The sequence below is a fragment of the Panthera uncia genome, chromosome D2 (assembly GCF_023721935.1).
Source record: "Panthera uncia isolate 11264 chromosome D2, Puncia_PCG_1.0, whole genome shotgun sequence".
NCBI classification, from domain to species: domain Eukaryota; kingdom Metazoa; phylum Chordata; class Mammalia; order Carnivora; family Felidae; genus Panthera; species Panthera uncia.
In genome coordinates this window covers 6,696,397-6,840,575 of record NC_064818.1, presented here as the reverse complement: position 1 = coordinate 6,840,575, position 144,179 = coordinate 6,696,397, and the positions used below count along the sequence as shown (strand labels likewise).

General features: G+C 42.0%; 1 protein-coding gene across 1 annotated transcript; it reads right to left on the bottom strand.

Moving 5' to 3' along the window:
* Positions 1-53,763: 53,763 nt before the first annotated feature.
* Positions 53,764-100,905, bottom strand: MINPP1 (multiple inositol-polyphosphate phosphatase 1). The gene is made up of 5 exons (XM_049646044.1): positions 100,181-100,905; positions 96,513-96,710; positions 91,168-91,265; positions 83,923-84,056; positions 53,764-55,140 (listed from the first exon to the last, which is right to left on the bottom strand). Exons 1-5 carry the CDS (start codon positions 100,815-100,817, stop codon positions 54,744-54,746), a joined length of 1,464 nt encoding a protein of 487 aa, XP_049502001.1. The 5' UTR covers positions 100,818-100,905; the 3' UTR covers positions 53,764-54,743.
* Between the last annotated feature and the right edge of the window lie 43,274 nt (positions 100,906-144,179).

The following is a 144,179-nucleotide window of genomic DNA, read 5'->3' as shown; positions in this document are numbered from 1 at the left end:
TCCTGCTCTTGGAAGAGGCCCACCGATGGGTACGAAGCCATTCATCACTACCCTCCAGAGACTGGGTCTTGTTCACCACAGTGCCGGCGTCGGGTAGTAATAACAGTAATTGTATCTAAGACATTATAGTTGTTCCCTAGGGCGGTCCTAACAAAGTACCACAAACTAGGTGGCTTCAAGTAACAAATGGATTGTCTTACAACTCTGGAAGCTACAGTCTGAAGCCAAGGTGTTGGCCGGCCATGTTTCTTGTGAACACTGTAGGGGAGTCCTTCCTTGCCTCTTCATAGCCTCCCATGGTGGCTGTCAGGCTCTGGTGTTTCTTGTCTCACAGCCGCACTACTCCAATCCCTGCCTCGTCACCGGGTATCTTCAAAGATACCCAGGGTCAGGACTTGAATATATTTGGGGGGCACGCAATTCATCCTGGGGCAGACACACCAAGAGCTCCCTGTGCTCAGTGACTCCCAGGCATCAGCTCATCTAACCCTTACAAAGCCCTTGTAAGGTAGGCAGGCGAACCATGCCCATTGGATAGACAAAGAGACGGAGGTGAAAGAGACGTGAGATAATTTGGCCAGCTCCAAACTTCTAATAAATGGAGGGGGCAGAACTTCTCTCTTTTCCCCATTCCTTTCCCTCTTCCTCCTCATCCTTCTCCTTCTTCTTGAGTGATCAGAGAGCTAACTTATGGGAACAGCTTAGACAGAGTTCCGCATTAGACAGTAATGCTCCCAGTGGGTCACCTGGTGATCTTTCGATGCTGACCCAGCAGGGCCGAGGTCGGAGAGGAGCCGCTGCCTTCCCAACCAGCTCCTCCCAGGTGCTGCCTCTGACCCAGCAGCCACACTTGGCTTAGCAAGAGCACTTGGTCCCCCGGTGCCGGCCATACAAAATGATTTTGGGGTGCTTTTAAAAATGACTCATAGGGGCACCTGGTGGCTCAGTCAGTTGAGTGTCCCACTCTTGATTTCAACCCAGGCTATGATCACACGGTTCGTGAGCTCAAGCCCCGCGTCAGGCTCCACGCTGACAATGCGGAACCTGCTTGGGATTCTGTCTCCCCCTCTCTTTCTGCTGTTTCCCCACTCGCTCTCTCTCCTTCTCTCTCTATCAAAATAAATAAATAAACTTAAAAAAATAAAAATGACCAATTCTCAGAACTTAGAACCTACTGACTTAGGGTCTCTGGGCTGGGGCCAGGAATCTGTATTTCAAAGGACGTGATCCTGAAGGGCATCTTGGTTTGCAAACCACCTCGCTAGACAAACTAAATGCTGATTTGAATTAGCCTCTGACAAAGTCTTTTCTGCTCACATTTGAGCTAAATGATGGCAAGTAGGACATTCAAAACTGGTTGGGTGACTATATCCAAAAAGTATGTCAACCCAGAGGCAATCTCTTAGATGAGTGGTCTGACCTTGCTCTAGGTGAGATGTGTGTGAATGACTTAGATAAAGCCAGACAAGGTAGGCTCGCCAAGTTTTTAGGTGGTAAAGGTTGGGAAAACCAATGTGATTGCCAAAAGAAAATCAAGATTTAACAGGCTAAGACACTGAGCGGAAAGCAGTAAGGGAAGTCCTACGTTCAGGTTTATAAATTGAATTGTACCAGTGAATGACGAAGAAAGCCTGGCCTGATAAATTCTTATACGAAAAGGACTTCGAGAACTTAACTGATCACTAATTTCGTATAAACCAACCACAGCATAACGAAACTGACAAAACATCTCGAGCAATCTCAACCTATATTTCTGTTAATATAGTAAGGTACCCAGACCAAAGGCAATGACGTGCCAGGGCTCCCTGCCTGGTCCGGGCACAGCATGCTGGGGGCCCAAGTAGTCCGGGTGGTATTAGACTGTGCCCCGTGGAGCAAGATCAGGTTGGCGTTGAGTCTGAGTCACGGGCTCTTGAGCATCGATGAAAAGTGTGGATATGACCTTGGAACATGGAAGACAAAAGAATACTTGACCTCCATCTAAAAATGCTTGGAAGCTTGTCTGAAAACAACCTTCTTCTAAGTAGCTTCCGGGAGGCAGAAGCCGGTTCAATGGATCGAAGTTGCAGGAAGGCAATGGTTTAGTGGGCATAGATGGAAGAACATTCTCAGACTTGACCTGATTAATGGTGGAAAGAGATCCCTGATGGATGATTCAACTCCCCCATGTTCTTGAGAGTGTTGAAGATGCTGTGTTATAGAAAGGATTCTTTTCAGGGGCACTTGGGTAGCTCAGTCGGTTAAGTGTCTGACTTCAGCTCAGGTCATGATCTCACGGTTTGTGGATTCAAGCCCCACGTCCGGCTCTTCCCCTGCTCATGCTCTGTCTCTCTCTGTCTCAAAAATAAATAAACATTAAAAAAAATTAAAAAAAAAAATAAAGGATTCTTTTCAGTGTTTAGAAGGCGAGGCCAGGTGGCCTCTTAATGCTTACACTGGAAAAGGGTTTGTGACTTCCTGAACCTGTATGGAAAAAAGATACATTCATATATTATCAACGATTTGCCTCATCTCCCAGAAGGCTTTGTTTCCTTTTTCTCCTTCTCAGAAATAGAAATAATTATGCCTACATTTAAAAGCCTATTTTTGGGGCGCCTGGGTGGCTCAGTCAGTTGAGCGTCTGACTTCGACTCATGTCACGATCTCTCGGTCTGTGGGTTCAAGCCCCGCGTTGGGCTCTGTGCTGACAGCTCAGAGCCTGGAGCCTGCTTCACATTCTGTGTCTCCCTCTCTCTCTGCCCCTCCCCCACTCATGCTCTGTCTCTCTCTCTCTCTCTCTCTCTCTCTCTCGGTCAAAAATAAATAAACATTAAAAAAATGTTAAATCCTTCTTTTAAGGTGGTTTGATGTTGCTGAAAAATAATATCTTGGCATAAGGATAATATTCGTTTTTTTATTCTATATATATTGATTAAATACCTAATATTAGCAATAAGTGATAATGATTGTCGCTGCCACACACAGTGCTGTGTGTCAGTCTTTGGTCTTAGCACATATTAGCCCGTTTAACCTTAGCCACAATCCAATAAACTATTTTACAGATGAGGAAACTGAGTCGTAAATATATTAAAACAACTCCCTTGAGGTCACGTAGCTAGGAAGGTCAGAGACAGGACTTCTGGGTTGACTCTCCATTAGGAGTAATTCCTGGAATTACAATACTTTTAGAGGTCAAAAATATATATATTATATGATATATTATATAACATATTATTACATGATATATTATATGATATTATGTGATATATGATATATATGATATAATATAATATATGATATATGATATATATGATAATATATGATATATATGATATATGATATCATATATTATGTATCATATATCACATAATATCATATAATATATCATATAATAATATATATTATATCATATACCATATAATATATATTTTTGACCTCTAAAAGTATTGTAATTCCAGGAATATATTATATTCATATATTCATATATTATATATATATCATATATGATATATCATATATGATATATAATATATATATTTTTGAGAGAGAGCGAGTGAGTGGGGAAGAGGCAGAGAGAGAGATAGAGAGAAGAGAGAGAGTATCTTAAGCAGGCTCCATGCTGGGCTTGGGCTTGACATGGGGCTCCAGCTCATGATGGTGAGATCATGACCTGAGCCAAAATCGAGTCAGACGCTTAACCGGCTGAGCCACCCGGGTGCCCCCAAACTACTGTAACCACTTTTAAAAGCACAAGAAAAAGATGAATGTAAGATTAAAGAAAATTTTCATTGTTTTCCTCATACAGCGCCCCCCCCCCCAAAAAGAAAGGAAAATTGTGGGGCCACGAAAAGTCGTTACGATGGTAGGAGGCCCATGGGCCCCAAATACACAGGCTCTGAGAGCTCTACCTGCAGGAATTTTCCAAACACATTTCTTGGAAAAGGCAGTACTTTACTTCTTTTTCCTCTTTCCCCCACATCCTTCCGCATAGAAGTTGTGCCTTTTTAACAAAATTATTATTCTTTTTAATAGCCGACTACTAAGATCAGCGGCTGGCTGGGTACAAAGCTGTGTTCCTTTCGACTTCAACCTGCCAGCCTGAGGCACCGGCTGAAGCTGGAAATCTTGACTCACATGCGGCTAACTTTGTGCTTCTAGACTCTTCTGAGAGGCAAATGGCCACAATATGCTTCAGATATGTGGTGCTTTACCTCGGCTGGGTTAAATGGGGAGGGGGGCGGGGAGCGGAATGCTAGGCGCAGGCAGGAACATGACCAAAGGGAGGGAGGCAGGGAGAGAGGGGAATTGCCCAGGGTGCGTGTGCGGAGATGAGTCTGGCGGGGCCAGAAGTGGTTTATTCAACAGAACTTGCTAGAAGAACTGCAGAATTGCAGCTCTAGAGAGCAGTGAGGGGAGGTGATTTGAATTAGGGCAAAAGAGTGCAAAATCCATTTTGTACCGGAGGAGACAAGCTTGTCTGGAAAGGAAAACGGTTTCCATAGAGACTGATGCACAGAGCCGTGGGGGTTGGAAGGCATCCAGACGGCTTGTCAGGAAAATAACATTTACCCCGGGCTGGTGAGGGAGAAGGCCGCATGGCTGCTGTTTTGCAATGCAGATGTACCTCACTTCCTGGAAATGGAACTAATACACGCGAGGAAGGATATCTTCCAGGAGACTTTGATCTGTTGAGGGTACCAAAGATTCTAGGAAGAGGGTTTACGAATGTGAAAGACCCCAGAGCATCAAAGTGTGAAAACTCTCTAGAGGTTAACAACCCAAGGGATGGGAGAAGATAAGGACTTTGTAGTACAGACTTAAACAATGTCTTTCTATTTTTGCTGTCCTCTGCTAACTTAATTAGAATATATTCACAGAACTCAACACTAAAGGCAAGCATTTTTGAAAGAGACATCATGTTGGTGGTATTACCTTAGAAAAAGGGGCCTGTATTGGAGCCCCTCCACCCGTACAGCCCCCACACTTTGAAGTGCCTTCCTTGAAATTCTCTAAGTCCCGTTTGGTCTGGGACATGGACTGGGACCCAACTTGGCCATGCATCTATTTTCTCCCCTGTGGAGTCCTTCTGCCCCACTGCCTGCTGCCTCATCTGGCCAACCAGATACCCCTAGAGCTCTGGGCTCCATACGTATGGATTCCCTCCAGGGGCCTATGGCTTGGCTAGCTCCAGCTCCAGAAGGGTGGCCTGAATTGCTCCCACCTGGATTCTTTCATGGAATGATGCTAAATAGTGCTGGGGGACTAAAAAAAAAAAAATTTAATGGCTTGATTGAGATAAAATTCACACACCACACAATTTAACCACTTAAAGCATACAACAAAGTGCTCTTGCTTAGAGATCAGCCATACCAAACTGAACGTGTAAATGGAGGCTGAGCCCACAAGGGATGGAGTAGGAAGTCAACCAAACTGCGAAAAGACAGGACAGAATTTGTGTATCTACAGACAAGAATTATGTCGCATTGTGATCAGTTACCTACAAATTACAGAGTCGTTCAAGCTGTTCCCACAGGTTCCTGATCGGACGAGCCCTTAGCACACTTTGATTCTTGTCTGCCTTCCCTGACAATGTTGACGGTGACGAGGATGATTGCAGCTGAATGTCTACGCTGTGCGGGCGCTACGCTAAAATGCTTTCAAACATATTTCATTTGATTCTTACAACAGCTCTGTGAGGTGGTTTATTCTCATTTTACAAATGATCAAACAGAGTCGAAGAGAGAAAACGACATGAACAAGATTGTAGATCCAGCAAGGAGCATAGGACACAAAGGTCTGATTCCAAAGTCCTTGCTTTTGGTGCCATATGTAAAAAAACCACTGCCTAATCCAAGCTTGGGAAGCTTTACATCTATGCTCTACAGTTTTAGCTCTTTTGTGTAGGTCTTTGATCCATTTTGAATTAATTTTTGCACATGGCATGGGGTAGGAGTTCAATTTCATGTTTTGAATGCGAATAGCCAGTGGTCCCAGCACGTTGGTCGAAAATATTATTCTTAGGGGGGCGCATGGGTGGCTCAGTTGGTTGGGCGTCTGACTTTGGCTCAGGTCATGACCTCACAGTTCACAAGTTCAAGCCCTGCGTCGGGCTCTGTGCTGACAGCTCAGAGCCTGGAGCCTGCTTCAGATTCTCTCTCTCCCTCTCTCTGTGCCCCTCCACCGCTCACATTCTGTCTCTCTCAAAAATGAAAACATTAAAAATTTTTTTTAAAATAAAAATTAAAAAATTAAAAAAGAAAAGAAAACACTATTCTTGGCCCTATTGAATTGTTATGGTAACAAAAATCAATTGGCCATAAATGTATGGGTTTATTTTTGGACTCTCAATTCTATTCCATTGATCTGCATGTCCCAGTACTTGTTTGTTTGTTTTTTTAATATGAATATAATTTATTGTCAAGTTGGTTTACATACAATATCTAGTGCTCACCCCAATAAATGCCCTCCTCAATGCCAATCGCCCATTTTCCCTCAAGTACTTGGTTTTTAATGTATGTCACAGCCGAAAAGACAACTCACAAAGGTTCTGACATCAAATGGGGAAAAATGCATCATTGGCTCCTTTTACTAAGCGTTTCCTATCACATCCACCAATTATGCAAATGTTTGGTTAAAGATCTAGCTAGTGAGCTTCTTTCCATCTTCTCTGATGTCTGTGAATTGACCTTGCAAACCAAGAGTACGGTATTGCATTTATTTTTCCTTTTTAACACGTAGATACAAAACTAACTAAAACTCTTCATTTAGAAGATCTATGTTGGTCCATAAGCAATTTACTAGTGTGATTTTAAAATTCCCCACATATGAGAGGGGAAGGGTCTTTATTTTTTGTTTTGATGCAAAACTTCCAGTTGTCTTCTTTGGAAGGGTCAGGACCCTTCTTTGGAAGGGTCGGGGTCCCTGGCATTGATTTGTGACAGTGCGCACAGAGTGTTGCCAAACAGAGGAGGCTCATCTAAGCCTCAGTGTCAAGGGTTTTCGTTAGGGCCTCAACTGTGCACATGACTGATTGGTTGATTGATTGCCCACATGGTTGAATCCAGTCTCCTATGTTGTGTGACCCAAAGCCCCTCACCCTATACCCCATGATTGGTCCTTCTGGCATGACTAGTCCCTAATCTAAGACCACCTGGTGTGGCCAGCCACATCTACCCTAAACAAAGACACTCACACGAGGTATGACTTAGATTATCTCCCAGAAGTCAAGGGAAAAAGCCAGACCTGTCTTTGGCAAGGTCAAATTCCTAACGCACAGTGTTGCTGCGCTCAGGAAAAGCGTGTATTTCCTCTAGTTGTTGAGTAATGGGTTAATATGTCTAGTACTTCGAGCTTGCTGACTATGTTGGACAATTCTTCCATATCCTTAGGAATTTTCATCTGTTCAATGGGGCGCCTGGGTGGCTCAGTCGGTTGAGCGTCCAACTTCGGCTCAGGCCACGATCTCATGGTCCGTGAGTTCGAGCCCCGTGTCAGGCTCTGTGCTGACGGCTCGGAGCCTGGAGCCTGCTTCGGATTCTGTGGCCCCCTCTCTCTCTGCCCCTCCCCCCTCACACTCTGTCTCTCTCTTTCAAAAATAAATAAACACCAAGAAATTAAAAAAGAAATTTTCATCTGTTGTAGCAATTATTGAGAAAAGTATGCGTGAAGGTTTCTCACAATAATGGTCAGTATAGCTATTCTTCCTTTACCTAATATATTTTGAAGCTCTATTTATGCTATTAGGTACAATACATTTAGAATTTTTATGTTGTTCTGGTGCGTAAACCTTTCATCATTCAGTGATGACTTACTGGTAACATTTCAAAATTCTATCCTGGTTTGACTGTGGCCTGTGATTTACACAGCTACACCAGCTTTCTCCTGGTTAGTATTTACCTGGTCGTCTTTGTTTTTGTTTTAAGTTTTTATTTAAACTTCAGTTAGTTAACACGCAGTGCAATATTAGTTTCGGGTATACGATGTACTGATTCCACCCTCCCCAACATCATCCCGTGCTCATCACAAGTGCCCTCCCTCAGTTACCCACCCCCCACCCACCTCCCTTCATTACTTGCTTATTTTTTATCCAGTCTTTTACTTTCTACCTTTCTCTGTTCTGCTGTTTTTGTTATGTCTTTTGAAAGCAGCCCATATCTGAGTTTAATTTTTTATGCAGCCTAAGAGTCCATGACATTTAACTGAAAAGTTCATGCCATTGACCTTTTTTATGATTACTCATTTATTTGGATTTGTTTTTGCTCTCTTCTTATTTGCATATATTATATGCTATCTATTTGCCTTGCTTTTTTTTTTTTTTTCATATTTTCCTTTTCTTTTCTTGTCTTCTTTTGGACCGATTAAAGTGTTTTTTCTCATTCCATTTTTCTGCCCTTCATCTGTTTGGAGCACATACATTCAATTTCTCTTATTTGGGTGATTACTCTTAGAATTTTAACATATAAAGTAAATTTAATCAATATATTTCTTTTGAAAAGATCTTAGGGGGCGTGACTGGGTGGCTCAGTTGGTTGGGGGTCTGACTTCGGCTCAGGCCATGATCTCGTAGTCTGAGAGTTTGTTGAGCCCTGTGTCGGGCTCTGTGCTGACAGTTCAGAGCCTGGATCCTGGTTCAGATTCCAGGTCTCCCTCTTTCTCTGCCCTTCCTCTGCTCATGCTCTCTCTCTCTCTCTCTCTCAAAAATAAATAATCATGAAAAACTAAAAGATCTTAGGATGCCTGACTCAAAACAGTCACCTTCAGCCATCTGAGGTTTTTATGGACTTGCTTTCATCATTTGTCGTTTCTGCTGCCTCTCATTCATGGTGGCTTATTTTCTTGAACGTTCTTTGATTTTTTTTTTTTTTTTTTTAATATTATGAGCCCAAATTTGTTGTGCTCTCTGTGAGGACTGCCTGATGCCTGACCCTGAGGGCACATTCTCTAGGAAATCATTTGCATTTGCGTTTCTGGGCACCAGGGAACATTCCATCCAAAGTTACTCAAAATAAAATGTTGTGTCTTCTCATCCTATTGATAGTGACGTCCTTGCCTAGAAATACCTGAGCCCCTCGCTAGGGCCATATTTACTCACAGCGAGCCCCACGGGTGTTTCCCCCTTCCCTGCTAGGGCCAACGTTGTGGCTATAGCAGGGGCCCCGTGGTTCTTAACTGTTGCTTCAGGGCACACCTCAGCAAAACCATCAAAGAATCTGGAAGAACAAGATTTATTACTCCCAAGTCTTGGAAGGTACTTGGCATATACACCCAGAGGCCACACAGCAAGGTCACAGGTGCTTATCTGGGGCTCTTTCTATTAAGATTCAAGGGTGGGGTGTTCAAAATTTTGGGAACTTCATGGGTGGGGCGACAGGGTTCCTTACGCATCTAGCTGTTTTACTGGTAGCTGTGTCCCAGGCTTGCAATGGATTTATTTGAAATGGATGCCTTTCCACTCAAAAGCCTTTCCACCAACAATACAGAAGTCCCTGGGAGCTTTTCTATCCACAGTATGGCACATGTCCCTAACTGTAGAGGACACTGCATGCTAGCAAAATTCTAGGTCACGGTCTTTGCGCAAATTTAAGCGTCGAATATATTAGTAATAAGGATACATTCAAATTGAGTATGCAGTCAGACACTATTTAATCAGTACCTTCTAAATTCCTAAACAAGAACTAAAAAAACACTACCCTTTAATGTATATAAGAAGTGATTATAACGTAAGGAAAGGATGTTTTAATAAACATAATAGAACTTAGTGTCCCCTTCTGTAAAACGGAAAGCAAGCTTAAGTGAGTCTTTAAATGAGTCTATCCTTTTTTCTAGCTGTAAATGTATGTGTTTAAAAAAAGAGGCGCCTGGGTGGTTTTGTCAGTTGAGCATCCGACTTCGGCTCAGGTCATGATCTCGCAGTTTGTGAGTTCAAGCCCCGCATCAGGCTCTGTCCAGACAACTTGGAGCCTGGAGCCTGCTTCGGATCCTGTGCCTCCCTCTCTCTCTGTCCCTCCCCTGCTCATGCTCTGTCTCTCTCTGTCTCAAAAATAAATATAAACATTAAAAAAAAAAGAGGCATAGATTGTAGAAATTATGAGTTGAGTCTCAAGAATTTGCACAATATATTTCTGTAAATTGTGACACATTTAAAAATAATCTCCCTTTAAAAACTAAAAAATAAAATAAAATGAAATATGCTACCTGTGTTATCTTTAAGCCCAACTTTTTAAAAATTATTTTTTAATTTCTTTTTTTTAAGTTTATTTATTTATTTTGAGAAAGAGAGGGGTGGGAGGAGAGAGAGAGAAACCCAAGCAGGCTCTGCACCGGCAACACAGAGCCCAATGTAGGGCTCGATCTCACAAACTGAACTCACAAACCGTGAGATCATGACCTGAGATGAAATGAAGAGTCAGACAGTTAACTGACTGAGCCACCCAGGAGCCCCAAATTTCTTTTTTTTTTTTCCAAAAATTATTTCAGTGTTTGTTTATTTTTAAGAGAGAGACAGAGCATGAGCAGGGGAGAGGCAGAGAGAGGGAGACACAGAATCGGAAGCAGGCTCCGGGCTCCAAGCTGTCAGCACAGAGCCTGTCGTGGGGCTCAAACCCACAAACTGTGAGATCATGGCCTGAGTTACAGTCAGACGTTTAACTGACCAAGCTGCCCAGGTGCCCCCTTTTTTTATTTTTTATTTTATTTTTTTAATTTTATTTTTAAGTACATCTAATGTGGGGCTTGAGCTCACAGCCCCAAGATCAAGAGTCACATCCTCTATGGACTAAATTCTTATAGAAACACCAGTGACTGTGTCTTTTTCTTACTCCTGCCAGTCTCCTGTGCTTCAAAGCTCCAGTCCATGTAATACAGTAATTATTACTCTAAACTGGGCTGTACGAGAGATACGAAGATGAATAAGGCGGAAGCTCACAGTCAAGCAAAGAGTAAATAAACAATCAAGAAGAAAAAGAGACTCTGATAAGTTCTCTAACCCAGCAGCAAAGTTTTATGACGCAGACAGGGAGGAGGGAGTCATTCAAACTGAGCGTCAGGGAAAGGGCCGCAGGGGACAGCAAACAGAAGAATTTGACAAGGACTGGCTTTCCTGACAAAGATCCAGTTTCCTTATTGATCAGGCCCACAAAAGAGAGTTCTGCCCTCAACGTGAGAGTAGTTAAGAATTCAAGAGACTTTTCAGCCACTGGGGAAAATGGGACTTGAGCCAGGAAAGCTTTGGCCGGATTCAGATGGCTAAACGGAGGTTTTGAAAAATGAGAAAATGGTAAGACTTAACTCTTCAGCTTTACTTGTATCGTTTCACAGAACCGGAAGAATCAGGGTTTTGGGGTCACACGGTCCGGGTCCACCTGAATACTGGCTTCGACCATGTGGGCAGTCATCAGCCAATCAATCATGGTCACATAAAGGAGCCTCCATGAGTCCACCTAGTATCAAGCTGTAGAATCTGTCTCAGTGAAGTTCAAGAATCAGTAGCATGCCGATCGCTTTTTCTGACAATGATGCAACTGACTTAAAAATCGCTAAAAAATGAGGTGCCTGGGTGACTCAGTCGGTTGAGCGTCCGACTCTTGATTTCGGCTCGGGTCGTGATCTCCGAAAGTATCAGCATAATTCAACAGGGACAAGAATAATATTTCCGATAAATATGCTGGAATAACTGACTATCCATATTCAAAGAATGAAGCTTGAACTACAACAGGCCATGTATAAAAACTAATGCCAAATGGATCAAAGACCCAAATGTAACAACTAAAACTATGAAATCTTTGAAGAAAACACAGGTGTAAAGCTTCATGACCTTGGATTAGGCAATGGTTTTTAGATATGACCCGGAAAGTACAAGCAACCTCCAAATAATAATAATAATAATAATAATAATAATAAGTACAAGCAACCTTCAAAAAATAACAGATAAATTGACTTCCTCAAAAATAATATCTTTTGTGCTTCAAAGGCCACTACTGGAAAGTGAAAAAGATAACCCACAGGATGAAAAAGGAATTTTGTAAATCAGAGATCTGATAAGGGTCTAGTGTTCAGAATATATAAAGAACTCTTATTATTATTCAACAATAAAAAGATAAATAACTCACTGTAAAAATGGAAAAATGATTTGAATAGATATTTCTCCAAAGAAGATATACAGAATACCAACAGGAACATGAAGAGGTGCTCAACAACATTAGTAATTAGGGAAACCAAGGCAACCTACAATGAGATACCGTTCACACCCCACTAAGATGACTCCAATAAAAGATGGACAGAAACAACTGTTGGTGGGGCTGTGGAGAAACTGGAACCCCCATCACACTGCTGGCAGGATTGTAAAGTGGTGCAGCCACTTTGGAAAGTAATCTTCAAATGATTAAACATAGAGTTAGCATATGACCCAGCAATTCCAAGCTTAGGTATACACATAAGAGGAATGAAAACAAATGTCCACACCAAAGATAATGCACAAATGTTCGAAGCAACATTATTCACAACAGCCAAAAAGTGGAAATGACTCAAATGGCCACCAACTGATGAAGAGATAACAAGAAGGTGGGATGTGGGGAAATAAGCTCAAGAATTCCTTATACTTACATGCGTTAAAAAAGCTTAGGGCACGGGGCGCCTGGGTGGCTCAGTCAGTTGAGCGTCTGACTTTGGCTCAGGTCGTGATCTTGCAGTTCGTGAGTTCAAGCCCCGCATCGGGCTCTGTGCTGACAGCTCGGAGCCTGGAGCCTGCTTCAGATTCTGTGTCTCCCTCTCTCTGACCCTTCCCCGCTCATGCTCTGCCTCTCTCTGTCTCTCAGAGATGAGTAAATGTTAAAAAGATAATAATAAAAAAATAAATAAAATTTAAAAAAAAAGAGCTTAGGGCAGAAAGCCATTGCCACAGGGCAAAAGCACCCAAGGTCAGTTAGTGAAATATTATAATAGGATCATGAATAATTTGTTATATCACCTTCAGGAAATCACTTTCCATCTGGTGCCAATATACTTTGATCACAAAGTCCACTCGCCTCCCAGACCCTTTGCTTCTTACACACACAAGTTAATGATCACTATCTGATTGTTTTCTTAACATTCACCACGTGTGTAAGATCTTGAGTGCTCAGTAAACACGGAGACAAAACCCCTGTTCAGGGCTGTTGTCTCTTCCTGGACATTAGCCTCTCTCGTATTCAATTCTGCATCTGCTCTCTTGCTGGACAAGAGAGAACTCCAGACTCATAGTCTGCGACAGTGGGATACACAGAGAATAGAACAGGAATGTAATACTGGTATATGATTCAACATGGAGGAACCTTGAAAACATTATGCCAAAAGAAAGAAGCAAGGCACAAAAAGCCATATAGAGCATGATTTCATTCGCATGAAAGGTCCAGAATAGGCAAATCCATTGGGATGGAAAATAGATTAGGGGTTGCCAGGCACTGGGAAGTGAGAGTGTGGACAGTGACTGCTAATAAGTGTGAGGTTTTTTTGGAGGTGATGAAAATCTCCTTAAATTATATGGTGGTAATGCTCACATCACTTTGTGAACATCTCAAAAATAACTAAATTTTATATTTTAAATGGGGTGGATTTTACAGTATGTGAATTATATCTCAATGAAAAGAAAGATTAAAAGGAGACAAGTATTGTAATAAACTGAACTAGCCCCAAATTTTGTACTGCAGTATATAATCACAAATGTTTTCCTAAAAAGAAAGAAGTATATTTAAACAATCATATTGTTCTCCTTAGCAAAAGCAGTGGGTTTTGTACTGTTACTAAATAAAACACAATTTGAAAGTACTTTTAAAATAGTTTTTTTCTGGGGTGCCTGGGTGGCTCAGTCAGTTGAGCGTCCGACTTCAGCTCAGGTCATGATCTCACAGTCTGTGAGTTCGAGCCCCATATGGAGCTCTGGGCTGATGACTCAGAGCCTGGAGCCTGCTTCTGATTCTGTGTCTCCCTCTCTCTCTGCCCCTTCCCTGCTCATGCTCTGTCTCTCTCTGTCTCAAAAATAAATAAAAACATTTAAAAAAAAATTTAAAAAATAGCTTTTTTCTTTTTAAAAATGTTTATATATTTATTTTGAGAGACAGAGAGTGAGCAGGGGAGAAGTAGAGAGAGGAGAGAGAGAATCCCAAGCAAGCTCTGTGCTGTCAGCACAGAACCTGATACAGGGCTCGATCTCACAAACCAAGAGATCACGACCTGAGCCAAAACCAAGAGTCTGAGGCTTAACCAATGGCGCCCCTAAAATAATTTAATCTGGAAGCTCCTTTCTACTTGCTAGATGATGTGCTGTCTGATTCATGAGTCACTGAATAAAGCCAACTAGAACTTCAAATTTACTTGGTTGAATTTTGTTTTTTAACAGATTTGGTGGCAGTGGTGGGAACCAAAGTGAAGTTCTGATGGCATTTAGGGGACAATGAAAAACACAGGCCTGGTACCTGTGAGCCCTTTTGTGGGTTCTCTGTTTTTCTAGATGTTTCTGAGGCCCATGGGTAAGTTCCTCTTGGTTCTGAGCTCTGTTCTCTTTGCATTGAGCTCCCGATAGGGTTGGCTTTCCAATGAAGGGCCAGTCAGGTAAAGCTGGCAGCCAGATCTGTCCGGAGCCCAGATGAGCTGGCAGATGGCTTAGCCCAGAGCCATGCCCCTAACCTTTCAGACCACAGTCTCCAGGTTTTTGAGCAGGAAACTCCCCAGCCCTTAATTCTGTGTGAAGATCCACTGAGAGCTGTTTATGGCAGTGCACAGCTCCCCATCAGTGTGGAGCCTTCAGTCTGCATTCCCAATTAATGATGTCTGCTATGTCAATCCTTTCCCTAGTCCAAGGGGAACTTTGCGTCGAGGATCTATTAAAAAGGGGGGGTGGGGGTGGGGCGGGACACAAGGCAAGGATAACCAGAATAAAACTTCCTGTGTGGTCTACAGACTCCTAAAATTTTACTGGCCTCCATGGCTATCACTCTTCCAGTCTTGAGCCACAGATTCAAATGGGAATTACCAAAAGGCATTCATGATTTATGATTTACTTCCTTTGGCAGGGCCCTACTTCCCTGGTTGAGACTAAGTGTAAAATAATCAGGGACTTCTCCTTGACCTCTGTTAAAAATATTACAGAATTAGGGGTTCCTGGGTGGCTCAGTTGGTTGGACGTCTGATTTTGACTCAGGTCATGATCGCGTGGTCTGTGAATTCAAGCCCTGCATCGGGCTCCGTGCTGACAGCTCGGAACCTGGAGCCTGCTTTGGATTCTGTGTCTCCCTCTCTCTCTCTGCCCCTCCCCTGCTCACGCTCTCTCTCTCTCTCTCTCTCAAAAAAAAATTAAATAAAACACTTAAAAAATATTACAGAACTGGGAAGCCTGTTTGGCTCAGTCGGTTGAGTGCCTGACTCTTGATTTTGGCTCAAGTCATGCTCCCAGGGTCATGGGATAGAGCCCCAAGTTGGGCTCTGCGCTGAGCCTGTAGCCTGCTTTGGATTCTCTTTCTCCTTCTGCCCCTCCCCTACTTACACACATGCGCTCTCTCTCTCTCTCTCTCTCTCTCTCAAAAAAGTACTGCAGAATCTGTTGCTAAAGCAATCGTTGCTGAACAAAAATCCTTAGCCTCTCTGGCCAAAGTTGTTCTTGATAATAGGATAGCTGTTGAGCAAGGTGTCAGTGCTATGGTCAGTACCACCTGCTATGCCTGGATCAATACTTCTGGGGAAATTGGCTTAATAGGGTGACTCCTTCAATGGAGTCTTCAACTTATTTGATTTTGATTGGTTTAGGTCTCAGGGGTGATGGCTCCAAAGTCCATTGTAGATGTTGGGAATTATCCTGTTTAAAACAGTTATAAGTAAACTCCCTGGTGTGTTGTTTTCTTCTCAAAAACTTTAAATACATGTTTGTAGCCACTAACCACGAAGAAAATGATCTTCCTAAGACCAGTATTTCAGAAAAGGAATGAAGAGAATGACTGAGTTAAAAACTATGAATGCGGGACGCCTGGGTGGCTCAGTCGGTTAAGTGTCCAGCTCTTGGTTTCAGCTCAGGTCATGATCTCACAGTCCGTGGATTCGAGCCCCGCGTTGGGCTCCATGCTGACAGCACAGAGCCTGCTTGGGATTCTCTCTTGGGATTCTCTCTCTCTCTCCCTCTGTCTCTGCCCCTCCCCTGCTTGTGCTTGGGTGCTCTCTCTCTCTCTCAAAATAAATAAATAAATTTTTTAAAAAATGTGAATCTGAAGTCATGACCCGCGAATATCATAGGGACCGAGCAAAAAATGTCCTAACCTGTAAATACTACACAAAGGATCACCAGAAGCTGAGAGGATAAGAACAGCAGTGGAGAGTGGTGTTGATGACAACAGGCCCAAAATGGAGTCAGTTGTGCTCAGCCCCACATCAGCAAACCAAGACTTACTCTCTGACGGAATTATGGTTTCACCAAGATCCCAGGAATGTGACTTTTAACCAGTCAGTCTGGAATCCTCTGATCCGTATTAGTGATGGAGTCTGCATGCTAGACCCCACCTTCCCCCAAAGGAAGACCTTGCCTGAAATAATCCCTCCTTTGTTAAGAAACTTCCTTTTCCTGCCCCACGTGCCTACACGTGCCTACAAAACTCTCTGTACAGCTCCCCGGAGCTCTTTCTACTTGCTAGATGGGGTGCTTGCTGCCTGATTCACAACTTCTGAATGAGGCCAATTAGATCTTCAAAAAAAAAAGTTTAATCTTTATTTTATCCTTTAAAATTTAATTCTGGCCTGTTTTATATTGTGCAGAAAATATTAGCGCAGCAGTCAACGGATATAATTCCTAAATATGTAAATACACATGTATTGGAGATTAGTGCACAAGGATTTGTTATTGATGAGAGACACAATCAATAAAGGTCAGAGATCGTTGCCTTGATGTCTCGTTAGAGGACAGTCAGGGAAAAAAAAACTCAGGGAAGTTGATGTAAGAAAATCAGCAAGGAGTACTGACCTATCAAATTTTAGCTTATTTTCAGTACTCCCTGGTAATTCGTGTATATGATTAAAAATGAAACAAGTCTGAGGGGCTCTACTGGAAAATTCTCTGGACTCATATACACGATTTATGGATTCTAACTCACTTCAGTTTATCATGTGGTGGCAACTTGGCACGAAGCAAATTTCCATTCTGTGTTTCTCCACAGAAGAGGGTCACACCTTATATGCTGTGTACTAAAAATACATCCTTCGAGAATAATAATGTTACAGTTCCTTCTTCAGCTGCGTCCCTGCTAGCCAGGCGTTGGCGCACTTCAGCGATTCAGAGGGAACCGCAGACGTTGTCTGGTCCAGCGTCCAATTTCTTTTCCCAGCCTGTCCTGGAAAAAGACAGTGGTGTCCCTGTAGTCTGTGAACTGTCTCTTCAAATGTTTGCCTGACCTCATTATCCAGAACACTCTATAAATGTAGTCCCCCCGCACAGCACCGAGTCTGTGAAAGGGCAGGATACTCCCTTGAAAGTAACAAAGCAAAATTGAAGGATCTGTCTGGCCAGGCTTGGAAAACTCAGTTGCCAGGTCGCTGTTGGCTTAAAGAAGACGCATGAGCAATGTGCCGGCTGCAGCCCTCTGTCCCTGAAGCCCCGGCGTGTGAGCACTTTATACAAGAACCAAACCCTGGGAGGAAAGCCTGCTCTGGAGCTGGCATACCTGCCCGCTAGCCGTCTTCAGGAAGTGCTTTCCACCCTGTGCTCTGAGCAAGCTTGCACCCACCCGCCCCCAGTGCCAGCCGGCGGGGGGTGGGGGTGGGTGGGTGCTGAACCATCAGTGTCCTTCCTTTCAGCAGGCCAGTGCTGCGGGAGGAACACCAGCTAACGTGGGGTTAAATTCCAGTCTCCCACTGACTGGCCTTGGGAACGTCACGCAATCTCTCTGATCCTTGGTGTTCTCGTCTGTACAATGGGGACCATGATGGCTGTGGCATATGGCTGTCGTGCGGCTGAAATAAGCTGAAACATACCTAAAGACAGCACAGTGTCAAGCACACAGCGAGTGCTCGACAAATGTTGGATTTCCTTCCCGCAAGTGAGCCAAACCACAAAATGCCCCTCGTCCAATGTACTCATCAGAAAGCTTGAGTCAGTTCTAGGATCACTTCTGGAAAATCCTAAAATTGACTAGTCATTTAGAGCCCGTGTATCACAAGGGGATCTGTTAGAAACAACTAGGTTTAAACATTTTTTTCCCAGAGTTTATTATTATTTTTTTAATGTTTATTTATTTTTGAGAGAGAGAGAGTGAGAATGAGGAGGGGAGGGGCAGAGAGAGAGGGAGACACAGAATCGGAAGTAGGTTCCAGGTTCTGAGCCATCAGCACAGAGCCTGATGCGGGGCTCAAACTCACAGACCGTGAGATCATGACCTGAGCCAAAGTCAGATGGATGCTTAACCAACTGAGCCACCCATGTGCCCCAGAAATAACTAGGTTTTAATGAAGCAATTCATTTCAGAGTTGAAGCAGCAATGTGGGAAATGAGCATATTTGATTTTCGCAGGTTTCAAAATAAATTTTTGAAAAGCTGTGCTCTAACCTGGTACATAGGTTGGTAGAGCCCAACAGTTCACTTAAATAGATGAAAACTATAAATATATTTAACACATATCTGTCATTTTTACCGTACAAGGAATTTTCTAACAAAATGTAATTTTGAAATATCATGACTAACTTTAATTTGTGGTTTTAATCTAGAAGACGTTTTTGCTGATTCATTTGGCACAAAAGGTTTCACCAAACACCATGAAAATCTACTTGTAAAACAGGTTTTCCAGTGCACAGGTTTTGAAAGCGACTCCAGGTATGACACACAGCAAGCTCTGGGCTTCTTGGTAAATTTCTTTTTCCTGCCATGACATCTTGGTAGAACAATTCCTCCAAAGGACACATAAGAGAACATAAACCACTTAAGACTGTCACTTAACGCTGTCAACTGATCGTCAGCAACACGCACTACTCTTTTTGTGCTGCAGGAGGTAAGTTACTCAAACGGTATGTGATCTAAGAAAGTCCAAGCAGATCAAAGAGTTCGGTGGTTTTCCATTAACAAACTATGTAAAAATCAACAACCAAACAGTTTCTCGGAAGGGCTTTCATTCGCCAGGAGCCTTGATGATGAGTAGAAGGTCACCACGTAGTCAAATGTGGAAACAGCAGTCGCCAGATGGATGCAGGGACCACGTGGTCGTCCGGGGGCCTCCAAGCACTTGGCAGAGGCTGAGCTGTGAAGGGTTGGGAGGGTGGCCAGCAAAGGCCTTGGAGTCTACCACCGGGGTGCTTTTATCTACAACAGCGGAATCCTTCTGACGACAAACGTGTGTGTGAGTGGCAAGCAACTCTTCTGTTCTCTGCAGACACCAACTGGGTGCTCTGTCATTCACTCCATTCTAACAGTAACTACCCGAAGTAGTACCAGACCCCACAGGTTACTGGCTGAGTCCCACGAGGCTGCTCCCTACTTAGGAATCCTGTCCTAAGTGGTGGGTCCCCTATTATCGAGTTGTCAAACAAAGTTCTAACTTATCAGGGATTACTTCAACATGTCCTATCTCTGAAAGAAGAAACGAATCAAACCCTCAGAAAAACAAACTTTACAGGATAAAATATCACTTGGGGCATAAGGGGAAATGGAAAACAGAATTAGTGATGATGACATTATCATGAGAGGCCTGAGAAAATTAAAACTTAAAAGCTTAAGTTACGGGAAACTGAAACCTAACCAAGCTTAACCAGCTTGTTCCGCTTCTGTACAATTGCTTGGCGCGCCCATGTATTCCTGATCAATCATTGTTGTCTGGCACATCCTTATATTCCTGATCAACCATTGTTACTTGGCACATCCGTGTACTCCTGATCAATCATTGTTGCCTGGCACATCCGTGTATTCCTGATCAATCATTGTGATACCCGTACCCCCGGTGTGGTCTGACCTAAAGGCAGGAACCAATCGAATACTGTTAAGTGTCCAACTTTAAACACAAACCAATCGCAGCTCTGTAACTGTGGAAAATTCCTGATTTCCCCATGACTTGTTTGTACCTGTCTATAAAAGGGGTGTAAAAACCTCTCTCAGGACCTCTTGGCGTCACCGGCAACGAGGGCGCAGAGGTCCAGGTTCGAACCTGCAATAAATGACCCTTGCTGCTTAGCTTTGACTCTGGACTCTGGTGGTTCGTTTTTGGGGGTCTCTTAGACTCTGGGCATTTCAATCAAAGTGAAGTTCATCCTATTTTTGTAACTTGTCCTATCCTAGGATGCTTCTACATTAGCAGTCCTAAATGTCCACTCCACCTAATCAGAACCCACTGTTTCGTGTTTTCTTTTGTTCCATATTGAACAACAATCAAGCAAAGCTCAAGGCTTCTCAATGTCACCTTAAGAATCTCAGATTTACTCATACTCAGCCCGCCCTGCAAAGCTCAGGTTTCAAACTAGAATTCTTAAGGAGGGAAAAGCTAAATCCCGTCTAAATCCAAATTACAACTTTAACCTGATTACTGATCTCAGATTTCAAACGTTAAAGATAGAGTTTATTCTCATTTCATGCCACTGTTTAAGCTTCAGAATGTTGACTGGTGGACGCTGAGAGTCCTGGCCATTGTGATTTTCAAGGTTTGTCATCTTGGTCCACCTTGCGATAATTCATCACGAACTTGATCAGGACATGAGCCAAAGTTGGATGCTTAACTGACTGAGCCACCCGGTGCCCCTTGAGCTTTCTAGAGTAAGACTTGAAGAGGAGGAAAAAGGAAAGTAACTTCCCGGCCCCTCTCCAGCAGAATGTAATTTCTTAGAACTATTTCTGAGTGTGCACAGTGCATTTTAGAAACCTCTCCATTTCATCCCCATGGGCTGTCCTGTGAGAAGACGGAAAGTAGAAAGAGAGAAGAGTGTTCTTGGTTCTCCCTCCCTGAGAAGCTTCCAGCTCTTGGGACATTTATCTCACTTTGATCCAACTCATAAACAAAATTTTACTGTTTGGTTCCTATGAGTGTTGGGGTAGAGGGTGAGCTCTCCAAGGACGGTGTTCTCAAAATCCTCAAAGAAACAAATCTAGGTGGGAAAAAAAAATCCACAAAACCAGAGAAAGTTTGAAATAAGAACGTGTTAGAATTAGAATCTTCACTGATGAAGATGGGATGAGTGAACCAACATGTCAAACAAAGTTTATTTACTAGAACGTCGCTCAAGGAGATAAAAAGAGTGAAAATATTAAGGAAAAGTTCAAAGAGAAGAGGACACATGCAGACGCTTCAAAATATATTTAATAAGAGTGCCAGGAGCAAAGTGGAAGGGATAGCAAAGAGGTAATATTGAAGAGATACAAGCAAAAACATCCCCAAACTGAAAGGGGGTCAGAAAGAGTCCTCAGATGGAATTATTTCCACTTAGTGTACAGCAGAATAAATAAAGAACACACTCTTAAATATGTCGTGTAACATTCCAGAGTATGAGGGATAAGGTGAATATTCTAAAAGCTATCGGAGGGAAAAGATAGAATATCTAGAAGAAAGGAGAATGAGATTATTAGAAACATTGAAGGCCACGACTCAATGTGCTAAAGGAAAGTAATCTGGGACCCAGAACTCTATTTCTAGCCAAATTATCACCCAAATATAAAGGCAAGATGAAGACATTTTCAGACCTACAAATACTTAGGAAGTTTACTATCCAAAGATGGTCTCTGAAAGAACTACCCCAGGGGGTACTCCAGGGAGAAAAATAAAGTGCATCTAAAGAAAGGATGCAAAAAAATCACCATGAGCAAATAAAACACTAAAAATACCGGGGTCAATCAAAAATATAGAGACAGCGGTAAATCAAAATAAATAATAAGTTTTAAAATTATGTGTTTACAAACAAGCTGGAACCCAAATTTCAGAAAGTAGTAACATGAGAGTTGGGAGAAGAAGTGTGCTATCTTTTTGGTTTGGACAATAAGGAGACTAATTACATTTAGACTTTCACCAAAGTCTGCATAACGTGCTGTATATAACACATGACTCCAAACCTTAGCAACTTAAAATTAAAGAAAAAAATCCAAAACAACCTTTTATTTTCTCAGAACTTTCTGTGCATCATGATGCCTTTGGCTCAGGCTCCAGTCACTGTGTCCACTGGACCTGCTCACCCGGGGCAAGTTCCATGTCTTAGCTCCCTCGTGTGCTTGATGGCGAGCCCCGGGCTCTGATTGGCTGGTGGCCAGAGATGTTGCCAGGAGGGGCTCTCCACAAGGCTGTGTACCACATGGCAGCCGCCTTTCCCCAGAGTGAGAAACCCAAGAAGGTGAGGGAAAGAGAGGGACAGCGTCCAAGATTGAAGCCACAGTCTTTCTATAACCTAATCTCAGGTGCAACATCCCGTTATGTCTACCATATTCTTTTTAGAGGTAGGTTACTAGGTCTAGTGCACACTCACGGGAAAACGTGAAAAGCAGCACACTGAGTGGGGCATATTCCAAACAAGCCTATTTATTCCTGAAGAGTGATGGCGTAAACTGGTGCCATCTTGGGGGCCACCTAAAAGGCCAGGCAAACCTAAAGGCGTCTCAGTGAGGGGCACAGTTCAGAGATCCCTGCTACAGGCTGGTCGGTAGATTAAATAAGAAAACGTGTGTAGGGGCGCCTGGGTGTCTCAGTCTATTAGGCAACTTATTTGATTTTGGCTCAGGTCACCATCTCACTGCTGTGAGACTGAGCCCACATCGGGCTCCCTGCTGGGCACTCTCTCTCCCCACTTCCCTTGCAATCTCTCTCTCTCTCTCTCAACAAAACAAAACAAAACAAAAAAAACATGTGTGCAACACTCTACCTTTATGTCTTTGCTATACCCTTCCCTGTACATGGAGGTATATTCTTATATTCTCTCATCATCAAAAACCAATCCATCTGACCCTTTCAACTTCTTCCATTTCCATGAAGCCTTTTATGAATCCTTTAACCGTATGTAAATATTTCCTTGTATAAACGTGTAACATTCGGCTCGTGTCATTTTCATAATACTAACCATTTTCTGCCTTGTACTTTGATTTCCGCATAGTTGTTTCTCGTTCATAACCTGAATTCCATATAGAACGCTGCCTAGCCCATTGACGCACAATGCCTCCGCTCTCATTAGGAGCCAAATCCTAAAGGGAATGGAGCAAAGTAGGCAGGATTCCACCTTTCTCTGTTCCTCAGGAAATCTGGGAAAATGTAACAGAAAGAAAGCCAGCAAACAGACTCCTCCCTAACCCTCACACCTGCCTGAAAGCAATGAGCAGACCACACAGGGCACCAGGATGTGGAAACACACATGAGCACTTCAAAGGTAAGGACTGAAGTTCCAACCTGACAAAATGAGTGAGGTCAATGACCGACAGAGAAGGGAAATGTTCGAGAGAGCTGTCCTGCAGGCAGATCAATGGCGGACTTTCGGGTCACATGGAACGAATGGCGGAAGAGAGCTAAGAGGGTGCCGGAAAGACTCAGCACTGGACACGTACATAGCACAACAATGGTATTCACAGATACCCTTTTTTTTCTTAATTTGCCTTTTTATTTGAGAGAGAGAGAGACAGACAGAGAGAGAGAGAGATGAGGGAGAGGGGCAGAGGTAGAGAGAGAGGGAGAGAGAGAATCTCAAGAAGCTCCATGCTTCCCAAGCTCCCAGCACAGAGCCCAATGCCGGGCTTGATCTCACGACCCTGGGATCATGACCTGAACCGAAATCAAGAGTTGAATGCTCCACCGACTGAGCCACCCAGGCGCCCCTTTATTGAGTTCCACTGTATGCCAGGTACGCTAAATGTTTTCTTTATATCACCTTACTGAATCGTTACAAGGTGAAGAAATTGAAGTTCAGATAGACAGGTACCTCCCCCCAGGTCTGTCGCTGGCAAGTGGTTGACCTGGGATTCCACCGCAGGCTTGTAGGATGCTCAGAATATGTGCTCTAAGCTTCCATCATTCATGTTCAGCCAACCAGATAAGATGAGGTGGATAGTGCTTCAAATCCTCTTGGAAGCCTGTGACTCTGGGGAGAGTGATACTTGTTTCATATGTGCATGCATTTATTTTACCTCCCACTGTTTCCACCTCACTCCCATGATCTTTTGCATTTTGTTCTGTTCCCAATTATGACTTCCTCCTTCCATGTAAGGATTGGAGGTATTGCTCAAAAAACAGATTGCATTATCAAGAGAGTGAAAAGACAAAGCATGGAATGGGAAAAAATATTTTGCAAGTCATACGCCCGATAAGGATTTAACATCTAGAATATATGAAGAGCTCCTATCACTGAACCAAGACAAACAATCCGATTAATAAATGGACAAAGGACTCAAATAGACATTTTTCTAAAGAAGATAGACAAATGATTCATAAGCGCATGGAAGGTGTTCACCATCATTCATCATTAGGGAAATGCACACTGAAACCACAATGAGACAACAATTCATAACAGCTGGGATGTAATCCAAACATGGAAAAATAACAAGTGTTGGCAAAGATACGGAGAAACGAAAACGCTGCACAGTGCTGGTGGGAATATCAAATTCGTGCAGCCATTGTGGAAAACAGGTTGGTGGTTCTTCAAAGAGTTAAACACAGACTTGCCATGTGACGCATCAATTCTACTTCCAGAATCCTCCACTCAGAATTGAAAACAGGGCCACAAACACTTGTATGCCAATGCTCATAGCAGCCTTATTCATGATAGTCAAGAGTTGGAAGCAACTCAAATGTCCGTCAACAGATAAAGGGATAAACAAAATGCAGCATGTACATACAATGAGATATTATTAAGCCCTGAAAAGGAAGGAAGCCCTCCTACCTGCTACAACACGATTGGACTTTGACAACAGTATGCTAAGTGAAACAAACACAAAAGGAAAAACATTGTATGATACCACTTACATGAAGTATCTAGAACAGACACTTTCATAGAGGCAGAAAGTCGATTAGAGGTGACCAGGTGCTACGGGGAGGAGGGAATGAGGAATTATCACTTAATGGTACAGAGTTTCTGTTTGAGTGGATTAAAAGTTTTGGAAGAGATAGTGGAGACAGGTGTACAATGTCATGAATGTAATTGATGACATCGAATTCCACACTTAAAAATGGTTATAAAAGTGCCTGGGAGGCTCAGTCGGTTGAGCATCTGACTTCGGCTCAGGTCATGTTCTCACGGTCTGTGAGTTCGAGCCCCACTTTGGGCTCTGTGCTGACAGCTTGGAGCCTGGAGCCTGATTCAGATTCTGTGTCTTCCTCTCTCTATCTCTCAAAAATAAGTAAACATTTAAAAAAAATTTTTTTAAAAAGGAAATGAAACCTGATATATGCCATTTACACAGTGTGTTCACATCCAGTTTGATCTCAGTCGACAGCGTGAGGGCAATTAAGTAGCCGTAAAATAAATTAGCCTCAGAGAGCTTATGCTCCAGGTCTAACATGCATAAGATTTCCAAGCAGAGGATTTCCAAATCTGTTTTATTCACATAGGAAAAGACGTCGGTGGCATTTTTTTTCCTGCGGCACTCGGCAGCCGGGTGGTTTTTCCCGGTCACATGGGGAATTAGAAACATTCCCTCCGGGAACCGCTCTTTCTCTGGTTACAGAGAACTAGAGGCTTTGAAACGTCCCACCATGGGTTTCTCCCCCTGTGGTGGGACTGGCGGTCTCCCGGCCTATTAGATTTCTGGCCTTTTTGCCCAGAGGCTGGGTCTCAGGATGGTTTTATCTCGGTGCTTAGCGAAGGGCCTGGCCCCTAGTGGTGGCTCCGTGTGCCGAGTGCATGAACGGGGCCACATGCTTTCCCCCAATATGCCTGAACATTTACTCCGTCATTTAGTGCCTCTCTCAGCTCCTCTCTGTCCTCCTCGCTCCTATCTGGTTTCTTCAAGGCCCAATTCCAGCCTTGCTTTTCTCAGGAAGACTTCCCTAACTGACCCACCCCTTGGGGACCATCCTCTGCTTTTGTGTCTGTCACCGCTTTCGTTTTACTATTTTCTTGATGGAGGACTGTCCCCAGGCTGCATGGCCCCTTTGTGTCGATTACAAAAAGGTGCCCTTCGGGACCTGGGTGGTTCAGTCGGTTAAGCATCTGACTCTTGATCTCGGCTCAGGTCATGATTTCACAGTTCATGGGATTGAGCCCTGCTGGATCCCTGCTTGGGATTCTCTCTCTCTCCCTCTCTGCCTCTCCCATGTCTCTCTCTCTCTCTTTTCCTCAAAACAAATAATTAAATAAATGTAAAAAAAAAAGAGAGGGAAAAAAAAAGAGAGAGAGAGAGAAAGGCTCTTTTGGACGGACACACCAGGGCACATGGCTTCGGGGCCGAGAACAGAGTAATCTCAGCCCTATTCAGCCCGTTAGCTTCACGCCCTTGTTCAGTGCACTGTGTGCCCAACGGCATGAGGCGGCTCTGCTCCAGAGGCTCCTTCCCGAACCAAACCACAGCTGGAGCAGGACTTGGTTGAACCCCCACCTCTTAAGTCTTTTTTGTTGTGTTTTAAACCCCTTTCGTACATTCCCAGCCTTCTGTCTACCACCTTCTCCATTCTCTGCGGTAAACTCTGCAGCAGCCGCTGGTAGTATATTAATTTGTTGAGTCTTACTAGGTTTCTGACTAAATAGGATAGTTAAATGAAATGCTGACATTATCTGAAAAACAGAGACAAAATTAGTGTAAACAAATATACCTAATCGCTTTTCATAACAGCTTTATAGCGACATATTTTGCTTAACATAAAATTCACCCTTTTTAAGTGTATAATTCAGTGGGTTTTTTTTTTTTAGCATATTCATAGTTATGGAACTGTTACCACCATTAAACTTCAGAATAAAAGTTGTCCTTAAAAGAAGAAACCACCCCAAAGAAACCACATATCCATTAATAGTCACTCTCCTTTCTCCTCTCCTTCCAGCCTCTGGAAACCACTCATCTTCTTTCTGGATCTTTCTCTATGTCTATTTTGGACACTTCACACACAGGCAATCACACGACATGTGATCTTTTGTGACTGGATCCTTCCACTTCGCATAATGATTTCGAGGTTAATAAACACTGTACCACGTTTATTTAAGTATTCCATTTCTTTTAAGGCTGAACAACAGTCCATTGTATGAATCTACCACATTTTATTTGTCCATTCACCAGTGGATAGTTATTTGGGTTGTTTCCATTTTTTGGCTATTATGAAGAACGCTGCTAGGAATAGTCAAGTCCAAGTGTTGTGTGGACACGTGTTTCTAATTTTCCTGGGTGGATACCGAGGAGTGGAATTGCTGGGTCATAAGGTAGGTAACTCCGCGTCTAACTCCTTGAGCAACTTCCAAACTTTTTTCCAAAGCGGCTGTGCCATTTCCTAACCCCGCCAGCCGTGAGGGTTCCGATGTCTGCTCATCCTCACCTGTACTTGCTACTGCCTGTCTTTTTAATTATCGCCATGCGAGTGTTTGTGAAGGGCTATTTCCCCAATGACGAATGCTGTTGATTTTCATAAAGAATCAGAAGGAAGGTGGGCCAGGGATGCAACGAGGCCTCAGAAACAACTAGAATCAGGATCACCACTGCAGCCGGGACTCCCTCTCTCTTCCTACCGCTCACTCCGCTTCCCTCTGCAGGTGAGCTGGGCTTCCTTCCCTCTCTCCCCTGAAGACCTGACTCCCTTTCCTCATCGGCCTTGGGTCAAGACATTCAGGAGCAGACCAGTCAAGCGTGAACAGGAAATCCAGGTGAGAGGAAAACACAGCAGCTCCCAGTGGAGACACATGGCTGGAACAGGGAAGGGGGAGACAATTCCCAAGAACGGGGAGGTGTTATTCCCAGTAGACAGAGGAGGTACTACGAATAAAAAGTAGCATGTGTCCGTGTCATTACTGACTTTGAAGAGCAAACGGCAAGAGATCATTGGTCTAAAGTTTTAGAATAGCCTTAAAGTATTTTACCGACTTGGACTATTACCAAATATAAAGAAATGTACAGTTACGAGCGTAATAATAGGGGCGCCTGAGTGACTCAGTGGGCTAAGCACGCAGCTCTTGATTTCGGCTCGGGTCATGATCTCATGGTTCGTGAGTACGAGCCCCACCTTGGGCTCCGCACTGGGATTCTCTCTCTCTCTCTTTCTCTCTCTGCCCCTCCCCCACTTGTGCTCAATCTCTCTCTCAAAATATATAAACTTAAAAAAAATAATGCATCATTAGGGATATTCCTGGTGTTGGCTATTTCGACAACAATATCCTGGGGCCGATTTAAGGTTGTAACAACGTTTTTGAAGGAAATGCTCTTACAATAAAATGTAGCATCATTCTGCTTGTACCCTAATTCTCACTGACTTTACCAAAAAGGATTGTGAGGAAAGACTTAACTCACAAGTCACAATCTGGCAGCTCACAGACCTGATTTCACCTGATAACATTGTTTGGCTTACACAATTTTTTTTTTTAACTTTGGATTAACTTCCCATACTAGAAAATCTGGAAATTTCACATAGAAATCTGGATTTCCGGCTTCTCTTGCAAAATCACACTGTTTGGCGGCCCTGGGCCAAATCCCGAATGGAGGAAGTGAGGTGTTAATAGTAGGAGAGATTACCACCCTCATCAGAGCATTCACATCCCAGCTCCCAGGCCTGCCATTCTGTACCTGCTCCTCTGTGGGCACAGGAGATTGTAACCCCCTGGAATTTTTGCCATCACCAGTCACTAACTGTCCCTGAGGAAGACAGGGTACAAAGGAGGGATTCACTTCACAGTTGAATGAAACAAAAATCTCTCCTTTGGCACTTAAACTTTGTGATGATTCTAAGTTCAAGCACTTTATTTGTATTTTATTTTAATTTTTGAGGGAGTGAGAGAGGCAGAGAGATACAGAGAGAGAGAGAGAGAGAGAGAGCACTGAAGGGGTAGACAGAGAGAGCGACACAGAATCCCAAGCAAGCTCCACGCTGTCAGCACAGAGCCCGACACGGGGCTCGATCTCATGAACTGTGAGATCGTGATCTGAGCCAAAATCGAGAGTCATCTGCTCAACCTACTGAGCCACCCAGGCACCCCTCTATGTTCAATCACTTGTATAACATGGAAAGAGACAAGAGAGACAACGTCAATTCTCTGAGAATCCAAGGGTCTCTGCATTAATTCTCCTTGTCACCACTCAAAGCAGGCAACACTTGCCAGTTTGGTTAAAACTTACTACTAGGGGATTGTATTTATCTAGAGCTATTCTCTTTCCTCATCAGTTGTTGCCAACAAGGTTTTTAGTTAATAATATAAGTATACATAGCTATAAAAATATAAGTAAATAAATAGGGTTAATAATACTGCACTGCATATTTGAAAGTTGTTAAGGGAGTAAATCTTTAACGTTCTCATCACCTGAAAAACAAATTTTTTTTGTAGCTGTGTAAACTGATGAATGTTGACTGGACTTATTGTGGTCATCAGTTCACAGTGTATACAAATATTGAATCGTCATGTGGTACTCCTGAAACTAACACGTTATGTGTCAGTGTCAGTTACCTCTCAATAGGAAATACGCTTAAAAAAAAAATGCTTTTGGGGGCGCCTGGGTGGCTCAGTTGGTTGAGCATCTGACTCTTGGTTTCAGCTCGGGTCATGATCTTACCATTCATGAGTTCAAGCCCCATGTCTGCAGAGCCTGTTTGGGATTCTCTCCCTCTCCCTCTCTCTGCCCCTTCCCCACTTGTGCTGTCTCTTGCTTGCTCTCAAAATAAATAAATAAACTTTAAAAAAATTAAAAAAAAATGTTTTTAGCCTAAAGTACCCTAAACAATGTAAAGCCATCTGGTTATTATCTTAACTCTAATCAACTGCAGGAAGTTTATAATCTTGTCCTTCTACCTTCGTCAACCCAGTGAAGATGGCACTCTGTGTCTTTCAAGCTAGGTCCTTAAGACTTGAGAGGTCAAAGTAGGGGGCTGTCATATCCAGCGATTGCCCAAGGTAGACACGGCTACCCCAGCCAGCTTCCCCTTCGGGAATGAAAAATGTATTCCCACAGCTCCTGGTGGAGTTGTCCACATCCGAACTCAGCTTCTGCCCAACCTTGCTTCCTTGTGTCCTTTCCACAAGCTCTCCCTAGCGACTTCCTACACACGTATCACCATCTCGGAGTCAGGTGGGCAGCAGCACAATTGTGCAACTACTATGGAAAGGGTGGCCTGGGAACGCAGGTGGTATTTCAGGGAGGAGGGTAAGAAACCAGGAGAACCGTAGCCCAGGATATGTATCTGGAAGGAGACAAATGAGAAAGTGCGAGAAGTTTCTGAAAGCCCAGCAGAAAAGTCTCCGTTGATTTTTTTTTAAGTCTCCATTGGTTCTTAACCAAAACTTCCAGACAGCAGGAACCAAGCAACACTGATCACCTTTCTCCTACATCCTATTAAGATACTCATGAACCAAAGAGAGTAGATAAAGTTACAATGGCATTCGAAACTAGAAATGCTGTGGTCATCTGCCAGATGTCTCTGTACCAAAGCCTGGAGTGAGACACCCAGAGACACAACAGAGGGGCTCTAAGAGGAGTAAATACGGGCAGAATGGCCAGAGATTATTCTCCTCCGGGTTGAGGGGTGAATCAATGTTGAAGACCAGAAGCTCTATCTTGGAAGGGTCAGGGATCTATCCCTTAAAGTGAATAAGGGATAAATGAATCTCAGGCTAACAGAAAGCTGGGCCAGGGGGCGTGGGTATCCATTCTCCAGTCTAAGATGCAAATAAAGGATTCGGACACTGACCATCTCCCCATGATTACAGGCGTTCACTGGGGCTGAATACAGCTCTCCTTTTGCAAGGATAATATTTAAAAAGTAGCGAGAGAAGCCTGTGAAACATTAACATACACAATAGAGAATCTGGCACTTGAGGTTTTCAGCAAAACAAGTGTTTGAAAAATATTTCTACAGAAAACCTAATTAACTCAACAAAACATCAGGGTTGAACTCTTTTTTTTTTTTTAAATATATGAAATTTATTGTCAAATTGGTTTCCATACAACACCCAGTGTTCATCCCAAAAGGTGCCCTCCTCAATACCCATCACCCACCAGGGTTGAACTCTTAATAAGATTTAGGAAGATGTGGATCTTATGAAATAAAAGGCAAAATATAGATGGGACAACAAACAGATGAAAAAGGAGCTCGCTGAGAGGGAATCAGAAATCAAAAGCTGTATGAGCTAATGGGACCACCGTAAAAAAAAAAAAAAAAAAAAAAGTTGGAAATACAGTCACACAGGGGCACCTGGTAAGTGGGTTAAGCATCCAACTTTGTCACCTCAGGCCATGATCTCACCTCATGGGTTCGAGCCTCACTTCGTGGGGCTCTGTGCTGACAGCTCAGAGCCCGGAGCCAACTTCAGATTCTGTGTCTCCCTCTTTCTCTGCCTCTCCCCTGCTCACATTCTGTCTCTCTCAAAATAAATAAACATTAAAAAAAAAAAAATTCAGTCACACAATTAGTCACACATCGACGGGAAAGGAAACCAAGGCAGTGATTTGGAGAATAAGCTTGAGAAGAGGAAAGCATAACAAAAAACAGATACCTTATTTTCTTCTGAATAGTTTGTTTTTAAATATTTTTTTATTTAAAAAAAATTGTTTTTAATGTTTATTTATTTTTGCCAGAGAGAGAGACAGAGCATGAACAGGGGAGGGGCAGAGAGAGAGAGGGAGACACAGAATCCGAAGCAGGCTCCAGGCTCTGAGCTGTCAGCACAGAGCCTGACGCGGGGCTCGAACTCACAGACCGCGAGATCGTGACCTGAGCCGAAGTCGGACGCTCAACCGACTGAACCACCCAGGTGCCCCTTAAATATTTTTTTTAGTGTTTAGTTTTGAAAAAGAGAAACACAGCACAAGCAGGGAGGGGCAGAGAGAGGGGGAGACACAGAATCTGAAGCAGGCTCCAGGCTGCCCGACGCAGGGCTCGAACCCATGAGCCACGAGATCATGACCTGAGCTGAAGTTGGACGCCTAACCAACTGAGCCACCCAGGCGCCCCTGAATACTTCGTTTTTCATCTGCTTACTTGTTCATTGTCTTCAGCCTAAAGTACCTCTTAGAAGCTGAAAATTCAGAATCCACGCTCCGTGTGCTTTCATTGACCAAGCTTCCTGCTAAGGCACTGGTTTTCCTCAGCAAGCACGGGCGTGAACAGAATGACCCTACGTAGAACTGTTCCCGGAATATCTGTTACCTTCGGCCTGGTATCTGTTACCTTCAGGCTCTGGGGACCCTGGGGACAGTGCTACGGTGGAGGGTCTGTATGTGAGTGGGAGCGGAGGCTACCCAAGGGGGAACAGAGAAAGGAAAAACGGAGAGGTGAAATGCAATAAATTCATGGGGCAAGAGACTGGAGATCCAACAACGGGATAATAGCTATCCCACAGGCCGGAATTAAACGTAAGCAGGGAATTAACAACAGGAGAAAATTTTACTGGTAAGAAAACGTACCACGTGGAATCCAAGAGCCCACCCTATCCCTGCAACTGAAAACAATAAGAAAAACATTAACACCTAGACCTATCCTGTTGATTTTCTTTCTTTTTTTTAGTTTCAATTTTTTTTAGACGTGTTCTACATACAGGAGAAACAGATAATCTACAAAGGAAAAAATGTAGCCGCGAAACGAAATGTGTTCCTTACCTCTCCCATAGAGATTGAGGTCACAGATAGGAAGGAGGGCTAGAGAAAGAACCAAGGGTCAAAGCTGCGGTCACTCCCTGTCCAAGCGTGTCATGACACGAGGACTCGAAGGACACCCGATCTCCTGCCTAATTTCTCAGGCTCTGACCTGTCAGCCCCTTTCCCTTGTGCCCCCCACCAGTGCGGCTGTCCCCTAACGCACCATCACATCTACACCTGTGAGCTTCGGTTTATGGCCGTACATAGGTGGATTCGTTTGCTATTGCTGCTACAACGAAGGAGCACAAATTTGGTGGCTTAAAACAACTCGGATTTATTAGCTTACAGTTCTGGAGACCAGAAGCCTGAAATGGGTCTCACCGGGCCACAGTGAGTTGTCCCCAAGGTGTCCTCACTCCCTTCCGGGGCTCCAGGAGAGGATCTGTTTTCCTTCTCTTTCCAGCTCCCAGGGGCCACCCACATCCCTTGGGACTCGGCCCCTCCCACCTTCTACACTAGCCACAGCTGCTGAGTCCTTACACACCACATCACTCTGACCCCTTCTGTCTCCCTTTTCCGGATTGAAGGGCTCCTGTGATAATATGGAGCCCACCTCGATAACCCAGGCTAATTGGCCTCTCTTAAAGTCAGCTGATTAGCAACCTTAATTCTACCTGCTACCTTAATTCTCCTTTGCCAGGCAGCCCAGCAGGTTTTCATGATTAGAGAATACAGCCGTCCTAGGGCGCCTGGGGGGCTCAGTTGGTTGAGCATCCGACTTTGGCTTCGGTCATGATCCCAGGGCCATGGGATCAAGCCCCAAGTTGGGCTCCGTGCTGAGTGAAGAGCCTGCTTAAGATTTTCTCTCTCTCTCTCTCTCTTTCCACCACCCCCCCACCTTTAAAAATGAAGAAGAAAGAATTCCCCAAACGGGCAGTTCCTGGCGTGTGCGGCAACTCTGTAAATAAGACTACAGTTTGTACAAGGCAAGGTAAATTTTAATTCTTTCCTTTTAATGGCCAATTTTCAAAGTTAGGTATTAGTATGCTAGCTACCTTCAATGGTGAATGGTTTGTTACACGTTTTTGGATTTCCTTTTTTAAGGATCATTATAAACTCAGAGTTTTCTTTTTTAATTTTTTTTAATGTTTATTTATTTTTGAGAGACAGAGTGTGAGTGGGGGAGGGGCAGATAGAGGGAGACACAGAATCCGAAGCAGGATCCAGGCTCTGAGCCATTAGTACAGAGCCCGATGTGGGGCTCGAACTCATCAACCATGAGATCATGACCTGAGCTGAAGTCAGACGCTCAACTAAATGAGTCACCCAGGTGCCCCGAATTCAGAGTTTTCTATATTCAATGCGTTTTAATCGACTGCAGTTATTATTTTTGATGCTCAGATTGTCTCCTCTCTGGCCAGTTAGGAGCTGCTCCAGGTTGGCATCAGTCCTGTTGACCCCCATCGGTCTGACATGTCTGAGACTTGCCTTGGGCACAAAAGATGTCTCAGGCTCATCTTGTGGTTCCTGCCCCAGACCAGGAATCAGCCATTTCTCCAAAGTGCCCTGGTTCCTTCTAGTGGGAAATGGCATTTGGGGAACATGAACTGGTTTTCACTACTGGGATGTCATTGTTCTCAGGCTTCAGTGGACACAGCTATTAATTATGCGTTTTTTTAAGAAAAGTGAATCACAAGTTCATACTAATAATTTCAATTCAATTTTAAGATTGCAAAGATTGTACTTAATAACTTCTATTTTATATTCTCTATTTGCAGCTCTCTTAGGCCAAAAAAATTTGATTCCTAATAACATGATAAGCAATATACATAAATAATAATATCAAATATTTAAAAACCAATATAACCACAAAGACTCCTGACTATACATTACGTTTCTGTGAAGTTATTTATTTTTTTTACCCTTAGAATATTTCGTAAAATATTGTGCGTTTCTTTTTTTTTTTCCTTTCCTTTTTTTTTTTAAATGTAAGCTCTACACCCAATGTGGGGCTTGAACTCACAACCCTGAGGTTGAGTGTTGCATACTCTACCGACTGAGCCAGCCAGACACCCCAAAATATTGTGTTTTAGTACTTTTTAAGTTTATATATTTTGTGAGGGGGGAGGGCAGAGAGAGATGGGGAGACAGAGAATCCCAGATAGGCTCCACAATATCAGCCTAGAGCCCGATATGGGGCTCAAACTCATGAGCCACAAGATCATGACCCGAATTGAAACCAAGAGTCTGATGCTTAACCAACTGAGCCACCCAGGTGCCCCAAAATATTGTGTTTTAAATTACTGTGAAACAATTCTTCTCAGTGTAACTACATCACCACCTTAATACCTAGGTAGGTTTTCTTTTGTGTTTGGTTTTGAATTTGAATTTTTTTTTTTTAGGTTTATTTATTTTTGAGACAGACAGAGCATGAGCAGGGAAGGAGCAGAGAGAAAGGGAGACACAGAATCTGAAGCAGGCTCCAGGCTCTGAGCTCTCAGCACAGAGCCTACTGTGGGGCTCGAACTCAGTAACCATGAGATCATGACCAGAGCTAAACTTGGACACTTAGCTGACTGAGCCACTCAGGCGCTCCTGGTTTTGAATTTTAGAGATTGTGTATTTTTCTTTTTAACTTAATGTTGTTTTTAAATTATAACATTTACCTCATCACAAATAAAAATTTTAAATGAGGTATATTTAGAAAAGCCTAGTTTCCCTTCCTCATAGCTAATTCTTTTTATTAGTTTTAGATTTATCTTTCCATTATTTAAATTTTTTTTAATGTTTATTTATTTTTGAGACAGAGATAGACAGAGCCTGAATGGGGGAGGGTGTCAGAGAGAGAGAGGGAGACACAGAATCTGAAACAGGCTCCAGGCTCTGAGCTGTCAGCACAGAGCCTGACACGGGGCTTAACTGACCGAGCCACCCAGGCACCCCTTTTAAAAAAAATTTTTTTTAAATCTTTCCATTATTTAAAAAAAAATTTAATGTTTATTTTTGAGACAGACAGAGAAAGAAACAGAGAGTGAGTGGGAGAGGGGCAGAGAGAGAGAGGGAGACACAGAATCTGAGGCAGGCTCCAGGCTCCAAGCTGTTAGCACAGAGCGTGATGTGGGGCTCGAACCCATGAACCACAAGATCACGACCTGAGCTGAAGTCAGGAGCTTAACTGACTGAGCCTCTCAGGCGCCCCATGGAAAATACATTTTAATTCAAATATGTTTGTTGATTATGGTGGTAATTTCTCACTTTTAAAGTTGGAGAACAAGAGGGGCACCTGGGTGGCTCAGTTGGTTGGGTGACTGACTTCGGCTCAGGTCATGATCTCACAGTTTGTGAGTTTGAGCCCCGCGTCGGGCTCTGTGCTGACAGCTCAGAGCCTGGAGCCTGCTTTGGATTCTGTGTCTCCTCCTCTCTCTACCCCTCCCCTGCTCACACTCTGTGTCTCTCTGTCTCTCAATAATAAATAAACGTTAAAAAAATTTTTTTTTAAGTTGGAGAACAAGAGCAAAGGGAAAAAGAGAGAGAGAGAGAGAGAGAGAGAGAGAGAGAAGCAAACCAAGAAACAGATTTAACTATAGAGAACACACTGATGGTCACCAGAGGGGAGGTGGGTGCAGGATGGGTATTGAGGAGGGCACTTGTCCTGACGAGTACGGGAAGTGCTGAATCACTTTATTATACCTCTGACATTAACATAACACTGTATGTTAATTATACTGGAATTAAAATAAAGTTGGAGAGAACATGATGGGTGTGATTAGAAATAAAACACCCAGCAGAAACAAGCTTATACTGAGCAAAGGTCATGGTCATCGTGTTTTTTTTAGAGTAGAGAAGGTTCTATAAAGCTTTATGTCAAAGACTGCATAGAGGAAATTTCATCCGTGAGACTATAGCAGGGTCCATACACTTTCCTCACAGTGGTATGCCTTCCAGGAGATTCCCCAGCTTCAGCTACGCATTACAGTCACAGAATTTGTTTTGCAATTTTTTTAAGTTTATTTATTTATTTATTTATTTATTTATTTAGAGAGCATGTGTGTGTGGTGGGGGGGGGGCAGAAGGAGAGGGAGAAAGAGAGAATCCCAAGCAGGCTCTGCACTGTCAGCACAGAGCCTGATGTGGGGCTCGACCCCACGGAACCGTGAGATCATGCCCCGAGCCGAAATCAGGAGTCAGATGCTTAACTGACTGAGCCACCCAGGTGTCCCCATAATTTTTTTTTTTTTTTTTTAAAGAAAAGGAAGAGACGCCTGGGCTCACCACTGGATGTTTGGATCTGGAAACTCTTGGGCAAGTTCTTGTCAGCTGTTTTTTTGTCTTTAGGTGTGGGGTTTTTTGTTTTTGTGTGTTTTTTTAACGTTTATTTATTTTTGAGACAGAGAGAGACAGAGCATGAACAGGGGAGGGGCAGAGAGAGAGGGAGACACAGAATCAGAAGCAGGCTCCAGGCTCTGAGTTGTCAGCCCAGAGCTCGACGCGGGGCTCGAACTCACGGACCGCGAGATCGTGACCTGAGCCGAAGTCGGACGCTCAACCGACTGAGCCACCCAGGTGCCCCTGTTTTTGTGTTTTTTGGTTGAGGAGATGATTCTGTGCAGACAAATGTACCTGTTCAATGAATACTTACTGGGTGTCCACTCAGTGCCAGGGAATGAGTTGGCTGGTGGGTGCTGGGAACACAGCGGTGATAACACGGATATGACCGCTGCCCTCGTGAACCTAGCCCTCACCGACTGATTTACCATCAGGTGTTTGTCAGGGGGCTGGCTGGGCTCTGGGGTGCCCTTGCTAAGGCTGACCTGGCCTTCACAGGACAGAAGTTCCAGAAGTGACTCGATTTAACAGCGAATCTATCTTTCCTTTTGCAGACTCGGCAGCATCGTCATAAACTTTTAGAGGGCAAGGGACTTGACTTATCCCTTTCTGCACCCCCTCCCCAGAGTTCCTGGCGTAAGCTCAGTGTTCTGTAAAGTGCCGGACTCTGGGCTCTTAGCTGGTCTGACGTACACCGTCCTCTCCTCAGCCAAGGAGACCAAGGCCTGGCAGTGCGATTAGGAGAGAGAAGGGAATACGTGTGGAGTCTGACACGTTAAGGGCCCGAAAGCTATCTTTATGTCTTGAAAAAGGGCCAACAACTCTGCGGTTCCAGTTTGCTAAGAAGTTTGAAGCTGTAAAGTGCCAAATCTCAGATCCTGTTGGCATGGCTTTTAAACGAATGGTTCTCACAGACTTCTTGGTTCTGTTGTTGTTAACGGACTTGAAAAATAATTCGCAAGAGACTATGTTCAAAATCCTGGAGAAGCTTCTGAATGCCCTACATTAACTAATAGTTCTCCCATCCCCACGTATGAACACTCACATCCACATACCACGTAGAGTCCATGCTTGTGTTTCAAAACTCCTGTTTACTCCAAGTCAGTACGTCCCAGTCTCAGAAAACATCCATTATGCCAATGGCTTATTGAGGTACAGTTCACTTATTATTAGATAAAATAATATAGGATGCCCAGTTAAGTTTGCATTTCAGATAGACAACAAGTAATTGTTTCGTGTAAGCATGTCTCATGCAATTTGGGACATACTTATACTTAATTATTTGTTGTTTTATGAGATTCTAATTTCACCGGGTATCCTGTATTTTTATTTCCCAAATCTGGCAATCCTACCTACCTGGCTTGCCATGTGCTATCCCTCGTAACCCCTAAAACACACACACACACACACACACACACACACACACACAGGGAGTACCATGCTAATTTGACAAATAAGGAAGCTGTGGCTTAGAGAGACACAATAAGATCCTCTGGGTTACAGCTGGTACGGGGTAGAGTCAGGATCCGAAGCTAGGTCTGTCCAAACACAAAGGCCCTGTTTTCGGGCTTCTTGGGAAAAGCAGCGATTGCTATGGCTGTTTTGTTCAGATCTACAGCAAGAGTGTTAGAGTGTTACCGGCGGTGAGATTAATAGACACAGCTCTTTGTCATGCTGAACCCTGGGGCCGTCTGCCCCTTCTCATCAGGTGGGTGTTATTCGGCCCTCAGGGCTCAGCCCAGAGGTCACCTTCCTGAGGAAGCTTCCCTGGCCATCCTGGGGAGAGCTGACCGCTCTGTGCCTTCATTTCGACACTTGCCCGGTGTCCGAGGACCTTCTCAAGGGCCCGTCTCCCTCAGAAGACCGGCAGGGGCCTGTGTCATTTTCTCAGTGCCCAGCATGGGCGTGGAGCCGCAGGACACGCTCAGGGAGTGCCTGAGGGATGAAGTACAGCTTCTGGGCATCAGATTTCGACACAGTCCACTCAATCATGTGTGCGGTTACCGACTGGGAACCAATGGTTCTCCTGGGTCTCTGTGAAAAATGCCATCAGAGGACGGACACCAGAAGCTATGGCAAGAAAGCCTTCACCTCAGGGCGCCTGGGTGGCTCAGTCGATTAAGCGTCCGACTTCGGCTCACGTCATGATCTCCTGGTTTGTGAGTTCGACTCCTGTGCTGGGCTCTGTGCTGACAGCTCAGAGCCTGGAGCCTGCTTCAGATTCTGTGTCTCCCCCTCTCTCTGTCCCTCCCCGGCTCACGCTCTGTCTCTCTCTCTCTCTCTCTCAAAAATAATAAACATTTTAAAAATTTAAAAAAAGAAAGCCATCATCTCTTACTGTTTAACTTGGGAACAATCCTACCAGTTACGTTTCTTTTCACAGTCCCTTTTCCCTGTGCCCTTTGACATTCATCTAACTCGTGTTATTGCACAACCAACCTGGATTATCTGAGAATGAATCAGTCTTAGTTAACATTCAAAAATATACGGAAGGGAAGGAGGGAGAGGAAGAAAATATGAGCCTCACCTTTCCAGCTCAGCAAAGTTCAAGCCAGTCGTTTTTAAAAGTCAATTTTATGTGAAAAATGAGGTCATTTTATGTGCTAAAGATACATGTGCTTGGCATGGAAGGATGTTATTCCTTGAAGTATTTCCTTGAATATATTCCAGAGACTTATTCTTTTTTTTTTTTTTTTTCCAGTCATCTAAAAGTGGATGAGAGTTCTAGTGAACACAGGGTTTCTCTATGTGTTTCCTCCTCGGTGCACAGAGCTCGTGATTTCCAAGGGCACCCAATACAATTACTGAAAAGAAATACGGTACCCTTGTCCCTTGGCTGACCAGGTCAGCATCCTGAACTGAGACTCACTTCTGTGCCAGTAAAGCACCATGTCGCTGAGAACAGAAATACACCCATTCCCTCTGGCTTTGGTTGTCCTCGCACGTCCATGTCCTGTAGGTCTTCCAGATAAGAATAATTATGGGCCAAGGCCCTTTCCAAAATGACATGTAAATGCTACAAAAAGGTAGGTGTTTAAGCTGGTCAGTGTTTTAGGAATGACTGACAAACTCGTATTTTGCTAATTTTTTTAAATGTTTATTTCTAAGAAACAGAAGAGACAGAGTGTGAGTGGGGGAGGGGCAGAGAGAGAGGGAGACACCGAATCGGAAGTGGCTCCAGGCTCTGAGCTGTCAACACAGAGCCCCGTGTGGGGCCCGAACTCACGAACCGTGAGATCATGACCTGAGCCGAAGTCAGACGCTTAAACGACTGAGCCACCCACGCGCCCCAGATTTTGATTTCTATTAAGACAAATAGACCTAAGGGGCGACTGTTCTTTGGCGGGAATGATCCACTCAGAAAAACAGCCAAGTTGTTCTTTCACGATGAGGAACTGACGGATGCAGCCTGGTGGGCCGGGAGTCTACCTGATGGTGGAGTCCCAAACACCACAACCATGCAGTGTGGACGTGTCTTGGGAGACAGACACAAGTGCGTATCCGCGAGGCGGGGCCACGGCAGGCGCACTGTTCCTCAGCATGAGGGGGACACACACAGCGGACAGAACAGCAGCTCTGTCAGACTGCCGGACTTGGCCTGCTGGCCCTGCTGCTCCCCGACCTTGGACAAGGTGCTTCTGTCTCAGCCTCACCTTCCTGGTCTGTGAAATGGGAATGGGAAACGTGTCTACCCCATGGGTTCTCAGGGGGGTTAGTGAGACTGTGGGCGAGTGGCTGAGTCCAGGGCTAGCACCTTGCGGCCACAGGACATCCGTTCCTCTGGCCCGTCCTCCTTGCCCGTCGGCATGGCTGAAATGAGCGGGACAGGAAGTTGGCGCTTCAGACCTCAGCTTCCTCCAGACAGATTTTCATGAACGATGCACGTCGTACGAAAGAGGAGCGGGATTTACATAGGGAGAGATGGCAGGGACTTGGGGTTTCAAATGCCTCTCTCCTTCCCCTTCCCTGCTCTTGGCCCCCTTCCCACCTTACACCCTTGAGGGAAGAAAAACGAACGCACAAAAAACGAGGCCAGGCAAATGCATCTCATAAGACTTTGGCCCCCAATCCCCCGCAGACCACAGCGGGCTGGGCCGGACCTTGTGGAAGGTCCCCTCCAGGTGGCCAGAGGCAGGCCGACGGTCCCCGAGCAAAGGAGCCCTCGCGCCCCCTCCCTCCCAAAGCCCAAACCCAGGTTCCTCTGGATCAGAACACTGCAAGAACACAGAAAAGGGAGTGCGGGGAGAACTGGCAAGTCAGCAAAGAAGCCATACGTTCTAAAGAGCATGTGGCCCTACTTAGCGCTCGGCTGCTCCGGGCTCTTTCAGGAGGTGAGCGTGAGCCCCGGGACTCTCAGGCTAGGTGAGCCCCATCATCCGAGGGACAGAGAGAAGACTCGAGAGCACCCACCGCACCTGGCTCAGAAGGTTCTCTCGCTCAACGCATTCAACATTTAGTTTACTGAGCCCCTAGCGTGTGGCAAGCATGCGTTCCAAATGCGTAAACCCCACACACCCCAGTGTAGAAGCCAGTTTCAAAGTCAAAGAGGACACAAGCCCTTGACCCCACGCCTTTCAAACCTGCCCTCTACTCTCTCTGAGCTTAACTCCTTCCCTTGTCAAAGGCTTTTTGCCCTTTGCCCCCGACCTGTGCTGAGGCCAGAGTGTGAAGGAGGGAGGAGAAGGGGCACAAGGGAGGTTCGAGCTTTCGAAGCTAGCAAGCATCAGGCACCGAGATGGACTTTTTGGCTGGTTGCCCTGGTTTCTTTCTTTTTTCTTTTCTATTTTTTTTTTTTTTTTTTATTTTTGAGAGAAAGAAAGAGCACAAGCAGGGGAGGGGCAGAGAGAGAGGGACACAGAATCCAAAGCAGCTCCAGGCTCTGAGCTGTCAACACAGAGCCCGAGGTGGGGCTCGAACTCACGAACCGTGAGATCATGACCTGAGCCAAAGTTGGACGGAGCCACCCAGGCACCCCGGTTTTACTTTACCACAGAGCTCAGAACAGGGTGTCCCAGCAGGGGTGGGGGTGGGGTGGGGAACAGGACTGGCTCTCACAAAGCCTCTTTAGATTTGTAACTTCACGCACAAAAGCCTCAGTTCTTCTCCCTGGGTCCCAAGTCCTCATGGACCTCTCACTGCTGTCACTGGCCTGAAGGAGAAAATCGGCACTTGCTGTGGACGGGGGAGAAAGTGGACAGCCTTGCAGATGAACAGCCTGCACTTGTTTGCCTTGGGAAATGATTTGCCTGCTTCACGTCACAAGCAGGAAGATGTTAGCACAGGACTGGCGGAGAGCAACAGTAATCCGCTCAAGTGTGGTGAGCTGAGGTGAGGCCAAGTGCTGGAGACAATGCAAAGAGGCCCGACCAGATGTTTCCTTTCCAGGCCAATCCAGATCATGGGTTATGCCGGTGCGGGTCCCAAAATGCAGCCGGAGGCACAGTGGAGAGAAAGCTGGGCCCAGGCTCGTCTGAATCGCAGCAGGACTTGGTTTGTCCAGCTGTTCCTTCAAATTGCCATTTTCTTATCCTCACCATTTCAAATTAAATCAGCTTACATTAACACGCTTATATTTTTGCCTTTGAGGTTTTGAAACTGAACGAACTCAGTTGACCAGGACCCCTTTGTGCTTAAAAAAAAAACCAGAGGATTGGGGCGCCTGGGTGGCTCAGTTGGTTAAGCGTCCGACTTTGGCTCAGGTCACGATCTCGCAGTCCGTGAGTTCGAGCCCCGCGTCGGGCTCTGGGCTGATGGCTCAGAGCCTGGAGCCTGCTTCCGATTCTGTGTCTCCCTCTCTCTCTGCCCCTCCCCCGTTCATGCTCTGTCTCTCTCTGTCTCAAAAATAAATAAAACCTTAAAAAAAAAAATTAAAAAAAAAAAACAAAACAGAGGATGGAATTCACAGGGGAAGAAAGACCCTCCGGATCTCATGATACAAGGGCTGTCTCCCTTGTTCTATCATGAAGATACTCGCTCAGGAGCTCTCTTTGTTTTCCAGAGGAGAAAGAGGTGAGAATCACACTGCTAGGCAGATCCAGAGATCGTACCAGATGATGATGAAGCGTTGGGGGGATGGGGGGCTCGTGGGGTCTGGAGCCGATGGCCAAGAAAGAATTCTTCAATGTTTGTTTATTCTTGAGAGAGAGAAAGTGAGAGAGAAAGTTAGAGCATGAGCAGGGGAGGGGCAGAGAGCGAGGGAGACACAAAATCCGAAGCAGGCTCCAGGCTCAGAGTGGTCGGTACAGAGCCCGAAGCGGGGCTCGAACTCACGAACTGAAAGATTGTGACCCAAGCTGAAGTCGGACACTTATGTGACTGAGCCACCCACAGGCACCCCAGGAAAGAATTCTTGAAGACGTCTTTGGTACAAAAAGGTGATTTTATTAAAGCTTGGGGTCAGGGCCTGTGGGCAGAAAGAGCTGCACTTCAAGTATTGGGGGGTGACTGTTTTAGGGAGTCAGGGGAGATAGTCAGGAGGGAGTTTCCAAATAGACTTTCACAGGCTAAAGACTTACTGGAGGTCTAGCTATGGCCAAGCTAAAGTTGTTTTCTCCTCTAGCAAAGCATTAGCATTAAGACAGTAGGCAGGGGCGCCTGGGTGGCGCAGTCGGTTAAGCGTCCGACTTCAGCCAGGTCACGATCTCGCGGTCCGTGAGTTCAAGCCCCGCGTCAGGCTCTGGGCTGATGGCTCGGAGCCTGGAGCCTGTTTCCGATTCTGTGTCTCCCTCTCTCTCTGCCCCTCCCCCGTTCATGCTCTGTCTCTCTCTGTCCCAAAAATAAATAAAAAACGTTGAAAAAAAAAAATTAAAAAAGACAGTAGGGAGTTCCTGGACTTTAGGCCACTGATGGGATTGCCTTTTCCTTGTAAACGGACAGACTCTTTTGTTTTTTGTCCTTTCCTGTTTTGGGGTAGGTGGGAGTGTCCAAGGAATATCACACAGATCCCATCTGATCTGTGGGGCAGGAAGGGGGGTGCTAGCTTGTGCTTGGCCCCTCAGCCTGTCTCACGCTCCCTCATCAGACCCCAGGACTGAACTTCAGTCTAGCACTCTTGTTCTGTCCCCAAACACAACAAAGCCTTCTCATTGTCCATGGCTGGTGCCTGAAGCTACTCTAGGAGTCAGGACCTGAGCCTGGGCTTTAATTGGCTGAAAAAAAAAAAAAAAACGTTAGCAGTTTTCTGAAAGTTTCAGGTTTTGTGGCTTTTAAAAGACTATCTCTTTAGTTTGTCTAGTTGGTAAACGAAAAGGCAACAGGTAGTTTTTGCCAGGCCCCACTTCCTTGATGGTGTGGTAACTGTGACCGTTTCTTACGACCTAAGAGCCGTCTGTCACCCTAACTGATGAGGGAGCATAAGGCAAGTTGACAGGCTGCAACACCCCCCCTCCCTGCCAGGCGGGATACACGTGATACACCCTCCAGGCTGCCCAAGAAGGAAAGGGGAAAAACAAAGGGTTAACTGATAGATCACAGTCCTGCAGGACCTGAGTCTCCATCTATTGACAAGCATCTTAGTAAATCACAAGAAACAGGCAATCTTATCAACAGCCAAATCTCCAGAAACCTATAGACGCCATTTCCTGGAGCCCCAACATCACCTCTCCACGGTGATGTGGGGACAGAGGCAGGAGGGAATGGCAGGTAGAACTAAATCTCCTTATACCCTGCAGCCCATTGACAAACAATTGAGGCCGGCCGAGCAAACGTTTCTTCGGGGAACCCCCTGCTGTCTCAATGCTAATGCTTTGCTGGAGGGAAAACCACCCTAGTTTCTGGCCTCCACCATCCTGGGAATCTTCTTTAGCATATGAAAATCTCGCTGGAAACTTCCCCTGGACTTTACCTCCCCCAGTCTCTCCTCCTGGTCCCCGGGCAGCTCTTCCTGCCCACGGGATCCTGTCCCCGAGCTTTAATAAAATCACCTTTTTGCACCAGAGACGTCTTCAAGAATTCTTTTTCGGCCGTGCGCTCTGGACCCCGCGAGCCCCACTATCGCCCCCAAAACCTCATCACTAACTACCACCTCTTCTGTCTGTTTCAGGCCTGTTGCTTGCCCTCACTATTGCTCCCAGTTTTCTGAGGTTGTAAGAACCACACTAAAAAAGCTTCTTTCTCAACTGCTGCCCTTTGCTCTTTCCATAAAAGTCCACTTTTGTGTCAGAGAGGTTCTACTTTTGAAACCTTATCCAACCTGCTGTTTGGAATCATGGCAGCAACAGCTCTGGAGTCAGAAAGCAGAAACCGTGGTTCCAAGCCCGCCCCGCGGCAGATGGTCCCAGTGAATGTGGACACAACCAGAGGCTGTCTGTCGGTAACATCAACTACAGAACTCAGAAGCAGGAGGGACTTTAAAGACCTCGTTTTACAGAGAAATAAACAGAGGTTCAGAGCAGCTCAGTAATTTTCCCCAGATTTGGGAGTACCCACTGGTATTAAAAATACATACAGTACTTGGGTTTCTGGTCAAGATGGTTCAGTAAGTCCGTACTTTGACATACTTCTTCTGCTTAAGTAATAATATGGTATAACATTAAAAAAAAAGGGGGGGGGGCACCTAGGTGGCTCAGTTGGTTAAGCATCCAACTTCGGCTCAGGTCATGATCTCACAGTTCGTGGGTTCAAGCCCCGTGTCAGGCTCTGTGCTAATGGCTCAGAGCCTGGAGCCTGCTTCAGACTCTGTGTCTCCCTCCCTCTCTGACCCTCCCTGCGCTCGCTCTCTGTCTCTCAAAAATAAATATTTAAAAAAATTTTGTTTTTTACATTTATTTTTGAGACACAGAGAGAGATAGAGCGTGGGGGGGGGGGAGGGGCAGAGAGAGAGAGAGGGAGACACAGAATCCAAAGCAGGCTCCAGGCCCTGAGCTGCCAGCACAGTGCCCGATGCGGGGCTCAAAGCCATGAGCCAGAGTCAGACTCTGCTCCACTGACTGAGCCACCCAGGTGCCCCAAAAATAAATCAACATTTTTTAAAAATAAAAAAAAATAAAAAAAAAAAAAAAGAAAAGACAAGACAGAAGGTCTGAAACACAGACTACATATTCCATGAGCCAGAACAGAAGAGTAACACGGAGTAGCGAGATGGGCTGGCGCTCCCCAGGAAACAGCAGAGGGGGCTCGGCTTGTAAGTTCTGAAATTTAATGGGGACCAAAAATGTTTCAAATGAGGTGAGAGATCAATGATTTGCTGCTTGAAAGCAGGGTCCTGGGCTTCAAAGGATGAACAAAAGTGCTGAACAGCCACTCCTGGGAGACACAGCCCGAGAGCAAGGGGTGTGCCTTGGCCCACGGAGGGACGGTGGGCCATGCTGAGGGCTAGGAGTGGCTTGGTGACACAGCCACTCCCCCAATATCGCGATAAGTGTGGCTTGGGACCGGGAATCTAGGTTGTGGCAACTGCAAAAACACCAGGCATGTCGAAGTGAGGACAGAAAGACTGGGAAGAGGAAAAGGCAGGCAGAAATAAACACAAGTTCCACGCTAAACAAGTGTGCCCACGACATTTCCAAAAAGAAATCTAACTAGGAAGAGAAAAATAAATACACACATAAAATAAAATCAACAGGGGGAACATGAATTCATTCAGGAGGAAATGAAAATTAATTTTAGGCCACAGGCTGACAAAGACTTAAAATAAATGTTCAGAATGGCCAAAGAGACAAACTGAAGATTAACCTTCGGTGTAAGGAACAAAAAGAAGACAAAACAAAAATACGGAAATTAAAACAGGCAGATATGAAAAAGAACCAATTAGAAGTACTGGAAAGTATTTTTAGTCATTGAAGCTTTTAAAAAGTAGTAATGAATTAAAAAAAAAAAAAAACCCAAAACACCTCACCAGATGGATGTGGTCAGAACATCAGTTGGAAAGCAGTATCCACAAAGGGTTAAAAAAGATAAAGCAAGCAGCAGCCAAGAGGCTTGGGGGATCAATTTACAGGTGAAGAGATTGAAAGGATCCAACATAACATCTAACAGAAGTTCCAGCAGACGGGACGGAGAAAATGGCAGAGAAATAATATTTAAAGAAAGAAAAATCGAGATGGTTCCGGAACCGGAGAAAGATATGAGCTTTGAGGTCTACCCTCTCATACTGAACAAAGACAATTCCACACTTACAATTACACTTCATCAAGGGTAAAGAGAAAAATCTAAAAGCTACCAGAGCCTACAGATTAAAACAAACAAACAAAAAACAAAGAAAGGGCGGATAATCCAACAGAAAAAGGGGGAAAAGACTTAAACAGGCACTTCACCAAAGAAGCTGTGTAATGGCCTTTGAAAAGCAGCCCAATCCCATCAGTTACCTGAGAAATGCGAATTAAAACCAGAATGAGATAACAACCCTCCCCCCCCCAAATAGTTAAAGCGAAAAGATGGGCAATACCAAGTAGTATTGTCAGCCCAATGGCACTGTCACATGCTGTTGTTGGGGGTGTGGATTAGTACAACTGCTGTGGAAAAATGTTTAGCACTCACTACCAAAAGTGAACCCAGACATACCCTATGACCTAGCAATTCCGCTCCTAATGGAATCTATACAGATTTAGAAATGCATATATATGCTCACCAAAGGCACAAGAATTTTAATGACAGCACTACGCTCCTAGCCACAAACTTGAAACTACCCTAATGTCCGTCAAGAGATAAATGGGTGACTTATGGTATATTCATATAATACAATACAATGAGAGTGAATGAACCGTCATTCGTGAAACATGAATGAGCCTCATAACATCGTGTCGATTGAAAGAAGCCACATACTAGAACAAAATGTTTACAAAACATTTATTTGATAAAGAATCTGTAGTCAGAATCTGTAAAGAATCTTTACACATTTCAATAACTAGAAGACAGACAACCCACTGCTGGGCAAAATATTTGAACAGGCACTTTATCAAAGAAGAGACAGGAATGGTGGTGACCCTCTAAAAGACTTGGGGGGCACCTGGGTGGCTCAGATAAGCATCCGACTCTCGGTTTTGGCTCAGGTCACGATCCTGTGGTTTGAGACCCGTGTCTGGCTCTGTGCCGAGCGTGGACCCTGTTTGGGATTCTCTCTCTCCCTTTCTCTCTGCCCCTGCCCCACTTGCACTGCCTCTGTCTCTCTCAAAATAAATACATAAAAAGTTAAAAAAATAAAAGGCTTGGGAAAGAGAATCTGAGAAGATGGCAAATGGTGGCATAATGTTTTAGCTTTCTCCGACCCGTTGACTCCCATAAAAACAGAGCAACAAAGATTATAAAACCAACAGCCCACAGACAACATCCACAGTACAAGTTGATGAAGTAGCCCCAAGAGTTCCCCAAACTGAGAAGGGACACAGAGCCACGCGGCCCATAACCATATAAGCGTCGTCTCCATGGGAACAGTGGGGTAGCTGATGGCATGGGGACTCACCCACAGGTACTCACTGAAAGTAGAGGGCCAGTACCCAAATGCAGCTGGGTTACCTTCAGCTCTGAAAGGACTTGAGCAGAGGCCCCGTGAACCCCTAAACGTCAGCTGCTGGTGCTCCCTTCTAGGAGATGGCCCCACTTTGAGGAGACTCTCCTGGGAATAAAAATCCATAGAAGGTAGAACGGGAGATAAAAGACAAGGTCCAGATGAAAATGGGGGCTGGGACTGAATCAGGAGAGCTCACGAAGTGCAAAGGACAGCCCTTCTGACCAACCCCCCACCCTGTATACCCTGCCACCGCAGCCAAGGTGCAGGAAAATGAATTAGCAGATTATAGGAAGCTCCCACACATAAGTGCACAAGCTTCCATGTGAGGTCCGTGCTGCTGGTCTGAAGGCTACACTTTAAAGTGATAACATGATCACTGAGAGATCTTTTGTGTTCAGGTCCTCAGATTGGGAAATATTTTCTAGCAATGCCTGTATGGAACAGGATTCTGACATAAAACCACCCAGTAGTCACGTGGTGTTTGCTCTAACCCACATTGTTCTTGCAATGGGAATGAATCCAAGAGGCACGTTTATATGATGGAGTGGGGCAGAGATCATTGACGGGGCGTAACCTGTGCAACTTGGCAGTAAATTCTCACCTTTTGCACCTCCCACCCCCTTAGACTTCTGCATCACAGATATCTGGTAAAGCATCTGCCCGCTGCCGCCACTGAGGTGTGCTCAAAGAACCTGGCTTTATGGACTCAGAGGGTAAGTCATGGGAGTGAGGCTTCAAGAGTCCATGTGAGTGGCTGCTTTCCTGAATGAAGCAATGGAAGGGAAAATCAGTACGCAGTGAATGATCATTCCCATTATTTTGGAACTGAAATGACCTAGAATCTCCAACAGGGTCTGACTTGCTTGAAATACTACAGACACATGGAGCACCCGGTGGCTCGGTCGGTTAGGCGTCCGACTTTGGCTCAGGTCGTGATCGCACCGTTCGTGAGTTCGAGCCCCGCGTTGGGCTCTGTGCTGACAGCTCAGAGCCTGGAGCCTGCTTCCGATTCTGTGTCTCTCTCTCTCTCTCTGCCCCTCCCCTGCTCACACTGTGTCTCTCTCAAAAATAAGCAAATTGAAATACCACAAATACAATTTTAAGGGACGGTCTGTGATACAACAACTAACCCGCCCTTCGGAAAGCCTTCTCCACTAGGTGCGTGGTGCAGTCAGCTGAGCCTGGGGAGACGGAAGGAACCCATCTGCCTTGGAAAAGGTCATTTGAAAGGCTCTGATGACGTTCTGTCTCCCTTGAGCTCAGCAGTTAGAGCCAACGGCTTCAGAGAAGCATAGAGGGAGGCAGCATTTTCATTGCACTGGTGAGCAGAATTAAGAGATTCATGTGGTGTACAGAATGCATGACTCAAACAATCTGTGCACCAAAGTGCCTCAGATGAACTTGGTCGAAATTCCATCCTTACCACTGATAGAACGAACACATCCGAATAGAGCTTCAAGTATTAAGACAAAAAACACGACGAAACAAAAAACCAGGCACTTTCGTGCTCGGCCTCATTTCTGCATCCGCAAAATGGATTTCACGCTGACTACACAGTCCGTAACAGAGATTAGGCGGAATAACAGTAAAATACCTTCTAAAGTACGCGGTAGGGGTAGGTATTTCCCTTACCCGATGGTGACTATTAGTTTACACACTATTTTGTAGGAATCTCGTTAACACCAGGTATGTTGGGAATTATCTAACCTCTCATTACATTATGGCTCTGTACCACGAGATGATTTTTCTCTGAAGGCGAGACTTGGTGGATCCGTTTGGGCAAATACTAACAAATACGTGCACCCCGATCTACAACAGTGCTTGTAAAATACTGAGGAACCAGAGCTTTTAGACCTGTCAAAGTAAACAGTTCTTTGAAGCTCTTGGAGGCAAGTCTCCCTGCTAGGCTTCTGTTTTTTCAAGAACGAGGTTGCTGACAGCCAGACTTGAAAAGCAAGTACAGCTTAATCTCCTCCCTCCAGCAGGTGATGAGGCAAAAATCAGCACTACCTGTTTGGGAAAGCTGCACGGGGCTGGCTGTGCCAGCCCATTTCCCTCTCAGACAGCCCTGAAGACTTGGCAACCAGGCTAACACAGAATCCCAGCGGCTTCCGGCTCCTTACAGGTAACTGGGAGTCTCAGGCACTGGTCTCAGCGAGGAAAAGGCCCCAGGGCATTGCTTCTATCTGTCCCAAGCATCTCAATCTGTCCTCAGACTCTTTTCCAGGCATCTTAGTAGTGAAATGGCCAAAAAACCCTCTGAAAGCCAGTTGTTTTTTTCCCCACCAGGGAGAGAACTCAGGTAGGGGAAGGAGACTACAAAACCTTTAACTGTCTAAAAATAGTCAAGTCAGGAAACCGGGCTCTCCTCGCGATCCCCCCAAGGCAAAGAGTGACAGAATGTCAGGGAGCCGACACTGCAGACAGAAGAAAGAGCAGTCTCCTGTCCGCGCCATCTCGGGATGGCAAGGGAAAGGGCAGACATCAGGAAGAGAACTAATGGTCTGCCAGGGGAAGAGGGACTATGGCTAGGGCACTGCTAGTGTTCTTCCCATCTCCACGAACACTGTCTCACCAGTTAAAGAGAGCTTTCTCATCCGGAGGTATACAAAGACATACACCACCATCTGTAGAATCTGTATCAAAACTGGATTTTTTTTTAAAAACAGAGTGTCTGTTGAAAAAGTCTCCAGAAGCACCCATATTGTTAACGTTTGGTCAAAAGACAATCAGAACCAAGGTCGGCAGCATGAACTCTAAAGAAAAAAGCAGGTAGTATCCATAGATTTCCACCCCAGCTTGATTTTCCAGGTTAGCTATTTCAGAAATCCTGTACAACATTCTCATGGAATTTTCTCATGATACGAGGAGTATTATTGAATTTGGAAGGCTATCATTTTAGTGAACAAACATTTGTTCTCCCAGTACATCAAACAAAAGTGTGAACGCGAAATGCTGGAGTCTAAATAATGGTTCAAAATCCGGGAAGAGATGGAAGGTGTTGAGTTGAGACTAGTTTTCGAATAAGATGAAGAATCCCTCTATCTTACAATGTATTACTTCAGTAATGACAAAACAGTTTGGTTTTTTTAGGTAAACTCTACAACTTGGAGATCAAGAGTCACATACTCTACCTCATACTGAGCCACAAGTTCCCCATATGGCTACAGCTCTAAAAATTAACGTCCTCCCAGGTTGCTAGATAGGATGCTCAAACTACAAATCTGTTCATTGGAACAACATGATTTTTTTTTTTTTTTCCTGTGGCATTTTCTCAAAAATACTATTACACACACACACACACACACACACTAAAAAATAGCTTAACAGGATGTGAACGTGCTTAAGAGTGGCCAGAGCGGCTGGGTGAGTGGAGGGAAATGCTAAGGGAGTGGGAAGAATGGTTAGGAGGGAACGCAGTAATCTGGGAAGTAAGTTCCAGACAGCTACATATAGGCAAATTGTATGGTAATGCAAATATTTATTTTCAGCTTCCACTTGGCAGAAGACAGTCCGAATTCCAAGGATCATTAACGAACCACATGAAATACCCATCTTAGAGAAATATATTCTGAAAACTTACACTTACATCTTCTGGTTTGGTCGTATGTGTGGCTCCCAGATATTTAAGGGCATGCATCAGTTCTGCAGGTGACAAGAGGAAAGCAACCAAGGGAAGATACAAAAGTTGGTTGTGCCTGGAAAAAAACAGCTCTTATTTCTTTACAAGTTCAGTGCTGCCTTCAGTGTTAAGATGATGATCAGGATTATATGCAAAAATAGTATCAAGTGAATGATGACGGGTTGGAGAGCAGAAACCTCAAAATGATAACATGACTATAAAAAACAGTAAGTACAATGCACACATACATCGAGTTGTAGATTAGACAGAAAAATGGCTCATGGCCACAGCCTGTTATGAATCGACCAAAATGTCAGAACCAGCGGTCAGTAAATTTTGGCTTAACTCAGTGATTTGGTCACCTATTATGAATGAACTTGTTAGCCAAAGATCATTTTTCGATGTTCAACTTTTTACATATCCCATCCTGGAGAAGACCGCTGGATTTTACCATAAAATTCTTCAGTTTCAGGCATATCCTAAATGGGAATAATAGCACCAGAATAAACATGATCTCTGTAGCATTAGCTAAACTGGACCACACTTACCTTCCAGCCTGAAGAATTCACTGTTAAGATGACTATATGGTCCTTTTAGCAATAAAATTAAACGATTCTTAACATGAGACCTTTAAACTTTCAGGAGAAAGTCTGTAAATCAAAAATTCTTTAGTCGATGTGTCAGACACCAAGTAAATGTTAAGGGCTTGTAGAATAAGCCCCTTGGAAGAACTACGTCCATTCTATTTTATATACTTATATTCTGAGTCTAGTGTACGTACATATAATGCGTACTCAAGTACTGATGTATTGACAATATTAATTTGTGACAATCAGGATCGAGGAAAATCTTCAAGAGAAGACACGGCAGTTAAAGTAAATCCCTCATTCAAGAATGAGATGTATAATATGTCCTTTCACAGAAAATGGAGTCCCCGCAACAATACTGCCAGTTTCCATGAGTCAAGCGGCAAGGGAATTGGTGAGAATACTAAATTTTATGCTGGTTACCCCGAGGCACAGAACACAAAAAAGTCCTTAACTGTCCTTATTTGGATCTACAAACAGGATGATGGACATGAACGTTGGTTATAGTATTCTCTTCTTTGCCCATTTACCAAAAAGAAAAAAAAAAAAAAAAAAAAAACAGAGAAAAAAAAGGAGAGAGAGAGAGAGAACACCAGACCTTTGCAGGCACAATCAGAGGCATATTGGTACACCAGGAGTATTTAGCAGCTAATCATCTATTTTATGAACATAATTCATTTGAGGATCAATCATCAACAGATGGTCTATGCAACTTCTTTTATAATTTCAGTATATAGTTGTGATACTTCTTATCTAGATTTTTTTTTTTTTAATTTTTTTTTTTAACGTTTATTTATTTTTGAGACAGAGAGAGACAGAGCATGAACAGGGGAGGGGCAGAGAGAGAGGGAGACACAGAATCGGAAGCAGGCTCCAGGCTCTGAGCCATCAGCCCAGAGCCCGACGCGGGGCTCGAACTCACGGACCGCGAGATCGTGACCTGAGCTGAAGTCGGATGCTTAGCCGACTGAGCCACCCAGGCGCCCCTGGATTTTTAAGAAAATGCATTTCCATTTCTCTTAAAGTGGAAATTTACTTGAGGAAATTTCTATCAGAATAAAACTGCCTTATATTGCCTGATTTAGTCAAAGCTACTTGAAACTCCAACTTTTTACCATCATTTACTGCCTGTATCAACACAGCAGAAAAGACCTGATAATAAAGTCACAAGAATTCTGTTTATTATTATAGCAAACACTTTCACAGCATCTGACAAAACTCAGAAGTATCTGAAAAATGGGTTCAGATCTACGAAACTAAGCCAGCCAGGATGAAATCTTTATGGGGGGTGGGGAGGGGAAGGGGGAGAATGGAAAAGCAATAAATAACCAAAAGATACATTTCACATAGAGGCAATATATAAAAAGAGGCAAAGTGATAGAATGAAAAAACAAACAAACCAAACTGCGAAGCAACGGACTAAGAAACTTTGATTCTTTCCGTCTTACTCGCTGCTAATGGTCCCCTTTGTCCCTCCACCGTTACAAATGCAGAGCAGCTAAGGTAGTAATTAAGGAATGGCCTCGCAAGACTCACCAGGAGGTCAAAAGGAATTACTGAAAAAGTGTTCAGATACTTTATAAAATATCTGTTTTATTATACTCTATCTTCCTTCGGTGAAGGTGTCCTTTGAAAATCACACTCTATTTCTTAATGTCGTTTCGAATCCTTCACTAGAGAGGCTAGCTTCTTCCAGAGTGACGCTCCCGGGGCTCCGCCTGTTTTCCGCGGCAGACGGATGACAGCAGAGCCGTGCCACCTGCGGGAAAGCGAAGGGCAGCACAACCGTGAAGTTACGATCATCCCTGGGGCAGACGCTGTGACTCCAGCACCCTCAAGGATCACTGTGAAATCATATTGTGTCAGTGTGAGAGTTCTTCTACAAATAGGAAGAATCTAATTTCTGTCAACACGTGCAGTGCCGGCTATTTTTCCCAACAGACTTTTCCCCCGTAAGACAGCTGCCCCGGGAGGACCGCTGCTTACACATCCCTGTCCAGATTCAAAAAGAAACTCGACGTCTTTCTGTGAAAAGACAGCAATACACAAGTACTGGGAAAGCTTCCTGCAACCGCGGCTTGCCCAGCCACTCCAAGCGCGGGGTCACTCCCTGACGGACGGAAGATCCCGTCCGGTGACTCATAGCTCATCAGACGTGTTGTTCACCTTTGGTAATTCACACTCGTCACTGGCGCGACAGCTCTGGAGGAGGTCCCTGTAGTGCTCCTTGAGATCCTCATATAGGGAAGCAGTTTCCTGGGAGTGAGCCAATGGCAACACCTTTTCATTCAATAGCATCTGCACCCGGAACTCTTCTTTGGGGGTCTTCGCATTCTTACAATGGTAAAGCACAAACATGAGGTTCGAGGCATAGGGCACAATGTGGCCACTTCGGAACTTCCGATGCATCTGTTCCTTGTAATTGTAAGCCGTCAGGGGCTCCTTGTCTTTGAAGTAGCCCATGAGAGAGAGCAGTGGAAGAAGGGTCTCCGCGTGACCGAACTGCAGGACGACTGGAGAGGAAACTGGCTGAGACCTTGAAAGACAAATGGAGAAAAAATACGTGTATGTATTCATGTCGTGGAGGTAATATCTACAGTAGTGAGAAGGAGCACACAACGTTCTCACCTTTTCAAATCTTTATGTACAGACGCCAACAACACGGCTAAGGTTCTGTGTGGCTGAGAACTGAATGTTTTACACTCAGGGTTAAGTTCCCAGTTCAGGATCGCTGTGGTATTGCAAATCCATCTAAAACACTGCACACACGCTCTTCTTTACATAGAGAGAAGAGAGTCTTTACTAGGACATTAACGACCTCGAAGCAGATGTGGATTTCAAAAGCGTATGGCCCTTCCGTGAAGGAAACTGAGCACACTGGCCCTTAGTAAACACTGATTACTCCACAGAGGGCTTCTGAACGAACCTCAGGCGCTACCGTATCTGTATCTGGGAAATGGGGACAAGCGATACTCAGTCAAGGTCTTGGCTCAAACCTGTCTGAACAGTGAACGGTAACTCATGTACTCCTTCAATGTTTTATAAGACCTGCCTTGGGCACTACATTGGGAAGAGAACCACAAAGGGCAGAGAGACAACCTGTTCCAGCCGCCCAGCCGTGTTTGTGGCTGGAGTGGAGTCTGCACGGGGCCAGCAATACAACAGCTTTCCACACCATGAGCTAGGTCACCTTTTTTTACTGCAAGTTTTCTATGCCTTCTATGCCTTTTCTTGGTAAAGGCTTTTTTTTTTTTTTTTTTTAATATATATATACAGCAGCAAATGACTTAGTTTTCCCCCAACTTTAATAGAAAGAATATAACTTTGCTCTTAAACAAAATCTGTAAATCTACTCAAACACACTGAGCCGTCTAATCGATTAGCCTGCCAGCCCCACACCAGATTACACACTTGGGGCACCTGGGTTTCCCAGTGGACAGCAGCATTTGAGCAGGTTTGGACCTTCATGATTCCCCACAAATTCAGACAGAACTAGAGAGCAGATCCCAAACCCAAAGAAAACATTTACAAATAACAGTAGGGAAAGGTTTTCTCAGTGAATCACCAACAGCCTCAGACCTGAACATGATCAGTGTCCGTGTGGAAAAGCGTGTTGAAAGAGCTCACACCTGGTCGTGGGTGCTAAGAGAACTCACACCCGCAGGGTGCAGAGAGAGCTCACTCCTGGTGGGTGCAGAGAGAGCGCACTCCTGGAGGGTGCAGAAAGAACTCACACCTGGTGGGTACTGAGAGAGCTCACACCGACAGGGTGCAGAGAGAGCTCACACCTGGTGGGTGCAGAGAGAGCTCACTCCTGGAGGGTGCAGAAAGAACTCACCCCTGGAGGGTGCAGAAAGAACTCACACCTGGTGGGTACTGAGAGAGCTCACAGCTGGTAGGTACTGAGAGAGCTCACACTTGGCGGGTGCAGAGAGGACCACGTCAGACCTCTCCCAGGGCTGGAGAAATCTAGCCACCGGGAACTCTCGAAACAGCCACTCCAAGGCCCCATTCTAGCCCAGAGGCTGCACACACTAGAAGCTGTGGGAGGGAGTCAAGACTGAGTCGGACAGGGACAGCAAAGGCCAAAAAAAGCGCCAGTCGGATCAAGGTCAGGGCAGCAAACCAGAACCAGGAGATCTCAGAAAGCAACCTGCCATTTTCTGAACAGCACACACATACAGTACCAAAGAAGGGAGCCCCAGGAGGTTAAAGAAGCATCCTGACGTGAGCCGCCTTCTAAATATTCAGAGAAACTAAATGCACATTAAAATGAGTGATAGAAAAGTAAATAGAAGAATAAGGAGCAGGAAAACATCCCTACAAAAAATAAAAGTATACAGTACTAGAACTACTCAAAAAATACATAGAAACTGTAACATACTATTTCTCAATTATCCACTACTCTGAGATTAATATTCTCTAAAAGGGAATAAGCACTTTAAGAAGAGGGAGTTGGGGGGGGGGGGTTACTCCCTCTTCTTAATTGGTGTATTTTTTAATTCGGTCATCTAAAGTATTTAAAATCTGTATTTATTTCCAAGAAGCATCCCCTTAGGCCCAAAGTTACAAAGCACTATCATTTAGACCACAGTTATATTTGGTTTCATCTGCATAACTAGTTTTGGATTCTGCATTATTTGTCAGTCTTTGAAGATCGGGTGGATCTCAGATTCGGAAAAATCCACAGATTTTTGGCTCCTCTTGAAAACCTAAAAGACCTGACAACATATGCTCCCGTAAGGCAAGAAATAAGCTGAACAGGAATAAGGGTTACTCCGGAGAGGACATACATACCCACAGCCCAGGACATCTATCACTGCGCACTGTCTAACCAAGATGGATTCATTCATTACTTACCTGGTGCCTTTACGCATTTGAACAAATGCAAGCCAGAGCTAATACCACTGCCATAATGTGAAGATAATGGAACTTAACGGTAATACATAATAAGTAAGTCATGTAAAAATATAGTTGACCCGTGAACAATGCAGGAGTTAGGGGCACCAAACCTCCGTGCTGTAGAAAATCTGTGTACCGGAGCGCCTGGGTGGCTCAGTCGGTTAAGCATCCGACTTCCGCTCAGGTCATGATCTCGCGGTTTGTGAGTTCGAGCCCCGCGTCGGGCTCTGTGCTGACGGCTCGGAGCCTGCAGCCTGCTTTGGATTATGTGTCGCCTTCTCTCTCTGCCCCTCCCCCACTTGTGCTCTGTCTCTATAAAAAATAAATAAATGTATTAAAAAAATTTTTTAAAAATCTGTGTACCACTTTTTGACTTCCAAAAACTTATCTACTAGCTTCCTGTTGATTGGAAGCCTTTTTGATGATAACATAAACAGTTAACTGACTGTTTATCATAGACTACTGATTGACTGTATATAATACACTGACCGGAAGCTTTTCTGATAACATAAACAGTTGATTGCTGTTTTTTATAATATGCTATTGACTGTATATAACACATAACACATTTTGCATGTTACAGTGTATACATACATAATGCAATATATTACATATTTTGTATGTTATATGCATTACATGCTGTATTCTCACAGTAGAGAAAAGAAAATGTTAAGAAAGTCCTAAGAAAGAGAAATCACATTCACAGTACTACACTGCATTTATTGAAAAACAAACAAACAAACAAACAAAAAACAACGCCCATGTAAGTGAACCCACCCAGTTTAAATCTGTTGTTGTTTGAGGGTCGCCTGCTCTGGTTTACGTTTTAAGTCATCTAGTACAAGGAAGCAACTGCAAAGCCAGGACAGGCTCTCATCCTGATGCTCCATTACCGTTATCCAAAGGATCCATCAGGATGGGAAGAGGTCAGGAAGGATCGCAGCAATACCTCCAGAGTCCTGCAGAAAGACCAGTCAGCGACCCTCCTCTCCTCCCCACTGAGGAACTCCAACAAATGTAAGACAATATACGATACAAAATTTTCTAGTTTCAACCAATTACAGCAAGATTATCAATGAACTATTTTACACTCTTTTTCTCTATCAAGTCTTCGAAATGCAGTGTGTACTTCATGCTCACAGCACATCTCCATACAGACCAGCCCCATTTTCAAGTGCCGAATGAATGAGCACGTGTGGCTCGTGACTACTGCGTAGAACTGTATACAGCATACCCACATAGGAGTATATGACAGACAGTGGTGACGACAGCCCTATATACTTGGACTCAAAAGTCAATCAGATAAAGAGAAAATGGAAAGAAAGATATGAGACAAATAACAAGCACATGTATAAAAAAATGCGTGCTAGGGAAAGGGAAGAAACCAACACGGCTATGTACAAATCATGAGTCCAAAGTCGCAGTAATGACATCCAAGCTACAGAAAAAATTAAATTTAGGTTGGGACCCACATGTAAGTTTTAAACCTGAAGGCTCTTTATGTAGAAAGAGCAATCAAACTTCGTTTTCTGTTTTGACTTGCTTTACTGTCACTTATATGTTAAAATCAGCTATTTTTTAGAAGAAAGTTGAGGAAAACTATGCTTTGAAAATACTCAGGAATTTTATGGGAAATCAAGTTAGTTTATATATTAGATTTACACAGGGAGCTCTGTTAACAAAAATAAATGTCTTCTGCCATTTGATACATCTAAATTAAAAAAAAAATGTTTTACATTTATCGCAGCATTATTTATAGCGGCCAAGATAAGGAAGCAGCCCAAGCGTCCATTCACAGATGAATGGATAAAGAGGTGTTCTATACATGTGGTATATACACACAATGGAATATTATTCAGCCATAAAAAGGACCCATTTGCAACAATGTGGATGGACCTAGAGGGTATTATGTTAAATGAAATTTAAGAAACAAATGAACAAATGGGAAATAAAAGAGACAAAAAACCCCAGACTCTCGAATACAGACAACAAACTGGGGTTGCCAGGGGGGAGGTATGCGTGTGATAGATAAAGTAGATTAAGAGGTACAAACTTCCAGTTACAAAATAAATAGGTCACAGAGATGAAAAGTACAGCATAGAGAACATAATCAGTAAGGTAACGCTGTCGGATGACAGATGGTGGCTATACTTATGGTGACCACTGAATAAGGTACAGAACTGTTGAATTATTACATTGTACACCTGGAACGAATATAACACAGTATATTAATCATACTTCAATAAAAAAGTATTCCAGGCAAATAGTTAATTCACCAATAGTTAAATTCACCAATACAATAATAATAACTTGAGACAAGGATAACTACTGATTATGGGGCGAAAACTAACATAGCCTTCCCCAAAACAGTCTTAAACACGGAAAACACTAATTTGCTTAGAAATCCAAATGTGTACGTAGGAAATACGGAACTTACAATTATTTGCAGGTTGTATTTTCTACAATAACCAGATAAAAATATTTTAAGCTTATAGGGGTGACAGGTCCGATCATTCCCTGCCAAGTGCCAGGTACCATGCTAGGTGTTTTTTGCTGTTTGTGCTTATCTGTTTTTAGAAGGGGAGGAAAAAATAAGAAAGGTTATAAAGATGAAAGAACAAAAAATCCGAATAAAACATGTTCCTGGCTCTTGCAGATTAGCACTCCTGTGTTAAGGGAACTGAACAAAGGGAAGCAAACCCTCCTGGCTGGGGAAGAGCTGGGTGAACTTAGAGGAGACGGTGTCTCAGCAGGGTCACAGATACATTCCTAGTAAGTCTTACAACAGAAATGCTGCCCACTGTGGCTCAGTAAAGGGTCACGGCTGGTTTACCCTACGACATGGATATTATCATCGCCTGTTAACAGACGAAAAAACTGGGGTTAACTTACTTATCCAAGTGATCTCTTAACTCACTAGAAAAACACTAGCTATTAATTTGTTTCATTCATCAATTTGTTTCATCCATACCTGAAAAGAAGGATCATTTCATGGGCTGTATGTAAATCAGTCATAAATGTGTGTGCACAAATCTTTATTGAGCATACAAGACACTTAATTGGTTTGGTTTATGGCTTTTCAAAAATGTCAAGAAAGCAGACTATCAAAAATTTGGCTTAGAGAAATTTTATCCCATAGAGAAAAACCTTATTAAATAGAAAAGAATGCCTTAGGATATTTTATAAAATATATTATCAACATGAACATAAAATTGAAACCCTGAAGTGGCCTAAAAATTCTTTAAGCACTTTCAAGTTTTACACAATTTTAAAAATCTCTTTCTTGATTTTGGCATTAAAAAATTTCAGGGGCACCAGCGTGGCTCAGTCGGTTGAGTGGCCAACTTCGGCTCAGGTCATGACGTTGCAGTTTGTGAGTTCAAATCCCATGTCGGGCTCTGGGTCAACAACTCAGAGCCTGGAGACTTCTTCGGATTCCGTGTCTCCTTCTCTCTGACCCCTTCCTGACTTGTGTTCTCTCTCTCACTCAAAAATAAATAAACATTAAAAAAAAAAGAAAAGAATTCAGAGCTCACTAAATGTCTAGGTTGGGTTAAGGCAGAAAGAATTTAACACACTCTTAAATAAGGTAAGAAATCTAAAAGAATGTTAAGTATTTTTTGTACTAACTCAAAAGTAGTTCCATTAAATTATAGCTCACAATATAAATCACTTCAGTTTCCAACATAATTGTTTTTCTTCACTATTTTATGTTTTCCTAGCCAAATTCATCTTAGTAATCCTTAATGGTTCCAGTGTTAAAACTAAATGTAATAATGTAATCTTCTTCAAGACTCCCCAAGAAAGTAGAAGTAAAACACCTAACTTATAATTACGAGGTATAAAATTCCAAAGAATAAAGCCAATAATTATTCAGCCATTTTATACTCTCTACTACAAATCAGGGATCTCCTTATAGTTAAGAACGTCAGAATGCTTTTTGTCTTTTCTTACAATGATTAAGCAACACATAAATTGATTTTTACTTTATTGTTTGAAACTCAACTGCCAAAATATCAAACTCTAGGTATACATTTTTTTAATGTTTATATATTATTTTGAGAGAGAGAGCGCGCGACAGAGCCCGATGCAGGGCTTGAACCCACAAACCGTGAGATCATGACCTGAGCCAAAGTTCAGAAGGCAAAGTGATACCCCCCAAATTGGAGACACAGACGGCGGGCATTGGGGCATGGTGGGAAAACCTCTACTGTTAGTGACGAATGGCTAGGGGCTCAATATGGGCGAGTCAGAGTTAAAAACATCGAGGGACCCTGGGGAACACCCACACTTAGTGAGTGTTACTTCCAGGAACCCGGCCAGGTCCTCACAGTGAATCCCTTCTTGTTGCTGGCAGGGGGAGGGGAAAGGAACCATTCTGAAAGACACGGAGCTTTCTATTCCTCTTAACAAGGCCTACCCTCAGGAGAAACTGTTCTACCAGAGTCTAACTTACCTAGGGGCAGGGAAATACCCAGTTCTAGCCACCTCCACCCGTCCTGTGCCACCTAAGGATGGGGAAGTGAGAAGCACTGGTGCCGTCCACAGCCTGAGCCACAGACTCATCAAAAGGCTGAGACCTCATCCCAGGTCTACAGGAGTATACACCTCACCACCACATTACTAAGGGCTTATCTACCACAGGTCTTTGTATCCAGCACGTCATGCCCACTTTAAACAAAAAAATTACAAGGTATACTAAAAGGCAGAAACATAGTTTAAGGAGACTGAAAAAACATCAGAGCCAGAATCAGGTATGGCAGATAAGGGTGGAATTACCAGGAATTTTTAACTATGATTAATATGTAAGGGCTTCACAGGCACCTGGGTGGCTCAGTTGGTTGAGCATCTGACTCTTGATTTCAGCTCAGGTCATGATCTCATGGTTCATGGGATTGAGTACCATGTCACATGAGCATGGGGCCTAAGATATTCTCTCTCTCTCTCTCTCTCTCTCTCCTTCTGCCCCTCTCCCCAGCTTGTGCGTCCACCCCTCCCATGATAAAAAAGAAAAACAACAACAAATATTAACGTGCAAAAATGGATGGATAATGTAAGTAGGGAGATGGAAATTCTAAGAAAGAATCAAAAAAGTACTAGACATTAAAAACATGGCACAGAAGCGAGGAATGTGTCTGTAACCTGGACACAGACAGAATCTCCAAGTTGGGGCATAACAACAGAAACTTCCCAAACTGAACAGTACAGAGGATAAACACTGGGAAAAGCAGAACAGAATATGCAAGAACTGCGGGGCCATCACAAAAGGTTTAATGAACATGTGTAATGGGAATACCAGAAGGAGATGAGAAAGACAGAAAATGATGCAATATTTAAAGCAATACTGACTGAGAATTTCCCCAAACCACAGATCCAGGAAGCTCAAACGCCAAGCAAATAAAAACAAAAAACCACAAAAAAACCACCCACTGTACCTGGGCATACCATATTCAAACTTCATAATATCAAAGATAAAGAAAAAAATCTTGAAAGAAGTCATGCAAGCAAGACAGTGAAGTATTTCTGTATTGAGAGAAAAAGCCCACCGACATAGAATTTTGTACCATGCAAAATCATCCTTCCAAAGTGAGAGAAATAACGGCTCTCTCAGACAAAAATTGAGGAAATTTGTTGCCAGTGGACACGTCTCACGAGGCATGTTAAAAGAAGTTCTTCAGAGAGAGGGAAATAGTTGTAGGTCAGAAACTCAGATCTACATAAAGAAAAACAGTGAAGACGAATAAGTGAAGGTAAAATAAAAATGTTTATGATTTCTTTTTTTTTAATTTTTTTAACACTTCTTTATTTTTTGAGAGACAGAGTGTGAGAGAGGGAGAGGCAGAGAAAGAGGGGAGACACAGATTCCAAAGCAGGCTCGGGGCTCCGAGGTGTCAGCACAGACCCCGACGTGGGGCTGGAACTCACGAACCGACAGATCATGACCTAAGCTGAAGTCGGACACTTAACCCACTGAGCTACTGTATTTTTTTATTCTTAACTGACCTAAAGATAATAATTTGCTCAAAATAATAATAGCAATAACGCACTTGATTATATATGCGTGTTCATGCGTGCGCGCGCACACACACACACACACACACACACGTATGTTTATGTGCAAGTAAAATGAATGGCAGCAATGACGCAAGGGACAGGAAAGAAGACTGGGAACAGTTTGTTATAAGGTGCGTGCACTACCCCTGAAGTGCTAACAGTGTTATCTGAAAGCAGACTTAGGTTAGTTGTGCAGGCATATGGCAAATTCTAGGGCAACCACCAAGAAAAGAAATACAGCCGATATGCTATGAAAGAAGAGGAAATGGAACGATACAAAATCCTCAACTGAAACCACAGAAGTTAGAAAAAGTGTGGAAGATAAAATCGGAACAAAGAACAAGGGCAAGAAATAGCTAATCGTAACAAATATGGTAGATATTAATCCAACTGTATTAATAATCACTGAAAAAGTCAACGGACAAAATATACCAACTAAAAGACAAAGATTGTCAGAGTGGACCAAGCACAAAACCCAACTACATGTTACCTACACGAAACCCACTTTCAATGCAGATTAAAAGTAAACTAACGGAGACAGATATAGCACGCTAATGAACACTGATCAAAAGAAAGCAGGAGTAGCTATATAAATTCAGACAGAGCCAACTGCAGAGCAAGGAAAGTTATTAAGGATAAACGGGGCATTGCATATTGATGAAGGGGTTACTACTCCAAGCAGATAGAATATTCCTTAATGTGTATGTAGGTATGTGCCTAACAGAACAAAATGCATGAGGCAAAAACTGACAGAACTACAAGAATAAACAGATAAACTCTCTCTTATAGTTGGAGACTTTAACAATCCTCTACCAGAAATGGACCAATCCAGCAGGCTAAAAAGTCAGTAAAGAGAAATTAAGCTCAACAAGACCATGAATCACCTGGATTTAACCGACATCTGTAGAGGATTTCATCCAACAATAGCAGATTATACATTCTCCTCAACTTCACATGGAAGATTCACTAAGAGACCACATTTTGTGACACAAATCACATCTTAAAAAATTTAAAAGAACAGAAATTGTGTGACATTCGCTCAATGTAATGAAACTAGAAATCACTGACAGGACAACTGGAAAACCCCCAAATACTTGGAGGTTATACACCACACTTCTAAATAACACATGGGTCAAAGAAGAACTCTCAAAGGAAATTTAACTCCAAAGAAATTCGCAAACATTTTGAATGAAATGAAAATGAAAACACAACTTATCAAAAATTTGTGGGATGCAGTGAATACAGTACCTATAGGGAATTTGATAGCACTTAATGCCTATATTAGAAAAGAAGAAAGATCTAAAATCAACTATCTAAGCTTCCATTTCAGGGATGTAGAAAAAGAAAAGCAAATCAAATCCAAAGTAAGCAGAAGAAAATAAAATTAAAAATACGAGCAAAAATCAGGGAAATTTAAAACAGAGAAATCTTTAGAAAAAAATGAACAATATCAAAAGCTAGTTCTTTGAAAAGATCGATAAAATCAGTAAGTCTCTAGCCAGGCTAAAGAGAAGGCACAAATTATTAATATCAGAAAAGAAAGAAAAGAGATCACCAAAGATCCCATGAACATTAAACAGATAATAAAGGAATATTATGAACTCCATACCTGCTAAGTCTGATAACCTAGATAAAACGGACCAATTCCATGAGACACAATCTGCCAAAACACAAGAATAGATGATCCAAGTAAGCCTATATCTACTAAAAACTTGAATCAGTAATTAATAACCTCCCAAAAGGATTCCTTCCAGAAGGATTCACCGGTGAACTCTACCAAACCTTCAAGGAAGAAATTCTACCGATTTTCTACAAGCACTTCCAGAAAACAGAAGCAAAGAGAAAGAACTCCTAACTCATTCTGAGACCAGTATTACCCTAATACCAAAGTTAGGCAAAGATACCCCTAGAAAACACAACCAATCAAGATACATGAAGACAGAAGCACACAAAAATCCTAAGCAGAATATTAACAAGTTGAATCCAACCAACAATGTATAAAAAGAATTATACACCCCAACCAAGTAGGATTTATCTCAGGTGTCAAGGCTGGCTCAATATTCAAAAGTCATGCGAACAATCACATCAACAGGCTAAAAAAGAAAAATCATGTCATCAAGAGCTTCAGAAAAACCATGTGACAAAATTTAGCACTCAGTCATGATCAAAATTCTCAGCAAACTAGGAACAGAGGAACTTCCTCCACTGGATAAAGAACATATGCAAAAAGCTACACTTAACATCATACTTAATGCAAAGCTTTCTTGCTAAGATCAGGTACAAGGAAGGCAAAGATGTCTCTTCTCACCACTAGTTTTCAACATCATACTGGAAGTCTTAGCTAACACTCCAAGACAAGAAAAAAGGGTATACCTATTAGGAAGGAAGAAATAAAACTGGCCTTGTTTGCAGATGACATGATTGTCTATGTAGAAAATCCAAAAAATCAACCAAAAACTCCTGGAACTAATAAGTACGTATAGCAAGTTTGCAGGCTACAAGGTTAATACATAAAAGCCAACCGCTTGTCTATATGCCAACAATAAACAAGTGGAAATTTAAAATTAAAAACACATTGTTGTTATATTAGTACCATCACAATGAAATACTTAGGTATAAGATAAAATATGTCTATGATCTATATAAGAAAAAGTACCAAACTCTTATGAAAGAATCAAAGAGGACTCAATACCGTCAAAATGTCAGTTCTTCCCAATTTGATCTATGGATTCAATACAATCCTAATAAAAATCCCAGCAAGTGATTTTGTGATTCTAAAGTTTACACGGAGAAGCAAAACAATATGGATGAGCCAAAACAACACTGAAGGAGAAAAAGAAAGTTGCAGGATTGACACTACTTGATTTCAAGACTTACAGTAATTTTAAAGTAATCAACATAGTGTGGTCCTGGCGAAAGACAAACAGACCAATAGAAAGGAACAGAGAGCCCAGAAATAGACCCCTATTAATAGAGTCAACCGGTCTTTGACAAAGTAAAGATCAGAAAGCAAAGGTAATACAATAGAGCAAAGACAATCTTTTCAACAAATGGTGCTGGAAGACTGGACGTGAAAAAAATTGCACCTAGACACAGACCTTGTACCCTTCACAAAAATTAACTCAGAAGGATCACAGACCTAAATGTAAAACTCAATACTATAAAACTCCTGGAAGATAACGTACGAGAAAAACCTAGATGACCTTGGTATTGCAAGGACTTTTTAAATGTAACACCAAAGGCGTGACCCATTTAAGATAAAATTAATAATCTGGGCTTCATTAAAAGTAAGAATTTCTGCTCTACTAAAGACAATGTCGAGAGAATAAAAAGACAAGTCACCGACTGTGGGAAAATATTTACAAGAGACATATCTGATAAAGGAGTTATCTAAAATATACAAAAAACTCGTAAGACACAACAATAAAAAAAACAACCAACCCTCTAAATGTAAAAATGGGCCAAAGGCCTGAACAGAAAACCTGAGCAAAGAAGATAAACGGATGGCAACTAAGCATATGAAAAGGTGCTCAACATTATACATCATTAGGGAATTGCAAATTAAAACAATGAGACACCACTCCACTATCAGCAGAAGTCCAGAACACTGACAATGCCAAAGGCTGACAACAGAAACTCTCATTCATTGCTGGTGGGAAAGCAAATGGATAGAGCCACTGTGCAAGTCAGTTTGGAGGTTTTCTCACAAAACTAAACATATTCTCATCATACAATCCAGCAATTGTGCTGCCTGGTATTTATGCAAATGAACTAAAGAGTTATGTCCACACAAAAACCTGAACGTGGATGTTTACAAATTGTCAAAACTTGAAGCAACCAAGAAGGCCTGTTCGTAGGTAAAGGGGTAACTAAACTGTGGTGCATCCAGATAATGAAATACTACTCAGTTCTAAGAAGAAATGCAATATCAAGCCATCAAAAGACACAGAGGAAACTTCAATGCGTATTACTAAGTAAAAGAAACTATTCTGAAAAGGCTAGCTATTGTACAATTCCAAATATGTGACATTCTGGAAAAGGCAAAACTATGAAGACAGTATAAAGATCAGTAGTTGCCAGCGGTTGGGGGAAGGGAGGGATGAACAGGCAAAGCACAGAGGGTTTTGAAGGCAGTAAAACTATCGTGTAGGGTATTACAACGGTGGGTAGATGTTGGTGTGTATCTGTCCAAACCCAGAGAACGTAGAACGCCAAGAGTGAGCGCTAATGTAAGCGTGGACTTTGGTGACCATGAGGTGTGTCAGTGTAGGGTAATCAAGTGTAGCGAAGGTCCCAATGTGGTGTGGTGTGTGTTGGGGTGTGGGAGGGAATTTATGGGAACTCTGTACTTTCTGCCCAGTTTTGCTGTGAACCTAACACTGCTCTAAAAAAATTAAGTTCGTTAATTAAAAAAACAAAGGAACAAACTGCTACCACGAGAATACGGGTGACCAAAAAAAGAGTATATTCTCCCTCCAAAGAGCTAATACAATTCCCCTTTAAACAGCTGCTCATGCGTATACGTGTTTGCCCCCCTTTTAAGACTTACTCACATCTCAGTTTTCTTTGACAAAGTTAAGCAGCATTAATGTTAAATGGAAAACATATTGTATTTCTATCCTAAATTACATCCACGCACTAAAAGTAGGGACTTGGATATCTTCAATTAGTGGAGACTAAAGAGCTGTGGAGTTTGTGTGGACATACGCACAAAGGGTTTTTTGTTTGTTTTTCTAGCTCTAAAGATGACAGAGCAAATACCTAAGAGTATTTATTTATGGCCCTATTTTTATCAGAAGCCGTTAAAGATATGTACCAGGTTCTGTAAAGTAAATCAATAATTTCTCTGAAGTTAAGTGGTTCTATTTCAAGAACACCCCGCTCTTTGCTCCGTCTCCTAACAGAAAATAAATCTCAGAAATGCTCTGGGCCGTCCGCTAGGAACATCCAGTGAGGCCCGCCTGCTACTGAAAGAACCAAATCCCCAGCTTCTCCTTGAATACACCAGAGTCCTGAGGCGGCGTAAGAACTTTGGTGGGTTTCATTCCCAAGCTTCTTCAAAGCAAAGCTGGCCTATGATTAAGCCCGAAATATTGGCAACGGAAAATGGGTAGGACGTGTGTGTGTCTGAATGAGGAAGTAAGGGAGGGTGCGTGTGTGTTGGCGTGGGGGGTCAGAACACGAGGAATGAGAGACTGTAATGTGAGGAGGATAAAAGGGGAAAGAATGTGGGGGAAAACACCACTTCTCAGTTTATTCGATTCCTAATTTAAGACCACGGCACATAATTTTTTTCATTGGACTGTTGAAGGCAATCCAAAGACACTACATCCCACTCTCTCTGATTCCGTGTGGCCTTCTCTGTCGTGACCATCCCAGGAACAAGGTTGGGAGGTTCAGGGTGTCCCCACGGGAGGTACCAGGTTCTCATCTGTAACAAAAGAACGCAGTCTTCTGGCGGAAAGACGTCAGTGTTGTTAGAGCAGGAGCCGCCGGGCCCTCGGTACTGAGGCACGGATTCGATACCTACTGAAGCCGTAAGCTTCTGGGGACACACGACCACTGAGAATCTGACTCAAGGACTGGGACTTCATCCCTGAGAAACACACGAACCCACGGAACCGGGAGTACAGCCTTGGGAGCCGAGACTCCCTGCGCTGCGTGTCACAGTCTGACATCCTGAGGGACAGCGCGGCACGTCCGGCCCGCACCTGTTGGTGCCTCCTGCACCACGTGGGCTCCGGGGAAGCCTAGTAATCTTACCCTAATGAGGCCTGTATTTCAAATGTCTGAGCCGATGAAATCTTTCTGTATTTTCCGTATTCTGATCCATCAACCAACACAGACTTCTTTTCTTTTTAACCTTATTTTGTGAGAAAGACAGCACACGAGTGGGGGAGGGGCAGAGCGAGAGGACGACAGAGAATCCCAAGCAGGGTCCACACTGTCTGCGCAGAGACCGAACTCACGACGTTGAGATCACGACCTGAGCCGAAATCGAGAGTCAGGCGCCTGACTGAGCCACCCAGGTGTCCCCAACACAGAGATCCACTGGTCATGTTTGTCAAGTTCACGTCTATCCCTGACTTGTAACGACTATCCTTTAGAATTCTTAGAACGGTCTCCCAAACAACAAGGAATACAAAGACGTGAAATAGGATACCAGTAACTCTGTTCTCTTCTTTTGACAAAAATGCATTTTTATCAAATGCATTTTGGAATGTTACATTTTCCAAAACGTGACAAAACCACTTTTAAAAAAGAGGCACATTTTAGCTTTAAGAAGGAAAAAACATCATAGAAAATGTAAACTATTAATACAAATATAAGGAAACAAATCAATATTCTGTACTAACAAATATAGAGAACCACAGAAATAAGAAAAAGGCAAGCAGATTACCTAACTCTATCTAGCGACGTAAGAATGTAGTTCTCCAAATTAACAGCCCCCTTTTACGTACACAAGTTGGTAAGGAGATTTCACTAAATCTTCAATAAAAAACAAAATTGAATTTGAAGTCTCAAATTACGTTGTTACACGAGGGTTGGTGACTATGTATGTTCAATGTACGCAAAACACCTCAAGAAAGTACTTAAAAGTCACACAAAGAAGCTCAATCATAAAAACAACTGATAACTGCAGGTTTTTCCTCTACACGTACTCAGCTCAGATCTTCCTAAACTCTTAATTCGTGTTTCACTCTCAACCAATACGACACAGAGTACATTTTTAATTGCGATCCAGGAATTCAAACCCAGCTTCAGACAACTCAGACAATTCCCATACTTACGTAAGGACACAAACGTGAAGTGCCAGACACAGGAGATGCTCTGGGAAGAAAATTACCAGGGAAAAGAGATATTTTTTAAGTCTGTTTATACATCTGACTGAAACATCAGCCCCGTGAGGCATCTGGGGAAGCATCAGTTTGACTGAGAGCTTAGCACAAATGTAGAACTAAAACGGCTTGAGCATAAAGTTTTTTCTCAGGCAAAAATACAACCGAAATAACCCGCTTTCAGCCAAGACAGGGCGACAGGGACCAGATTTACCCGAAGCCTGAAAACCTACATGGGGCGGTGGTTCTGAGGCGCTCAGCACGAGGCAGAGGAGGAGCGAGAAAAGCTAAGTAGCTCCCCCAGCTCACCGCCCAGGGGTTCCAGGTGGCAGCACAGGGAAGGGGAGCCCGGGCGGAGCGTGACCGCCTTCCCGTGTGGATGAGACAGGACCCAGAGCTCAGGGAGGCCACACTGGCCGGAATTCACAGGACCGAGTTCCAGAGAAGAGAGACCGGCAGGGACCCACACCTCGAGGCTGCAGCTGGCACCGATCCGCACACACTTGAGAAAACCATCCAAATCCAGGAAAAAACACTGGGAAGGAACAGGTGAAACCATTCCCAAAGCTAACCCAGGGCCAGGAGTAGTCTGTTTCCCATAATGCAGACTAGGAAAACCTCCCAACGTACAGGGACCAAACACACGCTCGGGGGCACCTGCCTCCATAGCAGGGCACCATCAGCCCAAAAAGGACATTTTTACAAAAACAAAAAGGCAGACCCCAGACTAGGAGAATATATCTGTAGGGCATAAATCTGAGAAAGGACCTGTACCCAGAATATGTACAAAGAACTCTGACAACGATAAAAGATGAGAAACAACCCGCTTACAAAACGGCAAAAGATGGGAAGACACTTCGGCAGATCACACTAGGGTGGTAAATGAGCACCTGCAAGGGCGGTGCACGTCAACAGTCTTTAGGGAAATGCAAACACTACAATGAGGCGCTACGTGCCCATCAGAACTGCTCAAATTACAAAGACCTACCACACCAAGCGTCAGCCAGAATGTAGAGTACGTCAGCTCTCACCGCGGACAGGAAGAGTTTGGCCGATTCTCAAGAAGGGGAAACATTCACCGACAGGGGACTCAGCTATTCTCTGACTAGGTGTCACCCGGCAGGAAAGAAGGCACAGGTCCACAGCAGGACAACCGAAGTTCACAGCAGCTTCACGTGGAATAGCCTTGAACGGGAAACCACCTAACATCTACCGCAGGGGGAATGGATCAGCGAACTGGCGTGTGTCCGTATGATGGAATACCATTCAGCTGTAAAAGGGAGGGACTGCCTAACAACCCCTAACAACGTGGCTGAATCTCCTAACCATTGTGCTAGAAGAAGTCAAATCAAAAAATGTATACAGTAGATGGTTCCATTATCTAAAATCTAGAAAAAATAGGTTAATCCAGAGTGACAGAAAACAGATCAGCGGCTGGCCTGGGGATGGGGGCAGGTGGAAAGAGTCACAAAGAAATCTTTGCACAGGATGGATATTCCGTTATCTTGCTTTCGCTGGCGGTTTCACGTATATGTACGTATGTAAAAACTCACCAAATTGTACACTTTAAATATGTACCACTTAACTTTACATCAATGATAGGTCAATAAAACCTTTTAAAGAAATTAAAACGAGTATTAAGGGTGGATACACTGAGGCTACTGAAAGAAGTCTTCAGTGACCAACCTCAAGGACTCGTCCCATAAAGCCTTTACCAAATTCCAAAGTTCAAATTCATTCTCCTTTAGCACTTTTTTAAAAACCGGTTTTAGTGCTGTTATATAAATATCCTCCAAACTAGGACATGAGCTCCCTGAGACAGTAACTTAGATGTACACCCTCTACCGCCTGCATAATACACGGGAGTCAGGCGGGCGGACGCTGAGGCCAGGCAAGCACTTAGAAGCAGTTGCTGAAATCTAAGAGAAAGATACTGGCCTGAACTGAGGGCGGAGCGGTGGGGTAAAAAACGTGGAAGGAACAGATCTAAATCTGGAAGCAAAACCAAAAAACCCCACAAAACGACAAATACAGAACGCAACACGGTGAGTAGAGGTAGAAGGTGAGGGAGGCAGAGTCCAGAATGAGGCAGTTTGCGGCTGGGACGCCTGCATGACGGAAGCACGGACTAAAACAGGGACAACGGACGGGAGAGAAAGAGAGGACTGCAGACAGTCCTGTGATGCGTAGCGACCACCAACTGTATGTACCCCGTGCTCGTTCTAGGCACCGAGGAGTGGACACCGAGATAAAGTTCCAGACACCACACACCTATGCTCTACGGAGAGTCCAAAAGTTTTTCCCAAAACCAGACGGACATTGGCACAGCCAGACTAGTTATACTTTAAACGTTTTTTTTTTTTTTTTTTTAATTTATTTTTGGGACAGAGAGAGACAGAGCATGAACGGGGGAGGGGCAGAGAGAGAGGGAGACACAGAATCGGAAACAGGCTACAGGCTCCAGGCTCCGAGCCATCAGCCCAGAGCCCGACGCGGGGCTCGAACTCACGGACCGCGAGATCGTGACCTGGCTGAAGTCGGACGCTTAACCGACTGCACCACCCAGGCGCCCCATATACTTTAATCTTTATTTAGCCAGTTTCTTTCGACAGGCAGCACTCCCAGAGTTTGCTGGAACATCCACCTGGACTCCATGGAACCCTGACTGCAGAAAGGGAGCAAAAAGACCGGCACACACGTCCTGAGGACTTAGAATCTGCACACGTTTCCAAGAACTTTAAAAGACAAGCCCCCCCCTCCCTAATTCCCACGGGCCAAACGACCCAAACAGCTATTTAAAATCACCCATTGGGGCACCTGGGTGGGCCAGTCGGTTAGGTGTCCAACTTCAGCTCAGGTCATGATCTCACGGTTGTTGAGTTCAAGCCCCCAGCCGGGCTCTGTGCTGACAGCTCAGAGCCTGGAGCCTGCGTTGGATTCTGTGTGTGTGTGTGTGTGTGTGTGTGTGTGTGTGTGTGTGTGTGTCTACCCCTCCCCCACTTGTGCGGGCTCTCCATGTCTCTCCCTCTCTCGGAAATAATAAATGAATAAACTTTAAAAAATTATAAAAACTAAATAAAAAATAAAATCACTTGTTGCCACGTGAATTTCAATGCTGCCATCTTATGTTAAAATAAGGAACTACACAACGTTAAAAAGCCATACCCTTGTTCAACGGCAAAATCTGAAAATATCAAGATTTGAGAGTCAGTGAAAAAGTAGACAAAGTTAGTAAGTTGAATGATAGTAACAAATATTGACAGCAGTCAATTTCAGCCTCTGAGATTATCCATGATGAAATGAAAGCTCTCATCAGGCTAAGCAACTACAGTCCAGAATATAAACCTTATTTTAAAAAAGAAGTGACTTATTGAATTACCCCGATCTAAAAAGATAAAAATATATCAACAGAGATAATGGGGAATGGGTACAGTAGAATAAAATCCATATAGTCTCATCCCTTTAGTAAATCCAGTCTTTTTTTTTAATTTTTTTAATGTTTGAGAGAGAGAGAAAGAGAGCAGGGGAAGGGCAGAGAGAAAGAGAGACACAGAATCTGAAGCAGGCTCCAGGCGCTGAGCTGTCAGCACAGAGCCTGATATGGGGCTCGAACTCACCAACCATGAGATCATGACCTGAGCCAACAGAGGACGCCTAATTGAGTCACCCAGGCACCCCTCCGCAATCTGCTTTTCTAATCACAGCTGCTTAAATGGCAAAAGCTGCTTAAATTTGCTTAAATAGTGAATGTACTGGTTTTAACTTTAATCCCATCACTGTGGTGATGGTTCAAGGAGGAAAATAAAAATCAAGATCCTAATAAGAGTAAAGGACCCTGAGCTTGAAGGGCAGCTATACGCAGCCAAAATGCGGACCCTCGCCAATTAACATTGTTTGTAATCTCCAGTTTTTCTGTGAAGTAAAACCAGGCTCCTAAAATTACGTTGAAGAAGTATTCATAAACTCGGAAGCCGATCTCTGATTGACCATGAACATAAAGAGGGAACAGCCTGCCTAAGCAGTAGTACATGGAACGCAAACATAGCCTGGGGGCTCCACCATGAAGTGAGAGACCTCTCCCTCAGACAACAGGATGACAAAATACTGCTCATAAACACACACACAGACTCTAAACACAAATACAAAAAAGATTTTAAGAGTCGCAAAGAAAAAAGGTTAATGTTCTGATAGAATGGGTCAGAAAAATCTATTGAAGTCTTATCCTACCACTGTGTGTGTGATATTAATGTTGAGGGAGGCTGTGTATGTGGAGGGGAAGGTAGTGGGGAACTCTAGAATTCCCACTCCAAACTGGTGTGAACTTAAAACTGCTCTAAGACACAAAATCTATTAATTTTTTAAAACGCTATTATTCTCTTTGCTGAGCATATGTCGGTTTTCTTTAGAAGTATTCTTAAATGTAGCACTGCTCCTAAAATCCTATCAATCTGCTTTTTTGGACAGAAATATGATAGAAGTCTCTAAATATACCTTCTTCCCTCTATTTAAGAAGATTTAATTTTTTTAGCTGTTTTTCAAAATTTTTATTTAAAAAAATTTTTTTAAATTTACATCCAAGTTAGTGAGCATATAGTGCAATGATGTCAGGATTCGATTCCAGTGATTCATCCCCTACATGTAACACCTAGCGCTCATCTCAGCAAGTGTCCTCCTTAATGTCCCTTGCCCACTTAGCCCATCCCCCCCACCCACAACCCCTCCAGCAACCCTCAGCTGGCTCTCTATATTTAAGAGTCTCTTATGTTCTGTCTCCCTCCCTGTTTTTATATTATTTTTGTTTCCCTTCCCTTATGTTTATCTGTTTTGTATCTTAAATTCCATATATGAGTGAAGTCATATATTTGTTTTTCTCTAATTTCACTTAGCATAATACACTCTACATTGTTGCAAACAGCAGAATTTCATTCTTTTTGATTGTCGAGTAATACTCCATCACACACACACACACACACACACACACACACACACACACACTACATCTTCTTCATTCATCCATTGATGGACTTTTGGGCTCTTTCCATACTTTGGCTATTGTCGATAGTGCTGCTATAAACATGGGGGTGCATGTGCCCCTTCGAAACAGCACTCCTGTACCCTTTGCATAAATACCCAGTAGTGCAATTGCTGGGTCATAAGGTAGTTCTATTTTTAATTTTTTGAGGAACCTTCATACTGTTTTCCAGAGTGGCTGCCCCAGTTGGTATTCCCACAAACAGTACAAAAGAGATCCTTTTTCTCTGCATCCTTGCCAACATCTGTTGTTGCCTGAGTTGTTAGCGTTAGCCATTCTGTCAGGTGTGAGGTGGTATCTCATTGTGGTTTGAATTTGTTTTTCCCTGATGATGAGTGACGTTGAGCATTTTTCATGGGTCTGCAAGCCATCTGGATGTCTTCTTTACAAAAGTGTCTCTTCATGTCTTTTGCCCATTTCTTCACTGGATTATTTGGTTTTTGGGTGCTGAGTTTGATAAGTTATTTATAGATTTTGGATACTAACCCTTTATCTGATATGTCATTTGCAAATATCTTCTCCCATTCTGTCGGTTGCCTTTTAGTTTTGCTGATTGTTTTCTTTGCTGTGCTGAAGGTTTTTATTTTGATGAGGTCTCAATAGTTCATTTTTTGCTTTTGTTTCCCTTGCCTCTGGAGGCATGTTGAGTAAGAAATTGCTGCGGCTGAGGTCAAAGAGGTTGTTGCCTGCTTTCTCCTCTAGGGTTTTGATGGTTTCCTGTCTTACATTTAGGTCTTTCATCCATTTTGAGTTTATTTTTGTGGTTTAAGAAAAGTGGTCTAGTTTCATTCTTCTACATGTTGCTGTCCATTTCTCCCAGCACCATTTGCTAAAGAGACTTTTTTCCATTGGATACTCTTTCCTGCTTTGTCAAAGATTAGTTGCCCACACATTTGTGGGTCCAATTCTGGCTTCTCTATTCTATTCCATTGGTCTATGTGTCTGTTTTTGTGCCAGTACCATACTGTTTTGATGATTACAGTGTTGTAGTAGAGGCTAAAGTCTGGGATTGTGATGCCTCCTGCTTTGGTTTTCTTTTTCAATATTACTTTGGCTATTTGGGGTCTTTTGTGGTTCCATACAAATTTTAGGATTGTTTGGCTGTAAGAATGCTGGTGCAATTTTGATTGGGATTGCATTGGATGTATAGATTGTTTTGGGTAGTATTGACATTTTAACAATATTTATTCTTCCAATCCACAAGCATGGAATGTTTTTCCATTTCTTTGTGTCTTCTTCAATTCCTTCAGAAGTTTTCTATAGTTTTCAACATATAGATCTTTTACATCTATGATTAGGGTTAGTCCTAGGTATTTAATGGTTTTTGGTGCAATTGTAAACAAGATCAATTCCTTGATTTCACTTTCTGCTGCTTCACTATTGATGTATAGAAATGCAACTGATTTCTGTGCATTGATTTTATATCCTGTGACTTTGCTGAATTCACGGATTAGTTCTAGCAGTTTTTTGGTGGAATCTTTTGGGTTTTCCAAATAGAGAATCATGTCATCTGTGAAGAGTGAAAGTTTGACTTCCTCCTTGCTGATTTGGATACCTTTTATTCTTTTGCGTTGTCTGATTGCTGAGGCTAGGACTTCCAATAGTCTGTTGAGTTAACAGTGGTTAGAGTGGACATCCCTGTCCTGACCTTAGAGGGAAGGCTCTCAGTTTTTCCCCATTGAGGATATATCAGCAGTGGGTCTTTCGTTGAGGTATGATCCTTCTATCCCTACTTTCTTGAGGGTTTTTATGAAGAAAGGATGCTGTATTTTTTCAAGTGCTTTCTCTGCATCTATTGAGAGGATCATGTGGTTCTTGTCCTTTCTTTTATTGATGTGATGAATCACATTGATTGTTTTGCAGATATTGAACCAGCCCTGCATCCCAGGTATAAATCCCACTTGATCGTGGTGAATAATTCTTTTAAGGCATCATTGGATCCGATTGGCTAGTATCTTGCTGAGGATTTTTGCATCCATGTTCATCAGACAAACTGGTCTATAATTCTCCTTTTTAGTGGGGTCTTTGTCTGGTTTTGGAATCAAGGTAATTTTGGCAAGACAATTTAATCTTGATTCAGCTACGTAAATACTTTTTAAAACTCTGATCAGTCTTTTAGTATAGAGATAACCGGTCCCTGAAAAGCACCTGCCAGTTTCTTCACAATTACTGCTGTCTCTCCTTCCTCAGATAGAAAAGGAGGCAGTGGCCAACATGATCAGCTGTCATACAAGCTCAAACTCTCCTTCCTTTGACTGTTTATACTGTTTCACAATCTCACATGAACAGTTACACCATTACCCGTGAATTTGATACACATTTCTATTTTTTCTAGATTGTAAGTCACAAGTGCAATGAGTCTGTCTTACTCATCATTGTTTGCTGGTCCTGAAACACTGCCTGACATGTATCATAGCAGGTGTTTTAATTCACAAATAATTCACAACTCCACGAATAAAGGAGTAATCATCCAAAAGAGGGTAAGAATTCCTTCATCTTGCTGATGGGAACATCATATTATACTAAGTGCTTTGAAGACATTATCTCATTTCATTATCACAACAACCCTGTCAGTCAGCAGACGCAGCCCCCTTTCAGAAGTGAGGAATCTGCAACATCAATAAAGCAGAATCAGGACTCACACGGAATCCAAGTACCTGCCTACAGCATCACACTGCCTCTGTATTACCGCACCTGATCCCAGGAGCCATGCACGACAATTAGCCTCATTAGCTTCTGAGTACAGAGTTGGCTACTACCTAACGTAATGATTCCTCAATTAGTTCCATTTTTCCGTCTGTATTTCATCTGTGGGTAAGATAAACAAATTGTAAGAAAATAAGCTAAAAACTGGAATTTCACTTTAAGATAAAAACAAAACAAGTAAAACCTCCCAGCAGGTCATCTGGATCACTGTAAACAGGGCAACCTCAACTTGGAACACTTTGTCTACAAATCACATCCAGGAACCAGCGCATGTCAGAGATTGCCTACATGGCTACAGTTTCAATACTCTTTTAACAATTCCCGAGAGTCAAACTTCATGACTCCCTAGAAATTCCATTCTGGGCATATACCCGAGCCAAATGAAAACGTGACCACACAAAAGTCTGTATGCAAATGCTCACGGAAGCATTATGCACGAGAGCAAAAATGTGGATAGGACCCAGATATCAATTAATGAACAAAATATGGTATATTCATACGGCAGAATACTATTCAGCCATAAAAAGAACGAAATACTGACACATGCTACAACACGGATGAACCTGAGAACGTTACGCTAAGTCAAAGAAGCCAGCCACAAAGAACCACATATTACATGATTCCACTTATATGACATGTCCAGAAAACCCAAATCCATAGAGAAAGAAAGATTAGGGGCTGCCTGCTGTTCAGAGCGTTTGGGTAAATGGGGAGAGACTGCTAATGGGCATACGGTTTCTCTCTCAGGTAGTGAAAATGATCTGAAATTAAACAGTGGTGACGGCTGCACAACTCTTGAATATACTAAAAGCCACAGAGCTGCACAATGTAAATGGATGAACTACACGATATAGAAACTATTTCTCAAAACTGCTTTTAAAAAGTAACTCTGGTAGGCGATTGTGATAGTAGGGAGGGCGGGCTGTGGGGAAGGGACTGTTGGGAAGTCTCTTTACCTTCCGCTCAATCTTGCTGTGAACCAAAATGGGCTCTAAAAAACAAAACTATTTAAAACAAAAACCGGCTTGTCCTGTCTATAGTAATCCAGATCATCTCATGGAACTGCAAGAGCCCTGATTTTTTGTTTTGACTCCTCAATTATTTTAGTGTATTTTATCAAGGCAGGGAAGCGAACTGATAATTAAAACACATTTCAAGCAATTACACGTCATAAGCATTTTGGAGTCATCCTGTCAAAATTTCTAAGGAAAGATTCCATTTTTCTGAGTTGCTAAATTCATTAAAAATTATTTCCACTTTTACCAAAAGACTATTTCATTCTTTCCCCCTCCTTTTTCCAACAGGCTTCTTTCAGTTAGCATAGTATCTTGGGAGCCATTCATTTTGCTGCATCTGTCAGTAATTCATTCCTTTTCATTGCTGAGTAGTATCCCATCACACGGCCATAAGACCTGCATTTATTCATTTATCAGCTGGTGGACAAAGGAATTGTTTACAGTTTTTACCTACTATGAAAAAATACTGCAATAAACAGTCACATAAAAGTCTGTGCAGACATGTATTTTCATTTCTATTGGGTACTTTCGGACTAAATTTGCTAAATCATGGTAGATTTGTTTAACTTTTTAAGAAGCCACCAAACTTTTCCCAAGTGGCTGCATTAAATTTTACATTCCCACCGGCAATGTGTAAAGCTTCTAGTTCCTACACATCTTGCCAACATTTAGGACAGTCTTTTTTCTTCTTAACTTAAATTTTGGCCAGTGAGGATGAAAAACACCCAGGCTCTCCCTCCCGTGTTTCTCCTCTACTCTCACACTACATACTCCTACCACTTCTGATACCAAACATGTGGGGCTTTTTCCCCACACCCAGCGATTCTGTGATAGCAGCCGGGTATCCTACAACTTAACTCAATTCTGACACCGTGTGCCTGGAGCCAGTGTCAGATTCCACTCAGGACTCGGTCCCACGAGACTGCTCCTCCCTCCGCTTCCAGGCACCAACTGCAAGTATGAGTGTTAGTCCCAGGTTACACACAGCTTCTATCCAACTGGGCTACAAATCAAAGGATTTGTAGGTTTATTAACTTGCCAGAGCAGCTCACAAAACTCAGGAAAACACATTACCAGTTTATTACAAAAGGATACGATAAAGGATACAGGTGAATGTTCACATGGAAGCAATGGGTAGGGCCAGGTTTGTGGGATGGGGCACGGAGCTTCCACACCCTCTTGAGGCATGGACTACATAATAGTTCACTCTCTCGGCACATCTACTTGTTCATCAACCCAGGAGCTCCCGAAACCACAAACGTTTTTTTGGATTTTTATGACATCTTCATCGCACAAGCATGATTCATCATTAACTCCATTTCCAATCTTCCTTCCTTCTCAAGAGAATGGGGCTCAGGGCTGAAAATTGCAAGCTTCTACTTACTCAAGGCTTGCTCTTTCAACACTCATCCTGGAGCTGTCCAGGGTGCCACCCAAAGTTGCCTCATTAGAACAAAAGATACGCCTATCACCCAGGAAATTCCACGGGTTTCAGGAGCCCTATGTCAAGAACTTGGGGAAGAGACCTATATACATATATATATATATGTATATATATATATACGTATATATATATACGTATATATATACACACACATATATATATATACGTGACCTGCCAATAATGTGTATATATATATTTATAAATTTTTTTTTTTTCCCCAAATCATTTCAAAACCAGTTTGGGAATATACTGGTGGTATTTCACTGTGGTTTTAACATCTAATGATGTTAAAAACATCTTTTCTTGTTCTTATTTGCCATCCACATATCTTCTTAGCTGTCCATTCAAATCTTATGCTCTTTTTAAAAATTAGTTTGTCTCCTTATTGGGAGGTAACATCTCTATGTATTCTGGATTCAAATCCTTAAACATATATGTATATTTTGCAAATATTTTCTCCAAGTCTATAGTTTATCTTCTCATTTTGCAAATAGTATTTTTAGAAGCATAAACATTTAAAAAAAATTTTTTTTAATGTTTATTTTTGAGACAGAGAGAGACAGAACATGAGCTGGGGAGGGGCAGAGAGAGGGAGACACAGAATCCGAAGCAGGCTCCAGGCTCTGAGCTATCAGCACACAGCCTGACGCAGGGCTTGAACTCGTCAACCGTGAGATCATGACCTGAGCCAAAGTCGGATGCTCAACCAACTGGGCCACCCAGGCACCCCAAGAAGCACAAAAATTTTTAATTTTGAGGAGGTCCATTTTAACAATCTTGCTGTAGATTGAGCTTTCGGGCTTTTTAGCTATGAAATATTGACCTAATCCAAGATCACAAAGATTCACTTCCATGTTTTCTTCTAGGAGTTTCACAGTTTTACCTCTTGTATAGTGTGAAGTAAGGGCCTAAGTGTCATTTTAAACACATGGTTATCCAACTGTTCCAGCACCAACTGCTGAAGACCATCCTTTTTTCCAATGCATGACCTTGGCATCTTTGTTGCAAATTGACCATATAAGGGTTTATTTATGAGTTTATTTACTGACTTGATTCTATTCCATTGGTCTTTTTGTCTATGGCTATAGATTTATAGTAAGTTTTGAAGTGAAATATTTTTAAGTTTTTATTGTTGTTTTTTCTTTCAAAATTGTTTTAGCTCCTCAAGCTTCTTTGCATTTCTGTATAAATTTTAGAATAAGCCTCCCAATTTCTACAAAGAGACCTATGGACTATGATGGGGATTGCATTCAGTCTACAAATGATCAATCTATCTTCCAATCCATAAAGATAGTATATCTCTTCATTTATCTGGGTCATCTTTAATTCACTCTGTAATGTAACATTCATTTTGAAACATGAAGATAAACTTAACTTAACCTTAATCTGGCATCAAATTATAATAGCAAATCTTACAAAAAATTTTTCAAGAATCTTTCTGACACAATTTCAAGATTCCCAAAACACGTTCAACAATGAGACGGAAACAATGAACAAATAGAAAAGATCTGTTATCTTATGAAGTCTATGGGTTATAAACCACTCATAAAACTAAGTAGGGAAAAGTTAATGCTTACCTCAAAGATAGAACTTGCCTTGACTATTTTGCCCCACAAAAATCATTTGGTAGCAGAAACTAAATACTCAATTGAGTTTTCTCCCTAACTCCCATCAAACACAAGAAAACTTCATGAACTGGAGCTACACACACACACACACACACACACACACACACACACACACACACAAATTCTCTCTCTACATGTATATATGAAAAACTTAATATTGCAAACACAATCAAATACACAATCTTCCATCTTTCTGTCTCCATCTTTATAGCATTTTTGTCTCTAATTATGAATGCATAAGCTTTCATGGAAGCATATTTGTCAAATAAAATGGGGTTTAGACTCTATCAGGTTTAAATTATGAGAAGTTTTTTAAAAAAAACTTGAAAAGTATGATTAACAAAAGATTTTCCATGAGAGAGTCTTACTCAAAAACATTTTGCAATTCCTACCACAAGCCATGTACAATTAATTACACTATTTCATAACAGCAAAAAATAGAAACTACCCAATGTCCACTGACAAAAGAGAGCGTAAACTGTGGTATTTAGTTACTGAATATCACATACCATTGAATCTTGTACTATAGCAAAAATGTTTATTTTTTTAAGTTTATTTATTTTGAGAGAGAGAAAGAGAGACAGAGAGAGAACGCACACACACACACGCAAGGGAGAAAGAGGATCCCAAGCAGGCTTTGTGCTGTCACTGCAGAGCCTGATGTGGGGCTCGAACCCACAAACCATGAGATCATGACCTGAGCAGAAATCAAAAGTCAGATGCTTAACCAACTGAGTCACCTAGGCGCCACATAAAATTGTTTATTTTCTGACTTTATAGTATAGGTAACAATATGATGAACACTATAAATGTAATGCTGGTGGGGGGGGGGGGGCGGCGGGGAAGTCCCAGAAGACAACAGGCATATGACTCTAAGCAAAACCAAATATACTGTTTGCACACATACATTTACAATAAAAACTACTTTATTTTTTTTTATTTTTTTATTTTTTTATTTTTGGGACAGAGAGAGACAGAGCATGAACGGGGGAGGGGCAGAGAGAGAGGGAGACACAGAATCTGAAACAGGCTCCAGGCTCCGAGCCATCAGCCCAGAGCCCGACGCGGGGCTCGAACTCACGGACCGCGAGATCGTGACCTGGCTGAAGTCGGACGCTTAACCGACTGCGCCACCCAGGCGCCCCAATAAAAACTACTTTAAAGAGGCAAAGCATTGATATACAGCAAATTCAGAACAGTGGTTATAGGGGACATGGAGTAGAGGGAACACAAGGAGGCAGGAAAAGGGAAGCACTGCAAATGCGAATTATTAGTAACGTTCTAGGTCTTGGGTTGAACAAAGGGTGTATATATCTCATAACTCACATATGTCATCTCATTCTTTTGTATGTCTAGTTATTATTTTTTAAAAACACAAGCAAAACCTATTAAAAAAATTTTTTTAATCTTTATTTTTGAGAGACAGAGAGACAGAGCACAGGTGGGGGATGGAACATAGACAGGGGGAGACACAGAAACCGAAGCAGGCTCCAGGTTCTGAGCTGTGATCACAGAGGCCGGCACGGGGCTCAAACCCACGAATTGTGAGATCATGACGTGAGCCGAAGTCAGATGCTCTACCGACAGAGACAGCCACGGGGCCCAAAACTATTTTTTGAAATCACCCATTATAAAACATTTTCCAGAAGTTCAGTTGAGCATTTAAGAAGACACATTAAAAAAAATTAAGTTTTTACCTTTGTTTCTGTTCAATTGCTTTGTCCAAGTGTTGGAAGATATCCTGAAACAGGGTGCAGCTGGACCGACTATTAATAGTGTACCCGTATCCTCTTTTCCAATATTGCTTCAGATCATTTAAATATTCTAATACCTAAAAACGAAAATTTCAAAAATCGTTATTACATTTTTTTAATGTTAACAGATTCCCTGATTTAACAGTGATTCTCAGAAAAGATTACGTTGTTTAACTGCCATTCTACACAAAGTATGTCGAGTTTATATTTGCCATTTTAAGTCCATGACACAGACAGATTTACGATGACACAAAAACTCAAACCGTGGGAGCGTAGAGGAGGGCATGCAAGAGCAAGTGAGGAGCACTCATGCCATAACCCAGCACCCAGGACACCGCAGGACAGAGGGTTAACATGCTCACTTCCCCTTTCTGCGAAAATTAAAGTGATAGCAAATACATATACAGAAAAAAGAAAAAAGGATACACATAGAAGGTTATTTATTATAGGACAGAAAGATGCCAACAGCAGACTAGGAACTTTTGAGAACTTTATGAAGATAGAAACCAGACAGAAGACAAGTTACTTTGGTTCATGTGTCAGCACGGCAAAATTAGTAATGAAATTTGACCAAGAATATAGAAAAGGAATGTATACTGGCATAGTTGTTCTAAAGGGCAAGTCGGCAAACTCCATAAAAGCATACATCTCTATGACCCATTTAATTCCATTTCTTAGGAAGTTTTAGTCACAGAGGAACACAAGAGAGAATGTGTAAGAATGTCTTAACACCAGCACTGCTTATCGAACGGAAAAAAGATTCCTGGAAATACTGACATTTCGTTAATAGGCAGATGGTTGACTAAACTAGGGTATACACATACTATGGAACACTATGCAGTTATTTAAAACTTCTGTATTGTAGATCTTCGTGCACTGATGTGGAAGGATCTCCAGGATGTACTGAATGAGAAGGGTAGGTTGAGAATAATAAATACAGTATAATACCTTGTATTACCAAGACATACATACCTACATGTATACATTATGCTGTTTATAGTTCTAAGAATGACATAGATTATTAACAGCAGCACAGAAAAGGGTTAAAAGGCCCATATTAAACTGACAGCAATGACTGATCGCTATGGAGAGGTCTTGGATTAGAATTGGTGATTAAGGCAGGCTTTCTCTGAATGTTAGACTCTGCACTCACGTATCATTTGATCAGATAAACACCAAAACTAGAGAACTAAAATGTGCAATTAAAAGAGACACAAGAGAAGCCTCTGTAGTAATTATAAGTTATTCTTCTCTGAAAAAGCCCCCAGAGAAAACTAGTAGTAGTTTTATTATAACTTTAAGAGCAAGAGCCAGGGTAAGTCATTGCCATAATCCAAAAACAAAACTAAAGAGATATTAAAAAGGCAATTAAATCAAGAAGTTGGCAAAAGGGACAAAGTAAACATTTTTTTAAAAGGAAGGAATTAACATTAAAAGAATTAAAGTTCTGTCAAATCCATTCAAGAAAATAAAAAACTGTCAGAAATAAAAAAGGAGATATAACTAAAGATTTTAAAAAAATCATACATGCACACTATTGAAACTTTATCTCAAAAAGATTTGAAAATGTAAATGAAATAAGTGGTTTTTCTAGGAAAATACAAATTACCCAAACTGACTCAGAAAAATCTGATCATACAAAATAGAGACGAAGGTCTACCTAAAACATACCAGGTATATTTGTTTTCTTTTCTTTTCTTCTTTTTTTTAAATAATTTTTGTTAAGTTTACTCATTAATCTTGAAAGAGAGAGAGAGAATCCCAAGCAGGCTCTGCACGGTCAGCGCAGAGCGGGATACAGGGCCTGAACTCACGAACTACGAGATCCTGACCTGAGGTGAAGTCCAGAGTCGGATGCTTAACCAACCGACTGGGCCACCCTGGTGCCCCCAGGTATATATGGTTTTAAATAAGAGCTCTACGAAACCTTCAAGAAGGGTTAGTTCCTAATATTTAAATTATTCCAAGGTACAGGGAAAGATGGAAAGCTTCTGAACTCATTTCAGGAAGCTACTAGAAGCCCGTACCCAAACCTGAACAAATAAAGCCCTAAGGAAAGGGTCGAGGAAAGAAAATCCGGACCACTGCACTGCAATTCCTGTGCCCTCCACTGTGTGTCCTAGTCACTGCTACGGACACAAATTCCCCCTCACGTTCTAAACCCATCGAAGGAAAAAGAATGGGCCCAGGCCAGTAGTACCACCCACAAAGGAGAGCCACTGCCATAAACCAGCCTCACTACCAACAGGCTTTAATGAGTCTGAAATAAAACATCACCAAATAAAATTCAACAGCATACGGAAAGAAATGCCATATGCCAGGACGGACTACCTGATACCAAGCATGTCCTCCGGACCAAACAACAAAATATGTAAAATAAATATTTTCAGTCATTGAGTAATCAGCACTGAACTGTGATCGCTGAGAGAAGAGAAACCAACCCAGCAAACCCTACAATTGTCCCAGGTTTGTGCCCGGAGGCACAGGGAAAGGAATGTCAGGCAGAATCCTGCTGAGCAGAGGAGGGAGAACAGAGTCTTACGGGGCTGGAAGTAGCAGGGCGGAGTATCAGAAAGGAGGAAGCTGCCCAGAAGAGAGCTCTAGGAATCTGGGGGGTCCCCTTGAGTCTGTCGCCGAACATTGTGGGCGTTACAAGCTGAATTCCAGAGCTATCACAAAAGTGGGAGATCATCAGGTTCCAAGCAGCCTAAGTAAGAGACTTTCAGGGCACACTCAGACATCCACAGCTTCAACGCAGACCCCAGGAACGTCACACTTTAACAGCAGAAGCATGTTTACAAGATTTGGTTTTGAGTTTTGTTAAGTTCAGATCTAGGGCCTGAAACTCACAGAAATAAATGTCAAAAGGATCAAGCTGACCCACAAGTAACTAAACTGTAAAATAAAACAAAATTCAAAACTCTTTAAAGTTATATGACAAGGGGCGCCTGGGTGGCTCAGTCTGTTGAGCATTCGACTTCACCTCGGGTCATGATCTCGCGGTACGGTCGGTGGGTCATGGCCCTGCTTGGGGCTCTGTGCGGATAGCTCAGAGCCTGGAGCCTGCTTCGGATTCTGTGTCTCTGCCTCTCTCTGCCCCTCCCCTGTTCATGCTCTGTGTCCCAAAAATAAATAAATGTTTAAAAAAACCCTGCTAACAGATGAAACAGCCAGATGAAAACTGTGACTAAATAAAGTATCATGAATTCCAAAGGCTTAAGAAAATAAAAAAGTCAAAAGCAAAAAAAAAAAAAAAAAAAGATACGAAAAGAAGCATAATCACAGAAACAAGTTAGAACAACATCAAAAATAGTTTGGCATCACTATCTAGTAAATTTCAAGTTCACTACGCCCTGTAATCCAGCAATTCTACCACACACACAGACAGAGCTTCAGAAACGTGTGTGTGTATGCCCCAATTCACATACAGAAGAATGTTCGTAATAGCCCCAAACTGAGAACAACCCAAATGTCTACCAACAAAATAATGGATTAAAAAAAACCTGTGGGGGGCGCCTGGGTGGCGCAGTCGGTTAAGCGTCCGACTTCAGCCGGGTCACGATCTCGCGGTCCGTGAGTTCGAGCCCCGCGTCGGGCTCTGGGCTGATGGCTCGGAAGCCTGGAGCCTGTTTCCGATTCTGTGTCTCCCTCTCTCTCTGCCCCTCCCCCGTTCATGCTCTGTCTCTCTCTGTCCCAAAAATAAATAAAAAACGTTGAAAAAAAAATTAAAAAAAAAAACAAAAAACCTGTGGTAATTCATATAGTGGAATACAATACAACAATGAAAATAAGTGAACTAAAGCTACATGCAGCATCATAGGTGAAACTTAAAAACATGTTAAATAAAAACTAGATAGACAAAAAAAGGTGGGTGATTTCATTATATAAACTGTTACTTGTAAAAAAATGACATCAGTAAATACTAAATTAGTGTAATGATGAAAATCCAAGCACACAAGTAATAATAGTGGGGAAATAATCTCAGATACAGAGGGGAAACATTTTGTTTAAAACATTGCAAGAGGGGCACCTGGGTGGCTCAGTCGGTTAAGCGTCCAACTTTAGCTCAGGTCATGGTTTGTGGGTTCAAGACCCACGTTGGGCTGTGCCTACTGCTCAGAGCCTAGAGCCTACTTCAGATTCTGTGTCTCTCCCTCTCTCTGCCCCTCTCCCGCTTGCACTGTCCTCTCTCAAAAATAAACATTAAAAAAAATTTTTTTTTAATTGCAAGAAAAGTTTGCCAACCTCTGCAAATAAATCTGAAAACCTGAATGATTTTTATAAGAAAATATTAAATACCAAAACTGACTCCAGAAGAGACAGAAAATCAAGATATGCTCATTATAGTATAAAATATATACAAAGTTGCAAAAAGCTATCCCACAGAAAAATACCTATTTCATATGTCATCTATTTTTTTGAAAACTGCCATTAAATCAACTTTCTCCTTTATGTATCACTATCACATATATATATACGTATATAACTATTACAGCCATGTTCTTGTTTCTTAGATGCATACCCAAGTATTTAAGGGTGAAGTGCTTTGATGTCTGCCAAGATTATATGTGGTAGACAGAATAAATGGCTGCCCAAAGATGTTTCCATCCTAATGCCTAGACTCTATGAATATGTTATCTTGCATGATGAGAAGGAATTTGCAAGTGTGATTCGGGTAAGGATGTTAAAATGAGAAAGCTACCCTGGGCTATTTAGGTTGGCCAATGTCATCGCAAACATCCTTAGGATAAATATTTAGCGAGGACAGTCAGAGCAGAAGATTAGCCACAGAAGCAGAGGTCAGAGTGATGGGGGAAAAGGTAGGTAGCCTCTAGAGACTGGAAAAGGCAAGGGACAGATCGTCCTCTTGAGCCTCCAGAAAGAACTCGGTGCTGATATCCTGATTTTAGGCCTGTTAAGAATCATTTTGAACTTCTGACTTCTAAAACTGTAGGATAATAAATGTGTATTGTTTTAAAACCACTAAGTCTGCAGTAATTCATTATGGCAGCAACAGGAAACTCCCATATATAGAGAAAAGGAAATGTGGCAAAAAAAAAAAAAAAAAAAAAAAGGTTAACAACCAGTGAATATAGGTGAAGAATGTGAATGTTTATTGTATTATTCTCACAACTTCTGTCAGCTTCAAATTTATCAAAGTAAGTTGCAGGAAAAAAAAAAAAACTCTTCACAAGCAATAAACAGATATAAGGATAACCCTAAAAAAAATAAATAAATAAAACAGGAAAAGCCAAGTAGTACAGAATCTTAGAATTACAGGGGTGTTCCTGAGTAATCCAACAGTTGCATCCTTTAACAGATAGGGAAATCAAGGCATAGGAAGAGGAAGTGTAACTTTACCCAGATCATGACCTCCAGGGTTTCTGGAACATGTGACACTACATCTCCCAGAAGAGACGGAGGCACAAAAAGCAAGAGCAAATATTTAAGAGGAGAGGGACTCGGGAAGGGACAGGGAAGGAGGTAAGCAGGTGGAGAGAAGATGAGTCAGTGGAGGCCAGGCCGGTTAGGCTCTGAGGCACATCTGCACCACTGGCTGGTGGGGGGGGGGGGGCGGGGTTTGGAGCTGCGGGAGCCTGCACTTCAACCGGAAGCCGCCAGGCCTGGGAAGAGAGCAGGGGGACGCAGCACCTCCTAACGGGAGAAGGATGGCCAGCAGAGGCATGTGGGCACCTGCCTAATAGTCCACCAGCTGTAGTAACTAGTAGCTGTAGTTGTTCTGCTAAAAGGTAAATCTCCCTTTGACAACACTCATCAATCATTTGTACGGCACTGAAAATTACTGCTTTATCGACTTTTTGCCCTAGAGCAGTCTGGGTAGGGAGAAAAAGGACGTATCTTGACACAGGTGAATGGGGACCAGAAGTTTCAGTTTATAGCTACACTGGGCATAATTAATTAATTTTATGGTCAAGAAATTTCTTTTAAAATTTCTTGTTTTTAAGTTTATCCATTTCCAGAGAGAGAGAGCAAGTGCGGAAGGGGGAGGAGGAGGGGGAGGGAGAGAGGTGGGAGGGCGGGGAGAGAGAGAATGAATGAATGAATCCCAAGCAGGCTCTGCACTGTCAGCACAGAATCTGACACGGGCTCAAACTCACGAAATGCAAGACCATGACCTGAGCCAAAACCAAGAGCCAGATGCTTAACCGACTGAGCCACCCAAGCACCCCAGTGGTCAAGAAGTTTCTAAGTGATGAGTTTTTGAACAGTTACAGGAGAGGAGCAGACAGGGAGGAAATGGAACGCACCCGTTACCCCTGGTGCTGTGTCCTAGAACAGCCACCCACCCAGGGCCCTCTCCTCTGTTTCCCACTCACCTGCTCTTTCCCGCATGAGCACACTAACACATCACATCACCCTTCATCTGGCTGCTGGTCACTTTGGTCTTTGAGTAACAGAACAAAGCATTTGTTTACCCTCAAATGTACATTAGCTCTCAGCTTAAGAGCCTGCTTCTATCTGGCAAGTAGTACCCTTCTTTTCAAAATTTGAGGTTAATAATGGATTTTTGCATGGAGTACTGAACGCTTTGTGTGTATGTAGGAGACGATGAAAGTTTCAGACGTCCACGTTCCTGAATGATCCACACAGACACCAGCACTCTACCAGCTGGTGCTATTCTCAGTGCTGTGAAAACAATGAACTCTCCTACCCACCTCTCTGGCTCCCAACATCCCAGAATTGACCAGAATTCACCAGAGGCCTGTCTGCCCTTCTCTTTCTAGAGTCTGAAAGTCCACAGAAAGGCAACATGAATGAGGAGAAAAAGAAGGAAATAGGAAGCAGACAGAAACCATAGAGGAATTACTGCCATGGAACTCAATTTGTCACAAAAACTGTTAAATAAGAAAACTTGGGATTTTAACAGCTCTGTAGTCCTTTCCAGCAGTAAAATCTGATGACAGGCAAAATAGATTTTTAACTGGGTGGACCCAGAAATCACATCACCATGGAAGGATGTTTTCCAAAGTTTTCTGAACCTGAACTATTTATAAGTGTGTGGGCCGTATCTGAACAATTCATCTCTTTATGCAAGGAACATTACAAGTAATCAAAGGCAGTTCATGTTCCCTACTCTGCTTATTTTTTGAAAAGCTGCTTCAAGTAACAACAACAACGATAAAAATCATGCAAAAAAAGCAAATAAACTACAAAAGTAATACTTACCTTTGCATCATCTATGTCAAAAACATCACACCAAGGAGATTTAACACCTTTAATTGCCAGGTCAAATGAACAGGTAAAAAAAGCTACCTGAATTAAATCTGGGGGGGGAAAAAGAAAGGTAAAATTTGTGAGTTACTGTTTTCTGTAATCTTCCAAAGGCTGAATGTCTACAGAATGTCACGTGCAGCCAGTCAGAGGACCTGGGCACGTCTAGCATGGAGAAAACACGACTCAGCTTCTTCCTGGCCATCACAGACGACTCACTGTGTACTATCCCTAACATAAGGAACTGTCAGGAAGAAACCACGAGGAGGTCCAAATTTCAGTCCAATGAAAATAAGATGCTTTCTCTCTACAAAACGGTAACTTTTTCAGGTTTTACAAGTAAGGTGTTTGTTAAGAGCATATTTGCCTAACGAACCCAACAAAAAGTTTAATCCAAGAACTTGTTAAACAACTTGCTTTTGTTCGTTTTAGAGGGCTGGAGGAGGGGACATAAAGTTATAAGCTTTCAGTCCTCATCTTGAAAATCAGCAATAAGTTCTGAACAGTTCTCTTCATCACACAATTCACACTGTAACTGTTACGAAGGAGAGAGGATATAAAAAGGGAGAAAAGAATGCAGAAGGCGGTGAGGAAAGAACGGGCAAAGTGGATCAGGTCAGGAGGAAGGTGAGACAAAGGTCAAGAAGGAGAGAGACAAGCAGGGAACTCACACATTGGAGAGAGGGGGGGCTAACAGCATCCGTTTTTCAAACTTGGCTGCTCAGTCAGGCAGATTTCGAGCAAGGTACCTGGATTTTTACGCTGCTAACTAGCCGATTACATTTAGATGCACCTGGAATTTGACAAGAAGGAAGAAGGCAACAAGTCCCCGGGCCATGAAAGGTGGCTATGCCAGTACCAGATGAGAGCAGTGCTCTCTGGTCACGGCAAAATGGGTGACACTCGGTGTCAGAGAGAGAGAAAGAAAGTCCGCTGCGAGGCTGCCTCCTACGCTTTACTTTTATTCTTTAATTTCAGAGTCTTTCCGCATTCCCAAGAAACCAGTTTTGATTTTAAACAACTTCCCTAAAGCAGCATATAGTACAAAAAGAATATTTAATTGAGAATACACGTAGAAGTCGCTTAAAACCTTTCTTATGTAAACAAAAGGGTTTATATTCCTAATACCTAACATACCATAGTGACTCCTAAGTGCCAAGGACCTTTGATGAAAGAGCCGGACTCATTCACACCCAAAGTTCCAGTTCTGAAGCTGTGAAAGTCAATCCTAATGATCTATTCTTCCACTAGAAGGGAGTCGACAGAAAAATCTCACCAAAAAACACTTACGATGATGACAGGCTATGGAACCTAACTCTGCCACTAATCATCCTGAGCAAGTGACTCTAACCTCTCAGGTCTCAATCTCCCCACCTGCAAAACAGAAATGTGAGGAAGTCTCTCAGGAGTTACAGCTCTGACCCATCTACTATGACCACGCTGATCTCTTGGTCAGTCTTGTGGAACCACAAAAATATTTCAGATGGATCAGAGATTTAAATGTTAAAAAGCTAGGTGCGCCTGGCTGGCTCAATCAGTTAAGTGTCCGACTCTTGATTTCGGGTCAGGCCACAATCTCATTGTTCGTGGGATTGAGCCCCACATCGGGCTCTACGCTGACAGCGTGGAACCTGCTTGGGGTTCTGTCTCTCTCTCTCTCTCGGTCTCTTTCTCTCTCTGCCCCTCCCTGGCTTGTGCTCACACACGCTCACTCTCTCTCTTTCAAAAATAAATAAAAATTAAAAAAATAAAACATTAAAAAACTAAAATAAAATAAAGGAAAACATAGGAAAATATAATAATCTTGGGTTAAGGGAGGATTCCTAGGCAAAATACAACACTGAACAGCCATAACAAAAAGACATACATGGCTACGTAAAAGATGTAAAGTGTATAATCAAAGGCACCATAAACACAGTTAAAAAGTCTGCAACAAATTAAGAGAAAATGTTAGCAACATACGATACGGAAAAGACTTATCCTTTGTAAAGCAAAATTAAAGGACATATAATTGACATATCCATAACACATAAAGGGTAGCTATGACCAATAAGAAAAACAAAAAACAATCCAAGAGAAAATGGACAAGGTAATGAAGAGGCAATTCCCAGAAGGAATGCAAACAGCCAACACACATATGAAGAGAGGCTCATCCTCACAAGTAACGAAAGACATGCAAATTAAAGCTAGATACCATTTTTCATTAATCAAATTGGCAAAAATCAAAATGACTAAAGGGGCGCCTAGGTGGCTCAGTTGGTTGTGTCTGACTCTTCGGTTTTGGCCCAGGTCATAATCTCGTGGTTCCTGATTTCGAGCCCCACGTCTGGCTTTGCGCTGACAGCGTGGAGCCTACCTGGGATATATTCTCTCCCTCTCTCTCTGCCTCCACTCCCCTGCTCCCTCTCTCAAAATAAATAAAAAATTTAAAAAATGACTAATGGTAACCACTGTTGGATAAAATAGGAAAAGTGAGCATCTCATATATTGATATAAATTTTTCTACACTTTCACAGAACAATTTGGAAATATACGTCAAGAGGTAAAATATGCACTGTCCTTAACCCAACAACTCCAACCTACAGTATTTATCTTACAGATAAATTCTCCAGGGCAAAACCCAGACTGTAAGAATGTTCACTGTAGCATCATTCAAAAGAGTGACAAACTACGAAAAACCGCAGTAGGAAAGTGATTTCCTGTAAAAAGAATTTGCACTGTATTAGCTCCAAGCTCCCTCCACCAGTAAAATCTGAAGGGTTAAATAAGTTTTTAATTATCACTGACCTAGAAATTCAATTATATAGTCTGTGAAATAACATAAAATTCAGAACAAGACAGATCTGCATAAGACAGATATTCTACTAAGTAAAAATGATTATATACATCATCATCCCTCTACGTTTAAAAAAAAAAAAAAGAAAGAAAAAGCATTTAAATAGCTACAATATTTTTGAGAAGTTACTCTGCCAGGCAGTGTGCTAACGCTTTATGTGAATTAAAGAATCCTTGCGATAATCCTAAAAGAAAGGTACAATTCCTATACCCATTTTACAGAGGAAAAACTATGGCCTAGAGATATTAAGGAACTTGCCAAAGACCAGAGAGTTAGTCGATAGTATAACAGGGTCAAGATTCAAATGGAAACAGTCCAACTCCAGAACCCAGGATTTCAACAACCACGCTTAGAGCCTCCAGAGAGAAGTTGCTCTCAGCTACTCCATCAGTAAAACACAACATCTGTTTCCAGTCAGAGACCGTTGTTTTTACAAAATTTTTTTTTTAACGTTTATTTATTTTTGAAGGAGAGAGAGACAGAGCATGAGCGGGGGAAGAGCAGAGAGAGAGAGGGAGACACAGAATTCGAAGCAGGCTCCAGGCTCTGAGCTGTCAGCACAGAGCCTGATGTGGGGCTCGAACTCACAAACTGTGAGCTCGTGACCTGAGCCGAGGTTGGCTGCTTAACCAACTGAGCCACCCCGGCGCCCCTAAATATTGTTCTTTAAAAAATCTTCAGTCTTACCACCCACTAACAGAATAATGGCTAGACACTACTATAGTTATATAATGGAATTCTGTACAGAAGTTTAAAATGTAAGACTAAAATCACACACATTAAATGAAAAATAAAAAGGTGAATTAAAATTGAATTTCAGACTGCTATCATAGTTTCATACCATTCACGAAAGTTTTAAAACCTGCAAAACAATATCCCATTTATGTACAGGAACCTAAATATAATAACTGGCATGGGATGATTTAAATGCTCAGTTCGTGACAATGGTTACCACTGGGAAAAAAAGAAGAGGAATGAAATCCTGAGAGGGACCAAAGGACCTCAAATGATTTAAAGCGACTCACTGCGGCGTGTTAAAATTTGATAAAACTGAGTTGTGGGTATACTGACGCTCATTAGATTAGCCTTTATGACTATACGTTTAAATGGCTTCCCATTAAATAATTGATTTTTTTAAAGATTTTATTTGCAGGGCGCCTGGGTGGCTCAGTCGGTTAGGGATGTGACTTCAGCTCAGGTCATGATCTCACACCTTGTGAGTTCCTGCCCCGCGTTGGCTCAGAGCCTGAAGCCTGCTTTGGATTCTGAGTCTCTGTCTCTCTCTGTTCCTCCTCTGCTAGCACCCTGTCTCAGTCTCTCTCTCAAAAAAAAAAAAAAAAAAAAAAAAGTATATATATATATATACACGATATATATATATATATATACGATATATACATATATACGATATATATATATATATATATTTTTTTTTTAAAACAAGATTTTATTTTCAAGCAATCTCCACATTCAACGTGGGGTCTGACCTTACCACCCTGTGATCCACAGTCACATGCCCTACTGACTGAGCCAGCCAGGTGCCCCTAAAATAAATAATTTTTAAAGCTCTATAGGTGATCTCAATGTTTAGCACCTTTGAGGAAAGAGAAAAAAATTCAATTTTAAACGCTAGTCTCGCGTCTTCGCTATTTTGATGCTTACAAAGCATTCAGGCTCCATGATTCTAATCTTTTTCTCCCCCATCTCCTACTTCTAGTCTTTTGGAAACTTATTTACATCACACAAAATCCACAATCTTCGTATGCACATTTGTCCACTTCTGTAGTGTGATTTATAAATTCTTAGAAATCAGGGGAAAATCTTACTACTTTTTCTTAAGTTCCTATAGGTAGGTGACCACGTGCCCTGGCTTTCCACCTGCGTTCCCAGCATAAGTATTAATAGTGTCTTTCAAGCGTCCTAGGTTGCATAACAAATTGTCAGTCAGCCCATCCACTGCAATATCTACTGAGAGACACAACTGTTCATTTTTTTAGCATCTCTAGGCTTAAAAGCCTCAAACAAAATACCCACAGCACTTTGCTTTTCACTTTCTAATACCCTCTTGAAACATTAACCTGGACATACTTCTCAACGGCTTCAAAAGCTGAAAAATTAATATAGTATTTCACTTGGGGAGATAATTCAAAAATACACTTTTTGTTTTATAAAGTATGCTTACAGTTAAAGCTTTATATACCTCTGCCCTCAATAAAAAAGTTCCAGGATATTGCAAGACTCTTGTATATTAATTTACATACAGTTCAAGGAAGAATATGACTCTAAAAACAGTAAGCACGGGACACACAATTTTCTTGACCTAGAACACATTATCTTCTTAGTGTAAAATCAACTGTGGGCCTTTAAAAGGAATAACTTTATGCTTCCATATTTTTTCATTTTCAGACTTCAAGAAACATTTAAATTATTTCAGAGTTCAAATGAAAGATAAGGGGCACATTACCTGCATTTAAATTGTTGACTGGCACTTGCAAAGTAGCTGCGACCTTTTTTAAAATGTTCTGCATTTCTGGTCCCGTTTTGAAGGCTTCTACATGATAAAGTGCCGTGGCATTCTTTTCCACTTCAGTTAAAAACTTCTCACAGTGATCGAAGAACCTCATTAGTTTATCATTAATTCTTGGAGGTCCACACTCCATATCTGAGAGAAAAAAAATTATTTATTCATTATATATACCATTGGCCTAAATGACGATCTCAAATTATTGAAAATTTCGTTTCGAGTGTGAAAAAGAACACTAAAAACCTGCTTATTTATTGGCGTGTCTGAAATAAGTGCACACCGACCAAGCAAGGGCCAAACTGTGGAATGACCGTAATTCATGAGAGTCTGTGGTGGAGAAGACTACAGAAACAGAGGATCAAATACAAAACAAAATGTTACCGCATGCAGTACTACACAATGAAAAAAGGTAGCTGAAGTAAGTATTTTCTTAAAGAAAACAAAAATAGAGATGAAAATCATCAAACGTGCAAAAATGTGTTCTATTAAGTATCACTTCTGCCAGGCACAGAAAACTTGGGAAAGCAAATTGAAAAGTAGCAAAATTCTTAATTACAAAGTGAGAGACGAATTCAACCGATCAAATCTGTTTTTCTACCCTAAGCCAAAATCTAAATAGGGTGTTTTATTTTCTCGATTAACATGCCCAACGCTGTTACTTTCCAAAACATTCCGCTTTGGACAAAAACTACTGACAACAGCACAAAATACAGGAACCGAGTTTCAGGTCTTCCATTTCACGGTGCCTCTAATTTTGGCCTATTTTATAATGAAAGTTCCCAAAGACCTTCCATTTAGGTCTTGGGAATTACATATTTCGCTGATTTGGCAGTGAATATGTATTGTAATAGCATCTGCAATCATGCGTTAACTACCGGGTACCCTTTAAGTTTTTTCGGTCATATTCAAAACACATCCATTTCAGTCCTCGTTTCTCCAATAATTTACCATGAAAAGAACACCAAGAATACTACTTCTGTCTACAAAATGAGAAAATGAATGAAGTTATTATTTTGCTTTGGATGTGGGTGTGAAAAAATATATGGATGGATGTGTGTGTATCCATTTTCAGAAGATCCTGAAATGGATAATTTTGCCCACTTTAACTGCCAATTGGGTTACAGTTCCAAAAACATCTTGACTTGGAAGTAAGTGACCTTTGTCATCTTTCTCTGCGGACTCAAAATATGGTTTCCCAAGTGGACCTGGATATTTCATCCTTGCTATTATCTCATTACGGCTGCTCTTTAAACAGAAAACAAAACAAAAAGCTATTGTCCCGTTTCTGTAAGAATACAAAACCTAACTCAGTGGCCTCTCTCAAAAGCCTGGATGTACACAACAGGCAAACCAACGGTCTATGGATTATAATGATGTAGCCAGACAAAGAGTTCAATCTCTAAGAACTCATCTCAGGAGGTCCAGGAGCCCCTTTTTTATATACACTGTATATATTGTGTTACACTGAAGTATGTTCTGCTTTTAACATGCAGCTCTCAGATTTGTGGGGCATCTTCACTCACGTTAATCATTAAAAAGCACAATTCAACAAGTGACTAAACACAAGTCAGCCGACGGTTACCCGCACAGCAGTAACAGGACGCAGGAATGACCTCCTGGAAATGGCTGAGCTTCGCTGAAGACAATGCTCCTGGAGAAACGGCAAACCAGTCTACTCCTAATTTACTTTTCACTGGGGTTTAAAGCTAAACAATGTCTCACCTCGTCTCTGACCTTAAAAGTGGCCAAGAAAACATGAACACGTGCCCGTCTCTTTGGCACAAGCACGTTGTATTTTTCATCTTCATTCTTAAGACAAATGGAAGGTAGAATGCAGGGCATAATGGTTAAGAGCCCACGTGCCGAATCACATCTCCCGGGCCCATACCCAGCCATATGAAAGCAGGCTAATTATTTAGTGTTTCTGTGTCTCAATTTCCTCTTCTGTTACGTGGGGAGAAAATACTGCCAACCTCAGAGAGCTTTTGTAAGGATTTAGTGAAATAAATGTTAGGCATGCCTGGCACACAGCCTACACCGTAGCTGGCCTTAAGTGTATGTGATTAGTATCTGTGACTATTAAAAATTTTCTGAGGGGGGGAAAAAAAGGCACCGGTTCAAGGGAGAAAAAGAAGACACTGATTCCTGGCCTGACTCTAGTCCTCAAACTCACCAAGGACAATCAACAAGGCATACTCTGGGGCCCGGCTTCTTCACCTGCAGAATAGACGGTCTCTCTTATTTTGCAAAAGAGTAAGTGATGGAATAAATTAGGAGAGAACTGAGCAGCGACCGTGAATCACAGCTAAGGGATGGTACTCTACAGTACATACAAGAACAAAACAGAGAAAAAAGTGATGAGGGAGCCTGGGGCGGGCTGAGGACAAAATGCAAGCTAGCACACACCCCCATTCTGCCCCCTGCAGGTGGGATCTGTGTGATAGTCCTCAGGCTCTCCTGGTGACCAAGGACAAAGGACAGGAAAGAAAACAAATCGCTAACTGATAGAGATCACAGTCACACGGGACAGGAGTCTCCATCAGTTTACAAATATCTTAGTAAATACAAGAAAAAATCTTGTCGACAGCATAATCTCCAGAAACCTGTAGACTCAGTTTCCTGGAGCCCCAACGTCTCCCTCCGTAGTGATGTGGGGAACAAAGGCAGAAGGAAATGGAAGGTAACATCAAATTTCTTTATAAACCTGCAGCCCATGGACAAATACTGGAGACAAATACAGAGTAGAACATTTCTCCAGAACCCCCTACTGCTAATGCCTTACTAGAAGGAAACAACCTTAGCTAGACTGGAGTCCTCTGTAGCATCCAAGTCCCTCTGGAGGCCTCCCTTTTGACTTTATCTCCCCATCTCCGGAGTATAAAACCAGCCATTCTTCACAACCCCAGTGCAGCTCTTCCTGACCACGGGTCCTGTCCCTGCTTTAATAAAATCACCTTTTTGCACCAAAGACGTCTTCAAGAATTTTCTTGGCCGTAGGCTCTGGATCACCCCACCATCGCCCAAAACCTCATCAAAAGCACAGCAGTAAAGAAAGTTTGAGAGTAGCTTCCTTATAGCAGGATGTGGGTCAAGAACCAGCACGTAAAAAGGAAAACAAAACAAAACAACCCAATAGTATCAGAAGCAAAGCCCGAGGAAGAAAAGTCCCAGGTTGTATTTACCAAGGGCGCGCGACTACACAACTATGGAACTAGCTGCCAGGGAGGGAGGAAAGGCGAAGGTGGGTGCTCAGAGGGGGCGCACTTCTATTAGGGAATGGGGGATCAAAGAGTGCCCCCCTCCGTCTCCTTTCTGGTCGAACGCCCCAACACCTACGGCTGTGTCCCGCCGACACCTGATCAAAGGACAAATGAATGTGTGCTGGAAGCCGGAGGTCGCTAAGTCTTGAAGGGGTGCTGGGGGGGGGGGCGAGGTGAGCGGAGTCCGAGGAGGGGCGGAGGCTCCGGGGCACAGAGGGAGGTGAGGGGAGCCCGGAGAGGAGACGGGGCTCCGGAGACGGGGGGAGGTGAGGTGAGCCGATGGCTGGGGAAGACAAAGAGCGCGGAGGAACCCAGGCAGGGGGCCCCGCCCCGGGCCCGGGCTGTCACCTGCGACGTCGGGCGGCGGCAAGCCGGGGTGGTAGTGCTCCCACAGCCCCTGCAGGAAGGCGGCGCCGCTGTCCACGCAGCGGTGTTTGGAGCTGGTGACCAGCCGCAGGCGGCCGTAGTTCTCGAGGCTGAACAGGGCCGGGAAGAGGGAGGCCAGGCGCAGCGCCAGCTGTCGCATGTCCTGCCGTCCCTTCTCCACCAGCTGCCCGTCCATCCAGTCCGCGTACCACAGCGGCCAGTCGGCCAGCGCGGCGCCCAGGTCGCGGCCGCCGGCGGGGCCGGCGCGGCCGTCGCCGGACGGGCGGGCCTGCAGCAGGCCGTGCAGCTGCCGCAGTTTGCGGATCTGCTTGGCCGTGGGGTAGCGGGTGCCGTGGCGGATGAGGGCGACCAGCTGCACCGGCGTGCAGGCGTCCTCCAGCAGCTCGGGGTCCCTCCGCGGCGCCTCGGGGTCCGGCAGCAGCCCGGGGTTGGCATCCTCGTAGCGGGTCTTGGTGCCGAAGTAGGGGCTGAGCGCGGAGGCCGCGGGGTCGTCCGGCTCCAGGAGGGAGCAGCGCGAGAGCGACGAGAGCAGCGCCACAGCCAGGGCCGCGACCGGCGCCACGGAGACCTTGAGGAGGCGCGGGGGGCCACGGAGCATGGTGCGGCGCGGCCCGCGAGGGGCGACGTGCGGGCCGGGGTCGCAACTTCCGGCTCCGGCGGGCAGGGGGCGGGTCCGGACGGCGCTTCCGGCCTGCGCCCCCAGGATTCGCCGCGCGGCGCGGCGCGGGCGCGCGGGCGGGGAGCGCCGAGGGGCTCCGGGCGCCTGTGGCTCCGGTGGCGCCGGGACGGCCGCTCGCGGAGCTTCGGAGACCTGTGGCTGAGGGGCAGCCGGCGTCGGCTTGGCCTCCGGCGTGGGCGAGCTTCCGCGTAGCAGGCGCCTCCCAGGCTGACTCGAGGGCGCCCCCGCTCTTTGAATTTCTACGGCGGGAATGCGTCGGGACTGAGCCCGAGTCTCCCGAGGCTGACTCGTGCCCCCGCCCCGCCCCGTTCATCTGCGTGTCTGAAAACGTCGTGTTTGAACCACCCACGGCCGGGGCACCTGAGGCGGTTGTTCAAAAATGTAGCTCCCCGGGCCCCGCCCCAGCGTGCCTCCCGGAGCCCCAGGCTCTTCTCCGGTTGCAGTCTGAAAATAGCACACGGCGAGGCGCAAGGGGGACCCGAAAGAGGCTCTGTCCTGCAGGAAGTCTAATTCCAGAGCCTTTGGTGGTATTGGGACCTGGGCCAGAGGAGCTGACCTCAGCCAGACAGCACCCCGGGATTGTGCTCGTTGATACCAGAGGCTTACAGAGCAGAGACCCAGCGACCGTCATCTCCTGGGCGCCCTGAGTCACAGCCCAGCAGGTTGACTGCGTTACTAAGTGTGAGCTAACCTGCTATATGGAGCAAACTCTGCGCCCATGTGATTCCATACTCCAGTCAGCGGCTGGGTTTGTTCATACGTTCTTGCTCAGAATCTTTGCTCCAAGAAAAGAGGAGAAATCATAAATCGGAACCACAGTTTGGTTTCTCCACTTGAACACCATTTCGTGCGCTAGTTGGGAAAAGAATGAAGATTGAAGAAGTCCTACGGTGATGCGAATTGAAGGAAATTTGGATCCTGTGTTTGTAAGGTCGCTTTTCTTTCAAAGACGCTACCACGCTGCCCCTGGTAAGCCCGCGTCCGTCTTTACCTCTTTTCTCCTGGCGTAAGTGGCTCTCTGGTTCAGAGAGGTGTGCCTCTGAATGTTAGCCACTGAAGAAAATGGTGGAAAATCACCAATAGATTCTAACTTGGGACGCTGCACATTTTAAGACATTCGTAGCAGGAAGTCATCTTCACATGGACAGGTGTTCTTTTTTTGTTAGGCCATTTTGTAGAACGTCTGAATATTTGTGGCCACTGATCAAGAACTTGACTCAAATTAACATTTGGTGAACCTTTTCTTTGCGGACTTCCTAACCCTTACATTAAAAGCAAAAAAGTTCATCTACTTATTTTGAGAGCAAGGGGTGGGGAGTATGCGAGCAGGGAAGAGACAGAGAGAGAGAGAGAGAGAGAGAGAGAGAGAAAGAATCACAGGCAGGCTCCACACTGTCAGCGCAGAGCTGGGCTCAGGGCTCCATGTCACTAACGGTGAGATCATGACCTAAGCCAAAATCAAGAATCAGATGCTTAATGGACTGAGCCATTCAGGCACCCCTAACCTTGACATTTTATAGGCTGAAATGCTTGATAATACTTCTAAGTGCATTGAGCAAGCATTTGTATCAGATGTATGTCGTTATATTTTGCTTAATATATGCGCCTAATAACGATCGCCTCCCATGACTGATCTTTAGATCTGTATGTAACCACATACAGAACCGCTGGCACACATTCTTTTACACTAAATTTGTCCCTAGCTTGATTTTTTCCTTAAATTAAAAAATTTTTTTAAATATTTATTTTTGAGACAGAGTGGGGGGGGGGGGGGGGGGCAAGGAGAGAGAGGGAGACGCAGAATATGGGGCAGGCTCCAGGCTCTGAGCTGTCAGCACAGATCCTGACGTGGGGCTTGAACTCATGAACCGTGAGATCATGATCTGAGCTGAAGTCAGAGGCTTACCGGACTGAGCCACCCAGGCCCCCCCAATTTTATTTTCCTTCTCATTCTCATTCTTCATCTGCTAGTGTTATGCTGATTTATATATTTGTTAAACCTATTCCTATCATTTTGATGTTATGACAAGGTAACAAATGATGAAATTAAGCAACGCCTTCATGGTTTTTGCTAGGAAAAAGCCAGAGGTAGTATAAAGAGGACAATGAATATATGTAGAAGCTTTAGATCCAGACTCCAAGCTCGGCCCAGCATTAACTGAGTGATCTTGGGAAGTAACTCAAGTCCTCTGAGCCTTAGTTTCCTTATTTGAAAATTAGGAATATTAGAACCTATATTGTGGGATTATTGTGCGAATCAGAGATGACATTTAAAATTCATATAAGAGGGTGCTATAAATAGTATTTTTATCATTAATAATGTTCACTGATATTATGTATTATTATTCCTGCACTAAGATGCAGAAGTCTCTAACAATTACAATGTATCCCCTTAGTTTTGAACATTAAAGTGAATGACTTTCAAAAGACATGCATCAAAGAGCATTTCATAATTTTCTAATAATAAAAATCTTCTCATCTTAAAATGGGTTTCTTATTCTTGAAGCAGTGAGTAGCTTTTGAGAAGTTTTTTTTTTTTTTTTTTGGCATTCTTTTTTTTTTTACATCCAAGTTAGTTAGCATCTAGTGCAACAATGATTTCGGGAGGAGATTCCTTAGTGCCCTTTACCCATTTAGCCCATCCCCCCCCCCACACCCCCTCCAGTAACCCTGTTTGTTCTCCATATTTATGAATCTCTTCTGTTTTGTCCCCCTCCCTGTTTTATATTATTTTTGTTTTCCTTCCCTTATGTTCATCTGTTTTGTTTCTTAAAGTCCTCATATGAGTGAAGTCATATGATTTTTGTCTTTCTCTGACTAATTTCGGTTAGCATAATACCCCCTAGTTCCATCTACGTAGTTGCGAATGGCAAGATTTCATTCTTTTTGATTGCCGAGTAATACTCCATTTTATATATACATACATACATATATATACATACGTATATACGTATATATATACGTATGTATATATATATATATATATATATAGATCACATTTTCTTTATCCAGTCATCCATCGATGGACATTTGGGCTCTTTCCACACTTTGGCTATTGTTGATAGTGCTGCTATAAACATGGGGGTGCATGTGTCCCTTTGAAACAGCACACCTGTATCCCTTGGATAAATGCCTAGTAGTGCAATTGCTGGGTTGTATGGTAGTTAGATTTTTAGTTTTTTGAGGAACCTCCATACTGTTTTCCAGAGTGGCTGCACCAGCCTGCATTCCCACCAACAATGCAAAAGAGATCCTCTTTCTCTGCATCCTCGCCAACATCTGTTGTTGCCTGAGTTGTTAATGTGAGCCATTCTGACAGGTGTGGTATCTCATTGTGGTTTGAATTTGTATTTCCCAGATGATGAACGATGTTGAGCATCTTTTCATGCATCTGTTAGCCATCTGGATGTCTTCTTTGGAGACTTGTCTCTTCATGTCTTTTGCCCATTTCTTCACTGGATTATTTGTTTTTTGGGTGTTGAATTTGATAAGTTCTTTATAGATTTTGGATACTAACCCTTTATCTGATATGTCATTTGCAAATATCTTCTCCCGTTCTGTTGGTTGCCTTTTAGTTTTGCTGATTGTTTTCTCTGTGCAGAAGCTTTTTATCTTGATGAGGTCCCAATAGTTCATTTTTTGCCTTTGTTTCTCTTGCCTCTGGAGACGTGTTGAGTAAGAAGTTGCTGTGGCCAAGATCAGAGAGGTTTTTGCCTGCTTTCTCCTTGAGGATTTTGATGGTTTCCTGTCTTACATTTAGGTCTTTCATCCACTTTGAGTTTATTTTTGTGTATGGTGTAAGAAAGTGGTCCAGGTTCATTTTCTGCCTGTCACTGTTCAGTTTTCCCAGCACCACTTGCTGAAGAGACTGTGTTTATTCCACTGAATATTTTTCCTGCTTTGTCAAAGATTAGTTGGCCATACGCTTGTGGGTCTGTTTCTGGGTTCTCTATTTTGTTCCATTGATCTGAGTGTCTGTTTTTGTGCCAGTACCATACTGTCTTGATGATGACAGCTTTGTAGTATAGCCTGAAGTCTGGGATTGTGATGCCTCCTGCTTTAGTTTCCTTTTTCAAGATTGCTTTGGCCATTCGGGGTCTTTTCTGGTTCCATACAAATTTTAGGATTATTTGTTCTAGCTCTCTGAAGAATGCTGGTGTTACTTTGATAGGGATTGCATTGAATATGTAGATTGCTTTGGGTGGTATCGACATTTTAACAATATTTGTTCTTCCTATCCAGGAGCATGGAATCTTTTTCCATTTTTTTGTGTCTTCTTCAATTTCTTTCATAAGCTTTCTCTAGTTTTCAGTGTTTAGATTTTTCACCTCTTTGGTTATATTTATTCCTAGGTATTTTATGGTTTTTGGTGCATTGTAAATGGAATCGATTCCTTGATTTCTCTTTCTGTTGCTTCATTGCTGGTGTGTAGGAATGCAACTGATTTCTGTGCATTGATTTTATATCAAGCAACTTTGCTGAATTCATGAATCAGTTCTAGCAGTCTTTTGGTGGAATCTTTAGGGTTTTCCATAGAGTATCATGTCATCTGTGAAGAGAGAAAGTTTGACCTCCTCGTGGCCGATTTGGATGCCTTTTATTTCTTTGTGTTGTCTGATTGCAGAGGCGAAGACTTCCAATACTATGTTGAATAACAGTGGCGATAGTGGACATCCCTGTCCTGTTCCTGACCTTAGGGGGAAAGCTCTCAGTTTTTCCCCTTTGAGGATGATATCAGCGTTGGGTCGTTCATATATGGCTTTTATGATCTCGAGGTATGATCCTTCTATCCCTACTTTCCTGAGGGTTTTTATCAAGAAGGGATGCTGTATTTTGTCTACATCTACTGAGAGACTCGTGTGATTCTTGTCCTTTCTTTTATTGATATGATGAATCACATTGATTGTTTTGTGGATATTGAACCAGCCCTGCATCCCAGGTATAAATCCCACTTGGTTGTGGTGAATAATTTTCTAATGTATTACTGGATCTGGTTGGCTAATATCTTATTGAGGATTCTTGCATCTGTGTTCATCAGGGAAATTGGTCTACAGTTTTCCTTTTTAGTGGGGTCTTTGTCTGGTTTTGGAATCAAGGTAATGCTGGCTTCATAGAAAGAGTTTGGAAGTTTTCCTTCCATTTCCATGTTTTGGAACAGCTTCAAGAGAATAGGTGTTAACTCTTCCTTAAATGTTTGGTAGAATTCCCCTGGAAATCCATCTGGCCCTGGACTCTTGTTTTTGGGGAGACTTTGATTACTAATTCTATTTCTTTACTGGTTATGGGTCTGTTCAGATTTTCTATTTCTTCTGTTTCAGTTTTGGTAGTGTATATGTATGGAGTTTGTCCATTTCTTCCAGATTGCCCATTTTATTGGCATATAATTTCTCATAATATTCTCTTATTATTGTTTAGGCAACAGGCCCTGCTCATCGTTTCATGTCTGTATGTTGGCTGCTCTTTGAGATAGTTGCCACCTGTACTCAGCTAGTACCCAGGAGTTTGCATGGTATAAAACGTGGCTGCCCCTTGGCAAAGACCGTGGATGGGTTGCCTTCTCTCCTATGGTGTTGTGAGCATGATAGCAATGTATTTGACAAACCTACCATAACACAAGAAGTTGAATGGAAAATTAATGGTTTGGGTTCCTTGAAGAGGTGACAGAGCATGGAACCAAGAGCACAGAGAACTTGATTTGGACTGAAACAAGAGGAGACCTTATTTTCCAAGAGAAGATTGGAGGGATGGACGCACAGGTTGATAAATTTTCTTGGTTTAGCAGGAGGGAATTGATGGATTTCAAGCTGATGGCCTCAGTTTCCTCAATGACTTAGGACGCAAGACTAAAGAGATGGGACAGTAGGATTTAGGTCTTCAGAATATGGAAATGGCTTGGATTTACAACTGAGAGGAATGGGAAACACAGAAAGTTAGGTGGTCAGCTCTGGGAATCCAACAGAGCGTAGAAGACTTGAATTGCTTGCGGTAGTGCAATTTTATCCAGAAGTGGACGTTGCCTGTTGTGTCTCCCAGAGTGGAAAAGAAAAAAGTTCAATTCTGTTGTTCTACATTATTCTAATTTGTCTTAAGCAGAACTTTTCTGGGACATCTGGATGACTCAGTGGGTTAAGTATCTGACTCTTGATTGCAGCTCAGGTCACGATCTCACAGTTCATGAGTTGGTTCAGGAGTTTGAGCCCCGCATCAGGCTCTGTGCTGACAGCATGGAGCCTGCTTGGGGTTCTCTTTCTCCCTTTCTGTCTGTTCTTCCCCACTCTCTCAATCTCTTTCTCTCTCAAAATAAATATATAAAATTTAAAAAATGTAGAGCTCTTCTAATCCATCCATTATATTAAAGAATACGGTATTTTTCCCAGATTATTCATAGGATTTCTAAAATAGTCATTCCACTTTTAAGATTGCATGATGTCAAATATAGTATTTTAAGTTACATCTATAATGTTTTTAAAAAACGTTCCTAAAGAAGATGGCTTTCTGATGCAGAAACAATAAAGAAAGGAAAAGGGTAAATACTATGGGGGGAAGGGTAGACTGTGTAAGCATAGAAAGTATCGATTAAAAAAATGGTTTCTGGGGGCGCCTGGGTGGCTCAGTCAGTTAAGCGACTGACTCTTGGTTATGGCTCAGGTCCTGATCTCAGGGTTCATGAGTTCAAGCCTGCATCAGGCTCCGTGCTGACAGTGTGGAGCCTGCTTGGTATTCTCTCCCTCTCTCTGCCCCTCCTCCATTTGTGCTGTCTCTTCCGCTCTCAAAATAAATAAATAAACTTAAAAAAAATTTAAACCGTGGTTTCTGAAATTAGGCTTTCTGGTTTTCAAATTCCAGCTGCATCACTTAATATCTGTGAGATCTGGAGCAAGTTAAACTGTTGCCTCAACTGAGGATAATATCTATATCATAGGGTTGTTGATAGGATTAAATGAAGCAGTTTACATAAAGATGTGCTATAGTTCCTGGCCCCAAATCAGTATGTAATGTTTATTGAGCACAATTAAGATGCTTCTTATTGTTGCTTTTCCTTTAGCCAAGTAAACTGACAATGGCCAGCTTGTCATAGATCTTTGTGATCTCACAACTACATTAAGCAACTAACTTCGTGCCTGTGCCAAGAAAGCTTTAACTCTAGTATCTTACTGCCCTGCTGTTTCACTTTTCCTTTCCTGGTCATTGATTTAGTGCTTATTTGTTTTTTATTGCAGTAGAAACAGCCAAGAGAAGAAGGGACCATATGTATGGATGGGGCTGGTACGATCCATGCTTCAACAGCAGTCCCTTCAACCTTGCTTGAATGTGGAGGTTCGATAGACCACCAGACTCCAGAGATAAACTACCTTGGCTTGAAAGGAACGCTATCATCACTGATAGCTGACCACTATGTTGTTCGCCAGCATATGAAAGCTACGCTGAATTGTTTAACAACGTTGTGTTTCAACTGATGAGTAGACAACTTCAATGAACCATGCACAATAATAGAGGTGACCTTTTATTTTACATTCTCTATTATACCTTGCTATGGGAGTTATTTTGCAGTGACAAAAGTTCCCGTCTAGTGTCTTGACACATCTTAAGATTTTGATACTGGAAATTCTTCCTTCCCATCGAATGTTGGTTCTATATCCATTGAACTATTTTAAGTGTTTAAATTGCCAGTATTCTTTTTGTGCTTTGCTATTCACTTTCTGGTCCTGGTCTACAAGGATTTTCCTGTACATGCCAGTACTGTTGTTCAGAGACATCATTTCCTTGAGAAGTCCCCTCCAAAATGTCTTGTTATCCCATCACAAAGATGAATAATGTGTTCTAAATCCTGGTAAAAATTTCTCCTCTTCCTTGTGTTTTTCAAGAACAAGCATAGACAACGGCAATAATTTAAACATCTTATTTTTCCCCGAAATGTTAGCTTTCCAAAATGGGAAGATCTCTTTGAGTGATTAGATCTTTAAGATAATTGGTTAGCTGACTTTAAAGCCATCGTTATTTCCTTATTCCCAAGAACAGAGAACTTTCAGAGAAAAGTTTATTAGTTCTTCTTTAATACATTAATAAGTTTCACGTTGTCTCACTGGCCCACACATGAACCAATCTTTCAGGTTTTGTCACTGTTTTCTTGTAACATAAACCCGTATTTCTTGGGTTGGGTTGCTTTGCCTATACTGTGTATCAGTAGGTGTTTCTAAGCTACGAAAGCAGTATAGGCATCTATGAACTCACATACTTGGTGGCAGCATTTTTAGTAAACAGGATAACTGCTCCAACTGAAGCAACCATTGTGGTTCCATAAACAACACCCGTCATTCCCCCGCCTTTTTTGTCTTATATCTTGCACTGCCTTGTCTGATTCTGTACTCTAGGAGATAAAGCAGTTACTGGTAAATCATTCATTAGTTAATACCTTAGATGCAAGAGCCATGGTGAAAACTTGGTTGATCCTCAGATATTCATGCCTTGCATTAAGTAGACTGTCAGCAATTATTTGTTAAAAGGGTGTAAGTATGAATGAATAAATGACATAGAGCAGACAGTATGGGAAGGTGAAATGTGGTAATAATATTGCTTTGTATTTATGCAATGTAATTACCTTCCCAGCTATCCATGACATTGTGGATGTGGAAATCAAAACAAAGGTTAGGTGCCTTGTCTAAAGTCATCTCATCTAACTAGTACTTAGTAGAACCAGTTCTGGAATGTTTCAGTGGAAAGAGCCATCTTTGTGTTTCTTTTCCTGACACCTACCCCATTCCTTACAAATGAACAGTGACCTCAAAAAGTGTCATTTGTAGGTGGGGCTAAAAGTATAAATATTGTGTATAACGCTATAATAGTTACTATTAGTAAACCACTCAACATTCATTCTGCCTTTTTTCTTGGAATCAATGTGTGTACGTGTTCACCTTCAAGGAAGGTCACTCTGTCCCCACTTAAGGGAAGAGTCCTGATTGGTTTAAACCAATCCTGGTAACTATATTGTTCTTGCCAGTTTTGGTTAAATAAAGAGCATGTCAGGTACCTGGGTGGCTTAGTCATTAGGTATCTGAATCTGACTTCAGCTCAGATCATGATCTCATGGTTTGTGAGTCTGAGTCCCTCATGGGGGTGATCTCGAGCCATGCTTTGGGTGAGCTCATGCCCCACTTCAGGTGAACCCTCCTTCTCTCTCCCTCCCTCTCTCTCTGCCTCTCATAGGATTCTGTCTTTCTCTCTCCCTCTTTTTCTCTGCCCCTCACTCACTTGTGCCCTCTCTCTCTCTCTCTTTAAAAAAGAAAAAAAAAAAACATGTCACTCAATTCTAGGCACTGAGATATGAAGGACCATCTACTGAGCAGTTTCTGAGAAAGTTGTTTTGGTTCTAAAAAAGACGAGTGATGGGGCAATAAACACTCAACACTTTATAGGATCAGTGGATTGGAGATCCTAATGACTCAAAGGAGTATTGCAGTTGGCACAGTTCAATATTCTGGAAGGAAAGGAGATGGTATTCAGTGAATGAAATGCCTAAAATGGGTATTTCAAAGATGGTGGAGTACTTCTTATTGATTAAATGAGACAGTTTAGAGTATAAGATTAAGAAAACTTAGCCAAGGCAAGTTATAGAATACAATTCTTTTAGAATTAAGGAGATACAAACAAAGAAAAAAAAAACAGGCCAAGAAATCCCGACTCAAAATTTTTCCTCCGGTTCCAAATTTCTGTTCCTGCAGGATTTAAGCCCCAGTAGATCCTCACTTTCTAAAAGTCTATGCACTTCTCCCTCTATGCACCTCAAATCCCCAGCTCACTCAACAACTATTCCATGAAACTTATTTAAAAAAATTTATTTTACACCAACATTTTGTTTTTGATAGATTGGACTGATGGTTCGCAAAGACGAAAGAGATGGACAGCACCAAGATGCCAATAATTTTAAATATAATCCTAAAAAAAACTTCATTCTTAAAGTGAGTGAGAACAGTATACATAAGGAAGAGGCAACTGCCCTGGTCATTGTCACACGCAGATGTGATGACGGGACCTGCCGCGGGCATCTTGCAAGCAGACAGGAGCCAGCTTGCAGACAAGACCAACACAGCAAGATGACACGGCCGAATGTGGACCCGAGCCCTTCGTGATACTGTGGAGCTGATCAAGTAACCCAGGAGTGTGCTTGCCATGGGCGTCCTGGCGTCTAAGGTAATACCCATCTTTACTGTTTAAACTACCCTTTGTCTCATTATTCTCCGCAGAAAGTCTCCTAGTTGGTATAAGTGCCCATTAAGCCTCATTAGCCCCTTAGGTTAAACGTCCTGTTGTGCCTTTCTTGATCTTGCTGAAGTCACCTCTTGAGAATAAAAGCAAATCCCAGATGGTGACTTTCTGATCCCAGCTCCTTAGACCGAGGTCTCTCACTCAGAATGATCATGGTTTAGGAAGCATGAGAAGCACAGGGAAGAAGAGGAGGTGTGTGGGCGGTGACGGTAATCTGGGTCAGACAAGGTGAAGTGTGAAGGCTAAGCAGGAGATACAGTTGAACCTCACAGAGAAGGCAACTCTCCCAAGCACAGCCCTAGAAAGCCAGTCCTAGGGACTTAGGAGCCACATCTCTGGGGAGAGTGGTGGAATCCACGTTACCGTACTGGCATCACTTAGATCCATGCTTTTCCCTCAAGGGGAGGAATCGTTGTTCATAGGATATCAGAGGACTCTTGTCATGCTTGTCTTCTTCAGAACCAGACCCAGTTATAAGGTGTTTCATGATGACATCACAGTCTAAAAATGAGAGGCTTGGTTTCAGTTTTTCCTGTAAATACCCAAGAGGCTCATGGCATTGGTCTCTCTCAGCTGGACACAAGTCTTAAGCGAATGGCCTAAACATCCAGTCTGGGGCTGTTCTCTCCCATGACCTTAATTAAGCCTTTTTTGAACATCTTCATAAAGACATGGTAATATTCTATTTGTTATATGAGAGCTGTTCATGTGGATTAAGCAGTAAATCTAACAAATAGGCTATTCTTTCTCTGATGGCACAGAGGTATTTATTTATTTTTATGTTTTAGGCATTTAAGGAAAAAATTAATTCCTGGATATGTTAAATTGAGTTTGAGGGAAAAAGTAACAATAATAAGGATTAGAGCAGAAATAGAGAATGAAAAAACAATACAATCAATGAAACCAAAAACTGTTTCTTTGGAAAGATGAACAAATTGACAAACCTTTAGTTAGATTAAGAAAGTAAAAAAAGAATACTTAAACTACTAAAATCAGAAGTGAACGAGGAGATATTACTACTGACTACGGCAATAAAAAAAACAGCATAAGAGAATACTAGGAATAGCTGTATACCAAATAAATTGTACATCCTGGAGGAAATGGACAAATGCCTAGAAACACTCAAACTACCAAAACTGGCTCAAGAAGAAATAGAAAATCGGAAAAGACCTTTAATAAGAAGATTAGATCAACAATCAAAAATCTCCCAACAAAAAACCAAAACCAAAAGCAAAACAGAACAAAAAAGTCTCCCAACAAAGAAAGGCCTATTAAATGAATAGAAGAGGAAAAAATACTTCTCAATTCCTTCCTTGAGGCTGGCATTACCCTGATATCAAAGTCTGACAAGACACTACAAGAAAAGAAAACTACAGACCACTATCCTTTACAAATATAGACACCAAAATCCTCAACAGATGCTAGCAAATGAAATTCAGCAGCATATAAAAAGGATTATACACCACGGCCAAGGGGGGATTTAGGCAATAGTGGTTCAGCATACAAAATCAATCACTACATTAATAGAACGAAGGTTGGGGAGAGCCACATGGTCATCTCAGTTGATGTGGAAAAAGCACTTGAGGCGCCTGGTTGGCTCAGTCGGTTGAGCGTCTGACTTGAGCTCGGGTCATGATCTCACAGTTTTGGGTTCCAGCCCTGCATGGGGCTCTGTGCTGACAGCTCGGAACCTGGAGCCTGCTTCCGATTCTGTGTCTCCCTCTCTCTCTGCCCCTCCCCCACTCATGCTCTGTCTCCCTCTCCCTCTCTCTCTCTCTGTCTCTCTCTCAAACAAAAATGTTAAAAGAAAAAGCACTTGATGACATCCAACATCCCTTCATGATACAAATATTCAATAAACTAGGAATAGAAGAGAACCTTCTCAGCATGATAAAGGCTGTATATAAAAAACCTACAGCTAACATCATACCCAATGGGAAAGGATAGAAAGCTTTTCCTCTAATCCTGGGAACAAGACAAGAATGCCTGTTTTTGCCACTTCTGTTCAACATAGTGTTGGCAGTTCCAGAGCAATTAGACAAGAAAAAAGAAATAAAGTACACCCAAATTGGAAATGAAGAAGAAAAACTGCCTATATCACAGATTATATAAATGTAGAAAACATTAAGAATTCATGCAAATATGCATACATACTCCCCCACATACTCCTTTTAGAGCTAATTAATGAATTCAGCAAAATTGAAGGCTACAAAATGACACAAAAATCAACTGAATTTTTATATACTAGCAATGGAAAATCTGAAAAGGAAATTAAGACAATTCCATTTGCAATAACAGCCAAAAGAATGAAATACTTAGGAATAAATTTAACCAATGAGAGGCACAAAACTTCTATACTGAAAACTATAAAACATTGCTTAAAGAATTAGAGAAACCGATGGGGTTAAGATTGCAAAGCAGCATGGAGCCTTTAAGTTTGTCTTATTCCTGAAACTCAGATCACCACCAAATCACTTTGAACACATAGGAAATTGATCTGAGGATTAAAACAACAGTCTGCATAGCGTGAGCCGCAGAACTCGGTACGTACACAGTGTGGAGAGGTAAACTGAGGGAGGCAAAAGTCATGGAAGATAGGGAGCTATTTTCACAGAGAGAGAAAGAGAAAGGGAGAGAGTGAGGCATATGGAGATCATGCAAGAAAAGCACCGTCCCCCCTCCCCAAAAGTAGCTGGAGAGAAAGAGTGAAAACACTCACAGGGGACTGAACAAGAAATCTATTCCTAAACCACTGATGGGAAGAAAGGAGAGAGTTTCCATATCACCAGGATTCTACAAACAGTGGAACACAGAGTCTGAAGTTTTGGAGCTCAGTGCCTGGTGCTGTTCTAGTGAGGAAGTAGGGTGAATCCCCAGGAGCAGGCAGCAGGGTCTAAGAGGTCCACGTGCCACACAGGAGAAGTGGTTCCCCTGGTAGGGGGCATTTGGTAGAGGCCCTATGGCCTCCCCACAGGCAAAGGTTCTAGCGGACCCTAGAGAGCACCCACGTTTGCTGGTATTGGGACAAAGACACCAGAGTGTGGTGAAACCTGGCGCTGGCTGTGTATTGTGGTTTGCCATTAATCTCTGCCACTGCAGGATCCCACAAATGTTTTCTGGGGCAAGCTTGCACCGGCCATTGCTCAGTGATACCCTCCCCCAGAGAGTTGGGGGTCCAACCCACAGGAGTCTCTGAAGTGTGGGGTTTTGAAACACAACCCGATCTGAGGCAAAACTCTGGAGGGAAGTGCTCCCTGGCAGGGGGATGGCTTGGACATAGACAGGGTAAGGGCGGGAGTGGATGGAAGCCTGAGACAAAGGAGGGATGTGTGATTGCGGGTCAATGAGACCACAAAGTTCCTGTGCTAGAGGCAGGGGAACCAGGTGAAGCCATTTCCACCTTTCCAGTGCATGCACATACATGCCACACTGATTCCACCCCAGTAAGCAGTGCCACCCAGTGGAGAACAGAGCCGTTACACCAAATTGTGCCCAACTGCACCCTCCAAGCACATCCCACACAAGACCAGCACAAATCACTCCACCTGCTTAGTATGCGGACTATAGAGGGCTTCATAGTGTCAGTTTTAGGGGAAACTGGATGTAACTTCATTTGGGTTTCATTCTGTTTGCTGGTTAGCTTACTTGTTTGTTTCCTTTGCTTTTGTTTTTGCTTAAATTGTTTTCTTTCTTCTTTCTTTTCTTTCTCTTTCTTGAATATAGAAAGAAAATTTTGTTTTTATTTTTTAATTTTATTTTTTAAGTTTTTTATTATATTTCATTTTCTTTTTTTATTTTATTCTGTTTTATTATATACATTTTAAAAAATTTCTTACCCTTTTTTTTTCTTTCCTTTCCCTTTTTACTCTGTTCTATCAAACTTCTTTCAACAAGCAGACTAAACCACACCTAGGATCTAGCCTCCTTTATTTGATTTTTTGTGTTTTTTTTTATTTAAAATTTTCTTTTTATTAATGTTTTTCTTCCCCTCAAATGACAAAATGAAGGAATTCACTCCAAAAGAAAGAACAGGAAGAAATGACAGCCAGGGACTTAACACAGACATAAGTAAGATGTCTGAACTAGAACTTAAAACCATGACAATAAGAATACTAGCTGGGGTTGAAAAAAAGCAAAGAAGACACCAGAGAATCCCTTTCGGCAGAGATAAAAATAAAACCTAGATAGGCAGAAATTAAAAAGGCTATAATCAAGATGCAATCTCAAATGTATGCCACGATGGCAAAGATGGATGAAGCAGAGCAGGGAATCAGCGATATAGAAGATAAAATTATGGAAAATAATGAAGCAGAAAAAAAAAAAACAAAGGCAAAGGATCATGATACAAGACTTAGAGAACTCAGTGACTTATTAAAAAGGAATAACATCTGAATCAAAGGAGTCCCAGAAGATGAAGAGGACAGAACGTTTATGTGAGCAAAGTATAGCAGAAAACTCCCCTAATCTGGGGAAGGACACAGACATCAAGATCCAAGAAGCACAGAGAACTCCCATTAGATTCAATAAAAACCAAACATCACCAATGCATATCATAGTCAAATTCACAAAATACACAGACAAGGAAAGAATGATGAAAGCAGCAAGGGGGGAAAAGTCCTTAATGTATGAGGGAAGACAGATCAGGTTTGCAGCAGACCTATCCACAGAAACTTGGCAGGCCAGAAAGGAGTGGCAGGATATATTCAACATGCTGAATTAGAAAAATATGCAGCCAAGAATTCTTTATACAGCAAGGCTGTCATTCAAAATAGAAGGAGAGAAAAAGAGTTTCCCAGGCAAACAAAACTAAAGGAGTTTGTGACCACTAAACCGGCTCTGTAAGAAATTTTAAGGGGGACTTTTTGAGTAGAGAAAAGATCAAACAAAATGAGAAAGAGCAATAGCAACAAAGTCTAGAAAGGACCAGAGAACACCACCAGAAACACCCAACTCTACAGGCAACACAGTGGCACTAAGTTCATATCTTTCAGTACTCACCCTAAATGTCAGTGGACTTAAATGTTCCAATCAAAAGACATAGAGTATCAGAATGGATAAAAAATCAAGTACCATCTACATGCTGCTTACAAGAGACTCATTTTAGACCTAAAGACACCTGCAGATTGAAAGTAAGGGGATGGAGAACCATCTATCATGACAATGGTTGTCAAAGAAAAGCTGGAGTAGCCATACTTATATCAGACAAACTAGATTTTAAAATAAAGATTGTAACAATAAATGAAGAAGGTCATTATATCATAATTAAGGTGTCTATCCACCAAGAAGATGTAACAATTGTAAATATTTATGCCGCCAATGTGGGATCACACAAATATATAAACCAATTAAACACAAACATAAAGAAAGTCATTGATGATAATATCATAATAGTAGGGGACTTTAAGACACCACTTACAACAGTGGACAGATCATTGAAGCAGAAAATCAACAAGGAAACATTCTCTTTGAATGACACGCTGAACTGGATGGACTTAACAGATATGTTCAGAATGTTTCATCCTAAAGCACCAAGTACACATTCTTCTTAAGTGTACATGAAACATTCTCCAGAACAGATCACAAAATGGGTCACAAATCAGCTCTCAACACGTACAAAAAGATCGAGATCATACCTTGCATATTTTCAGACCACAACCCAGAAATGGACCCACAAACATATTGGCAAACTAATCTTTCATAAAGCAGAAAATAATATCCAATGGAAAAAAAGACAGTCTCTTCAGCAGATGGTGTTGGGAAAACTGGACAGCAATATACAGAAGAATGAACCTGGACCACTTTTTACACCATACACAAAAATAAGCTCCAAATGGATGAAAGACCTAAATTGGAGACAGGAAACCATAAAAATCCTAGATGAGAAAACAGGCAACAACCTCTTTGACCTCAGCTGCAGCAACTTCTTACTTGACATGTCTCCAGAGGCAAGAGAAAAATAAATTAGAGGCAAAAGCAAAAAATAAACTATTGGGACCCATCGAGATAAAAACTTCTGCACAGTGAAGGAAACAACCGACAAGAATGGGAGAAGGCAGCCGACAGAATGGGAGAAGATGTTTGCAAATGACATATCAGATAAAGGGTTAGTATCCAAAATCAATAAGGAACTTATCAAACTCAACACCAAAAAACCCAAATAATCCAGTGAAGAAATGGGCAAAAGACATGAATAGACACTTTTCCAAAGAAGAAATCCAGATGGCCAACAGACACATGAAAATATGCTCAACATCACTCATCATCAGGGAAATACAAATCAAAACCACAACGAGATACCACCTCATACCTGTCAGAATGGCTAAAGTTAACTCAGGCAACAACAGGTGTAGGCAAAGATGTGGCGAAAGAGGAACCCTTTTGCACTGTTGGTGGGCATGCAAACTGGTGCAGCCACTCTGGAAAATAATATGGAGGTTCCTCAAAAAGTTAAAAATGGAACTATGCTACAACCCAGCAATTGCACTTCTAGGTATTTATCCAAGAGATACAGGAATGCTGTTTTGAAGGGACACGTGCACCCCAATGTTTACAGCAGCACTATTGACAACAGCCAAAGTATGGAAAGAGCCCAAATGTCCATCAATAGATGAGTGGATAAAGAGTATGTGGTATATATACACAATGAGATATTACTTGGTGGTCAACAAGAATGAAATCCCTTCATTTGCAACAACATGAATGGAACTAGAGTGTATTATGCTAAGCAAAATAAGTCAGAGAAAGACAAATATATGATTTCACTCATATGTGGAACTTAAGAAACAAAATAGATGAACATAGGGGAAGGGAAACAAAAATAAGATAAAAACAGAGACAAACCATGAGAAACTCTTAAATGCAGAGAACAAACTGAGGATTGCTAGTGGGGTGTTGGGTGGGGGGATGGTCTGAATGGGCGATGGACATTGAGGAGGGCACTTGTTGGGATGAGCACTGGGTGTTGTACGTAAGTGATGAATCATTAAATTCTATTCCTGAAATATGTTAACTAACTTGGATTTAAATTTTACAAAAATAATAAAGTAAAAAAAAAAAAAAACTAGAGAAACCTAAATAAATGGAAAGGCATCATGTGTTCATAGATTTGGAAGACTTAGTATTGTTAAGATGACAATATTACCCAGAGTGATATGCATATTTGGTGCAATCACTATCAAAGTCCCAACAATCCTTTTGCAGAAATGGAGAAGCCCGTCCTAAATTCTGGGTCAAGGTACCCAGAATAGCCAAAACAACCTGAAAAAGAACAGAGTTATAGCACTCACACTTCCTAGTATCAATACTTACTACAAAGCTATCATACTCCAAACCATGTGACCCTGGCATAAGGAAGACATACAAACCAATGGACTCGAGAGAACTGAGAACTCAGAAATAACCCTCAAATCTATGATCAATTGATTTTCGGGAAAGTAGCTAAGACCATTCAGTGAGGAAAGGAGAGTCCTTTACCAAATGGTGCTGGGGTATCCACATTCAAAAGTATGAAGTTGGACCCTTTCTTTGCACCATGTACAAATATGAACTCAAAATGGATCAAAGACCTAAATTTAAAAGCTATAAAATTTAAAAATTAAACACTATAAAACTCTTAGAGAAAAAACATAGGAAAAAGTCTTTATGAACTGAGGTTTGGCAATGGTTTCTTAAATATGAAACCAAAATTACAAGTGACAAAGAATAGATAATTTGGACTTCGTCAAAATTAAAAACTTTTGTACAAAAAGAGCACCTTTAAGAGAATAAAAAGACAACCCGTTGAATGGGAGAAAATACTTGCTAACCCTAACCCTAAGGGACAAATATCCAAAATATGTAGAGAATCCTTTAACTCAACAAGAATACAAAGGACTTAATTTTTTAAATGGGCAAAGGACTTGCATAGACATTTCCCTCCCAAAAGATATACAGATGGCCAATAAGCATGTGAAAAGATGCAAATCAAAACCACAATGAGATATCACTTCACACCTATTAGAATGGCTAAAATTAACACAAACTAGGGTTGGTTAAAATGTGGAGAAAGTAGAGCTCTAGTCCATCACTTGTGGGTGTGGGGAAATAGGTTTGAGAATTCCTTATACTTACACAAATGTGTTAAGAAAGTTTAGGGCAGAAAGTCACTGCCACAAGGTGAAAGTGCCCGAGGTTACCTAGCGAGATATTGTAATGGGATCATGGGTAACCTGTTATATCACCTGCAGGAAATTACTTTCCATCTGATGCCAATATACTATTGTGCTTTGATCACAAACTCCTCTTGCCCCCCAGATCCTTTGCTTCCTACACACACAAGTTAATGATTACTGTCTGATTGTTTTCTGAACGTTCACCACGTGTGTAAGGTCTTGTTTTCTTCACATTCACCACATGGGTAATATCTTGAGAGCCCAATAAATACAGAGATGAAACCCCTCTTCAGGGCTCTTGTCTCCTCCTGGACATTAGCCTCTGTCGTATTCAATTCTGCATCTATTCTCTTGATGGACAAGAAAGAACTCCAGACTCATAGTCTGTGACAGTGGGAATGTGAAATGGAACAGCTGCTGTGGAAAACAGTTTGGCAATTCCTCAAAAAGTTAAACATCGGATTACCTTATCATCCAGCAATTCCATTCCTAGGTATGTATCCAGAAACAAGGACTTAAACCGATACTGACATAACAATATTCATAGCAGCATTAGTCATAATAGTCAAAAGGGGAAAATAACCCAAATGTCATCAACAGATAGATGGGTAAACAAATGTGGTATTATATATACAACAGAATATTATTCAGCAATAAAAAGAACAAAGTACTTACACATGCTACAACATATTGGATCCTGAAAACATTATGTTAAATAAAACAAACTAGAAGGAAAGGACAACTATCATAATGTACCACTTAAATATCTAAAACAGGCAAATTCATAGAGACAGAAGTAGATTCAAGATTTCTAGGGGCTGGGAGGAGGAGGGAATGGCAGTTAGTGTTTAATGGGTACAGGGTTTCTGTTTGGGGCGATGAGAGGGTTTTAGAGATAGATAGTGGTGATGGTTACACGACATTGTAAGTAATAATAATAATAATGCCATTAAATTGTACACTTAAAAATGTTTAAAATGGCAAAATTTATGTTTTGTATATATAGAGAGAGACATATACATTTTCTGATATATATAGAAACATATACATTTTCTTACAATATCGATTATATATATATATATATATATATAATCACAATAAAAAAAGTTTGGGGATGCCTCGGTAGCTCAGTTGGTTAAGCATCTGACTTCGGCTCAGGTCATGATCTCACGGCTCGTGAGTTCGAGCCCTGTGTCAGGCTTTGTGCCAACAGCTCAGAGCCTGGAGCCTGCTTCATATTCTGTTTCCCTCTCTCTCTATCTCTTCCCCAGTCATGCTCTCTCTCTTGTCTCTCAAAAATAAACAAACATTAAAAAAAAAAAAAAAGCTTGTCTTTTAAGTTGGTGAGTACATTGTTTGGGAGTACGAAATAACTCACCCAGAGGACAAATATCATAATAGCTGTTTGCTTCTCGATTTATCCTGATTACACAGAATACATATTTGCCGTGAAATTGTAGTATGCTATTGTATCAAAACATTGATAATTAACCAAAATAGAAAAAATATATTGAATCAGCAATGGCATTATTTTTATCAACTGGTTGCATCTAAAGAAAAGCAAACTTTATTAGTGAAAAATGAGAAAATAGAAAGTTTTGTGTATATTCTGGGGAAATTTAAGGGCAGTTTCCAGAAGGTTAAATAGCCTGATTTATTTTATTTTATTTTATTTTATTTTATTTTATTTTATTTTATTTTATTTTATTATAATTTACTTATTTTTTTAATTTACATCCAAGTTAGCATATAGTGCAACAGTGATTTCAGGAGTAGATTCCTTAATGCCCCTTACCCATTTAGCCCATCCCCTCTCTCACAACCCCTCCAGCAACCCTCTGTTTATTCTCTATATTTAGAGTCTCTTATGCTTTGTCTCCTCCTTTTTTTATATAATTTTTGCTTCCTTTCCCTTATGTTCATCTGTTTTGTACCTTAAATTCCTCCTATGAGTGAAGTCATATGATATTTCTGTTTCTCTGACTAACTTTGCTCATTGTAATACCCTCTAGTTTCATCCATGTAGTTGCAAATGGCAAGATTTCATTCTTTTTGGTTGCCGAGTAATACTCCATTGTGTGTATATATATGTATGTACACATATATATGTATATGTATATATATACATATATATATATATGTATATATATATGCATGCCACGTCTTCTTTGTCCATTCATCCATCGATGGATATTTGGGCTCTTTCCATACTTTGGCTATTGTCGATAGTGCTGCTGTAAACACTGGGGTACGTGTGAAATGGCCCGATTATTTTAAATGACTGTGATAGTCTAAATAATAGCCCCAATCATATCCACATCCAAATCCCCGGAACCTGTAAATATGTTACCTTACACGGCAAGAGGGACTTTGCAGTTGTGGTTAAGTTAAGGGAAGATTGTCCTGAATTATCTGGTATAACCAGGTAATCACAAGGGTCCTTCTAAGTGGAGGCAGGAGGGTCAGAGTGAAGAAAGATGAGATGAGACAACGGCCATGGCAGAGAAGGTGATGTGATGGCAGACACAGAGGCCAGAGTGATGCGGGGCCACACGCCAAGGAATGTGGGTGGCCTCTAGAAGCCAGCCAGAACAGGCAAGGAAGTGGGTCCTCCCTCTAGAACCTCCGCAAGGAAAGCTGCCCGTGGATCCATTTACACTTCTGATCCCTAGACCTGTACGATAATAAACTTGTGTTATTTTAAGCCACTAAGTGTGTCATAATTTGTTACAGCAGCCACACGATTAGTACGAGGACAGATTTTACTTCCAAAGTCACTGTTGCTTTTCAAGGAACAGTTTTATCACAAGCACAATTTTTATATCACTCAGTTAAGATCATGGGTTTAGGAAGGACTGTTACCCTTGTTGAAGATAGTCCTGGAGATAATTCTACCATTTACAGTGCATTTGCCAACAAAGCATTGTGCTAAAAGCTTTGCATGCTTTATTTTAAAAGTCCTTACCACCTTTTCAGGTAGGTACTATTATCTCCTTTTATAGATGAGAAAAAAGTCTCTCACAAGGTAAAATTATTTAAGATCATACAGTAGTGGTGTAACTGAGCGTGCACTAAAAGAGAATAGACAGGAGCTCAGCTTTTTCTGCTTCTGGTGTAGATTAAAGACAGTTGTTACCAGTAAGGGAATGGAAGTCTGGGAGAAGAGAAAGAAGATGGAAAGAGATGTTGGGTTGGGCAGTTCCATGAATTCAGCATAGCATGGCTGTGGTTCACACGGGGAGATTAGGAAAGCAGGAAGCAACCAGCCGTATGTTGGGCATTTGAAAGTCAAATATTCACATACCTTAGATGTTCTCAAAAGAAAGATCCATTTTCTTACAATTTCTAGAAATAGAATGTTCTTGGTATTAAAACTACATAATGACATCGTTACATGGTACATTAGGCACAAGTGTTATTTGTTGAAGCTTTTTGTAATTGTTGCTGTTCATGTAATTGGAATATATATGTTTTGCAAACAACAGAAAACCTAGAGGACCTTCTTTGTTGTTGTTTTTTTTAGTGTAATTAATTGTCAAATTGGCTAACATACAGTGTGTACAGTGTGCTCTTGGTTTTGGAGGTATATTCCCGTGGTTCATTGCTTACATGCAACATCCAGTGCTCATCCCAACAAGTGCTGTCCTCAGTGCCCGTCATCCGTTTTCCCTTCTCCCCCACCCCTCCATCCACCCTCAGTTTGTTCTCTGTATCTAAGAGTCTCTTATGGTTTGCCTCCCTCCCTCTCTGTAACGATTATTCCCCTTCCCCTCCCCCATGGTCTTCTGTTAAGTTTCTCAAGATCCATATATGAGTGAAAACATGATATCTGTCTTTCTCTGACCGACTTATTTCACTTAGCATAATACCTTCCACTTCCATCCACATTGCTGCAAATGGCATGATTTCATTCTTTCTCGCTGCCAAGTAGTATTCCATTGTATGTATAAACCTCATCTTCTTTATCCATTTATCAGTTGATGGACATTTGATAGTTCTGCTATAAACATTGGGGTACATGTGCCCCTATGAATCAGCAATCCTGTATTCTTTAGATAAATTCCTAGTAGTGCCATTATTGGGTCGTAGGGTAGACCTATTTTTAATTTTTTGAGGAACCTTCACACTGTTTTTCAGAGCGGCTGCACCAGCTTGTATTCCCACCAACAATGCAAGAGTGTTCCCGTTTCTACACACCCTCACCAACATTTGTTTTTTCCTGAATTGTTAATTTTAGCCACTCTCACTGGTGTGAGGTAGTATCTCAATGTGGTTTTGATTTGTATTTCCCTGATGAGGAGTGTCATTGAGCATCTTTTCATGTGTCTGTTGGCATCTAGATGTCTTCTTTGGAAGTTTCTATACATGTCTTCTGCCCATTTCTTCACTGGATTATTTGTTTTTCAGGTGTTGAGTTTGGTAAGTTCTTTATAGATTTTGGATATGAACCCTTTATCTGATACATCATTTGCAAATATCTTTTCCCCTTCCATCGGTTGCCTTTTAGTATTGTTGATTGTTTCCTTTGCAGTGCAGAAGCTTTTTATCTTGATGAGATCCCAATAGTTCATTTTTGCTTTTAATTCCCTTGCCTCTGGAGACATGTTGAATAAGAAATTGCTGCGGCTGAGGTCAAAGAGGTTGTTGCCTGCTTTCTCCTCTAGGGTTTTGATGGTTTCCTGTCTCACATATCCATTTTGAGTTTATTTTTGTGTATGGTGTAAGAAAAGTGGTCTAGTTTCATTTTACTGCATGTTGCTGCCCAGTTCTCTCAACACCATTTGCTAAAGAGACTGTCTTTTTTTTTCCATTGGATACTCTTTCCTGCTTTGTCAAAGATGAGTTGGCCATACATTTGTGGGTCCAATTCTGGGTTCTCTATTCTATTCCATTGGTCTATGTGTCTGTTTTTGTGCCAATACCATGCTGTATTAATGACTACAGTGTTGTAGTAGAGGCTAAAGTCTGGGATTGTGATGCCCCCGCTTTGGTTTTCTTCTTCAATATTACTTTGGTTATTCGGGGTCTTTTGTGGTTCCATACAAATTTTAGGATTGCATATTCTAGCTTTGAGAAGAATGTTGGTGCAATTTTGATTGGGATTACATTGAATGTGTAGATTGCTTTGGGTAGTATTGACATTTTAACAATATCTATTCTTCTAATCCATGAGCATGGAATGTTTTTCCATTTCTTTGTGTCTTCTTCAGTTTCCTTCATAAGTTTTCTATAGTTTTCAGCATACAGATCTTTTACATCTTTGGTTAGGTTTATTCCCAGGTATTTTATGGGTTTTGGTGCAATTGTAAATGAGACTGATTTCTTGATTTCTCTATTTGTTGCTTCATTATTGGTGTTTAGAAATGCAACCAATTTCTGTACATAGATTTTGTACCCTGCAACTTTGCTGAATTCATGTATCGGTTCTAGCAGACTTTTGGTGGAGTCTTTTGGGTTTTCCATGTAGAGTATCACGTCCTCTGGAAAAAGTGAAACTTTGACTTCATCTTTGCCAATTTCGATGCCATTTATTTCATTTTGTTGTCTGATTGCTGATGCTAGGAATTCCAACACTATGTTAAACAACAGTGGTGAGAGTGGACATCCCTGTTGTGTTTCTGATCTCAGGGGGAAAGCTGTCCATTTTTCCCCATGAAGATGTTATTAGCTGTGGACTTTTCATAAATGGCTTTTATAATGTTTAAGTATGTTCCTTCTATCCCGACTTTCTATCCCGTTTTTATTAAGAAAGGATGCTGTGTTTTGTCAAATGCTTTTTCTGAATCTATTGACAGGATCATATGGTTCTTATCTGTTCTTTTATTAATGTGATGTATCACATTGATTGATTTGCAAATATTGAACCAGCCCTGCAGCCCAGGAATGAATCCCACTTGATCATGGTGAATAATTCTTTTTACATGCTGTTAAATTCGATTTGCTACTGTCTTGTTGAGAATTTTTGCATCCATTGCATCAGGGGTATTGGCCTGTAATTCTCCTTTTTGTGGAGTCTCTGTCTGATTTCGGAATCAAGGTAATGCTGACCTTGTAGAATGAGTTTGGAAGTTTTCCATCTGTTTCTATTTTTTGTAGCAGCTTGAGAAGGATAGGTATTAACTCTACTTTAAATGTCTGGTAGAATTCTCCTGGGAAGTCATCTGACCTAGGACTCTTATTTGTTGGGAGATTTTGATAACTGATTCAATTTCTTCACTAGTTATGGGTCTGTTCAAATTTTCTATTTCTTCCCATTTGAGTTTTGGTAGTGTGTGGGTGTCTAGGAATTTGTCCATTTCTTCCAGGTTGTCCAGTTTGTTGGCATATAATTTTTCATAGTATTATCTGATAATTGCTTGTATTTCTGAAGGATTGGTTGTGGTAAGCCCATTTTTATTCATGATTTTATGTGTTTGGGTTAGAGGATATTCTTGGAAGTGAGAAGCAGTGATGCTTATAATGCTGCTTTATATATGAATACAATGAAACATTTTTTTAAGAAATTCAAAAATTTTAAAGAGAGTGGATAAAAAATATTTGATGATTTGGGATGTAGATGAGGGATGGCTGGCTGCACGTGCACACACACACATATATATGTATGTATCTGTATATATATATGTATGTATATGTATATATGTATGTATGCATTTTCTAAATTTTATTTTTTTTAATTTATATTCAAATTAATTAGCATATAGCGCAACAATGATTTCAGGAGTAGATTCCTTAATGCCCCTTACCCATTTAGCACATTCCCCCCTCCCACAACCCCTCCAGTAACCCTCTGTTCTCCATATTTAAGAGTCTCTTATGTTTTGTCCCCTTCCCTGTTTTTATATTATTTTTGCTTCCCTTTCCTTATGTTCATCTGTTTTGTCTCTTAAAGTCTTCATGTGAGTGAAGTCATATGATATATATAAAGACATATGTCTTTCTCTGACTAATTTCACTTAGCATAATACCATCCACATAGTTGCAAATGGCACGATTTTATTCTTTTTGATTGCCGAGTAATAGTCCATTGTGTATCTATATTACATCTTCTTTATCCATTCATCCATTGATAGACACTTGGGCTCTTTCCATACTTTGGCTATTGTTGATAGTGCTGCTATAAATATTGGGGTGCATATGTCCTTTGAAACAGCACACCTGTATCCCTTGGATAAATACCTAATAGTGCAATTGCTGGGATGTAGGGTAGTTCTATTTTTAATTTTTTGAGGAACCTCCATACTGTTTTCCAGAGGGGCCGCACCAGCTTGCATTCCCACCAACAATGCAAAAGAGATCCTCTCTCTCCGCATCCTCGCCAACATCCGTTGTTGCCTGAGTTGTTAATGTGAGCCATTCTGACAGGAGTAAGGTGGTATCTCATTGTGGTTTTGATTTGCATTTCCCTGATGATGAGTGATGTTGAGCATTTATTCATGCGTCGGTTGGCCATCTGGATGTCTTCTTTGGAGAAGTGTCTATTCATGTCTTTTGTCCATTGCTTCACTGGATTATTTGTTTTTTGGGTGTTGAGTTTGATAAGTTCTTTATAGATTTTGGATACTAACCCTTTATCTAATATGTTGTTTGCAAATATCTTCTCCCATTCTGTCGGTTGCCTTTTAGTTTTGCTGATTGTTTCCTTCGCTGTGCAGAAGCTTTTTATTTTGATGAGGTCCCGATAGTTCATTTTTGCTTTTGTTTCCCTTTCCTCCGGAGACACGTTGAGTAAGAAGTTGCTGTGACCACGATCAAAGAGGTTTTTGCCTGCTTTCTCCTCAAGGATTTTGATGGCTTCCCTTCTTACATTTAGGTCTTTCATCCATTTTGAGTTTATTTTTTTGTGTATGGTGTAAGAAAGCGGTCTAGGTTCATTCTTCTGCATGTCGCTGTCCAGTTTTCCAGCACCACTTGCTGAAGAGACTGTCTTTATTCCATTGGATATTCCTTCCTGCTTTGTCAAAGATGAGTTGGCCATACATTTGTGGGTCCATTTCTAGGTTCTGTATTCTGCTCCATTGATCTGAGTGTCTCTTCTTATGCCATGTTTGTTTGTTTGTTTTAAAGAAAAAGGCCCTTTCTTGATTCTTAAAGTTTGGACTGTTGACTCCAATGGAGTTTCTGCCCTCAGGTCAAATCCCAGGGATAAGAAGAATTGTGAGGCATCTGACCAAACAAAGAAAAGATAAAGTTATTATAGGATTTGGGGTAAGAGTAGAATTTGAGGGACATATAAATGAAGCAGCGTTTGGGTAGACTGAAAGCAGATCAGAGGTCAACATCAGGTCTGAGAAGGATCCACAGTCCTATTTCCATGGAAACTACAAAGTTAAGATAGATGCAGAGTGGTATATCCAGAACCCCCTTATCTTAAGCTCTGTACCTGGGTTGGGAATCGAATTTGATTCTCTGTGTCAAAGTGTCTTAGAATCTCCAGACAGAGTGGGATATTTTATTCTTAATGTAAAGTTTCAAATACCAAAGCTTCTAATAGTCTATAGTTTTAGAGAACAGAGTTTTTTTAACAAGTCAGAAGACAGTAATCACTCAACAAAGACGTTGTTATGACACTTGTCCTTGGGAGAAATAGCATGTTCTTGGGAGAAGTTGCTTCCTGTAAACTTTGTGGCTGGCTTTATCCATGTATAGTATTCCAGCCAGGTAAGTGATGGAAGCGATTTTCACTATCTAAGCCCCTGCTAATGCTTAGCATAAAAGAGATAACCAGCCACGAGAGTGGAAAAGAACTTCCCAGGCAGGAAAGGGCAAGTGTGAAGGTTATGAACTGGAAAAGATCTTAACACATTCAAAAACCTATAAGCTAATACGATAGTAACACAGCAAATAATTAGAAATGAGATGGGAGAGATAGGCAGGGGTCAGATCTTGCAGGACGCTGTTAGCTTTATTAAGGATTTTGCATTGTATCAATGAGCAAAGAAACCATTAAAGGGATCTAATCGGAGAAATTACCTAACCTTGTCTTTCTAAGACGGAGAATGCATAGTGGAGGCAACTGGTGGAAGCTGGTGAAGACAGTGGTTTTTATTCGGGTGACAGCAGTAAAGGACACATATGGAGAGATTCGAGATCTGGGGAGAGCTAAGCTAAAAGGTCTTAGTGAGAGTTTGAATGTGTAGAAAAGGAAGAGGGAGGAGTTAGGAATAGTTTCCAAGTTCTGGCTGGAATATCCGAGTGGAAGGTGGTGTCATTAACGAAGATGTGGAAGGACGGGCTTCGAGGCAGTATTGACATGGCAGAGCGAGCACAGCTCTCTCTGTCTTCCATGTGTGTGACGTTCAAGTCAGGATGGCACGAAGGCACTTGGATGTATGCATTTGGGGCTCAGAAGAGACGTTCAAGTTGTTGATAAATATAGTCTTAAGCGTCTCTATTTGAGGCCATGAAAAAAAGAAAGTAATGTTTGTTTGTTTGTTTGTTTAAAAAGAGAGATTCAGGACAAAGCTTGGAAAAACTACCAAATCCAGAGGTGGTCAGAAGGAGAAGAGCCAGGAAGGATGTTCTAGCATCATGAAAATGGCCAAATTCATTTATCAAAAGCTTACTTTGATGCTTTGGTACTATCTCAACTGTACCTGTCATTGGTTTCTTAGATGAATAAAAAATTGAGACAGATCCTGACCCAGCTTCTGTTTCTATCCACTGTTTCACATTATCTGTATTCATTTTTACTTAGGCATTTCCTTTCCTGAAATTCCTGTGACTAAAGCCAGTACAGGTTTATTTATTTGTGAAGAGCTTGAAAAAATGCAGGCATGCATGTGACATGTTATCACAGCACCAAAGAGATGGTTTAAATTTTATTTTAATTGTATGTTCTACCTACAGCATTTACCTGGGAATCCCCAGACGCAATATATATTTTTCACGCTTCTGATCCTGTGCTCATGCTGTTCCCTCTGATTTGAACGCCCTATCTTCCCTGTTTTTGACCAACCAAGTCGTACTTAACTTCTACAACCCAGCCCCAGTGCCATTCTCTTCTCTGAGCTGTTTGCTGTTCTAACAGGCAGAATGAAGCACTCCCCCTCTATACCCCTCCCATCTTCAGCTTATCCTATCAGTAGAGACCTTGTCATATTTCATTTTGACAAGTATAGACAGGTATAGATCTCTCTGTCACTCTCATTAGACTGTGAGGCTCTTAAAGGAAGCAACCATATGTTACTCAACTTGACATCTGTGATACTGAGAACAACGCTCCTTGAATTTAGTCGCATGTAGTTGGGGGTGACATGGCAAAAGATACCGTGGATGTACCTCTTTCAAGTTCAGATAAATGTTGTGACATATGCAAACAAAATATTCAGCTGAGTTTTTAACTTTAAATCCTATTTTGGCTTGTACAGCATGTAAGTTACATATATATATGCATACTTCTCCAGGGCTTGGAACATGCTGTTTCCTGCCTGCCATATGCCTCTCTCTTTCCGCTCCCACAATTCCACCGCACCTTCCAATTTTAGTTTCAACCAAACTTCATCAAAGAAACTTTCAATGAACGTCTCTCTCCACCTCCAGGTAGCTTGCTCAAGTTGTGAGGTCTGCTGCCACCCTACACTCTCATTTTTATTAAAAAAAAATTCTTTTATCTGTTTATTAATTTTTTTTAATTTAAATTCAAATTAGTTAACATGCGGTGTAGTCTTGGCTTCAGGAGTAGAACCCAGTGATTCATCTCTTACATAGGACCGCCAATGCTCATCCCGAAAAGTGCCCTCCTTAATGCCCATCACCCATTTAACCCACCCCCCCCCCCCCCCCCCCCCCCCCCACCAACCCTCAGTTTATATTGAGAGAGAGAGAGAGAGAGAGACAGAGCATGTGCCCTAAGGGGGGAGGGGCAGAGAGGGAGAGAAAGAGAATCCCAACAGGTTTGCTCAGCGCAGAGCCCAATTCAGGGTTTAATCCCACGAACCACGAGAACATGACCTGAGCCGAAATCAAGAGTCAGAAGCACAACTGACTGAGCCACCCAGGCACCCCTGCACTCTCATCTTTAACACACTTCATCTTTTAGTTACGCAGTGAATGTTGCTTTATCTCTAAGACTGAAAACTCCAAGAGGGTAGGGAGAAAATCTCTATCTTTTTTTTCCCCTGTGAGGCAGGGAGGGAGGGCAGATTTCTAAATTTTTTTGAAAGTAGACGAAAGAAACCAAATAAAATAATAAGCTCCCTGTACCATCACTCAGCCGTAGTAATCATAAACTCATAGCCAGTGCTATCTCTGCTGCACCCCTACCCATCCCCCACACCTTTATATTATCTTGAAGTCTCAGACATCATATGATTTTATTTGCAAATATTTCAGTATGTTTGAGAAAGCACTCCTTTTTATAACATAACCACAATGCTACTGTCACACCTAGAAATGAATTAAACAGCTTTAATATCATCAAGTATCCCGGAAGAATTTAAATTTCTAATTATCTCATCATTTTTAAAATGTGCTTTCTGGACTCTGGATATAAACAAGGTTCAACATCTTGAACTTAGTTAATAGTCCAAAGACATTAGCTTTTTAGCTTTTTTAAGCTACAGAGTCACCCTCTTTTTTTTTTTCTTTTTCTTTTTTTTTATTAAAAATTTTTTTTTTATGTTTATTCATTTTTGAAAGGCAGAGAGAGACAGAGCACAAGCAGTGGTGGGGCGGAGAGAGAGGGGGACACAGAATCTGAAGCAGACTCCAGGCTCTGAGCTGTCAGCACAAAGCCCGACACGGGGGCTCAAACTCACAGACCTTGAGATCATGACCTGAGCTGAAGTCAACCGACTGAGCCACCCAGGCGCCCCTTTTTCCCTTTTTGTTTCATATATTTGTACTTGTAGTGTAAACACTACTTTTTTTTTTAAACAAGTTAAAGATTTGGGTATATGCCCAAATCTTAATCCAGTCCTGGTCATAGTATTTATTTTGGTAAATATGGTATTTGATGAGTGGATGGATGGTTAAAAATGGGGTTCATGAATGAGAAATCCAGAGAAGAGATACCAAAAGAAGTAAAACTTAATAGCAGTCTGATTTCTATGATCTCATATTTCTGTAGTCTCCTCTGAATGTTGAAACTTATTTGATATACAACAAATACATGATTTTGAGGTAAATAGTATCATTCTTTGAAAATATCTAAGAATTTAATTCACCTTTGAATTCTTGTATCACTTCATTTTAACTACTTCTGCTGGATAAAAATGGCCATTCAAGCAACAGAATGAAGGCAGCCTAAAAAGGGTTTTTATTGTTTAATAAAATTTACTTACCGCCCCCCCCCCCCACTTAAGAAACTGTCATTAGTAGACCATGCGGCCCCTATTTTACTATTGTTGGATGTATCAACTGCTCATGCAGGGCCTGATGAGAACACTGCAGCCTTTAATGCGATCAGATTCCTTGGTAAGGGATCATATCTTCTTACCAGGTGCTGACACTACAGAAAGGGGAAAGGAAGCCCAACAGGGACTCAACATAGACAATGATATTATTGAAAACAGAGCAACTACTGGAAGAAGGAATTCTCAGTCAACAACAGAGAAAACCTGAAACAAAAGTTCAACTTAACGCTTAGTTCACATTGTTAAAAACAAGACAACAGGACCAAAATGGAGTCACTTATGGTAAGCCCATGTCATCACACCAAGACTTAATTACAGTTTTGATCTCCCCCAGAAATGGAATCTTAAACCAATGAGTCACTAATCACCTGATCAGCACTAGTGAAGAAGTCTGCCTGAGAGACTCCTCTGATCCCCTAAAGAAAAGTGACTGTGCCCCAGCCAGTCCACTTCCTGCTAGTATAACTTTCTTGTTACTGCTCCCTTCCAGCTATAAAAGTCTTTTATTTTGTACAGCCTCTCACAGCTCTTTTCTGTCTGCTAAACAGGATGCTGCCCATTTCATGAATCACTAAATAAAGCCAAGAAGATCTTTAAAATTTAAAATTTACTCAGTTGAATTTTGTTTCTTAACAACATTAACTAATGAGCACAGAAATGAAACTATTTTCCCGGAGATAATATCAACAGTACCTTTAAAGTTTATTATTATAACATGTTATAAAGTGAGAAGTAAAAGTCTTCCTCTCTGGAGCTGCCCCCATTCAGATTTCCAGAGGTAAAGCCACTGTTTCTTATATATCCAGCCATTTGCTATTAGAAGGCAAACGTGTGTCTCTGTATATATCCATATGTGTGTATGTATATATCCATGTATGCATGTACACACATATGTATACACATGTGTATATACACGTATATACATGGATGCATGGATATATACACACATATGGACATACATGTATATATGTACACACGTGTTTATACATACAGGATCAAACTAAACTAATTCTTCTTTACCATATTATTATTTTTTATCCATAAATGTATCATAGGTATTTTTCCATGGGAACATGTATAGTCTCATTCTTTTCAATGGTTCCATAGCATTTCGTCGTGTCTGGTTGTACCGTAATAATTTATTTCACCAGTCCCCTCACGATGGCGTTTAGACATGTTTCTGTTACACACCACCTCCTTTCCCGGTACACGATGCTGCAGTGGTCAGACCTACTGTGTGTAAACTTATGTGTAGGGTGAGTTCCTGAAAGTGAATTTCTAGGCTAGAAGATGTTGTGCTGTCAACAGATGTCACCCAGTGGTTCTCTGAAGATGCTATGCCAGTTCACACGACCACCACAGCTTATGAGACTGCTTTATTTCCCTTCCCTCTGGCCAACACTGAGCACCATCCATCTTTCTAATTTTTGCCTGTTTGAACGATGAAAAATGGTTTCCCGCTGCTGCCTTTTGTTTTGTTCACAAGTGTCCGCGTGGGGAAAATCTTAGTGACTGAGAAAACCATACACCGCTAAGTAGGGTGCAAGAACAGAATGTGTTACAGTGGAACCACCAGTGTGAACCGTAAAAATAAATCTTTTGTTTAAATTATGTATTATTTATTTATAAATATTTATTCTGGAGAGAGAGAAAGAGAGCAGGGGAGGAGCAGAGAAAGAGGGAGACAGAGAATCTGAAGCAGGCTCCACACGGTCAGCACAGAGCCTGATGTGGGGCTTGAACTCAGGAACCGTGAGATCGCGACCAGAGCCAAAATCAAGAGTCAGACACTTAACCAATCGAGCCACCCAGGCGCCCCGGAAGAATTCTCTCTTGTGGTAGTTCTGAGCACCACAGAAACAGCCCTTTTGCTCACCACCACCGCTTATGTTACACATAAGCTGCAGCTCATATCCGGATCTGTAACATCATTCTCTACTAGAAGAAACCAAGGCACCTGAGGATATTTAATTTAATATCCCAGGGCAGGAAGCAATCAGGAGGCATCCAGAAATTCCTATGTTGTTGTTGTTGATGTTGTTTTTCTAGGAAGACAGGGTATTCTCAAGATCTTTAGAGGCAATTCTAAAAAGCCAAGAGGCAATTTAAGGGGGTTCCTTATCACCTAGTTAGGCCAATTTGATCATAAAAAATTATAATAATTATGTCGAATTGGAACTCATTGAGTTTTTAAAGGACCAAGAGTTTATAAAACTAATGTACAAAAGGAAAATTTATACAAGGTATAAAAATGATCATTGTAATACATAAAAAAGTAAATAAATTATGTTTAGCCTTATTTTAGTAAGTAGGATATTGTTTATTATACAATATATAATTTAATGTTAATTAGATCTATTTTTATTAAGTTTATCCATTCACAAGGAAGAGGTTAAGTTCCTGCTTCTGTCTGTATGGACAGAGAGGGTGAACCAATGTTTATGAATTTTTTCCAACAGTTCTGAAAAAAAAAAAAGAACTGTATCAAGGAAGGGCTGATCAACAAGGAGGGTCTCTCTGGGGAACAGGAGGTAATAGCTGATTAGCACCTCTAGGCATACACAGTAATCATGTAAACGAGAGTCCAATGGTGTGTTTGAAGATGTGCTTCGAGATGACAAATTGGACACATACCCCCAAAACCTAACTGCATACACTCATTTTCCCATCTTGCGGGTAATATAACATTTAACTGACCCTATAATTATAATGAGGTACCGATAAGACATACATAAGTTTCTAGTGACACCAACAGACTATGTCAATATATCATTATGAAAGGATAAAAATTAGGTGCTGCCAGCCCACAGAGCCCCTCAATTCCAGTAAAAACACCAAGTTTTCTAAAATTTAAATCTATGCGTATGAAATGTATTAAGGATAGCGTGGCAGGCTGAATAATGATTTCTCAAGATGCCCATGTCCTAATCTTCCAGATTCTGTGAATTTCACCTGGTATGGCAAAAGGGATTTTGCAGAAGGATTTTGCAGACCTTAAGATGGGAGACCATTCTGGATGTTCTGAATAGGCTGATGTCAGCACAGCACTCCTTGTGTAGGATGGTCAAAGGTGGAGTCCAAGCCAGAGGAGAAGGTGGTGGGACGCTGGGAGCAGAAAATGGAGCATTGTGCTTTCCAGACAGAGGCAGGGGCCGCAGACAGAGGAATACAGGAGCCACCAGAAGCTGAAAAAAGTCAAGGAAATGGATTCTTTTGTCAGCACCTCCAGAAAGAACCTGCCCTGACGATGCCTTGATGTTAGCTCCTTGTGAAAGTGATTTCAGACTTCTGAAGTCCAGAACTGGCGGGGAACAAATTTTTGTTGTTTTGAACCACTAAGTTTGTGATAATTTGTTACAGCCTCAATAAGGAACTAACAGATAGGTTTTGGGGAAAAAAAATCCCATGATGTGATAGGTGAAACTCGGTAATAAAAATCTAATTACAAGTGGTACAAATGTGAATTACCTGCTCATGGGTCTCCTGTTCTGATCCCAGTTCAACCCCTCCTCCGAAAAATTTCAATCCCGTCAGCAACGCAGGAGTCGCCACCTTCGCTTGACCGAGATGGCATTCTTTTCCTCTTGGGTCATGGAAGATCACTAGAACCCAAGATGCGCAAGAAATAAAGAAATAGATTGGTGGTCGACACAGATGAGCACAGAAGGAAGGCTATGTGAAGATCCGCAGAGAAGACGGCCATCAGCAAACCAGAGAGTCCCTAGAAGAAACCAGCACAGCTAACCCCTTGGTCTTGAACTTCCAGCCTCCAGATCTGTGAGAAGAGACATTTCTGTTGTTTAAGCAGCATCGAAAAAGAAAGTACCCTGGGTCCTTAAAGTACCTAGTCAGTGGTATGTTTTATGGCAATCCTGGCAAATGAATATAAGTATCTATTGAAAATTAATGTTTATTAAATCATGAAACGATTACCATTCCTCTAAATATCTCTTACTACTTATATAATGATACATTAAAGCATAAGGATTCAAGAAATATTTTTTCTGCTGCAAACTTAACATTTCAACTTATTATTTTTTTTAATGTTTATTTGTTTATTTTGACAAGGAGAAAGAGTGTGTGAATAGACAAGGGGCAGAGCGAGAGGGAGAGAGCTACCAAGCAGGGGCTTGAACTCACAAACCGTGAGATCCTGACCTGAGCCGAACTCAAGGGTAGGATGCTTAACCGACTGAGCCACTCAGGCTGCCCCCTAACTTAACATTTCAAACCATTTAAAGTCACAAACACGATGTGTTACATTACACCTTAAGAAGCAAAAAGAGGGGGCGCCTGGGTGGCTCAGTCGGTTAAGCGACCGACTTCGGCTCAGGTCACGATCTTGCGGTCTGTGAGTTCGAGCCCCGCGTCAGGCTCTGTGCTGACTGCTCAGAGCCTGGAGCCTGTTTCAGATTCTGTGTCTCCCTCTCTCTCTGACCCTTCCCCGTTCATGCTCTGTCTCTCTCTGTCTCAAAAATAAATAAACTTAAAAAAAAAATTAAAAAAAAAAGCAAAAAGAGGAAGAATACACAAAGATTACCTATTTGAGAACAAAAGTATTTTCAAGAATGATTATATCACAGAATTAATGTTTGTCTTATTATTGCTCATATTCCCATTCTTATTAATTTCTCAAGATCAAAGTTTTCCTCATCTTGGCGCCTTTGGTCCACCATCGTGATGTGTGTGATTACGTGTTCCTCGCCATGTCTCCTCATGAGACTTTCAGGATCAAGCGATTCCTGGCCAGGAAACAAATACAGAATCGTCCGAGTGGATTCAGATGAAAACTGGTGAGGTACAACTCCAAGACGAGGTATTGGAGAAGACCCAAGCTGGGTCGATAAGGGATCATACGTGAGATGGCACACGTATTTATGCTGCATGCAAGTCGCCTGCTCGCGTCCTATCACTCTCTGAACATCACTACTACCTGAACAGTAGATAGACACGTTTTTATCGGCAAAGTGATTTTGTTCTGCTTCTATGCTTCTGCACCAGTAGGTTGGTTCAGTAATAAACAGGTGAGGCCTTTGCTTGAAAAAAAGATTTTTTTGCCCATCTTGGGTTCTAGTAGTCTTAAGAAATTCCATACACATAAAGTCTTCTGACTCTCTTCTTCATTTTTGTTAACGTTTCATTGATTACATTTTAAAATTTGTGTGTTGGCTTTGTGCTACAAAGCATTTCCTTCATTATTTTTCCACGTAATTAATTTTTTTCCTGTAGTGCTTTTATTCCCCCCAGGTTTTCTACCGAATTTTGAAATTTGAAATCATGTATTAAGTTTCAGGAATTATTTTGTGCTCTCTAATTCTTTCTCCCTGAGAGTTCTTGTTACATTTCGGTTGGAGAGCTCTTCTGTTTCTTCTGTTATTTCCGTATCAATGTGAGTCATCTGAGTGTCAAGTCAAAATCCTTTTTTTCAAACTGTTAGGTTCTCTTAAATGAGCAGAGATGCCTTTAACACAGAACACTCCATGAAAAATACTGTAGAGGTATTCTTCTCTCCTAACTGGCAGCAAATTGATTTATAAGATAGGAGCTCTCATGAGAAGTGTGATAAGGATACACCCTCTGTTCTCAAGTTTCTCTAGGGCGTTTCTCTCTTTCATGTCTCACTCCTTCCACTCTCTCACTTCTAGTCCCTAGAATCACCTTCAAATAACGTGTCTGGTCGCAGGTCCTCCTTGTTGAATGCTGTGCTTTAGGGTAAACCCAAACTAAGACACTTACCACATATTATATTCGATTCTGAACAAGAAGTAATAGTGGGAACATTTTTGGTTAAAAACAGTCTTCTCCAGCTTCCCTCAAACTACACCCTCAAGGCAGCTGCATATTGCATGCAGATATGAGTCTGTTATCACCTTCACATGAGCCTTTATAGTGAAATGACCTGGGCTGGAGATGCTCCTATTCCGTGGCCCCTGTAGTGAGTGTATGTGATAGGATGTAATGCCTAAACTAGGAAGCTTTTAAAAGTTCTCTCATAATTTTTATTATCACCTTTAAAATTATATGGAAAACCTAGATAATGTGTCACTTTTGTTCAGTCTACCTTGAGCTGCACATCTGGTAAATTGACTGATTTCAGTAGCAGGTTTAGATGGATGGAAAGATCAGGCACAGATCCCACCTGGACAAGTAAGAGTCAATTCACTTGAAGGACACAGAGGGAAGTCAACACAACTAAAATACACGGTCAGCTTTCCAAAACAGACCCAAGACATGCAGCTTCCTGGTCCCAAATGCCTCCCCAGAGGATGTATACTTGCAGATGATAACGCCTGTTTAGTGAGGGTCCTATAAGATGTTCTGGAAGCAGAGAAGTCTCCTCAAGTGTAGTGTCACATACATACACGTACGTAGTACGTATGTACATACATACGATGCAAAATGTAATTGCAGGGTCTTTAGGCATGAACAAAGCCCTCCTCCATCACTCTCACTTTCTCCGGTCTAGTACAGGTGGAACTCACCCCTGGGGAAACACAGCAAGGGTCAGTTTTCCAGCCCTTTCCAAGAGGCATTTGGGCAAGTAGTTAGACCAACTATAGGGCTTGGCTTGAATGGGTTTTCATAGCAGCCTGCATTTACCTCTGTAGCGCTTAACACGAGTAGACGTTAAGCTCTGTGAGCGCAGGGGTTTTTATGTTTTGTGCATTGCTGTATCTCCAGTGCCCAGGACAATGCCTGACACATGATAGAACCTCAATAAATATTTGTCGATAAATAAATGAATGAGTTAGAGATTATATAATGCCTCTGTCCTTCCCTAGATCATAAACTCCACAAAATGAGGGATCTCTTACCTTGTTCACTTCTGTATCTAACAGTGCACCTAACATAGTACCTGCTTCACAAAAGATGTTGCATAAATTGTTGATAAGTTAGTGAATGTCTGCGTGAATGAAATTTGGTAAAACCCATTCAGCTAAGATTGAACTAAAAAATAATTACATATTCTTGTCTCAAGACCCCCTTGAAGGTAAACATCTTGGGCTAAATAATCATTCAGTAATATGTCTTCTCAGCTTCTGGGACAAAACGTTTTGTTTACCTCAACACTTTATCTCAACTGTTTGTCTCAGTCTTGCCTTTCCAGAGAAAATGATTTTCTCTCTTGGATTATTCCAAAATATGTAAGAATATACATGTTTCCTTTCTGCCTCCTCCTTTTATAGATTAGTGTTGACTTTAAAATTTTTATTGATAGTTTAAAATTTATAATGGAAAGGAAAATACTGACAAGGTCTTTGGCTCTGGTAATAAGTATTACCGATAACTCAAAAAATAAAGCTTTTCTACATTACATCAAAATTCATCTCTTGGAAAATGATACAATATGGTTGACCGGAGATGAGGTAATTTTTCAATTCATTTGGTTGATGCATATTTCATGATCATAATATTCCTAAAATTAAATCTGGATACATAACAACTTGGAGCACCTTAATGCTGAGCCTTATTACTTGGGTGAGTCCCTTTTTATCAAACTGGAACTGTAAAAGTATTAAATATCATTTATGCTCAAGATGTAACACATCAATGGCTTACTTTCCGTCATTGATTTTCATAATACATCCTTCATGAAAAATATTACCAAAAGTGTTTACCACAAAAGTGAGTGAAACTTGAAGACAGGGAAAATTAATAGAATTAAAAAGAAAGTACTCAGAGGATGGGAGCCATTGATTCAAAAAGACTAGATAAAGGATTTATAGAAGCATCTTATAATGTTCAATTATTGGATCTTGGTAAAAATTCATTCTGCCTATGTATAAAGAAGTGGTTGAATTATTCACAAAGAAATAGTCTGAGATATGAGTGAAGTTGGAGGTCAATATGGGCATTCCAGGGCAAGAGTATTAAGTCCTCTAGAGGAGAAGTGCAGGGTAGTTTCACAGAGAAGAGCCAGAGTATTATACTTCATTGTTGTGGAGGACTTCCTGTAAAATAGATTGCATTTATGATCCTATCTCTCACCTCCGAAACATGCCAAAGATATACAGAGCATATATTATGAGTATAAATTTCCAAAGAGTGGGGAGCCTGGGTGGCTCAGTCAGTTAAGCATCCAACTCTTGGTTTTGGCTTGGGTGATGATCTCACGGTTCATGAGTTTGAGCCCTGCATCAGGCTCTGCGCTGTTGGTACAGAGCCTGCTCAGGACTCTCTCTCCCTCTCTCTCTGCCCCTCCCCCACGTGCACTCTCTCTCTCTAAATAAATAAACTTTTGAAAAATTTATAAATTTCAAAAGAGAGGGATACTACAACCCCTTTAGTAACCCGTAGGTGTATCCGACTTTTCTCTTGTCTTCATTACACTTCTGAAATGTCTTGAATTCCTGTTCTCCTTATCCTTTCATTGCCACGGACCCCATCACCTTCCCCAGAGACTATGCAGGTAGCTTCCTACATGGGGTCCTTGTACCCAGGTCTTCCTGTCTTCAGTATGTCTTCTATCTTGCTGCTCTTTACGTCCCTAAGTAAATAGCAAATCATGCAACCACCTACTTACAAATGTTTTATGGCACACCACTGTTTATTTTCTTAAAGTCCCCAAATGCTTAATTCATCTTTTGATCTGACCCAGCCAACTCTTCCAGCTTCACTCAGTAACCGACGCCGCCCCCCCCCCCGCCCCCTGCCAAGGTTGAAAGAGGCAACATTCCTTAAACACATGACGTGTCATGTTGTCAAGGCATTACCACTCCTTCCACCAGAAACGCCCTCCTTCCAACTCCTTCCTCTCTTCTTTGCTTGCAGAGATTTGGCTGTTCTTTCACAGCATCTTAAATGTCATCTCCTCTGTGAAGCTTTCTCAGGTCCCCATCCTCAAAAGGGACCGTTATTTCTTCTTGACAGTGATGACTCTTAGTTTAAATTCTATCAGAGCACTTAACAGTGTGAATGTAAATGAGAAATAGACTCCGTAACTCTTGGGTTGAATAAGGAATGCAACAGAATCATAGGTTTATTACCTTTTTATGTATGAGGGGAGAAGAAGGACATTATGAAGCTCTTCATGCTTAGCTAAGCTTTCATGCGTAGAAATATTGCAAGCATTTATCTTTTTTAGAAAAGAGAGATCAATTTAAATGTTGTTCCTCGAGCAAGAAATTATTACAGAAGCCAGGCAGTCAGAATGACAGAATTTTAGTAATTATAAGGTTCTTTTCACAGGATATAGCAATACACTCAGCAGTCCAGGTGTCTTTGAAAGAGTTTTCTGTTAAACCAAAGAAGATTAGAATAAGATTACATAGTTTTTATGCAAGTGTTCACATTGGGTAAGAGACTAAGAGTGATAATTTTGTGAATGGCCTGAATTCTCTACTTTATCACAACTGGCTTTACAGTATGGAATGATATATGTTCTTCTGCACATCTAAGGGAATATTTTCTTCTCTTCCTGAGATCGTTTATTTTAAGACTTATTTTTATTATATTTTATTTTTATTTATTTTTAGAGAGAAAAAGAGAAAGTGCATGCATATGCAAGCGAGCTGGGGGTGGGGCAGAGGAGAGGGAGAGAGAGCATCCCAAGCAGGTCCTGCGCTGTTAGCACAGAGCCCGACGTGGGACTCTATCTCACAACCGTGAGATCATGACCTGAGCTGAAATCAAGAGTCGAATGCTTAACTAACTGAGCCACCCAGGTGCCCCTCTTTCTGAGATTCTTATCACAAGAGGCATTCTCAAAGCTATTTGATTAGAGAATAGAGTATGCTTGAGAGTCTTAAACTTTACAGTATGGCAAAGAAAAGAGCAGGGCAGATGTTTGACAAATGGAATATAATGTTTGACAAATGGAACATCTGTTCCCTATGGAGTTAGAACTCAGTAAAGATTTGTCCTTAACATTGTTTAACCTTGTACTTCCATCCCTAGCATAAAGAGGCTGTTTGAATATTTGAATTGACTGAAATGTACCCTTGTTTGTCAAAGGGGAAGGAAAATATAATCATCCTGTTATTCAAGTCTCCAATGCAGTACATGATTTACAGAGAGCAGTTCAAACACTGATCCAAAGTGAGTATATAGCACATTTTCCTAAGATTTGCCAGGAACTCAGGGAACAGAATTCAAGAGACTTCATTCTAACTCTGTTAATGTTTTCCTCTTAGTTCAGCAGGATTTATCATGTTCAAGAAGATGCTAGATTAAAGAGTAAAAAGCGGCCAATCTATGCATTCAGATTTCTTTATTCCTTTGTGAACACTGCCTTTCTTTGGCACCCACATATACCCGCCGAGTTCAGGGAACTTGCTTGAGTCTGGAGCCTCCCAATTTAGAATCTTTACCAGCCCAAGGTAGCATCCCAAACCTAAACTCTTTTTATGTATCAGAACTTACTGATTTTTTTTCAGTTTTCCCAGGGTTCTGCCAGCTGACTGCCTAGTATGATCAGTTGAGCAAATGCTGCTGTTTATCTCAGGTAACATTTGTGTTTGTGCTGAGGTCCATTAAATGATTCACGTGGGACATGTCAGGATCAGTAGAGACATTTTATGTTGGCGGGGCGGGGGGTGGGGGGAAGATGTCCTGGGATCCTTAAAATCTCAGCTTCTTAGTCTCCTCTTTAGTCTGGACTTGCTTGAAATTTCCATCAACTCAAGGCCTGAAGAGGAAACATCTTTCCCTTTTCTTAGAATTTCTTTTTGTAGGCATCAGCAGCAATGATGGAGTCCCTGTAATCTTTTTTTCATCAACCACACATAGGTAGCTCATACGTCGACGTTCCACTGTAAACACTCCCATGATCAGGCTGTGAAGGGCCTGGTTACCGTCAACACTTAGCAAGCTCAACCCAGTCAGCCCCCAGACATCAGCTCAAACAAATAATTTATAGGTGACAAGGCAGCAGGGGAAGTGAATCCAATCTGGAAATTTTCTATTTCCATTGTGAGAACACCCCTGGACAAATAATGTAACAGTACTGTGCACTTACAGGAGGGGGCCGTCCGGTATGAAACTCCATTATCTCAGCAAGTTACACACGAATAGTGCAGATGGATAGATGGTCCTTTAATGATGGCTGAACCCTACCTTCCAAACCATACACAGTCTACACAGAATGCGGGGGTGAGAGAGGTCCTTCGTTCTCTTCAACCTGCCCTTGAAGGGCAGCTGCTATAGTCTCTGAAGGTCCCTCATTCCCTTCGTACCATTCCCATCCTCCCTCCCCTCTCTTCACAGCCCCTGAGATCCTTAAAGCTAGTGATTCTCCATGTATACCCTGCGTTAGAATCTCCTAAGAAGTTTTCCAAAGATATGGATACTACGCCCCACTCCCAGAGGGTCTGATTCATTTGGTCTGGGATGAGGTCTGGGACATGCTTTTTCTCCTCCTCCTTCTCCTTCTCCCTTTTCCTCCTTCTCCTCCTTCTCCAATCTCCTGTCTCCCTTCTCCTTCTCCTTCTCCTCCTTCTCCCATCTCCTTTCTCCTCCTCCTCCTTCTCCTCCTTCTCCTCCTTCTCCTCCTCCTTCTCTCCCTTCTTCCGTTTCTTTTTTTCCCCTTAAAATTACCCCAGGGCAGTGCACAGTCCAGTTTGAGAACAGTCACCTCTTTTGTTCCTCTCACCCAGGGTTTCCCTCTTTCTCCAGTGAACCCTCCAATTCTATCAGGGGCCTCTCTGGGTAGAGTGAGAGTCACTGGAAACTGGGAATGGATTTCTTGTTTTAACTAGACAGAACTGCTCTTGCCATTTCTTCTCATTTTTATGCTGGAACAGCCACTCTCTCCTCCACCACTTTGAATTATTCGCCCAAATGTGCCCTTTTATTACTCTTGTTCCGTGCATGTAGGCAATAGCCTTTGAATTTGATCCTGCACCAACTTGACACGCATCTTTCTGGGCCAAGAAAACCTGCCTTCATTTAGCTCTTTGTAATTATCCCAGGGATTTCAACAAGGTACCATTGACTTTCTACTCTATAATTAAGAAATGGAAGGGCCAGAAGCAATACGAAGTTTGCTTGTTTATATGTTTATACATGCCTGAATTTTAATTACTATCTTTGTAGCCTTTGGATTGGCCCTTCAAATCAGAGTTTAATTTGTAAATGCTTTTCTGATGCTCTCCAGATGTCCCCACTAAGTCGTCAGCAGCATCCTTTTAGAATCTAAAAAATGGAGGCATTTCTTCAGCTCTAATCTTACCTTTGTGGTCGTTACTGCTGAATGCTTCCTGCTGCTTTCATTTGCTGAATTTAACTTAAATCCAAGCTGGGTTTCGTTTTAGCCCTGCCATCCGAATCAAACCTGGGCTAATCTGTTGAAGTAGTGTCCTATTGGCTCAAGAAGAGAATTGCTAGACGCAAGCTGGAAAAACAGAACACTCGTGTTCATTGTAGCCATCAGGAAGAGGCTCCTTTCTATTTGCTTTCTATCATAAAGTAATATACTATATCTTGGGCCAAAGCTTTAAATTAAAATAAAATAAAACCCTCTGAGTTTTACATTTGGAAATCCACAACTGAGTCTGCTGGGATAGGTTTTGGGGACA

What these genes read in the sequence shown, in the direction of transcription:
- MINPP1 (XM_049646044.1), bottom strand. Translation starts at nt 100,817, where the DNA reads ATGCTCCGTGGCCCCCCGCGCCTCCTCAAGGTCTCCGTGGCGCCGGTC. An exon ending in AGTCAACAATTTAAATGCAG is followed by an intron (nt 91,266 to 96,512) that starts GTAATGTGCCCC and finishes TTCCCCCCCCAG; the next exon opens with ATTTAATTCAGGTAGCTTTT. An exon ending in GCAATTGAACAGAAACAAAG is followed by an intron (nt 55,141 to 83,922) that starts GTAAAAACTTAA and finishes TTGTCTTTCAAG; the next exon opens with GTCTCAGCCAGTTTCCTCTC.